Source organism: Neofelis nebulosa, chromosome 10 (genome assembly GCF_028018385.1).
Source record: "Neofelis nebulosa isolate mNeoNeb1 chromosome 10, mNeoNeb1.pri, whole genome shotgun sequence".
NCBI classification, from domain to species: domain Eukaryota; kingdom Metazoa; phylum Chordata; class Mammalia; order Carnivora; family Felidae; genus Neofelis; species Neofelis nebulosa.
The window spans coordinates 111,058,212-111,180,107 of record NC_080791.1 but is presented as its reverse complement, the minus strand read 5'-3'; the positions used below and the strand labels follow the sequence as shown (position 1 = coordinate 111,180,107).

General features: G+C 54.9%; 4 protein-coding genes across 10 annotated transcripts; 2 read left to right on the top strand and 2 right to left on the bottom strand.

The window, feature by feature from the left end:
• The first annotated feature begins 900 nt into the window (after positions 1-900).
• Positions 901-59,591, top strand: CPT1A (carnitine palmitoyltransferase 1A). 3 transcript variants are annotated; one of them, XR_009250145.1, is made up of 20 exons: positions 901-1,056; positions 16,602-16,755; positions 19,896-20,035; positions 25,761-25,932; positions 28,223-28,324; positions 30,886-31,023; positions 31,468-31,545; positions 32,235-32,342; positions 34,880-34,967; positions 37,238-37,433; positions 39,480-39,668; positions 40,578-40,683; positions 44,101-44,217; positions 45,683-45,847; positions 53,672-53,806; positions 54,868-55,020; positions 55,909-56,022; positions 56,262-56,354; positions 57,276-58,268; positions 58,517-59,591. XR_009250145.1 is itself a non-coding variant. In XM_058689937.1 (19 exons), the coding sequence occupies exons 2-19, from the start codon at positions 16,615-16,617 to the stop codon at positions 57,360-57,362; spliced, it is 2,322 nt and encodes a 773-aa protein (XP_058545920.1). In that variant the 5' UTR covers positions 901-1,056; positions 16,602-16,614; the 3' UTR covers positions 57,363-59,591. The 3 variants fall into 3 exon arrangements, 2 of the variants coding, with proteins under 2 accessions (XP_058545920.1, XP_058545921.1); XM_058689937.1 differs by having other exon boundaries at positions 57,276-59,591; XM_058689938.1 differs by lacking the exon at positions 901-1,056 and adding an exon at positions 5,613-5,732 and having other exon boundaries at positions 57,276-59,591.
• LOC131488286 (large ribosomal subunit protein eL21-like) lies at positions 24,449-24,953 on the bottom strand. Its single transcript, XM_058689940.1, has one exon. The coding sequence runs from the start codon at positions 24,933-24,935 to the stop codon at positions 24,453-24,455; it is 483 nt and encodes a 160-aa protein (XP_058545923.1). The 5' UTR covers positions 24,936-24,953; the 3' UTR covers positions 24,449-24,452.
• Positions 59,592-60,828: 1,237 nt separating the features above from the next.
• TESMIN (testis expressed metallothionein like protein) lies at positions 60,829-102,390 on the top strand. 5 transcript variants are annotated; one of them, XM_058689934.1, is made up of 11 exons: positions 60,829-60,928; positions 61,837-62,382; positions 64,329-64,487; positions 66,828-66,948; positions 69,024-69,097; positions 72,598-72,689; positions 77,187-77,258; positions 92,114-92,216; positions 94,861-94,998; positions 97,056-97,231; positions 97,615-98,325. In XM_058689934.1, exons 2-11 carry the CDS (start codon positions 61,912-61,914, stop codon positions 97,802-97,804), a joined length of 1,596 nt encoding a protein of 531 aa, XP_058545917.1. In that variant the 5' UTR covers positions 60,829-60,928; positions 61,837-61,911; the 3' UTR covers positions 97,805-98,325. The 5 variants fall into 5 exon arrangements, with proteins under 5 accessions (XP_058545917.1, XP_058545918.1, XP_058545915.1 ...); XM_058689935.1 differs by lacking the exons at positions 60,829-60,928; positions 97,615-98,325 and adding exons at positions 60,948-61,094; positions 102,097-102,390; XM_058689932.1 differs by lacking the exon at positions 60,829-60,928 and adding an exon at positions 60,950-61,094.
• A 9,062-nt stretch (positions 102,391-111,452) lies between these two features.
• GAL (galanin and GMAP prepropeptide) lies at positions 111,453-118,284 on the bottom strand. Its single transcript, XM_058689931.1, has 6 exons — positions 118,134-118,284; positions 117,853-117,933; positions 117,183-117,237; positions 113,807-113,893; positions 113,480-113,557; positions 111,453-111,733 (listed from the first exon to the last, which is right to left on the bottom strand). The coding sequence occupies exons 2-6, from the start codon at positions 117,931-117,933 to the stop codon at positions 111,663-111,665; spliced, it is 372 nt and encodes a 123-aa protein (XP_058545914.1). The 5' UTR covers positions 118,134-118,284; the 3' UTR covers positions 111,453-111,662.
• Between the last annotated feature and the right edge of the window lie 3,612 nt (positions 118,285-121,896).

Genomic DNA, 121,896 nt, shown 5'->3' with positions numbered 1-121,896 from the left:
TCCTAAAACGGGTGCATGTATGGAGCGCCTGCTGTATCCGGGACCCCCGGCTAGGACCTGGGAAAATTTCAGGCGAAGATAGGGCAGGGGCAGGGGTGGGGGTGGCGGGGCGGGGAGGGAGGGAAGCTCTGCCCGCACTTCCCTGAGTGCCCTGCGGCCGTTGCCAGCGGCCTAGACTCCTGGGATCGGCCGGTGACTGCAGACTGCACTCTCGACGCCTCTGGTGAGCTCAGTGACCCACACAGGGTTCTCTCGGTCACTCTGACCCCACCTCCAGCCATGTCTTTCCTGGGACCAACAGTGCTTTAGGCGCCTGAATAGTTTACCAAACTTACCAAAGCCCCCGTGGGAGGTATTTTTCTCCCACTTAGATAAGGAGGAGGCTCAGAAAGGTCACCGGAATTCGCATTAGCGTTTTGGCTCCGCGAGCCGCTCTGCCTCGGGATCGCATCAGCTGGGGATAAGGTCCGACTGGGGACGTGGGCTCTGGAGTCAGACCCGGGCCCAACGCCGCACCCACGTTCTTAGCTGTGTGATCGCGTGCAAGTAGTGATCCCTCCTGCAGCCCAGGCGGGGATCAGCTATTTATAGGGGTGCTTTGAGGATTATACGGGCAATGGCTGTAAAGGGCTAGCATGAGCCAGGCACCACGCTAAACGCTCTCATGGGTCTGGGCCAAATGAGTTGGCCCATTTTCCGGATGAGAAAACAGAGTCTCCAGGGTGAGGAATGTCGCCCTGGGCCCCCGCCTGGCAGAGGCCCAGGTGGCCGGCCTCGGTGCAGCCTCGGTTTCCTCACCTGACGCGTCCCCCTAGGCGCCCCGCCGATGCCCCGCCCCGTCCAGGTCCCGCCCCCGACCCGCCGAGCTCCGGGAGTCTCAGCCCCGCCCGCACCGAAGCCCCGCGAGCTGCAGCCAATCGGCGGCTGCCGGCGTCGGGTGCACTCGGCCTCGCCCGCGGCCCTCCCGCCCCCGGCTCTCGCTCGCCGCTCGCTCAGTCCGCCGCCGCCGCCTTCGCCGCTGCCGCCGCCGCCGCCGCGCCTCCGTTTGCCGACTCGGTAAGGCTGGGCCGAGGCTGGGCGCGCGGGGACGATGGGCGAGCGGGCGCGGGCTCGCGGCCTGCGGCCGGCGCCAGGGTGGGGCGCGCGGGGACCGCCAGGGTCCGGCTCCGGAGGGCGGGGGGTGCGGGGGCCGCCTGCCGAGCCGCAGCGCCGAGGGGAACCTCCGGCGTCGCCACGCCAGGACGGCGGGGTTCGTGGGGAGCCTGAAACGGGAGCGGGTCGGGGACTCCCCACCTCCCGCGGTGGATTGGGTCTGGGGTCCGCCTAGGGGTGTGTCTGCGCGCGGGCCTCCTGTGCCGGTCCGGTGCGGCAGCGGGAAGGATGCTCAGCCCTTCGGACTTGGGCAGGATGCGCCAAGCTCGGGACCAGTAGGGGTACTGGCCTCTTTCTTCGCCCTTCTCGCTCTCACTTCCCAGGAGTGGATTGGGTCCGGGCGTACGCCCGAGGGTCGATCGGCCCGCCGGGAGGTACAGTGCGGGAGCTGGAGGGATGCTTGGTTCTCCGGACTGGGCAGGATGCCTCCGGCCTGGGGCCGCTAGAGCCCCTTTCCTCTCATCCCACCCCACTCTTCGGAATGGATTGGGTCTGGGGGGTCCGTCCGAGGGTCGGTGAGGCTGCAGGAGGGGTGCTCGGCCTTCTAGACTTGGCTGGGCGCCGCCAGCCCCCTCTCGATCCCGCCGCATCCCTTCGCCCTTCGGGGGTGGATTGGGCCTAGGGGGCCGTCCAGGGGACGCAGTGGGAGCTAGAGGGACGCTCGGCCTTCGGGACTCCGTGGGGCGCAGTCCACCCAGCCTCCTGCGGCCGCCCCCGCATTGCAGCCGTCGGGACACGCCCTTGACGCGGGACTCCCCGCGCGGTCCGAGCACCCGTCGTGAGCGAGATCGGGGCGCCCGGCCGGGGTCCCCGCTTGCGAGCGCCCCCCCATCCCCCGGTGCGGGGCAGGTGGGCGCCGTGAGTCTGCCCAAGGTCGCCGCGGGTTCCCAGCCCGGCAGCCGCCCGGCGGGGGGTGGAGGAGGGGCGTCACGTGACCAGGCCTGGGCGCTCTGGCCCTTCCTGCCGGGACAGCGCGGTCGGGGTGGCGGAGCTACCCGGGGTCCCCGGCCGGGACAGAGGCAGCTCCAAACCTCAGCCCCCTCGGCGAGTCAACGACCAGTTCCTTTCATTTTGTTCGGGAAGGCCGTGGGTCAGCGTCTTTATAATGTAAATTGATGGTTGGCTTTCGTTCAAGCCGATCTGACTTTTTTAACACCAAGAGTTAAAACTCCGGAGTAATCAACCCGATTCAGTAGGGAACAGACGTCGTTTTCCCGACTCAGGACAGGCTTTCGGTTCCTCTGTGCTCCTTGTGTAGTTCAAATACTTAAGGGCAGATTTTTGTGGGAGACCGGTAACTTTGTAAGGTACCGGACAAAATCCGTTTACTCTCTTGAAACGTGTATTTTGTTACACCATTTTCTTGCATAGGCGTCGGGTTTCTGGTCATTCCAGATATTCAGGCATGCTTATTTCCTTCTGAACCCCAAACCAAGTGATTAAAAAATGGCCGAACTCACTGGTCTTTCATTTATGCCAGCGAGCATCCCCCCCCCCCCCCCCCGCCTTTTCCAAAGTATGTAGGGCGACGCGCGGGGAGTGTGGCGTAAATATGAGGACATAATGCTGATGATCGTGCTGATCGCAGAGGCGAGGCAGCGTCTGGTTGTAAGTCGTCTGGGGCCATCGTGCCTGGTGTGAACTGTGTGCAGCACTCGGGGGTTGGGGTGGTGCTGCCTCTGTGCGCCCGGGGGCTCCTTTTCGCATACAAACGACCGGCTTCCTTCCGGTGAAACATTTCTAGACCCGACCTTGTACACTGAACTCCCATCTGTTGAAATCAAACAGAGAAAAGGGAGCGCACATACTTTGTATCACAGTGGCAGAAATTGGCACGGTGCACAGGCCGAAATAACCTTTCGAGTTTGCACTGAAAACAAGTGGCCTAAGCCAGGGGCGAAGGGAAGAAACCTGGCGTCCCTGCTGCTGCCGCTCTTGGCCTGCCCCCAGACCAGTGGGAATCTAGTGGGCAAGCGTGGGCCCCCGGGGAGTCTTGGGGCCAGGGCCTGCGCTTATGCAACCCTGGCCCCGCGTGCCCATTCATAGAAACACTGTTCCTTTCTCCCGGGGCTTCGCAGCAAGCCCCTTCCGGACGCGCTTCGGGCGCGCCGGGACGCGATGCTGCCGTTTGGGTGTGGGGTGGCATAGGGCGCCCGGAGCCCTCAGCTGTCCCCAGGGCTGACCACGCGGGGCTCGGCCTTCCCGCGGAGAGGCGCTTCGTGTCGCCGGGGGAGGAGGGTGGCAGCGCCGGCGACGCGAGCCAGCTCGCTCCGGAAGGTCTCCCCGAGCCGGGCGGGTGGAACAGGATCTGAGCGCCCCGGGCGCGCCAGGCCGGGGGCGGGGCTCGTGGTAACCTTTCCCCTACTTTTCGCAGCCGTCACGTGACGCGCGCCGTGGGGGCGGGGCGGGGCGCGCCGGCCGCCGTTGCCTGCGGTGCCCTCCGGGACGCGTTCCAGCTGAGCAATTAGGGACGCAGCCTGGGCTCCCCGGGCGGCGGGGAAGGTGGGAGCCGGAAACGCGCGCCCGCTCTGGCCCGGAGCTGCTTCTGCACTTTGATCGGGTGCAGTTTTTCCTTTGTGGGAGAGGACGTTGAGTCACTCCGCGTGGTTATCGCTGGCGGGCCAGAGTTGGGTTGCTGGGGGGCAGCCTGAACTTCGATTCCCGGAGGATTTAGAATAAAATGAAACTGGCACGTTTCGAGTGTGTTGCAGAGATTCTCTGTGGCCCGCTTTAATGAGGCCTCTGTTTTCCTCGAATGGCTTGAGCCTCTCCCGAGCTTGGCCTGCGAGGATTTTTCTGTTTGACACGGTGCAAAATGAAGGGGGTGCACATGGGGACGTTAACGCGGGATTGGCCTCGGCACTCGGGGCCCCTCTCCAGAAGCCACCGGCCTAACAGCCTCTGATGCCTGTAGAAATAGTGTAGGCTGTACGGGGCGTGTTGTTGTTCAATCTGTTAATTAACACAAGTAAGGAGTGCTTTATGTTTGTTGATTTATGACATTCTGTTGCCTTTTGTGAAGTTCACCTTCTACCCCGTGCAAATACTGGGTGGACGTTGGGTTCCCAGCAGACCCTGGGCTTGAAGCCAGCTGACCTTTGTGGTGAGGTGATGCAGAGCCTCAGTTCTCCAGAATGTCCACCTGTGATTTTGCATGGGTTGTTTTTCTGCCCAGAATGTTGTTGGAAGTTAATAATTGAAAGAAATTTTGCCACCACACGAGTCCTGCCTCTTTGGGGGTACGTAGGGTGTTTGCCACTGTGGAGGGCCGGGGGATAGGGTGGCTACTGCTCTGCCTTCTAGAAATCATCAGCTAATTGTTGGACACCAGGTTCTTTAGGTTAAAAGGAAAGGACTCCTCCATACTCCCGATGTGGTGGTTCACCAACCCATCCCAGGAACCTGAGTGTCATCCTAAAACTTTTTTTTTTTTTTTTAAGTTTATTTATTTGAGAAAGAGGGTGGGGTGGGGACAGAGAAAAGGGGAGAGAGGGAGAGAATCCCAAGCAGGCTCCGCACTGCCTGAGCTGAAGTCAGATGCTTTTTTTTTTTATGTTTATTTTGAGAGAGAGAGAGATACAGAGTCCGAGTGGGGGTGGGGCAGAGAGAGAGGGAGACACAGAATCCGAAGCAGCTCCAGGCTCCAAACTGTCAGCACAGAGCCTGACACGGGGCTCAAACTCAGGAACCATGAGATCATGACCTGAGCCAAAGTCGGACGCTTAACCGACTGAGCCACCCAGGCGCCCCAATACGTGTTTATATTAAAAGCAAACACAAAATGACTATGGCTTTCAGACATCGTCGTGTGCTATAACTCAAATTTTACGTTTTATGGAAGACTTCCTCATTTATGAGATAATGCATTGATCACTAATTTTCCTACATGTCAGCATCTCTACTGCCCTTAAAAAAGATTTAGGGTGGGGCGCCTGGGTGGCTCAGTCGGTTGAGCGGCCGACTTCGGCTCAGGTCGTGATCTCCCAGTTCGTGGGTTCGAGCCCCGCGTCGGGCCCTGTGCCGACAGCTCAGAGCCTGGAGCTGCTTCGGATTCTGTGTCTTCCTTTCTCTCTCTGCCCCTCTCCTGCTCTCACACTCTGTCAACCTCTCAAAAAATAAGCATTAAAAAAAAAAAAGATTTAGGGTGAAGAGTTTAGGTTTCTTTCTACTTTCTCAAGCCCCCCCTGTTGTACAGCGGCAGGTGCAACAAGGGACACCAGAAATGAGCCCAGCAGTGCTGTGGCAAGCTAAATGTCAAAGTCAGATGATTGGGAGGGGGGTTATCCGATGCCAGCATGGGGTGGGGGGAGCGGATAGAGTGAGGGGAGGGGGTCTGCTGGCAAGAAGGAGGCGAGGCGGCAAATCCACACGGAAGCCCATGTTCCTGGAGCCTGGGACTCCGGTTGGAAGTCCGGCACACCCCAGTGTGTTCCTGCATTGAAGGCCTGATGTGTTGGGCCCATCACTTGATGTGACGGCTGGATATTCTCATACTTTATCGGCCAGGCAAAGGGTCTCGTGATGAGGCTGTGACATCTGCTCGAGCCTTGTCTCTCTTCCACACCTGCACACACGGCCCGGTAAGTGTCAGAGCTGGAATTTGGATCCAGATCCGTGTTCTCCGAAGCTTGTGCTCTCTCCCTGCAGCACGCTGCTGCTTCTCGGGCCGCAGTGCAGGCAGAGGGCCCACGTCCGTGCCCACTGGGCGTGTTTCCGGGTGTCCATTTCCGCATCTGTAAAGTGGTGCCTCCGACACCTGTTGTTCTTCGTCACCAGGGAGGGCCCGGGAGGGGGCCGGGTGTGACCCCAGTCTTGAGGGTGTAAAGTGGGCATGGGTTCTGGCAAATAATCCCGTGGCCGCAGGCAGGGATTACGGGTATGACGGTGCTCCCCGGTCCCTGAATTGGAACTTGTGGTTTCCCAAGTTCAGTTACACTTCTGGGTGAAGAGCATGCTGTGGGTGAAGGCCCCCCTGCCGGTGGTTTTGGGAACACTTGTGGGAACAGCGTGGGATGAGGAGAGGTCCGGGGGTCTCTTTTGGGGGGACGCAAGCTTCTTCGGCAGTGGCATTGCTGACGGTGTGGCTGGGGGGCAGGTCCTCGTGGGCGTGCGTCCGGAGAAAATACCTGAACGGACAGTGCAGATAACTGCCAAGACATTCTGTATTTTCTTTACAAAAATGTGACCCCCAGTGACCTTTCCCCAGTTCTTTTGCGCAGGTCACATTTCTCTGCGTTCATCTGATTAGTCATTACTTCCTGGAGTGGGGCCACACTAGGTGTAATTTGCCTTTGGTTTACTTTTATTTTTTGTTTTTCGCTTTTTGCATTTGGTTTATTTACTTATTTTTTTATTAAAACAATTTTTTTTAACGTTTATTTATTTTTTTTGAGACGGAGCTAGACAGAGCATGAACGGGGGAGGGGCAGAGAGAGGGAGGGAGACACAGAATCCGAAACAGGCTCCAGGCTCTGAGCTGTCGGCACAGAGCCCGACGCGGGGCTCGAACTCACGGACCGCGAGATCATGACCTGAGCCGAAGTCGGCCGCTCAACCGACTGAGCCACGCAGGTGCCCCACATTTGGTTTATTTTTTCCAGCACCTCACTAGGTCACTAAGCAGAAGCTGTTGTTTTCCCAGAGACTTAAAGGTGTAACGATTCAGAATTCCCTCTATAACCTGCCTCGTCTTGGCGTATTTACTCCATAAACGTGAATGGCGTATTATGATATACTTGACTGCGATAAGTTAACTGTATGGCCAGTTAATTAATGAAAATATTAAATGCCCAGTGGTGGATTCAAGAGACCCCACCTCCTTAGTGACCGTTCCTGCCCGTTTCTTGCACACGAAGCCCTCCCAGAAACACAAAGTGAGTTTTGCATGTCACGTTCTCGCTTCTAAGGCGCCTCCATCAGGTTAGGGAAATAATCTGTATTTATCTGCATATGCACTTATCAAGAAAACGCAAGAGCACAATCACGGAAAGTCATGTCTGCAAGTGAGTACGACACGGCACACGACGGGCAGAAATCTATGCGCCCACACACGGGTGGATGGGTGCTCTCGTTTCCGTACTGTTACTGCTAATTTTTGCCTGCGCCTAACTCCTCGCCCTAATCGTGACCGTAGTAGCGGGAATACGAAATACTGACGGAGTAAGAAGGAATCTGGGCAACCTCACGAACCCTTTTGGGGCGCCTGGCGGGCTCAGTCAGTGGAACACGAGACGCTTGATCTCGGGGTTGTAAGTTCGAGCCCCACGTTAGGTGTAGAGATTACTTAGAAAAGAAAAGAAAAAAGAAAAGGTATGAACCTTGCCACACATGCAGGTCTGGATTTCCCCTGGCTGATGCCTTTCCAGAACCTTCTGGTACCTTCCTTGAAGTGCCGTGGGTAGCAGCACTGAGGCCGGCCTGGGTGCCGTCTCTGTAGTCCTGCTTGGCAGGAGCATGGCTTCCCGTGTTGTGTCCATCCTGGAGGCAGAACCAGCTTTGTGTGGCCAAGCAGAACCGTCCCGGACACCGGTCGCTGGGCCCCAGAGGGATACGCGGCGCCGCTCTGGCCTCCGTCGAAGACGGTGCTGTAGATGGTGCCTGCGGTGTCTCCCCTCGAGAGTTTTTCCAGGGGTGGTGGCCCGAGAGTCCTCCGGCCCCAGCTTCCTCCCTGATAAGGGAAACGGGCTGTGCCCCCAGAGTCACTGCCCGCTGTTGATGCTGTGCTGGGCCGTAGGAGACAGGGCCCGCTCCCGCGTGCGAGTAAATTGTGCAACTGTAGCGGGGAGACGGGTGCCTGAGAACAATTTTAGAGGTGGCGCTGGTCGTGTTTGTAGTTGCCGTGGCTTCATTGCTGACTGCAGTCGCATCATTCTGGCTACAGTCGCATCATTCTGGCTACAGCGGAGCGATCTACTTTCGCATCTGTGTCGTAGCCGTAGCGATCTCGCGTGGCACTCTGAATGGAGTGTCTCCTTCACCTGGCAGGTAAGCACGTGGGTTGGGGGGTTGGACGTGGGTCTGATCCCCCAGCTCCGCTCTTTGCTGGCCGTGACCTTGGGCAAGTATGTGTGCCTCGACGCCCGAGCGTTGGTCTTCTCCCTGGTAAATTCATGCCATTCCGTGGGTTCTGGCGGGAATTATTTTTTTTTTCCTTTTTATTTATTTAAAAAAAAAATTTTTTTTTAACGTTTATTTATTTTTGAGACAGAGAGAGAGCATGAACAGGGGAGGGGCAGAGAAAGAGGGAGACCCAGAATCCGAAGCAGGCTCCAGGCTCTGAGCTGTCAGCACAGAGGTGGGGCTCGAACCCACGGACCGAGAGATCATGACCTGAGCCGAAGTCGGAGGCTTAACCGACTGAGCCACCCAGGCGCCCCGGCTCTGGCGGGAATTAAGTGGGCAGTTTGGGTGAAATGTGCATCACATTGTCCAGGTTCTACAAACAGGTTAGTAGAAGGAGTATTTTGTATTTTCGTTGCTAAAAGCACAAACGTGAGTCTGCATCTCCTATCTGTCTTAGCTAGTTAGCTACCTACCTACCTACCTTCCTACCTTCCTTCCTACCTCCCTATCTGGGTTCCAGGCTCTGTTGGAAGAAGAGCTCTGACAGCACAGAATTATGTATTTTGGTTGGAAGTCCCATGTCACATGGCAGGTGCGATGGTTTGTTTATTACGGAGGTGATTTCCATGTCTGAATTTCCCCCCCACCCCCTACCCCTGTTTTGGAATCCAACTAAGCACTTGGCATTGGGCTGACCTTTCACCTCCTTTCCTCAGCGGCTGCCTGTCCCAGGACCTCTGGGGCTGGGGGTGGCACCGTGGCCGGCCTTCTGGAGGGGAAGGGGACCCGGCTTCAGGATGGCTAGTGTTACGGTTGGCGGGCCGCTGACCTCTGCGGTTATGGAGAAAAGGAATCGATTGAGGAGAAGGAAGACAAAGGCAGGGACACGTGAAACACGGGAGTACAGACCAGTTTATTGGCCAGAGATCAGTGAGTGGCATTGGGCAAAGTTGGCGAAATTAAAATAATCTGACCGACATTGAACGAGCTGTTGCGACACCATCCCCCCCTCCCCCCGCTCCAACTTCTTCACTTGGCGTTGGGAGAACTGTCTGTGGTCCTCACTGGACTCACAGTTGAACAAGGACTCGTGTCCCGGAGACGTTCACCGCTTCCGTTGGGAGATTAAATGAAAGGCGCACGAGTGAGAGTCATCAGCCAGTCAGTGCGGGTAGAATCACCAAATGGAACCGGTGGGACGTTGTTCTCTGGGAATGTGGACTCAAAGGCAGCCTTGCAGGAGGGGAGCGGAGGGTGTGCGGAGCTGGAAGATGGGAGCAGAGCAGAAGGCATCCCAGCTGTGAGTTGGGGTTAGCAGGGCCCGCCCCCACCCCCGTCACGGTCGGGGTGGCCGGCGTGCTGGTCCAAGCGGAGGGGCCTGGGGGAGTGAGCTTGGGACGCTGTAGGAGCAGCCACCTAATAGGCCCGTGATGGGAATTTATAAAAATTGGGATAAATAGGTCGTCGCTCTCAACCAGAGCGCCTTACTCTGGACCTTGGTGTTTTTCCGAGAGCGGATTAGCGTAAGGTGCTTAAGTCTCTGGCACCGTCCTTGGAAGCACCTCTCCCCTCTGGTGGCCTTCGTGATTTCCAAAGTAGCACCGCTATGTGGTTCCCACGCTCAGCCTGGGGGCGCGGCGCCCAGGTGTGTCCCAGGCGAGGAGGTTTGTGCAAAGCTCACCATCGCATGGGGTCCGGGCGGGCGCCCTCCGCGCCTGGTGCAGCCAGGGAGGATTTCTGCGGTGCCAGGGAAAATAAACGGGTCCGTGGCGCCCCACAGCACCCCAGACCGCGGAGACACGTGTCTTCAGCACGTTGGATAAATTTCGCTGCCTGAAGCTGTTGACTTCCAGTTTACTGCTGAGCTGGTCTGGCAGGCGCACAGCGAGAGGTGGCCTGGCATCGAGAATACTCCCCGAGGGGCCTCCCCGTTACTCGGTCGCACCATCTGGGGCAGGGGCGGCCAGTCTGTGTTCCCAGAACGTGATTCCCCTGCCGCCCTTTCCCTCCTGTTTAGACTTTTTTTTTGAAGTTTACTTATTTATTTTGAGACAGAACGGGGAGGGGGCAAAGAGAGAGGGAATCATCCCAAGCAGGCTCCGCACTGTCCGCGAAGAGCCCGATGTGGGGCTTGAACTCCTAAATTTTGAGGTCGTGACTTGAGTCGAAATCAAGAGTTGGAGGCTTTACCAACGGAGCCACCCAGGTACCCCTTTCCTGTTCAGATTTCTTGTTCTGTTTTATTTTATTTATTTATTATTTTTTTAATTAACTTTTTTTTTTTTTTTGAGACAGAGAGAGACAGAGCATGAACAGGGGAGGGTCACAGAGAGAGGGAGACACAGAATCTGAAACACGCTCCAGGCTCTGAGCTGTCAGCACAGAGCCCGACTCGGGGCTCGAACCCACAGACCGCGAGATCGTGACCTGAGCCGAAGTCGGACGCTTAACTGACCGAGCCACCCAGGCGCCCCTCTTGTTCTGTTTAAAAGTTAAAAAAAATTTTTTTAACGTTTATTTATTTATGAGAGACACAGAGACAGACAGAGACCGAGCATGAGCAGGGGAGGGGCAGAGAGTGTGGGAGACACAGAATCCGAAGCAGACTCCAGGCTCTGAGCTGTCAGCACAGAGCCCCACGCAGGGCTTGAACCCACAAACCACGACATCATGGCCTGAGCTGAAGTCGGACGCTTAACCGACTGGGCCACCCAGGCGCCCCCAGATTTCTTGTCCTAAGGCGTCTGGTAGTTGCTCAGTGATGATTTGAGAGAACAAATGACTGACAGAAAGGGGAGTTAAGCTCTCTTTTCATGTCTGTGTTTTCTTTGCAGCCTATCTCCCTGCCCCCACCCCCCCTCCCCCCTCCGCCCACCCCGGTCTTTCCTGCTTTTCCTGCCGGTACACGTATTCTCTTCTCTAGCTGGCTGAGAATTCGGGAGCAGGTGGATCCCAGGGGTCATGCCGCGTAAGCCCGTAAGCTCTGTCCCCGGGGAGGTCACCTCTCTCCACCCAGGTAGAGAGGTGCTCAGGCGGGCATGGTATGGGGTAGTGGTGGGAGGACAGCATGCTTTGCAAATTAGCAGGGTCTGGTGCTTGTGCGCGTCACAGGGGTGAGGCACGGAGGCTGGTAGGCAGTGGTGGGCTTCTAGGAGGGGAAACGGTGGTGAGGTAGCAGTTAAAGCCCCAGGCAGGGCCCTGTGCGGCGCTAACTCCTGGGGTGCAGAGGGGCTGGAAGAGGAACCAGGGACCCCCAGCTCAGAATCCTGCCAGGGGTGAGGGGCGGTAGCAGATAAGAGTCTATATGCCCGGTCACCTTATCCGGGAGGAAGCGGATGGTGAGTGAGGCCAGCGCTCGGACTGTTTAGTTGTGTCTCTCAGCTGGGGCATAGCAGAGCCCCCCTCCCCAACCCCCAACAGCACCAGGAGCCGGCGAGGGGTGGGGGATGCTGCCTGCTCACAAGGCCCTCGGGGGCCCCCTTTGTGCTGAGGACGACCTTCACCGCCGCTATCCTGGAAGGTTGAAGGGTTACAGAGAAAAGCTGTCCAGTTAAGTGGCCTGGATCCAGACGCAGGCCCGGCCTGCCAGCTGGCCCAGGGCCCTTCCTCTTACAGGGTGTTGGGGTTCCCAGCTGTGCTGAGAGAATGACAGGAGTCACCAGGAGGGGACTCCAGGGAGGCTGACCCAGGAGCGGAGAGTGGGAGACCGGGCAGGGTCAAGTTGATACGGCAGAAAACTAATATTCCAGGAAGGGGGCTCATAGGTATTGTTCTGTACTTGTCCGTGTTTCCAGCATCTCCTGATTTAAAACGTTCGGGGCAGAAAATGACCTTGCTGTGTAGTACAGTCAAGTTCACCGGGCCTCCTGTGGGGTCCTCCTAATTCCTGATTGTCCCTGAATTGATGAATGGCTCGCCTCCTTCCACCTGGGGGGGGGGTGTCTCTCTTCTCCCCCAGCCTCCGGTTGCGGTCAGCCTTTGGGAAGTGCTGGGAGCTGCGTCTTCCTCAGTTATTCTGGTCCTTCTCTGGGGGAGACTCGGAGGTGAGGGAGGCAGGGCAGGCAGGCAGGCTTTGCCCACACCCACCTGGGTGAGAGGTGAGGGCGTGCCCTGCGTCGTGCAGGTCGTGCCAGGGCGCGGTAGGTCAGGGGGTGCAGTGATCTGACAGGTAGCCTTGCCCGTCGTTTGTTGTTGTTGTCATTTGAGGTGTCGTTGGGTGGGTCTAGCTTATTTCCCGGTTACGGACACTGGAGTGCAAGGGCCGGCTTGTGGGCGGGCAGAAACCCTGTGAACGGGCCCCTCCTGATTTGACTTTGACTCTGTGCATGGTTGGTGGGGCCTGGCCGTGGCTCTGTGGGTGCTGGCTGAAGGCTACTCGAAGGGTCTAGGGAGCTTTGAAAGTTGGTCTCCGAGTGTGAGATTGCACTGAGCTGCAGCGGACAGGTGTTTTATTTCAGTCAACACATTTTCAGAAGTGATAAGGGAGGATCACACACCGACAGAAGAGGGACGGGCACAGCAGACCCCCGTGTGACCACTGCCCGACTTCAGTTCCCACCCGTGGCCCTCACGGTTCATAATTCTGTCCGTCCATGCCCTCTACCCCCAAGATTTTGAAGCAGACCCTAAACTTGACAGAAGACAAACTTGTACTGATAAATATTTCCATATGTATCGCTAAAGTACAGCAGCTCTTTCAACAACAACAACAACGATATCCTATGATGCCTAAAAATATTTATTTATTTATTTATTTAAAAAAAAATTTTTTTTTTTAACGTTTATTTATTTTTGAGACAGAGCATGAACAGGGGAGGGTCAGAGAGAGGGAGACACAGAATCCGAAGCAGGCTCCAGGCTCTGAGCTGTCAGCACAGAGCCCGACGCGGGGCTCGAACTCACGGACCGCGAAATCATGACCTGAGCCGAAGTCGGCCGCTTAACCGACTGAGCCACCCAGGCGCCCCGTTGCCTAAAAATATTTAACGGCAGTTCCCAGATGCCGCGAGCCAACAGTTGTTCGAAGGAGTGAGCTCTCAGCAAGTGGGACACTGGAATTCTGCATTTGAGGAGAGGTTTAGGGGCATAAATGTTGAATAGATAACACTTCAGTTTCATGAGGCAGTGTTTTTTTTCTTTTTCTTTTTTTTTAAATAACAGCTTTATTGTGGTTTAACTTACCCCACAGTCCACACGCCCGTCCAGAGTGAACACTCCAGCGATTATGAGTCTCTTTACAGATATGTGCAACCATTAGCACAGTTAACATTGGAACGTGTTCATCGCCCGAGAAAGAAGCCGTCCTGCCTTTAGCTATCTACCCCATTCAGTCCTCCTTCTGCCCCCAACCCTAGGTGAGAGAGGGAGAGGCAGAGAGAAAGGGGGACAGAGGATCCGACGTGGACTCTGCTCTGACAGCAGAGAGCCCGACGTGGGGCTCGAACTCACCAACCGTGAGATCACGACCTAAGCCGAAGTCGGACGCTTAACCCACTGAGCCACCCAGGCGCCTCTCATAAGTGTGTTTGTTTTTATTTTTATTTATTTATTTTTTAATTTTTTAATTTTTTTTTAAAATTTATTTTTGAGACAGAGAGAGACAGAGCATGAGCAGGGGAGGGGCAGAGAGAGGGGGAGACACAGAATCGGAAGCAGGCTCCAGGCTCTGAGCTGTCAGCACAGAGCCCCACGCGGGGCTCAAACTCACGGAGTGTGAGATCGTGACCTGAGCCGCAGTCAGATGCTTAACCCACTGAGCCACCCAGGTGCCCCTCGTAAGTGTTTTTAAACATGAGGCTGTGATGCCAGGATGGGTGGAATGTTCGCTTACTAGATGTGCACAGGGAGTTTTCAGTTTTCAAACCTTTGTCGTCCGGTTCACTTGGTCCACTAATGACCGCTATGGCTCGAAGAGGGACTTCTGCTCAGGGCGGTGTCCAGGCGGCTGCAAAACTAGAGAGCCAAATTGTCCGTTCTGCGGTGCATTTAGGACTCTTACATCTGGCTTTTAGTTCAAAGCAATCAAAAAAACGAATCCTGACTTAAATTCAGTGTTCTGACCAGGCCGTTGACTCCTGGAAAGGACCGCAGATACTCCCTGTCTCACCTGCCTCTCCCTGGCGGAGGTGAGATTCCTGAGCAAACACCGGGACCCATACCTTTGGATAGAATGGTGTACAGACACGATGTTTATGTTCCATCTGCATTAATAATCCCTCAGGTCTGGGTAAAGCCCTTGAAAGATCTTACAAACCATCGAGAGGGTAGCCAGTCCGTAACCTTGTTTGCCACACTTCACGTTCTGCAGAATTCTCTCCGTAACGCCTGCCTCCTGCCACGCGTGTAGCCTGAAATCTTCGTGGGGAGGGGCTAAGGGTTAACCGTGAGGCCCCTGGAGAATCCTAGAGACCCTTGGATAGCTTTTGGAGGGAGAGGATTCAGAGCGGTTTGGATGCCCCGTCAACATCCCGAATTACCTGCAGCAGGCATTTGCCTGGAGAGCTCGCGGCTCTCAGACTTGGGGTCTGGGCCCGCACAGCCGGCCAGGCGAGGGAGGCTGGCTCCGTGCCCAGGAAGTAACACGTCGATAACCTTGAACGCTTGGCAGACCAGGTCAGAGCCTCAGGTGCTGCGTGGTGACACTTCCCAGGTGTGCCCGTTCCAGCCTGTCCCTCTGCCCCCGGCATCCCCACCTGGACGCCCCTCCCGCTCCCAACCTGTCCTGCCCACGCGGACACTCTCCTGTGTCCTCGAGTGGCTCCCGTGAGCGGATGGGCCAGAATCCCCTGGGGGCCTCTGAAGGCTTTCTGGAGTGGGTCCTCCTCCGGTCCCCCACTGGCGCCCCTGTCTCCTGGAAGACTGCTTCCCCCTCTTACTGGTCATGCTTCCCGGCCCCACCCACAGTCCTTTCGTCAGCCAGAGCGGACTTCTAGAGAACAGAAACAGTGACTTAAAGCCCTTGGAATGCTTTTCCTTCGTTCTTAGCATGAAACCCCTCTGCCTCCCATGGCTGCCTCTGGGCATTCCTCTCCAAAGTTAGCTGCCTGCCCTTGACCTCAGCCACCCTGCCCTTGACCTGCCCTTGACCTCTACCTAGAGGCTCGTTTTCCTTTAGGCTTGAAAGGCTTGCCCTCTGGGCTTCCTGTGTCACCCGGGAGGTCCCCTCTTTTGGCCTCTCTGTCCGAGTTGGGGCGGGGACCTCCTGCCAAGGTCTCCATCCTCCCTGTGGCTGGCACACCGGAGGCAGTCAACAAACTCTTGCCGAAGGAGCACACGAATGAAAGCTGCGTGCCTTTTGGGGCCTCTCCTGGGGCTCTTTGTTCCAATTAGCTGAAGACTAAGCTAGTTTGGGCTTTTGTAACTGGGCATCTTTGAAAGCACGGTACCTGTTGATTTCCGTAGGTCCTACGCCCGCACTCTGTAGGCTCAAGCAGGTAAAAGCGGGAGGAATTGCGGTGAGAAAGCTCAGTGTCGGCTTTTTGCCCCGGTCCTCGGTGACTTTGCCCCTCTGTTAGCTGCCCTTTCCCCGTGGGGCGCTCGGGCAGAGTGTCGGAAGAGAAGGTGGCCGAGGGGCCGGCTGTGCGGGAGGGAGGCCGGGAGGGCATCAGGAGTGGCCAAGGAAGAAGACGGGCCAGGAGGAAGGGAGCCAAAGAGCCCCGGCCTGGAGCCATTGACGGGAAAGGTGCGTTCATTTGTGGGCGCTCCTCAGTGTTCCAGCCTTCGGGTTGCTGACCCAGGTTGGTTTCAGTCACAGCTTCCGAAGAGGAGGGAGGAGGAGGAGGAGGAGGAGGAGGGGGGGGGGGGGCCTGGCACGCATAAGCACCCACTCCTGAGGACTCCGTGCGCCTGGATTTCGTGGCGTCTTTGTGGCAACCGGGATGGTCTCTCAAGTCAGCAGCCACAGGCACACCCGAGTCCCGGTGCTCCGGCCTGAAGATGAGGGGTTCAGGGCCATCACGGACTCCTGTGGACCCTCTGGGTTTCTTCTGTGCCAGCCTCCAGGCGGCATTTGCAGGGTGCCAACAGCCACCAGCTTCCTGAGTCAGCTGGGTGTGGCCTGGGCTGCTGGCCTGGAGGGTTGGTGCCATGGGATGGCCCGGGGGCGGGGGCCAGGGGGTGGGGGTTTCTGGGTGGGAGGGGGCTCCCCTCCTGGACTCTGCCGATCCCCGCCCCAGGCCTCCGAGCAGAGGGTGCGGTGGGCTGTGTAGTGCCCGACAGGCGGGGGAGGGGTCGGCATGGAATCCCAGGATCGGATCTCGTAAGGGACCGTTAAGTTTGTTAAATGGCTAGGAAACCTGCAAATTCAGAACGAATCCCAGGGCTGTGGAAGGGGTTTTCTAACATCCGGTGAAACGCTGGTGCATTACGCTCTCCCCTCCTCCTCCTAGGGCATTACTGAAGATGGCGGAAGCCCACCAAGCCGTGGCCTTCCAGTTCACGGTCACCCCAGATGGGATCGACCTGCGGCTGAGCCACGAAGCCCTGAAGCAGATCTACCTGTCTGGACTTCATTCCTGGAAAAAGAAGTTCATCAGATTCAAGGTTAGCAGATACCTGTTTAGATCTGTACGGCGCCCACATTAGCATCTGAGAAAACGCCTCCAGGTGCTGGTGAGGCGAAAAAGCATTTCAGAGCGATTGCCGCGTAATTGATACTTCCTCTGTCCTGGTGAAACACACTCCCCGGCTTCCTGAAGAAGTTCTGGAAGGCAGGCAGGGGAACCGGCGCCCCGTAGGCAGGTGAGTTGGGGTTCAGAGAGCCTGCTCTGAGAAGCAGAGGAAAGACCAGCATCCGTGTCTCCTGCTTGGAGCCCAGAACCCCTTACGCCTTGTAGAAAAAGGATTGTTTCCCAGCTGTGTGGATTGTAGTGAATTTACCTAACGGCTACCTTGCTGATAAAATTAGCCAAACGTTGGGGCGCCTGGGCGGCTCAGTCGGTTAAGTGTCTGGCTTCAGCTCAGGTCATGATCTCACGGTTTTGGGTTCAAGCCCCGCGTCGGGCTCTGTGCTGACAGCTCAGAGCCTGGAGCCTGCTTTGGATTCTCTGTCTCCCTCTCTCTCTCTCTGGCCTCCCCCCATGCTGTTTCTCTGTCTCAAAAATAAATAAACATAAAAAGAAATTAGCCAAACATTGAAATAGGTGCACGTAAATTCAAATATAGCTAGCTTCAAATGCTCTCAATCCTGTTTACCTGAAAGAGTGGACAGTATTCACCGTTTTTAATTAACCACGAGTCTTGTTTCCCCTTTGTTTGTAAATTCAATTTATTTCCAAAATCATGGAAGGAATAAAATACACATATGGAAAAAATTCAGACGAGAGAATTGTCCGGTTCCTCCCCGCCCCCACCGGCAGTGAGGGAAACGGATAACTGTGTTCATTTTCCAGTTTCCTTTTCAGAGGGTGTGGCTCAGAGAAGGGCTGTTGAGAAGGTGCCAGGAGCCAAAATAGGTGAGAGCAGTGACCTCAGAGAAGGTGGACAGGTCCCTGGGAACCGGCCTTGCTGGACAGGTGCCTGGGGCACAGCCCGAGGGCTCCAGGTCACAAGCCAGCCCCAGAGGCACCTGTGGTGGGGGAGGGCGCCACCTACAGGGAGAAGCGCGTTTTGCCACCCGACCTTGTCCAGAGCAACCCCTTTTTACTTTCAAATCCAAGAAAAGAGAAAGTTGGGTGCAGAGCTATGGCCATCAATCGCTGCAACCCAGTGCAAATGTTCTCTGGTCTTAAAGACCTTGTAGGACAGCTGAACAGTGCACAGCTGTGCCTAACCGAGGTGTTTGCAGAGGAGCACAGGGCTCGGAGCAAGAGGGGAGGCAGGGGGCGCCTGGGTGGCGCAGTCAGTTAAGCGTCCGACTTCAGCCAGGTCACGATCTCACGGTCCGTGAGTTCGAGCCCCGCGTCGGGCTCTGGGCTGATGGCTCGGAGCCTAGAGCCTGCTTCGGATCCTGTGTCTCCCTCTCTCTGCCCCTCCCCCGTTCATGCTCTGTCTGTCTCTCTCTGTCCCAAAAATAAATAAAAAAAAAAAAAAAAAAAGAGGGGAGGCGGGGACGGCGGGTGAGCGGGAGACCTTCTGTCTAGACCCTTCCTGCCTCCGTTTTATTTATTTGTTAAAAATTTTTTTTTTTACCGTTTATTCATGTTTTGATAGAGACAGAGCATGAGCAGGGGAGGGGCAGAGAGAGAGGGAGACACAGAATCGGAAGCAGGCTCCAGGCTGTGAGCTGTCGGCACAGAGCCTGATGGGCAGGACTTGAACTCACGGACCGTGAGCTCATGACCTGAGCGGAAGTTGGATGCTCAACAACTGAGCCACCCAGGCGCCCCCTGCCTCCCATTTTAATATAACGTAATATATGTATTTATTTGTCTTAAAAACATTTGCTTCAGAGAACACCAAAAAGGACCCCCACTTTTTTTAAAATCTCTTTCCTTTACGCCTCTCAATAGCGGGGGATTGGGTGGGAATAGCATGTAGGGATGCAGCTGTCTTCTAAAAATTCAGGTAGGCTTTGAGAGCTTTTAAATCCATTCTCTTGGTCAAAGCAATCTCTTATTAAGATGGCTTTATTAAGAATTTCTTTGAGGGGGCGCCTGGGTGGCTCAGTCGGTTGAGCGTCCGACTTCAGCTCAGGTCACGATCTCGCGGTCCGTGAGTTCGAGCCCTGCGTCGGGCTCTGGGCTGACGGCTCGGAGCCTGGAGCCTGCTTCCGATTCTGTGTCTCTCTCTCTCTCTGACCCTCCCCCGTTCGTGCTCTGTCTCTCTCTGTCTCAAAAATAATAAATAAACGTTAAAAAAAAAAAATTGCTTTAAGTTAGAAGTTTTGAAACAAACCCATAAATAAAGAGAATAAGGAGCTACACTGCTCACCTGGTTTCCAAAATTTTGTTTCATATCTGCCGGGCCCTCACACCTGCTACTTTCTGTGGTTTTTTGTTACTTTTAGTGGTGGGGGTGTTGGCTGAAGGATGGTTCAACAGATTCTCAACATGGAGTGAGGTGTCTTGGAAATACTTGGGGGTTGAGTGGTCTTTTGATTCAGGAGCAGCAGGAGGGGTGGTTTGGGAGCTGGGGTCTTGAGGGATCCCAGGTGTAGCGGGTTGGGGACAGGACTTCATGGCTGGCTCAGTGACATCCTTGAATTTTTTTTTTTTTTTTTTTACATTTATTTATTTTTGAGAAACAGAGTGAGACAAGGCGTGAGCAGGGGAGGGGCAGAGAGAGGGAGACACAGAATCCGAAGCGGGCTCCAGGCTCCAAGCCGTCAGCGCAGAGCCCGACGCGGGGCTCGAACCCACAAGCCGCGAGATCGTGACCTGAGCCGAAGTCAGATGCTCCACCGACTGAGCCACCCAGGAGCCCCAGTGACGTCCTTAACTCGGTGTCATGAGTCAGTCTGGATGGAGATGGGGGGAATCGGTGTTCAGCTAGTGGCTCAGGCGATTCCCATGTCCTGGGGTCACTCTCAGGGAATCTGCTCCAGGGAGGGGATTGGCTCAGAAGCAGAGGAAATAAAGGGGCTGGAGGCCCTGGGGAAGATTTCCAGTAGTGACAGTGTGGTCACTTAGCCACGATGTGCTGCGAATGCCTCCTTCCCACCGTCCGTCATCCCACTACCCTCACTACCAGGGGCCGTGGATTTTGTGGGCGGGACGTGCTCACGGTGCATGCTCTGTTTCTAGAATGGCATCATCACCGGCGTGTACCCGGCCAGCCCCTCCAGTTGGCTCATCGTGGTGGTGGGTGTGATGTCAACCATGTACGCGAAGATCGACCCCTCGCTGGGAATAATTGCGAAAATCAATCGGACCCTTGATACTAGGTAAGTACTCTTTCCAGATTGCAAACCCTCTAGGAAGTTAGCGATTCTCGTTAGTGATTTTTATCGCTGGTATGTATTCTTTTATTACTAAAAAATTTTTTTTAATGTGTATTTATTTGGGGGGGGGGAAGAGGGGCAGAGAGAGAGGGAGGCCCGGAATCCGAAGCAGGCTCCAGGCTCGAGCTGTCAGCACAGAGCCCGACGCGGGGCTCGAACCCACGAATCACAAGATCATCCCCTGAGCTCAAGTCAGAAGTTCAACTGACTGAGCCACCCAGGTGCCCCTTGTTGCTGATATTTTTATGTCTTTACATATATATAACTTCCTGTTCCGATTCATTTGGAAGCTTTGCTGTTCTCCTGTAGGCTCTCTTCTGTGTCTTCGACCAGTATTAAGGATCCCAGGGGGTCCGTGGTCCCTCGTGGCCCTTCCTCTGAAGCCCAGGGCTAAGAAGCACGTGGTCCCGGGTTGCACTGGGAAGTCACGTCAGGGCCCAAGGTTGTGGTCGGTGCACTTAGCCTGACTGCAGGGTCCTCAAAAAAGGGATTTCTGCTCCAGGAGCTGGTTCTGGACACGGTCACTTCTTTGCACTGGAGTCCATCCTGGAGTCTGTGACCCTGAGAACTGTTGGCTCTGGGGGGGACCTCAGCCCCTTAGCACCTGTCAGAGTGGCTTAGAACCCCAGCGGGAACCCCAGCACTCCTGAGAGTCTTAGATTTTTCTAGTCTTAGAAAATCAGCTTTCTACATGATATCTGTCCTGGAGGAGCCTTTGGGCTGATACTTTTCTGAGAAGGTCGGTGGTGCCTGGGGTCCCACGTGGAGTGTGGGCACGGCCTGGAGGGCATTAACGGAACCCCTGTGAAGTCCTTTCCTCCCTGCAGCCCAGGGATGGCGTGACGCTTGTGGGTCGCACCCTGTGCTTCAGCGACTTCTCTCATGGGGGTCTCCGTGGTAAAGTGAAGTGTTCACAGGGGCGGGTTCTTGTGCTGAGTCCCAGGGAGAGGAAGTGGGGGCCGCACACCTCCGAAATCTGGGCTGCCTGCTCACAGAGCCGTCCCACGAGATAGACACGAAACAAACAGCACTGCCTGATGGGGCTCTGAGTGGCCGGATGACCGAACGAGACAGAGCAAGTGGGGGAGGGGCAGAGAGAGGGGGACAGAGGATCCGAAGCAGGCTCCAGGCTCCGAGCCGTCAGCCCAGAGCCCGACGCGGGGCTCGAACTCACGAACTGCGAGCTCACGACCTGAGCCGAAGCCGGACGCTCAACCGACCGAGCCGCCCAGGCGCCCCTATTTTCTGTTTGGAAAGCATCCTAGTACCTCCCAGCTGCCGTGGCTGTTCCGTGCCAGACCTCCAATCCTATTTCTGTTGCTTGTTTGCACTGACAAACCTTTTAAGTCTCTTACTAGAGCGATAACGGTCCCCAGAGGCCTCGTCCCATAGCTGGGCTTTGTTTTTCGGGCCAGAGGGCACGTGTGGACGGTGGGAACCCCGGTGACGGACGAGAGGGCAGCCCAGGCGTGTCCTCACGTTTCCCGGGCCGTCCCTGTCGTGTCGGGGGCTGGCCTAAGCCGAGCAGATGACCTCTGGGCCTTTTGACAAAGCAGCCCGGAGCCTGCTTTCAATTCTGTGTCTCCCTCTCTCTCTGCTCCTCCCCCGCTCACACTCTCTCTCTCTCAAAAATAAACAAACATTAAAAGAAAAACATTTGGGGCGCCTGGGTGGCTCAGTCGGTTGGGCAGCCGACTTCGGCTCAGGTCATGATCTCGCGGTCCGTGAGTTCAGGCCCCGCGTCGGGCTCTGTGCTGACAGCTCAGAGTCTGGAGCCTGTTTCGGATTCTGTATCTCCCTCTCTCTGACCCTCCCCTGTTCATGCTTTGTCTCTCTCTGTCTCAAAAATAAAATAAACGTTAAAAAAAAATTTTTTTTTAAAAAAATAAAAGAAAAACATTTAAAAGCGTGGCCTTGGGTCGCCTTGAGCAGGTGCCCTTTGCCCTTGATCCCTTCTTGTTGAAAGCCCAGAGTCCAGCTGAGTCGCTCCCGGCCTCCACGCGGCCTCAGGAATGCCGGCTGGGGACTTTACAAGCGTCTGCAGGGCCTAGAATAAAAATGCCATCATTTCAGGGGAAGCGTGCCTGGGCTGAACGCCTGCCAGATCCCCTGCGCTGCCTTGGGGGCCTGGGAGGCCAAGGCGGGGACCCCAACATTCCTGATGCCCTGGGCAAACCTTGCTCCTCCTGTCCTGGTGATCCTGGGGAGTCACAGGCCAACCCCTGCAGACGGCTGGCCTCCACCCTGGGTCATACTATTTCTCCGTACGTTTCAGACTGCTGTGGGTTTAACACAGATTTTTAATTTACTCTCCAGTGTGGACTCTTAACACTGGATTCTATTTAGAAGTCTTGGCTATTTACAGCCCTTGATAATCTGGGTCTTTATACGATTTGTTTCTTTGCTCCCTCTAAACCAATTGCGGTGAACTGGGCCGTCCCTGGCCCAGATTTAGAAAGACCAGGTTAAGAGCCAGCGTCTTCCAGGCTCGAGGGTCATTCTGGAACCATCTTCCTGGAGAGCATCTCCGACGGTCCCGGGTGACTTTTCATAAGCATAGACGTACTGGCTGTGTGGGGTATGCTCTGCGTTTGTCCGGCCCCTGCAGCCTCGGAAGGAATGTGTTCTTTAAAAGAAAGCTTTTTTGGGGGGGCACCTGGGTGGCTCAGTCAGTTAAGCCTCTGACTTCGGCTCAGGTCATGATCTCAAGGTTCATGAGTTCGAGCCCCACGTGGGGCTCTGTGCTGACCGTGCAGAGCCCGCTTCGGATCCTCTGTCTCCCTCTCTCTATGCCCCTTTCCCTTGTGGGCTTTCTCTCAAAAATAAATAAAAAAACAAAAATAAAAGAAGACTTTTTTTTTTTTTTTTTTTTTTGCTAATGCTTGTCTTCCAAGTATCCATATGTGTATTATATTAAAAATCCTGAATGTGTCATCTCTTTGTTAACGTCATGATACTCTCCAATTTTTGGGGACCTAATGGGTATGTGTCTTTTCCTTCAGTGATGTAGGACTTCGGAATCCAAAGCGTAGATGATCTGAGAGATAGGTTCTTAAATGCCTAGATCTAAGCTGGTTTATAGATTACGCTATCCGAGAAGAAAGTATAGAGATAAAGCAGAGGCTATAGTTAAACTTGGACACAAGATTTTTTTTTTAAGTTTATTTATTTATTTTGAGAGAGAGAGACAGAGCACCTGAGTGGGGGAGGGGCAGAGGGGGGGAGAGAGGGAGAGGGAGAGAGCGAGAATCCCAAGGAGGGACCATGCTATCAGTGCAGAACCCCACATGGGGCTCGATCTCACGAACGGCAGGATCATGACCTGAGCTGAAACCAAGAGTCAGACAACCTCCTGAGCCACCCGGGCACCCCAAGCTTGAACACAGGATTTGACTGCTTATAGAAAGACACAAATTTTGGGGCGCCTGGGTGGCGTAGTCGGTTAAGCGTCCGACTTCAGCCAGGTCACGATCTCGCGGTCCGTGAGTTCGAGCCCCGCGTCGGGCTCTGGGCTGATGGCTCGGAGCCTGGAGCCTGTTTCCGATTCTGTGTCTCCCTCTCTCTCTGCCCCTCCCCCGTTCATGCTCTGTCTCTCTCTGTCCCAAAAATATATAAAAAACGTTGAAAAAAAAATTTAAAAAAAAAAAAAAAAAAAAGAAAGACACAAATTTCGGAGGAAAAGTATTTTACCTTCAAGATAATTAGTTTCAATGTCACTTAAGCACGATAAGGTGTTAACTTGGCGGTGTTTCAATATCGGAAGTACCTTTAGCTTCTGTATATTGGTTGTGTTAATAATTTGAAGCACACTTAAATCATTTAAAAAAACGAGATACTTGGGGCGCCTGGGTGGCTCAGTCGGTTAAGCGTCCAACTTCGGCTCAGGTCACGATCTCGCGGTATGTGGGTTCAAGCCCCGCGTCGGGCTCTGGGCTGACAGCTCGGAGCCTGGAGCTGCTTCGGATTCTGGGTCTCCCTCTCTTTGCCCCTCCCCTGCTCACACTCTGTGTGTGTGTGTGTCTCTCTCTCTCTCTCTCTCTCAAAAATAAACATTAAAATTTTTTTTTAAAAAAAGGTCATGCAGCTTTATTTAGAACCCTAGAATTTTAGAATGAGAAGGGCCTTAGAGACCACATAGACCAATCTTCCCATATTAGAGATGAGGAAACTAAGCCACAGAGAGGCTAAGTGACTGGCTCTAGAGGTGGTCCATGGTGGGGCTGGGATGGAACTGTAGCCTAGGGCTCTTTCTGCCACAGGGTGGCACCTCTTCCCACAGCTTTTTTTTTTTTTTTATTTATTTATTTATTTATTTATTTATTTTTTACAGTCTTGATGTCTTTTATTTTTTTTACATTTATCACGCCATGAATTCATAGGGAATGGGTTCCAACAGCTCAGGCTCCTTTCCATTGGTTCTCACAAAGTGTGCTTCTCTGGGTGGGGCAGGCTGGCGCTTCAGTTGAACCCAAGTACCTTTCTCCTTGGCTTCCTTCTTTTTCTGATCATTTTCCTTTACGCGCTTCAGGAAGCTGTCTTGGCTCTTTGAGTGCTTAATGTGCTCGATACGTACATTAATTCTCTTAGCAAGAATCTTGCCCTTAACTTGTTTGTTGACAACAATGCCAACAGCATGCTGGGTAACATTGTAGACTCTTCCAGTTTTGCCGTGGTAACATTTGTGGGGCATTCCTTTTTGAACAGTGCCCATTCCCTTGATGTCCACAATATCACCTTTCTTGTAGATTCGCATGTATGTTGCCAAAGGAACAACTCCATGTTTTCTAAAAGGCCTAGAGAACATATAGCGAGTACCTCTCCTCTTTCCCTTTGTGTTGGTCATTTTGGCGAATTACTGGAAGATCTTTTTTTTTTTTTTTTTTAATTGAGATATAATTCTCATACCATAAAATTCACCCTTTTAAAGTATACTATTCAGGGGCGCCTGGGTGGCTCAGTTGGTTAAGCGTCCGACTTCGGCTCAGGTCACGATCTCACGGTCAGTGGGTTCAAGCCCCGCGTCAGGCTCTGTGCTCACAGCTCAGAGCCTGGAGCCTGTTTCAGATTCTGTGTCTCCCTCTTTCTCTGACCCTCCCCTGTTCATGCTCTCTCTCTCTCTGTCTCAAAAATAAATAAATGTTAAAAAAATTTGAAAAAAAAAATTAAAAAAAAAAATAAAAAAACGAGATACAACCGACATATAATGTCATGTTAGTTTCAGGTGTATAACATCACTTGGTAGGTGTATATGCCTTTAAGTGGTTACCACCAGCCTAATTAATATTCATCTCCCCATATAGGTACAAATTTTTTTTTCTTACGGAGAGAGCTTTTAAGATCTCCTCTTCTAGCAATTTTTTTGAAAAGTGTACTTATTTTGAGAGAGAGAGCAAGTGTGCATGCAAGCAGGGGAGGGGCAGAGAGAGAGAGACAGAGACAGAGACAGAGACAGAGACAGAGAGAGACTCCCAAGCAGGCTCCTCACTGGCAGCACAGAGCCCGACATGGGGATCAAACTCACGAACCGTGAGATCGGATGCTGAACCGACCGAGCCACCCAGGCTAGCGTCCTCCCTTTGGTTCGGGGTCCAGCGTGTCACTTGTGTCGAGGGGAGGCTGCTCTGGCTGGCAGTGCGTAATGCATTCTCGGCTTGTCTCGTCTCCGTAGCGGCTACATGTCCAGCCAGACGAAGAACGTGGTCAGCGGCCTCCTGTTCGGCACGGGGCTGTGGGTGGCCCTCATCATCACCATGCGCTACTCCCTCAAGGTGCTGCTGTCCTACCACGGCTGGATGTTTGCCCAGCACGGCAAGATGAGCCGCGCCACCAAGATCTGGATGGTAACAGAGCCTCCCTTCGCTCTCGGTGCCGGACTCGTGGGGATTTTTTTATTTTTTTTTATTTTTGAAAGAGAGAGAGAGAGCGACAGAGTATGAACAGGGGAGGGGCACAGAGAGAGGGAGACACAGAATCTGAAGCAGGCTCCAGGCTCTGAGCTGTCAGCACAGAGCCCGACGCGGGGCTCGAACCCACGAACCGTGAGATCGTGACCTGAGCCGAAGTCGGACGCTTCACCGTCCGAGCCGCCCAGGTGCCCCTGGTATTGGTTTTTCCTTTTTTTTTTGTTTTTTTTTGTTTTTTTAAGTGCTTTTATGGGGCACAGTTTGACGTACAAAAGGCCGTAGCTGTTTAGCAGTGTGTCTGCGGGGACGTGTGCACTTGCAACCCCATGATCAGTCTCCGGGCCATAGACTTAGCTCCTTGCAAAGTTTCCTCACGCCCTGCCCCATTTTCCTCCGTGGAAAGAGCCCGTGAACGAGATCCACCTTCTCAGCAAGCAAGGGTTTAGGCCCACAGTGCGGCGATGTCGGGGACAGGGCCAGTGCCCCGGCCGGGCAGCCGCCGCCCCGTTCGCCGCGGTATCGGTCCTTCTGTGGCTGGCTCGCCTCACCTGGCACGGAGTCAGGTGCGGGTGCCTTGTACTTTCAAAGGAGGATCCCCATGGGCCTCTCCCCTCCACGCTCAGCTGGTTGCCCTAGGAGTTGGCCTCTCCTTGCTGCCAGGGGCATTGCTTCCCTGTGACTCACACGTGTGGCCAAAGAGCAAAGAGTCCGGGAGTCCTGAACATGCTATATTAGCGTGTGCTAGGCTCGCCATCCAGGTTGTCCATCAAAGTAAAGTGACATCCGTCCGCTGCTTTCAAAGCTCTTCTGACTGAGTGGTTCCCCTAGCCGACCGGTCTGACCAGGTCTCCCCGGTTCACCCTTCTCCCCGAGGGGGTTTTGCCTGCTCTCCTGGGCCCGTAGTCTGAGCGTCCCCTCGTCTGCCGTGCGTGTGGACGTTTGTCCGACTTCACCCGTGACGGCTGAGCTCCGCCTCCCGGGGCCCACCCTCACCCACACGCTTCGCTCTCCTCCAGACCGACTTCCTGTGCCCACGTGGCTGTGAGATTTCAGTTTTCCAGAGAAGCAGAATTAAAAAAATTTTTTTTTTTTTTATTTTTAAATTTTTTTTTTTTTTCCAACGTTTTTTATTTATTTTTGGGACAGAGAGAGACAGAGCATGAACGGGGGAGGAGCAGAGAGAGAGGGAGACACAGAATCGGAAACAGGCTCCAGGCTCCGAGCCATCAGCCCAGAGCCCGACGCGGGGCTCGAACTCACGGACCGCGAGATCGTGACCTGGCTGAAGTCGGACGCTTAACCGACTGCACCACCCAGGCGCCCCCCAAAAAATTTTTTTTTTAATGTTTTATTTATTTTTGAGACAGAGAGAGACAGAGCATGAACGGGGGAGGGGCAGAGAGAGAGGGAGACACAGAATCAGAAGCAGGCTCCAGGCTCTGAGCCATCAGCCCAGAGCCTGACACGGGGCTCGAACTCACGGACCGTGAGATCGTGACCTGAGCTGAAGTCGGACACTTAACCGACTGAGCCACCCAGGCGCCCAAGAGAAGCAGAATTTAATACCCACAAGAGAGTCAGAGAGGGCACCCACACTTCACACAATAAAGCTAAATGGTGTTCCCACGATGGCATTCCGGTCACATCCAGTTGAGTCCCACCCCCCCCCCCCCCCTTGAGCCCTAGAAATGCCTTTGAGGTCTGGTCCATAGGAGATGACCACTCACGACACCAAGGTTAGATCATTCCAGATGAAAGCGAGGGCCGATAGGCAGATAGATGTGTGCTGTCCATTGGGCTTGGCGGTGGCTGAGGGGGGGCCGCACCGCTGCTCCTGGGGTTGGCTCGAGCCCAGGCTTCTCGGTCCAGCCCCTCGTCACCGTTCCCAGAGTTTTGAGCCAGTCCCTAACCCGAGGGCCTCGCAGAACCAGCTGACTGACACGGGGCCCACATGCAGCTGTGCAGTCAGACAGCAGAATCTGGGCGCCCAAGAAGGGGTCCTGTCCCGGGCCCCTCGCGGCATCTGTCAGACTTGGGCTTGCATCAGCCTGGGTTTCGTTTGGGCTTCCCTGCTTGTTTGTGTGCCCGGGGGCGGAAAACAGACCAGAGGGGACACAGGCCACCACAGAACATCCGTAACTAGTCGGCAAGTCGTCTACGCTTGAGAACTGGTTTCACATCTTTAACACGGTTTCTCGTTTTAAAACGTACCTTTTTTGTTTTTAAGGGCATGGTCAAGATCTTTTCAGGCCGCAAGCCCATGTTGTACAGCTTCCAGACGTCTCTGCCACGCCTGCCGGTCCCTGCGGTCCAGGATACTGTGAACAGGGTAAGCGTGGCTTCAGCTCGCTGTGGCGCCCGCTCCGAGGTGCAGGTGTCCTGGGATTCCGCTTCGTGACCGGGTTAAATTACCATCGTTGGGTCACGGACTTGTCTGGCTGTTGTGGGACATCTTTTCCTTTCTGATGTATCAGCATGTGTTATGTGTTTTTCTTTTTTTTTTTTTTATTTTACTTTTTTAAATGTTTATTTGTTTTTGGGAGAGAGAGACAGAGCATGAGCAGGACGGGGGTGGAGAGAGGGAGACACAGAACGCGAAGCAGGCTTCAGTCTCCGAGCTGTCGTCACAGAGCCCGACGCGGGGCTCGAACTCCTAAACCTTGAGATCGTGACCTGAGCCGAAGTCAGATGCTCAAACGACTGAGCCACCCGGTTGCCCCCGTATTAGGTGTCTTTTAAAAGGTATCACCCTTGTTAGAGAAACGGCTTCACAACGTTTTTCTTAGATAGCTTCGTTGAGCCATAATTCACATGTGTAGAGATCCGTCCCAAGTATCTAGTCCGACGGTCTTTGTTATGTGATTAGCGTTTTACGTTGTGATAAAAATGTAAACATGACCGTTGTAACCACTCGGAAGTGTGCAGTTGTGTGGCATCGAGTACATTCTCTTAGCACAGCCTCCACCACAGTCTAGTTCCAGAACTTTCTGTCACCAAAGCCCCGTGCCTGTGAGCATCATAACCCGTTTTATGCCCCAGCCCCCCGGCTCCCACTAGGCTGTCTCTAGGTTTGCCTGTCCTGGAAGTTTCCTGTAAGTGGAATCCTACAATATGTCCTGTGCGCCCGGCTCTTAGACCGTTGAGATTTATGTGTCCCTCAGTCTGTCATTCCTCTTGATGACTGGATGCTATCCACCTGTATGGTCGGACCGCCCTATATTCATCCATGCATCTGTCGATGGACATTTGAGTTTTTTCCACCTTTTGGTTGTTGTGAACGGTTTTCGTTTTCGTTCAGGCACCTGCTTGCGGTTCTCTTGGGCGCGAGCCTGGAACTGGGATCATGGGATCAGGGAGGATTTCTTGTTTAACTTGTCAAGGAACAGCCGTGCTGGTTTCCTCGGCGCCTGCGTTCCCACCCCAACCGGTTTCTGCCTCTCCTGTGGCCCCACCTTAAAAACATCTTGGCTTTGGGGCCCCTGGGAGGCTCCTTCGGTTGAGCGTCCGACTTCGGCTCAGGTCATGATCTCGCGGTTCGTGGGTTCGAGCCCCGCGTCGGGCTCTGTGCTGACGGCTCAGAGCCTGGAGCCTGCTTCTGATTCTGGGTCTCCCTCTCTCTCTCTGCCCCTCCCCTGCCCATGCTCTGTCTCTCTGTCTCAAAAATAAAAACATTTAAAAACATGTCTTGGGTTTTGAATCCAGGCTTAGTCATTTAGTTTCTGTTGGCTTTTTCAAGTCCCCCCTCCTCTCTGCTCTCGTGTGCTGCCCTCCCCTGAGGACAGGCCTAGCGACACCTGTGGTTCTGGTGACTGGCTCGAGCTTATTCTAAGTGTTGTTTTCAGTTCCACGAATGCACATCTCACTTTGAATAAACTCGAACAGCCGGTTGGTTTCAGCAATGGGGCCCCATCTTTAAACATTCAAGGAGATTTCTAGAGATTTCATTGCTGCCTCAAAGCTGTTTCCACAGCAGATAATATTGGCACAGTGAGACGTTTCCTGGTAAACCGAGGGCTTTACTTTCTTGTTTGTGATGTTTATTTTTGAGAGAGGGAGCGGGAGTGGGTAAGGGGCAGGGAGAGAGGGGGAGAGAGGATCCAAAGCAGGCTCTGTGCTGTCAGCAGCGAGTCCATCACAAGGCTCGAACCCATGAACTGCCAGATCGTGACCTTGGGTGAAGTCGGATGCTCAACCAACTGAGCCACCCAAGCTCCCTTCTTTTTTTGTTTTTGTTTTTCATAATTGTTTTCATTCTTTTTTTCTTTCAAAGTTGGTTTACTTATCTAGGAGTCGGGGAGGAGCAGAGAGAGGAGAGGCAGAGAATCCCAAGCAGGCTTCACACTGTCAGCAAAGAGCCCGACGTGGGGCTCGAAGTCACAAACCATGAGATTATGACCTGAGCCAAAGTCGGGCGCTTAACCGACTGAGCCGCCCAGGCGCTCCAAGATTTTCTTTTCTTTTAATTTTTTTAATGTTTAGTTTTGAGAGAGAGAGAGAGAGAGAGAGAGAGAGAGAGCATGAGTGGGGGAGGAGCAGAGAGAGAGGGAGACACAGAATGTGAAACAGGCTCCAGGCTCCGAGCTGTCAGCACAGAGCCCGACGCGGGGCTTGAACTCACAAACCGTGAGATCATGACCTGAGCCGAAGTCGGACGCTCAACCGACTGAGCCTCCCAGGCGCCCCGCAAGATTTTATTTTTAATCTCTACACCCAGCGTAGGGCTCGAACTCCTGACCCCGAGATCAAGAGCCACACGCTGTACTGAGTCCGCCAGGCGCCCCACTTGGGGAAGATTTTTAAACCTTTGAAATCTGTTTACGGTTTTTTGTGAGGCACGGATGAGGGGCCCGTGCATTTTAACTTGGCTTATGTGCTTTTCATCAACCCTAGTATCTGGAATCGGTGAAGCCGCTCATGAAGGAATCGGACTTTAAACGCATGACGGTTCTCGCGCAAGATTTTGCCGTCAGTCTCGGACCAAAACTGCAGTGGTATCTGAAGTTAAAGTCCTGGTGGGCTACAAACTACGTAAGTGCTCACACACACCATCGTTCTCGGTGCCGAGTGTTTTGTGTGGAAACACGGGTCCGTGCCACGAAGCCGGGCTCCCCCGTGTGTGGCCGCAAGAGAGGCCGCCTGGCGGGTGACCCGAGATGGGATGTGGAGGAGACGTTAACTGTGACCGGACAGACCCGATGATGAGGCTGCAAGTCGGGGCTGGGGGGCAGTGGCAGGGGCGGGGGGTCGCGCTGTGTTTTGATGAGGCCCCGTCTATGAGGGTGTGGAACTCACACGCCCACCCGGGCTCCTGTGTGCACCGATGCGTGTGCACGCACACACAGGCACCTCAACACGAAGCAGTGTGGCAGGAGTCCCCCAGAGCAGTCCTTGCCCCCCACCCATCCTGGGCCCCGCCAGTCTGTGTCACTCCTGCTAAGCTCACCAGTGGTCTGTCCTGTGTGCACCCGACAGGTGAGCGACTGGTGGGAGGAATACATCTACCTGCGGGGCCGAGGGCCACTGATGGTGAACAGCAACTATTATGCCATGGTGAGTGGCCGGGGAGCGCCTGTCCCCGCTCCCGTGGGCCCTGGGCTTCCGTCCGCGGCCCCGGGAACCTGCCCTCCGTGCCCAAAAGCTGCGTGCGCGTCTCTGTGTTTGCCCCGAGCCACCGCGGAGAAATGAGGACAGCAGAAATGCTCTCGGGCCCGTGCCCTCTCCCTGTTGTCACCACTGGGCACGGGGTCGTGCCACAGCAGCCTGAGGGCCCGTGTCCCTGCCCAGCTGCTGCGCTTAGTGACCTGGTGGGCCAGGCGCACAGCTTCCTCCCTCGCTGCCCTAAGGCGCCAGGAGACCGAGCCCCGTGTGTCATTTCCGGGTCTCTTGGGGTTTTTTTCCCTGTCTTCTGCGACATTGATGGCCTGGGAGGGCACACGCCATTCTTTTGTGAGAAGCCCCTGAAAACAGTGGGTTTTGGGAACTGACATTTAATACCTGTAATAACTGGCCAACCTCATTCTGTGTCTCTTGCTTTGTCCTTCCCTTCCTTTCACTTTCCCGTGAAACATGAAATAAAACAGGCAAAGCGTAGGAAGCGGGATTTCGGTTTGTTTTCTATCAGAGCAGGTGTCATTTAACAGGTAGGGAAGGATTTCCGCGGTGCAGAAACGCCTTCCTGTGTAGTTACGTCAACTTGTCTCCTCCTCCGAATGTTCTCTGTGCCGTGTGCCCCTTTCCAGGACTTGCTGTACGTCTTACCGACGCAGATTCAGGCGGCGAGAGCCGGCAACGCAATCCACGCCATCCTGCTGTACCGACGGAGACTAGACAGGGAGGAGATCAAGCCGGTACGCAAGCAAACTGCTCTTTAAGAGCTTCGTTTTTTATGTTTATTTATCTACTCTGAGAGAGAGCGCGTGCACGTGTCGGGGAGGGACAGAGAGAATCCGAAGCAGGCTCCGGGCTCCGAGCTGTCAGCACAGAGCCCGATGCGGGGCTCGATCTCGCGAAGCGTGAGATCATGACCTGAGCTGAAATCGAGAGTCGGAGGCTTAACAGACTGAGCCACCCGGACGCCCCTGAAAAATTCTTTTTAAGCAGCTTTGTTGGCGAGGTGCGCATACGTGAGGCAAGCGGTTTGATAGGTTCTGATGAATTTATATAATGTGCCCCTGAAACCGTCCCCACAGTCAAGACCGTGAACACAGCCGTCACCCCCAGACATTCCCCTGGGGGCCTTGTGCTCTCGCTGAGCCTCTCCGTCACCTGCCAGGTAACCACCACCTGCCTCCTGTTACTCTAGATTGTTTGCATTTTCCAAAGCTTTGTGCAGGTGGAATCCTACAGTGGACACTCTCTCTGTCTCTCTCTCTTTCTTTCTCTCTCTCTTCCTCTCTCTCTTCTTTCACTCTGTATAATTATTTTGAGATTTAACTCTCCGTGCGTATCCTAAATGGATATACGTTCGTTGTACTGTAGTCCCATAACCAGCCCTGGAAGAAGCCCTTGCTTACTTGTGCAGGAAAATGGTTTAGCTGGTAAATTATTCAAGAGGGACGAGATGTTCCTTCCTTCTTCATGCCCTGCAGGGAAGGGAGCCCAACGTAGGGGCTTAAACTCAAAACCCTGAGATGAAGACCTGAGCCGAGAGCGAGGGTTGGACACTTAACTGGGCCACACAGGCGCCCGGTCCTGTCATGTCCTTTCATCCTTCCCTTCCCTTGCCTTCCCCCTTTCCCTTCCCTTCCCTTCCCTTCCCTTCCCTTCCCTTCCCTTCCCTTCCCTTCCCTTCCCTTCCCCACTCCCCTTCCCCTTCCCCTCCCTTTCCCTGCCCTTCCCCTCCCCTTCCCCTTCCCTTCCCCTTCCCTCACCTCCCCTTCCCCTCCCTTCCCCTTCCCACCCTTCCCCTCCCCTCCCCTCCCCTTCCCTTCCCTCGCCTTCCCTTGCCTTCCCCAATCCCCTTCCCCTCCCCTCCCCTCCCCTGCCCTTCCCCTCCCCTCCCCTCCCCTCCCCTGCCCTTCCCCTCCCCTCCCCTCCCCTGCCCTTCCCCTGCCCTCCCCTCCCCTTCCCTTCCCCTCCCTTCCCCTTTCCTTTCCCTTCCCTTCCCTTCCCTTCCCTTCCCTTCCCTTCCCTTCCCCTTCCCCTTCCCCTTCCCCTTCCCTTTCCCTTCCCTTCCCTTTCCTTTCCCTTCCCTTTCCTTTCCCTTCCCTTCCTTTCCCTTCCTTTCCCTCCCATTCCCTTCCTTTCCCTTCCCTCCCCTTCCCTCCCCTCCCCTCCCCTCCCCTCCCCTCCCTTCCCTCCCCTTCCCTCCCCTCCCCTCCCCTCCCTTCCCCTTTCCTTTCCCTCCCCTCCCCTCTTCCTTTTCCCTCCCTTCCCCTCCCTTCCCCTTTCCTTTCCCTTCCCCTTTCCTTTCCCTTCCTTTTCCTTCCCTTCCTTTTCCTTCCCTTCCTTTTCCTTCCCTTCCTTTTCCTTCCCTTCCTTTTCCTTCCCTTCCCTTCCCTTCCCTTCCCTTCCCTTCCCTTCCCTTCCCTTCCCCTTCCCCTTCCCTTCCCCTTCCCCTTCCCTTCCCCTTCCCCTTCCCCTTCCCCTTGAGAGAGACAAAGATAGAGCACAAGTAGGGGAGGGGCAGAGAGAGGAGGACAGAGAATCCCAAGCAGCATAGAGTCCGATGCGGGGCTTGAACTCACAAACCATGAATCCTGACCTGAGTCAAAGTAGGACACTCGACTGTCCAAGCCACCCAGGCATTTCTTTCTTAAATACGCCCTTGGTTGAAAGTGTCAGTTTGTAAATGACCGATCAGAACGTGTTACTTGGGAAGCAAGATGCCGGAAGCCCTGGCACAGTTCAAGCTTTGCTTTGCAGTGAAGGTTGGCATCCCAGAGAAAGGCTGCTCTTTGCAGAGTTTGCAAGGGATTAAGTCAAACGCCCTGTGCACTTGGAAAACAAATTCAGCATTTCAAAATTTTTTTTTCAGTTTTTTTTTTTAATGTTTATTTATTTTTGGGAGAGAGAGAGTGTGTGTGTGAGCAGGGGAGGGGCAGAGAGAGAGGGAGACACAGAATCAGAAGCAGGCTCCAGGCTCTGAGCTGTCAGCACAGAGCCCGGTGCGGGGCTCGAACCCATGAACCGTGAGATCGTGACCTGAGGCGAAATCAGTTGCTTAACTGCTGAATCGACTGAGCCACCCAGGCGCCCCTAAAGATTTTCTTTTTTTATTCTTTTGTGTAATCTCTACCCCCAGCATGGGACTCGAACTTACAACCCTGAGATCAAGAGTTGCACGGCCTTCCCACTGAGCCTGCCCGGTGCCCCACAAATTCAGCATCCTCCCCCGCCCCCCGCCATGGAATTCTTATTTGGTTGAAACATACTTTTGTTGCAGATTCTGCTGTTGGGATCCACAGTCCCACTCTGTTCCGCTCAGTGGGAGCGGATGTTTAATACTTCGCGGATCCCGGGAGAGGAGACGGGTGAGTGGGGCTCCTTCCGGAGGCAGCACTTTCGCTCCACACGGAGGCGGCGGAATGACAGTGGGCAGTGATTCGTGCCCACCCCTCCTGAGGTTGTGAGAATGCGGGCTCGGGAACATTCCTTCCGTTGACCGGACGTGTGGCTTGTCTTCAGACTTGAGTTTCTCTTGGGCTGAAGGCCGTCTTACAGGGAGCCTGCTCCAGATCCAGGCAGGAATGTCCTCTTCCTCCTCTGGCTCCCGCAGGGGCGGTCTGCTCTGGCCCTGAGCCGGGACGGCTGACCCCCACCCACCCTCCCAGAGCGTAGGGCGGCCACGTCACCCGCCCAAGCCGGGGCACCCTTGAGAGTGAAAGGGACACGTGGCATCACCGGGGACTGTCCCAGGCCTGCCAGGCCACAGCTCAGGCTGTGCTGCCACTGAGCCTCCGGGTGGCCGTGCCGGGAGGAGATACCTGCCACTCTCACCTGACGAACCTGTCTAGACCTCATGGCGGCCACCCTAACGAACCCATTGCTGCCTTTCAAGCTGGTCTGGTCGTATATAGAGTCCCAAGCTGATCGGCTTTGGCATGGGGGGAGCGGGGGTGTTGAGGCAGCCGGGTGCTTCCAGACTGTGAGCCCTGGGCGGTAACTTGTCCCCTGGTGCTGGGCACGGGGGTCCTTGGACGCAGAAGCTGCCCTCTGGGTGGGCTTCCGTCTGGACTCTGCTTTCTGGGACCCGGGATTCAGAAGCTTTCTGAAAAGTCAGTCGAGCAGTGTACCTGCTGTTCCCCCGGCGTGGGGCGTCCTGGCTAAAAAGTCAGCCCCTGTCTCTCTCACGCTCTGGACTCGGGTGGCCCGTGGCCAGACTGCTGCGAAAAGCGGCCGGGCCAGCAAAAAGCAGTTGCCCCTAATAGTGTTTGTAAAAGTGATTTTAATGAAGCGTCCTACGGTTTTGCCCCCTCCTGTCCGCGGTTTCGCGTTCCGCGGTCTCGGCTATCCGCGGCCAGCCGCCGTGCGGGAAGCACATGGTCCTCTAGAACATCAGCCTCGCCCTGTGTCACACCTTTGTCCCTTGCCTCACGTCCTTTTACCACGTGGGCGTTTTACCATATCACACGAAGAAGGGTGAGGACAGGGTATTTTGAGAGAGAGAAACGACGCTCACATGGCATGTGCTACATTTGTCCCGTTTTATTATTAATTATTGTTAACCTCCTGCGTCTAGTTGATAAATCAGACTTTATCGTAGGATCGTAGGTATGTAAAACAGAAAAGCCAGTAATGTGTTTAGAATTCCGTGCACTCTGGCTTCGGGCACCCACTCGGCAGGGGGGGTGGTCTTGGAACATACCCCTCTTGGGTCAGGGGTGGGGGCTGCTGTACTTTTCTCTGCCAGGGTTTTGGGGCCTCATCTGACAGAGTTATTCCTAAGTCTTTTATTGTTTTTGTTGTTTTAAGTGTATATTTTGGGCTCTTGGTTACGGAGTGTATTAGTTTCTAGAGCCGTGGTCACAAAACACCCCAGACAGCGTGGCTTAAAGACACATTCACTGCCTCCTGGTCCGGGAGGCCGGAAGCTGGAGGTGCAGGCACGGGCAGGGCCCGGTCCTCCCGAGTCCTCTCTCCTTGTGTGTGGTCCCTCTGTGCGTGTCTGTGTCCTGATCTTTTCCTATAAGTATCCTAGTCATACGGGGTTAAGGTTCATCTTACTCACCATGTTTTAACATAATTACCTCTTTAATGTCTGTCTAGTTTTGAGAGAGAGAGAGAGAGAGAGAGAGAGAGCGAGCGCACAAGTGGGGGAAAGGCAGAGAGAGAGGGAGACGCAGAATCCGAAGCAGACTCCGGGCTCCGAGCTGTCAGCCCAGAGCCCGACACGGGGCTCGAACCCACGAACCGTGAGATCATGACCTGAGCCGAAGTCGGATGCTCAACCGACTGAGCCACCCGGCCGCCCCTTCTTATTTCTGACTTTGAAGTAAAGGCTGCACGTTTGCTGGAGTTTTCTGGTAGAAACCCTTCAGCAGTCTTAAGTCATTGGCCCAGGATGGTACGTCCCTCGAGTGACTGAGCAGGGCTGCTGAGCCAGAGCGAAACCCGTGTGATCCCAGAGCTCTCCAGTCTGATGCCACACGGACTCTCGAGACTCCTGAGAACTGGACGGACGGGCCGAGCTGGGGGGACGCGGGACGAGGGGTCGGTGCCGCGGGAAAGCGGGGGGTGCCTCTCTCCTCTCCCGTAACCTCACGCCTCTGGATCTTGTGTCTCGCCCCGCGTCCCGCCGCAGACACCATCCAGCACATAAGGGACAGCAAGCACATCGTCGTGTTCCACAAAGGCCGTTACTTCAAGGTCTGGCTCTATCACGACGGCCGGCTGCTGAAGCCCCGGGAAATCGAGCAGCAGATGCAGAGGATTTTGGACGACCCCTCGGAGCCCCAGCCCGGGGAGGCCAAGCTGGCGGCCCTCACCGCGGGAGAAAGGTGCGCGGTGTCTGTGACCCCGGTGGTGCCTGGGGGCTGCGGGGACTCCTCGTGGTTCTCGCCCTTCCCCGGGGGCTCAGCCGGAGGACAGGTGCCTGTGGGCGACCAGCGGCTGGCGGTGGGGGCGGGGCCAGAGCCTGGCGTCCCCGTCCCCGCTGGTGGGTCACCGAGGCCGCGTGTGCGCGCGGGTGGGCCTGCGTCCGCACGGGGACCGGGGCCCCCGACGGAGAGGAGTCAGCCTGTTTTGTGCGGCCGCGGGCGTATTTAATTTAGGACACGGAACAAGTTTAAACCAAGGCCTCCGCGTCAGGGATAGATTTCCTGCCACGTCTAAAGATCGTTCAGAGGCTTCTGTTTACTTAAGGAATTAGCTCGGAAACAGCTGAGTGTCTCTCAGCCTCGGCTGTGTGCACATTGGGCTGGAGAAATCTGTGTCCTGGTGGGGATGTTGGCCCGTGCGTGGGGTTGTTAAACAGCATCCTGCCCGCTACCCCCCCTCCCCCGACACCAGCAGCCACCACTTAGTGACAACTGCCCAGACTTTGCTCGCTGTCACCAGGGGGCAGTATTGTCCCCGGTTAGCCAGCACCGGCTTCCAGCGATGGGGCAGCAAGGTGGTGAGTGACCCTTCTCAGAGAAGAGGAAGATGCCCGGGCACGAGCATGCGGAGGGTGGCAGCGGGCCCGACAAGTGGCAGGGGCGTCCAGGGAGCGCACTGCACAATCCGTGCAGGGAGCTGCAGAGGGGGTTGGGGACGCCGGAACACAAGGCAGAGAGGGTTCTGTGTGCCCGACTACGTTTGGGCTTGATTCTGCTGTTGAAGGGGCCACCAGGCACCCCGAGCACGTTTGCGAGATTCTTCTGGCCCGGGGGCTCCTGCAGGCAAGGGGGTCCCTCCGGCAGGGAGGGCCGGAACGGCAGCCTGAGCAGCAGGGGAGGCTCGGTCCCAGAAGCCCCGGGAGTGTTGGGTCATTGCTGGGCTTCGATGGGGCTGCGAGGAACGGCGGTGGACGGTCCGTCCTGGGGAACGAGCTCCCGTCCCACGTGCCCGTGAGCGTCAGTGCGCGGGATGGCGGGCGGGCGCGGTGCAGCCACAGAGCGGGCCTTCCTGGGGTCCCCCACCCCCTGCGGGGCTCAGCGGGCACCCGGCCCCGAGCTCCCCCATCTCACCTCCCGGAGCCCTCGGTGTAGACGCCGAGCGTGTCTGCCGGCCTGTCACCTTCCTGCCCCCTCGCACCGCACCAGGTGCGGAGTAGATGCCCTTGTGACCGTTGTCCCCTGGCAGACACTGACGAGAGCCGTCCGGGCCGGGGAGAGAAGAGGGCGGGAGACAGACCAGGTGACCCTGACCTGGAAGGGTGGGTGGGGCGGCAGACCTGAGGGGGCACTGAGTGAGGGGGCCAGGAGCAGTCCAAGCAGCCACGGCTGGGGCGCCTCTCAGGAGGTGGGTGTCACATCGGCTGCTTGTAGCTCCTGTGAGGCGGGTGGAGAAGAAGAGTCCCTTCACTTGCACTCCCGGGGGCGCCTCTTGTCCCGGGGGTGTCCCGGGGTCGTTCGCAGCACGGACTTGGGCGGGACTTGGGTTTGAAGCTCTCCTCGCCACAAAGTAGCTGTGACCACGTCTCTGTGCCTCAGTTTCCCCCTCTGAAAAAATGGGGACGGTCGCGTTGACCAGGGAGCTAGGACAGGGACGAGGTGGCGGCCACACACTTGCGGTGACTTCCTTGCCAGAACTGCTCCAGGATGGGGACCCTGGTGCGGGCGTGAGGGGCGCTTTCTCGGGGGTCACTGCCCCGTGGTGGCTGAGCTCACGGGCCAGCCTGTGTTCTTGTCGCGCGTGCGGCAGTTTGCGAACGGAGGTGCGCGTCGAACTCCTGCCCGCAAACGGCACGGCCACCCGCGGGCAGTCGTACCCGCAAAATCCTAAGTGTGCGAGTCCCCTTCGATTCCTAGCAAACTGGGAAAAACGCTGTCATTTTGAACGTCACGGGTAAGGAGAGGTCCCTGCATCGCCGCGGGCTTACCTCCGTTGAACTCTGATTTCAGAGTCCCCTGGGCCAAGTGTCGCCAGGCCTATTTTGGCCGCGGGAAAAATAAGCAGTCCCTCGACGCCGTGGAAAAGGCCGCGTTCTTCGTGACGCTGGATGAAACCGAGCAGGGGTACAGGCAGCAAGACCCGGATGCGTCGATGGACTCCTATGCCAAGTCCCTCCTCCACGGCAGGTGTTATGACAGGTACTGCACCTCCCCTCCCTCCTGAGGGACCGTAGCTCGCCTGCGAGCGTGGAAGGGACGTCACATGTCACTGCACCTGCCTCCGGTATCTCCGCTCTTGAGGAATAAGAGCTCACGTAAAACACAACTCTTAAGGGGCGCCCGGGGGGGGGGGGGGCTCAGTCGTTAAGCATCCGACATTTGGTTTCAGCTCAGGTCAGGATCTCGCGGTTGGTGAGTTCGAGCCCCATGTCAGGCTCTTCACTGATGGCGCGGAGCCTGCTTGGGATTCTGTCTCTCCCTCTCTCTCTGCCCCTCCCCCTCTCATTCTCTCCCCCCACCCCCCAAAAATAAAGAAATAAAGCACAACTCTTGACTTTCTTCTTTCCATACACACACATACAGGCGCGCGCGCGCACACACACACACACACACACACACACACACACAGCTTAAGCGGCAGACTTGAGATCCTAACCCCTTCTGTGCATGACCACCTGTCATGGTAGTGGTGACAGGCGTGGCTCCTGGTGTCTGGGACCAGGCAGGGGAAGGAGGTGGACGGGGCTGACCTGTTGCTCACTGATCGTGACCGTCCCGGAGCCTCCTGTCCCTTGTCTGTGAAGCAAGGTCCTGCCTGCCCTGCCCCCGGGGACGAGGTTTGGCCCAGGGCGGGGGTGTGTGGGCACGTGGCCTCCTGTCTCTTTGGCAATTGCCTTGTGGGCTGGTTCACGTTAGAATAACACGTTCTATTCTGCCGGTCTCCAGCGCGCAAATGGTTACGTCTGTGTCTGATACAGAGAAGCGACTGGCCTCAGAGTCCAACGTGCGCTCTGATCGTCAGTCCACAGAGGTTCAGGACCAGCTTGTCGAGGGGCGGGGGCCCAGGAGCCCACCCAGAATAAAACATGTAATTTTTGTTTCCCGCAGGTGGTTCGATAAGTCTTTCACGTTCATCGTCTTCAAAAACGGGAAGGTGGGCATGAACGCGGAACATTCCTGGGCCGACGCGCCCATCATCGGGCACCTGTGGGAGGTGAGCCTTTGCAGCTCCGGCTGGGATGTGGGAGTTGTTGCAGATCCAGACCCCAGACTGCGTTCTATCGTGTGGTTTTCGTCTGATGATACGATGCTTCGTAACACGTGTGGGCACTGGAAGTCACCAGTAGCCCAGCAAAAGCCCTTTGTGTCTTCGCCTCCTACAACTCACGTTCCTTAGGTAGAAACACATTTAATGGGGCACCTGGGTGGCTCAGCCTTGGTTTTGGCTCAGGCCACGATCTCGCGGTTCGTGGGTTCGAGCCCCGTGTCGGGCTCTGCACTGACAGCTCAGAGCCTGGAGCCTCCTTCCGACTCTGTGTCTCCCTCTCTCTCTCTGCCCCTCCCCTGCTCACACTCTCTCTGTCTCAAAAATAAAACATTAGAAAAAAAATAATAAATGTGGGGTTGGGTTGGCCCTGCCAGTTTTTTTAATTTTTAAAAAGTCATTTCTCCCTGAACCGTTTGAACTGTTTTCACTGTTGGTGTGAATCACCGAAGGGAGGTTTTGCTTTCTTTTTTTTTTTTTTAATGACTTTTTTTTTTTTAAGTTTATTTATTTATTTTGAGAGAGACAGAGCATAAGCAGGGGAGGGGCACAGAGAGAGAGAGAGAGAGAGAGAGAAGGAGAGACAGAATGCCAACCAAGCTCTGTGCCATTAGCACAGAGCCCAATGCGGGGCTCGAACCCATGAACCGTGAGATCGTGACCTGAGCTGAGATCAAGAGTCCGTCGCTTAGCCGCCTGAGCGCCTCCCGGTGCCCCCAAGGAAGGTTTTGCTTACTTAACTCATCTGTCACAGTTCTTGATTTTTTTGGTTTTTTTTTGTTTTTTTTAATTTAATTTTTTTTTTTTTCCCAACATTTTTTATTTATTTTTGGGACAGAGAGAGACAGAGCATGAACGGGGGAGGGGCAGAGAGAGAGGGAGACACAGAATCAGAAACAGGCTCCAGGCTCCGAGCCATCAGCCCAGAGCCTGACGCGGGGCTCGAACTCACAGACCGCGAGATCGTGACCTGGCTGAAGTCGGATGCTTAACCGACTGCGCCACCCAGGCGCCCCCGTCACAGTTCTTGTTTAAAGAAATTGCTAAATTCCAGGGTTGTCAACAGTGGCCTTGATTCAGAAATTCTGTATTACTTTGGTCTCATGACGCTCAAGATAACTTTTTTTTTTTGATTTTCTTTTTTTTAATGTTTATCTATTTTTGAGAGAGACAGAGACCGCGTGAGCAGGGGAGGGGCAGAGAGAAAGGGAGACAGAATCCGGAGCAGCCTCCAGGCACTGAGCTGTCAGCACAGAGCCCGACGCGGGGCTCGAACTCACAAACTGTGAGATCGCAACCTGAGCCAAAGTCGGACGCTTCACCGACTGAGCCTCCCAGGCGCCCCGATGGAAGTGCTGGCGTTTAACTGTTACTGTCAGCTGACAGAATGGCCTCTGGGTCCAGGGACTGGATGGTCCATGCTCCCCGCATGGACGGGATCTGACCTACTCTCTTGTCTCGGAGGCCCAGGCCATGTTAGAACAAGAGCTAGCCTAACTGTGTCAAGCCAGTTAAGAAAAAATCAGGTCAGAGTTGAATCCATTTTGCTGTCCGTTGTATTTCTGAAATTTCAGCGTGTTGGACACTCTGGGGGCTCCGATGCAGAGCGGCTCAGACACTCGGGGGGTGTTTTTTGTCTGTTTCTTTGTGTTTTGCCTCCCCCGCTGGGGAGCTCACTGAGTGCTGGGATTCCTCTTTATTTTTAAAAATTTTTTTTTTTCAATGTTTTTTATTTATTTTTGGGACAGAGAGAGACAGAGCATGAACGGGGGAGGGGCAGAGAGAGAGGGAGACACAGAATCGGAAACAGGCTCCAGGCTCCGAGCCATCAGCCCGGAGCCCGACGCGGGGCTCGAACTCACGGACCGCGAGATCGTGACCTGGCTGAAGTCGGACGCTTAACCGACTGCGCCACCCAGGCGCCCCTGGGATTCCTCTTTAAAGAAATGTTTTTGTTATTGTTGATGGAGATATAGTTCGCGTCCTATAAAATTTACCTCCTTAAGGTACACAACTCCCTGGGTTTTGTGTTTTACAAAGTAGTTGTCCGGCCATCACCATTACCTAATTTTAGCATATTTTCATCCCCCCCCCCCCCCCCCCCCCCCGGCCCCATCCCTGGCAACCACAAATCTACTTTCTGTCTCTGTCACTTTGCCTGTTCTGGGCATTTCATAGAAACGGACTCCTACAACATGTGGTCTTTTTTGTTGTTGTTAAGGTTTTATTTTTTTTAATTTTTTTTTTTTTTTTTTTTTTTTTTTTTTTTTTACATTTACAACCAAGTTAGTTAGCATCTACTGCAATAATGATTTCAGGAGTAGAGCCCAGTGATTCATCCCCTACGTGTGACACCCAGTGCTCATCCCAACAGGTGTCCTCCTTACCGACCCTTCCCCATTTAGCCCATCCCCCACCCAACATCCCTCGAGCAACCCTCCGTTTGTTCTCTGTGTTTAAGAGTCTCTGATGTTTTGTGCCCCTCCCTGTTTTTATATTATTTTGTTTCCCTTCCCTGATGTTCATCTGTTTTGTCTCTTAAAGTCCTCATATGAGCGAAGTCATATGATATTTGTCTTTGACTGACTAATTTCACTTAGCATAATACCCTCCAGTTCCATCCATGTAGTTGCAAATGGCAGGATTTCATTCTGTTTGATTGCTGAGTAATATTCCATTTTGTGTGTGTGTGTGTGTGTGTGTGTGTATCCCACATCTTCTTTACCCGTTCATCCATCGATGGACGTTCGGGCTCTTTCCATACTTTGGCCGTTGTCGATAGTGCTGCTATAAACGTGGGGGTGCGTGTGTCCCTTCGAAACAGCCCACCTGTATCCCGTGGATAAATGCCTAGTAGTGCAATTGCTGGGTCGTAGGGTAGTTCTGTTTTTAGTTTTTTGAGGAACCTCCATCCTGTTTTCCAGAGTGGCTTATGATTATTATTTTTTTAAGTAGGCTCCAATGTAGGGCTTGAACTCATGACCCTGAGATCGAGACCTGAGCTGAGATCGAGAGTCGGACGCTCACCCAGCTGAGCCGCCCCGGTGCCCCATAAAGATTTTATTTTTAGGTAATCTCTACACCCAACCTGGGGCTTGAACTCCTGACTGTGTTCCTGAGCAGCCCACAGGGTCCGTTTTTCTCCGCGGTCCTGGAGTGGAGATAGGAACGGTCACGTTAGGTGGCTGTGCCGAGGGTGTGAAGTCCGCACACCCCAGGAGTGGCTCTTGTTAACGTGTCAGTCGTATCTCTGTAGACAACAAGGATCTGTCTCCGTCGGATGTCATTTCAAATACGTCTTACGTAACACCGTCGGCCACGATAATCTTCTCTCACTTGACATGTGTATCTTTTCGTTTGCGACAGTACGTCCTGGCCACTGACTCCTTTCAGCTGGGTTATGCCGAGGACGGGCACTGCAAGGGCGACCCCAACCCGAACATTCCGTACCCCACCCGGCTGCAGTGGGACATCCCGGAGGAAGTGAGTCCGAACGATCCGTCGCCCGGGGTGGGGGACGAGCTTCAGCTCTCACAGCCGCACTGTCCACGCGCACTTGGTGGGTGTGCGCCAGCCCAGCTGGAGACCACGGACACTGAACCTTGTCCGTGCGGGCGTCTCCGGGGGGCCGTGGGGCTGCCCCAGCTCCTGCTGTCTCAGGGGCCCCGCTAGGTAGTTCTCCGCTTGAGGTTTCGGCGGAGATGGTCGGCGACGTTTCCGGCTCGGACCCAGCTAGACGTCGCAGTGAAAAAGTGGGAAACTGAGTCCCTTCCTCCAGGGTTGAACTACTCCAGATCACTCCCTTATAATTTTTGTCTCTTCAAGATTCTCAGGTGCAGTCCACTCGCTGGAAGGAAGCGTTTGGGGGGAAGGGATTTTGGGGGTGGAAATAGCACATTCCAGTTCCTGTAATCCAGGCAGGAGTTCCCGGGCCTCAAGAAATAACTGTCGAAGTAGAAAACGTCACATGTGGTGCTGTACCCCAAACATTTGTGTCCCCGGGGCTGGGGTGTGCTCCCCAGAGAAAGGTAGCCTTTGCTGAAACGTGTCAGCTGACCAAGTCGGTCGGCATTTATTTCAAACGTGTCCGTAGATTTCACTTTTAGAGCCTTTTTAGTTTCACAGCAGACGTGAGCGGAAAGTCCGTTGAGATCCCTCCTGTCACCCTTCCCCGACCCCACACGCACGCAGCCTCCCTCATTGCCCACGTCCCTGCCAGGGCTGTGCGTCCGTCACAGCCCGTGAACCTGCACCCACGTGTCCCCGTCACCCGGAGCCCAGCGTCGCCGTGGGGGTTGACTCTCCGTGGTGAACGCATCATTGATGAGCCGGGTGCGTGGTGACCTGTGTCCACCAGCACAGCATCCCAAGAGTCGTGTCGCTGCCCAGAAACCTGTGCTCTGCCTGTTCATCCCTCCCCGCCCCCCCCCCTCCAGCCCCCGGCGACCGCTGATCTTGGCCCGGTCTCCACATCTTGCCTTGTCCACGATGTCCTGTTTGTGGAATCCTGTCGTACGTGGCCTTTTCAGGCTGGCTTCTTTCACTTGGTAACACGCATTTACGGTTCTTCCGTGTGATTCCGTGGCCCGGTCGCTCGTCTGTATCGTGTGGTTGTACCACAGTCCATTTCTTGCTTTAAACTGGTTCCTCGGTCGCTGCGATGGGCTTCACAAAACAAAACTCGGGCTGTTCCAAATGGCCTTTGGGGTCCTGCTCAGACCAGGAAGCCCCCGTCTCCTACCGGCGTCCCTCCTGCCGGGGCCACCCCGCCACTGGTCGGCGAGCGGGGTGCCGTGTTGCTAACGAAGCACAGCTGCTGGAACACTTTGGAAAGAGCCGAGAGGAAAACGGGGTGTGTTTTGGGGCACCAACCCTGTGGCTTCGGGGTACGTCGGTAACCCCTCCGCCCTCCCCCATTAACTAAAACCTCCCTCTCCTTTCCCTCAAGTGTCAGGAGGTGATCGAGACTTCCCTGGGCTGCGCGAGCCTTCTGGCCAACGACGTGGATTTCCATTCTTTCCCGTTCCACCCCTTCGGCAAAGGACTCATCAAAAAGTGCCGGACGAGCCCGGACGCCTTTGTGCAGCTCGCGCTCCAGCTGGCGCATTACAAGGTACGAGCCTGGGGTTTTGTCGCGAGCCCTGGGGGGTCCTGGACGCATACGTGCCCAGGGCCGTCTGCCCCGTGGGTGGGGAAGGCCAGACACCTGTCCCGGGGTGGGGGGCAGCCGCTGGCGCGGAACACAGCCTGCTGGGTCTTGCCCGCGCGTCCTAGTCCAGGGTCTCTGCCACCGACGGGATGGGACGCCTGGTGAGCGGAGCCCCGTCTCGGGTGGTAAACTCAGGAAAAGAAACAGATGCGGGACAGCGAGGGGTAATGTTGACCGCGGATAAACTAGAACACACAGGCCAAAACTGTACTTAAAATCGACTTTCCTGTAGTTCTTTTAACGTTGATTTATTTTTGAGAGAGAGACAGAGACAGAGTGTGAGTGGGGCAGGGACAGAGAGAGAGGGAGGCACAGAATCCGAAGCAGGCTGCGGGCCCTGAGCCGTCAGCCCAGAGCCCGACGCGGGGCTCGAACCCACGAACCGTGAGATCATGACCCGAACCGAAGTCGGACGCTTAACCGACTGAGCCACCCAGGCGCCCCGACTCTACCGTAGTCCTTCACAGAGATGGTCCCATCTTGAGGCTTTCTTTTCCCAAATAATGTACTCACCCAAAGCAGTGGGACAGAAGCACAGTCATAGGGGACCTGAGCTCTCTGTCTGATGGAGTAAGTGACTGAAAGATATAATAACTGGATCTTAAGATTAATAAGCTCGATTTTTTTTTAAATTAATGAACACACATTGTCCATAAATATGAAGTGTCAGGGCTTTAAAAGCTGCTGACGGTTCCAATACAGAGGTTTTCTTAAGGGAACACTCGGTTCCACAGTAACCCATTTGAAAACAACTGGATGAAATGTTTTCGGCAGCAACAGAAATTAGTAAAGCTGACCCAAGATAAGGCAAGAAGCTGGAAGGAGGTCAGTACCCAAGGAAAGTCAGAGGTGGGTGGGATGCCCGGGTGGCTCAGTCGGTTCAGTGTCCAACTTTGGCTCAGGTCATGATCTCAACGGCTTGTGAGTTCGAGCCCTGCCTCCGGCTGTCTGCTGTCAGCACAGAGCCCTCTTCGGATCCCCTGCCCCCTCCTCTCTCGGCCCCTCCCCTGTGCTCGCTCACTCTCTCAAAAGTAAACCAACATCTGAGAAAGTCAGAAGTTGGAGAGCTGCCTGAAACGCGACTGTGCTTAGAAGCAGCTGCGGGGCCATGACAAGCATAATTTCTAGGGGCTTCGGAAAGGGAGGAGCTGCCTGGTTGGTTCCTGGGCAGGACCCTTTTCATCAGTGCGTCACACATGAGCAGGTGAGCTGGCTTGCCTGACATCGCGGCTCACGGTGGCGTGGCTGAATGTGGACCCAGGCGGGCTGGTTCTGAAACCCATTGCCTGAACGGGATGGATGCAAAAAAGACCAACGTTGCTCGTGAATACAAATGCAAAGAAAAAAAAAACCCTAAATAAAATAGTAGCAAATAGAATCTACCAGTATAGGAAAAGTACAGTCACCAGCAGCAGCTTATGGTCCCAGCAACGAGGGGACGGATCAGGCTTAGCAAATCCGGTAATAGATTAAACCGCATTATTAGATCAGGGGAGGAACCAGACAGTCCCCTCGACAGATACTAAAAAGACATCAAACACTCGGTGTCCATTCCTGACGACAGCTCTAAATGACGGGGACTGTTTCCTTAACGTGATCAATGCTGTCACGTATCAGTAGCCAGCATATGGCTTTAAAGGTGAAGAGGTGAGTGAGTCACCCCATTAAAATAAGGGTGAGCTGGGGCGCCTGGGTGGCTCAGTTGGTTAAGTATCCGACTTCAGCCAGGTCACGATCTCGCGGTCCGTGAGTTCGAGCCCCGCGTCGGGCTCTGGGCTGATGGCTCGGAGCCTGGAGCCTGTTTCCGATTCTGTGTCTCCCTCTCTCTCTGCCCCTCCCCCGTTCATGCTCTGTCTCTCTCTGTCTCAAAAATAAAATAAGTGTTAAAAAAAAATTAAAAAAAAAATAAATAAATAAGGGTGAGCTGCAGCCGGCAGCTTCGCTGTCCTCGAACTCCTTTCCGTGAGTGCAGTCCGTGCAGCTGACGGGATACTTGGGCAGGGGGACCGTCACAACATCCTCTCGGGAAGAGCGAGCAGAAAAGCTTTTATGATTAAGACGAACGCTCAGAGCGGAGCCTGCTGCAGAGTCTACAAAGCCCGGTATCTTCCTTGTCGAGCCGTGATGGCCAAGCAGAAAATAGAGCAGGCGGACAGAACGGGAGCAGAGACGAGAGTCTGGGATCAGGACGTGTGTTCATAAAGCAGGTGGGACTTTGAGGGGAGGAAGGGCCCAGAGCCACAGAGAAGATAGAGACGGTCTCCTGAAGGGAGACAAGGCTGTGGTTTGGGATAGAGAAGCTTGACCTCATAGAGGCAAATGGTCCCGGTTCACACTCCTATGTGAACCCAGTCTGGGGTCCGAAGATGATCTGGGGAAGCTTCAAGTTCGTCTAGAAGAGCTGACGTTTGAGAATCCCCAGGGACGATCCGAAAAGGGTACACGTAGTGAGGCGGACGCTTGTTCTTTCGGAGTCTGCGATGTGGAAGTTGGAAGAGCGTGGTCATCGTCGCGGTGCCATGCTGCTTCTGGATAGTGCCACGCAGTTCTCTATGGCAAAGGTGGGATTTAACATCGGTGGGCGGGGATGAATTAATTAGCGAATGGAGTTGGGGAAATTGGCTGGAGGGTTCCATTTGGGAAGAAAAGACAGAGCCCGGTAGGAAAACAGAGTCAGAGCAGAAGTGGGTGGTTCACGAGAACAGAAAGCTACAAACGGTCAGTGCATGTACGTGGGCAGTCTAATCTTGCCGGGAATCCAGAAAGTGCAGTGTAAGGGAGACTGAATCTTTGTGCCATTTGCCAAGGTCTTCCTTGAGTTCCGTGTTTGTGCAGGGCAATTTAGAAAGGGACGTTCGTGCACAGCAGTTGGGCTCATAAAGCTGGAAACACGTGTCGTGAACGTGTAACCATTTCCCTGGCAAATTGTGCCTTGCGAATTGTATCCTTCGGGGACAGGCTCACAAAGGTCAGCTTAAGCACACCCCTCGGTAAAAATTGGAATCAATCTGAAAGCTTATCAGTGTGAAACCTGTTAGATTACGGTATTCTCGTACCACGGACTGTCACGTGACTGTCGAGTGATGTCTAGCGTATTCTGTGAAAACGCACGGCTGTGGGGCACCTGGGTGGCTCAGTTGGTTAAGTGTCCGACTCTTGACTTCAGCTCAGGTCATGAGCTCACGGTTCGTGAGATCGAGCCCCGCATTGGGCTCTGCGCTGATAGCTCGGAACCTATTTGGGATTCTTTCTGTCTCCCTCCCTCTCTCTTGGTTCCTCTCCTGCTCTCTCTCTTTCAGGAAGGAAGGAAGGAGGGAGGGAGGGAGGGAGGGAAGGAAGGAAGGAAGGAGGGAAGGAAGGAAGGAAAGAAGGAAAAGGAAGAAAGGAAAGAAAGAAAGAAAGAAAGAAAAGAAAGAAAGAAAGAAAGAAAGAAAGAAAGAAAGAAAGAAAGAAAGAAAGAAGAAAGGGAAAAGAACAAATATGTGGTTGTAAAACACCATGTGAAAGTTTGAAAGCTGATAATTTATTACCGTGATCTTCAGACTTTGGCCCACAGGCCACATCCAGTCCGTGACTTGTTTTCGCTCGGCCCTTGGGCTAAGAATAGTATTGATTTTTAATAATTGAAAAAACAAAACAAAACAGAAGGATAACGTGACATGTAAATATCAATCGGCATTTCAGGGTTCACAGGGAGCATGTGATTAGCACTGTCACACCTAATCTGGATGTGCTGTCCACGGGTGTTTTGAGCTGTAGAGGGACAGCCGGGCCACGTGGCCCACAAACACGTGATGTTTGCTCCCTGCGCGGCACAGAAAACGTTTCCCGGCTCTGGCCTTATTGTATGCAGAGCCTAGAAGGGATGGATGGATGGAGACATTGGCAGGCGGTGCCGGGAAGGTTGGTCTCTATTTTCTTCTATCGTGCCGTGTTCGCGTTTTCTGGGCGTGTAAAGTTACTTTTTCAAAGCGAAAGATGACTTGTTTTCATACTTATGTCTGTTCTTTGCCCTCCGGCTGGAGGTTACCAGGATCTCATTCTCCACCCTCCCACCCATGTCTGTTTTTCACACCGCACTCAGCCTATTAAGAATGGTCCGCGTATTAAGATGACCTATGGAAAATGCCAGGCAGCTCTTTCCTTTCAGAAGTTTGCACGTGCGTGCTCGCTCATGAAGCGGTTGCTGTGTTAGGGACGAGCCTCTTCCTAGAGACCCTCCTCTGCTCAGCTCTGAGCCGCAGACCTCGCCGTGGCCGCGTGTGACTCCAGATGTCCCGCGGGTCCTGGGGTTCTACTCCAGGCTCTGAACCTTCTCTGCGCCCTGGACCCCGTAGGCAGTTCAGGAAAGCCTGGGGGAATCCCCTCTCAGAATAACTTCTATAAAGCGTTGTAAGAAATACTCAGGGGGCGCCTGGGTGACTCAGTCGGTTAAGCGTCCGACTTCGGCTCAGGTCACGATCTCGCGGTTCGGGAGTTCGAGCCCCGTGTCGGGCTCTGTGCTGACAGCTCGGAGTCTGGAGCCTGCTTTGGATTCTGTCTCCCTCTCTCTGTGTCTCCCCCGCTAGCCCTCTGTCACTCTCTCTCAAAAATAAATAAACATTAAAAAAAAATTTTTTTTTAAAAAGGCAATACTCAGGGTTACGAAGGTAATCTGTTAATTAAAACGCACGTCAATATTAAACGTAAACTTGCGGTGCAGTAAATATAATTGAGCACTCAATTTTGAGCAGCAGGTCCAAAGCTAGTGTAGTTTTGAATTTTTTTTTTTTTTTTAATGTTTATTTATTTTTGAGACCGAGAGAGACAGAGCATGAATGGGGGAGGGTCAGAGAGAGGGAGACACAGAATCTGAAACAGGCTCCGGGCTCTGAGCTGTCAGCACAGGGGCCCGACGCGGGGCTCGAACTCACGGACCGCGAGATCGTGACCTGAGCCGAAGTCGGTGCTCAACCGACTGAGCCACCCAGGCGCCCCCTAGTGTAGTTTTGAAGCAGTGATAAGCATAGATGATATTTTGGCATATCTGTAGCAACCATAATTTGTTGCGCAAACAGCTATGATTTTCTCTTCCAAGTCACGGGGGCCGTTCATAATGAGTGTGGTTTGTTGGCTGTGCTTCTAAATGCCGTATTTCAGTTTGAGGTTGGCAGAAACTAAAATGTATCTATTTTTCCCTTCCGAGTGAACACGTTCCCAAGGTTAGTAACCATTGGTCTGGTCCCCGTCTGCCCTTCCGACCTTCTCTATTGACTCATTCAGCCTCATTCACTCAGCTTTTGCCACGCTGGTCTTTTTGCTGCCTGGGAGTATGTCAAGCTCGTCCCTACCTCAGGGCCTTTGCACTTGCTCTCTGCTGGTAATTGCTGTTTTGGAGACAGAGCTGTGGTTGGTTCGGTCTCTGCCCAAGTGCCCCCGTCTCCTATTTAAAACAGCCGCCACCCCGTGGCCCTTCTGTCACCCTGCGTTATTTCTGTTCGGTGCGCCTGTCACCGTGTTACATTATGTATATCACCCGTTTCTCCCGCTAGAACGCTTGCCCCTTGAGGGCAGGGACACAACCCGTCTCGTGCCAGGAACGCAGCAGCCGCAAGGAAGAAGCATCCGCAAACGAGTCATGACTGATTGAATGAACACACAGGGCAGCGGTCCTGTGTTTGGTCTGTGGCTGTTTGCCTCCTGCTTTGGGGTCATGTTTATTTTTCATTTAGACGCTAGAGGTGAAAATCCCCCCGAGTGCCACCACCAGCCTGAACACTGAGCCCAGGGCAGCCGTCCCAGGGTGTGACAGGTTTGTGTTCTTGCCCCGTGCATGTTAGTGTCTTCACAGACTTCTGGTCCTGCTCGTTAGAAACTGGAGGCGTTCGCGGGGGGCGAGCGGCCGCTGTCCCGGGGGTGGCAGGTTGAGCGGGGCTCCCGGCGTAACCCGGCTGGAGACCCCGAGCGCACTAATGCTCGATGCGTTTGCCGAGACGTTTAGGGGGTCGGTGAAAAAACTGTGGGTACCTTGCATGGCCGTGCTGACCACTCACGATTGAGGTTTGATGTTGGAAAGTGGGCCTCACGGAAGTCGTTGCCTCGTGGAGCCCAAGCTAACTTGTGTTAAATGACTAAAATGCCACATTTACCCTCTTTGCCCGGATCTCCTTCTCTTCCTTCCCTCCTCCCTGCCCGCGGCTGGATCACGTGCCCCTTGGCGCCCCTTGGAACCCGCAGCTGGCAGCGAGTTCGCTGAAAGGCGTGTTTGCTAAGATCGCCCGGACCCTGTTTGCTTGTCACTCTTCTCTGTACCCCACATACACCGGCATGGGGGGCAGCGTGGAAGCCTTCCGTGTGGGCAAGTGCCAGCCACCGAAGGTGGGTCGTCACAGGCCTCCTGGCCTGTGTTCCCCACCCCGTGGCCTGCTCGCCTCGTCTCTTCGCAGGCAGGACTGGGGGAGGGACAGAGCCCCGAAGGCCGCTCACAGGCACGGCCCGCGCTCCGGGAGGCTCAGCCTGGACTCTGGCTCTGGGTTTGTGTGACATTGTCAGCTGGTACCCCTCCGTCACGTTGGGGTCGCCCGGGCCCGAGCGCCCGGCGCTGTTGTCCGCTCAGGAATTATTTGGGTCCACAAAGTGCCGTTGGCCGCTTTCCCGTCCATATTGGGAACCGGCGCGTCCTCGAGCTGGCCTGGCGGCCACGGGCACTTTGCAAGCGATTTCCTCCCGCGGCGCATGCTCTCCTTGGACCCCGTCCTTGTGCACCACCTGCCACTTCCACCTGGAGCCCCTGCCGTGCCATCATCTGTCCCTTCCAGGGTCTCCGCCTCTGTCACCCCAGCCCCCTTGCGGTCCCTGACGACAGCGTTCCTGGACCCCATGGGGCCTCTGCCCGTCCTGCCCTCCCCGTCCCCTCCCCTGGGCTTGGTCTCCCCGGCCTGTTGCCGTCCTCCCCGATCTCGTCCCGTGGCCCCAGGCACAGCAGAACCACCCCCGGCTCCGGCCGGCTCTCCGCCCGCTGGGCCCCGCACCCAAGAGGCTGGTGTGGCCGGAGATGAGCCCCAGAGTGCTGGCCGCTCCCCTTCACAGCGCTGAGTGGCTGACTCTGGCGGACCCCCGGGCAGCCACTCTGTTCCGCGCCCCCTCTCTCTGGCTCTCAGCGCCTCCCTCCCCCGTCGGCAGGCCAGCCTTCTTCGTGGTTCACTGGAAAAATGAGAGCATCCCAATGAGACCTCGAGACCACGGCCGCCCCCGCTCTGCTTTGTCTCCCCTCCCGCCCCGGCCACCTGCCCTCCTTCTGGGGGACATCACTCCTCACCTGTCCCTTCTCAACTGGGTCATTGTCACCGTCATGCAGACATGGTGGAATGTTCCCTGCCAACACCTTGTGTCTTTTAATAATTTGCCCGAACGTCTCCTTGCCCCGTGTTCCTCCCATAAATGTGTCTGCACTTGGGGCGGCGGGGGGGGGGGGGGGGGGGGGGGGGGGGGGGGCGCGCGGTGCGTGAAGCTCAGGAAATCGCGTCATGGCATCGGTTGCACCCGGAAACGGAACGTGGGCTACCCAGAACCTGACCTCCCCCGCCCCCAGCCCTTTGCAAAGCTAACGACGTCTCCGTCTGCCTGCTGCACAGCCCCGTGTGAATGAAGACTGACGTTGACTAAAAGCTAAAGCCGACCTGTCCCTTCTTGTGCATCAGAGTCCGTCCGCCTGCCCTGCCTCGTATGAAAGTTCTCTTCCTTTCCCAGGACATGGGCAAGTTCTGCCTCACGTACGAGGCCTCCATGACCCGGCTCTTCCGAGAGGGGAGGACGGAGACCGTGCGTTCCTGCACCACGGAGTCGTGCAACTTTGTGCTCGCCATGGTGGACCCCACCCAGACGGTAACGTGGCGCCGGGCTGGGGACGCTTTGGGGCTGACCCGCGAGCCTCTGCAGGGGGAGCCGTGTTCAGCTTCTCCCCTGCCCTCCTTTCAGGGGAACCGGGCGTGGTCGGGACGCACACAGAGTGGTTAACGTTTGTGTCCCTTCCGTAGCGTCTTACAGCTTGGACTCCCTGAGTCTAAGTTAGGCTTGCACCCCGCGCGGACAGGCCTGGGAGTGGGTGCGGCAGGACAGAACAAGGGGCTGGGTGCGGACGCAGGGACCGGGCCACGGGAGCCTTCCGCTCGGGGTTACGGGAGCCCGCTGCCCACGCCGAAGCCCCCTGCCCGGGTCCGGGGCTCCGGTTGTCCGTATGCTGCCTTTGAGAATCTGGCAGTGGCCTGGGAACTGTTAGGGCAGTTCGTTTTCGCAGCCGAGCATCGGAGACTCCGGTGAATTCCATAGGCTGCTGGGCCACACAACCGGGACGTGGCCGAGGCCAGATCTGTGCCCAGAGCGCAGGCGTGCACTGCTGGTGGCCCGGGAGACATTGGCCGGGGCCCTTGCTCCGCCCTCGCCCTGCCCACTCCGCTCCGCCCTACTCTGCCCTGCCTGCCCTGTCCTACTCTACTCTGCTCTGCTCTGCCCTACTCTGCTCTGCCCTACTCTGCCCTGCCTGCCCTGTCCTACTCTGCTCTGCTCTGTCCTGCTCTGACCTGCTCTGACCTGCTTGCCCTGTTCTGCCCTACACGGCCCTGCCCCGCCCCGCTCTGCTCTGGTGAAACTGTTCCCGAGAACAAAGGCTTCTGATTGTTTGGAAGGACATCAGTAGGCACGAGCAAGGTGACGCCGGGCTGGCTGCACACAGGACCACGATGCCTCTCCTGTCGTGCGCCCCCTGCGGTTTCTGAGCCGCCCTTTCGGTGGCACAAGGTGGGGCTTCTGCCCCGGCACGCCCCTCCCGAGACCCCCGTTTCTCGGGCCATCGGACCCTTGGAGGGAAGGGCCGTTGCTTGCGTCCCAGAGCCGACTTAGGCCCCGCCCCCCGCACAACTCGCATCTCCTCACCCCTCCTCGCTTAGGTTGAGCAGAGGCTCAAGTTGTTCAAGGTCGCCTCCGAGAAGCACCAGCACCTGTACCGCCTGGCGATGACTGGCTCCGGGATCGACCGTCACCTCTTCTGTCTCTACGTGGTGTCCAAGTACCTGGCCATGGATTCCCCCTTCCTGAAGGAGGTGAGTGTGGCTGCCAGCGGCCGCTCGGCCAGGCACGCTGGCTACCCCCAGACTAAGTCGGTGCAGCCTTGCAAGTGGGACGGGGCCTCACAAACGGGCGCTCGAGCTGAACGGTCATCACAGTGTCAGATCCGAGCTGTGCTTTCAGTGCCGTGTCCCTTCAGTCCCCGGGAATACTTGGTGTCACATTTAACCCTCCTGACCCCCCCCCCCCCCCCCCCAGACGCCAGTGACCTCGAGCACGGAGCATGGAGTGATGAGCTCTTGTATGTATCACCCTCGTTTGTAATGGAGTGTAATTTTGAGTTATAAAATTTAATTGTTAACAATGCCGTGTTTAACAGGCAACTCGAAGACTTCCTGCGAATTTGCTTCCGGGCAGCACAGCCCCCTTTCCGAATCTTAGTTAATGTATCCGCCCCCTTTTCTGCTGGTGCTGCCCATCCCCCAACCATCCGGGTGCCCTCATCTGCCCCAGGCCTTCTCTGCGCACGTACTGCCCCCAGACAGCCGGGCCTTCAGGGCCGCAGACCTGTGGCGTCCGTGACCACCCAGACACCGAGCAAGCCTTTTCCTTCTCCAGTGGGCCTTCCTGTCTCAGGGACAGGAGAGGACGGTACAGGGAGAAGTGTCACGGGAGAGACGCCTGGGTGTTAAGCATCTGACTTTGGCCCAGGTCATGACCTCACGGTTCATGGGTTCGAGCCCCGCACCGGGCTCTGTGCTGACGGCGCGGAGCCTGGGGCCTCCTTCAGATTCTGTGCCTCCCCCTTTCTCTGCCCCTCCCCCACTTGTGCTCTGTCTCTCTCTTTCTCTCAAAAATAAACAAACATCAAAAACATTTCTTAAAAATGCGCCATGAGAGAATCTCCTTGTGGTCTGCAACAGGTCTTGTCGGAGCCTTGGAGATTATCGACCAGCCAGACCCCTCAGCAGCAGGTAGAGCTGTTCGATTTGGAGAAGAATCCAGAGTACGTGTGCAGCGGAGGGGGCTTTGGACCGGTAAGTGACCGAGCGTGATGTACGCAGAGCTGCAGGTCGGGGACAGGACGCGCCCTCCCATCCGCCTCTGCTTCAGGTCTTCCACGCGCCCCCTCCTTACCTTGTCGGGCACCGCTGTAGAGGAATTCTGCAGGTTGTCAATGCAGGTGTTAATGCCAGTCTTGTGTGGAAAAACGTTAGTCCCGTCTTCACATCATCTCCTTTCCCGAGGTTCAGCTGAAACTTGCCTTGCTCTGTAGGTTGCGGACGATGGGTATGGGGTGTCCTACATCCTCGTGGGCGAGAACCTCATCAACTTCCACATATCTTCCAAATTCTCCTGCCCTGAGACCGTAAGTACGAAACAGGGCCCCCTTTTCTAAAGATGGGGTATTTTTACGGCCTTCTTTCTAATTTGACGGAAGTGTTTTTCCTCACTTTGATGGAAAAGACCAGTTCGACTGTATACTTTTACTTGCCTTGGACTTTGTTTCAAATAAATGAATTTAAAAATTCTCTTAACCTAAGTTTTTCAGTTTATTTGAGAGAGAGAGAGAGAGAGAGAGAGAGAGAGAGAATCCCAAGCAGCCTCTGTGCTAATAGTGTGGACGAACCATGAGATCACAACCTGAGCCGAAACAAGAGTGGGATGCATAACGAGCTGAGCCACCCAGGCGCTCCTCTCTCAACCTAATTAACTTAAAAAATTTAAAAAAAATTTTCTTAATGTTTATTTTTGAGAGAGACAGAGTGTGAGCGGGGGAGGGGCAGAGAGCGAGGGAGACACAGAATCCGCAGCAGGCTCCGGGCTCCGAGCCGTCAGCACAGAGCCAGACGTGGGGCTGGAACTCACAAACTGTGAGGTCATGACCTGAGCCGAAGTTGGACACTTAACCGACTGAGCCACGCTGGAGCCCCCTATCCTTGTCTCTGTGCTTCCTTTCCACGGGGAAAGCAACGCCTGAGAGCAATGCCAAGTGCCCTGTTAGCAGAGAGGACTGGGATTCATTTACTTATCGTGTTTTATGTAACGTGTTGCCATGAGGGGAGGCCTTCCAGCAAAAGCACACCCACACGCGCACACGGCCGGTTATCTGCGCGAGCCCTCGGCATGTCTCCAGGACGCGTGACGTGGTGATGAAGCCATAAAGTCAGAGCTTCGAGAACTGGCAAAGAGGAATGTTTGCAAGGAAGGGGCCGTTTGTGAGTGGCTCGTGGCGTGGGATTTCCGCGTCATAACGTGTGTTTTTCCGGTTTTTGTTTTTGAACGCCAGGACTCGCATCGCTTTGGGAAGCACCTGAAACAAGCCATGATTGACATCATCGGTTTGTTTGGGTTCAGCTGCCACGCCAGAAAGTAATCCCACGAGAGCCACCGTGAAGGACAACGAGCTGTGCTGAGAAAAACCAAATGAAAAGTAGCTGTTGCTCCTGATTATAGTTCGGGGTGAAAAATCGCTCAAGAAACCCAGAAGTTTTCCTTCCCGCCCGGGGTTTGGTGGTGGTGTTTCCTAGAACAGCTGTCTTCACCCTGTGAAGTATAATCCCACTACTTCCTGGCAGGTCCTGACTTTGGGAATGTTTGATAAGGTGCCCCCCCCCACCCCCCCCACCCCGAAAGTTTATGCAGCCACACTGCGTTTATATACAGGATGAAAATCTGGTTGAGCTAGTTAAGGGACTAGTGGGGTTGTGACTTCACCCGTGGGAAATGCCAGTGGCACGTTTCCTCGGTGGGGACCGAATACCTGGTCCTTAACGGGCATTTACTTTTTTATCGGAGCTTTTTTTTGTGCAGAGAGAGAAGCGTTCCAGGCAGAGATGTTAGACTGTTCGTAGTCGACGCGTGTATAATGCACTAATGGAAGCCTGGTGCTTTGGGAACCAGTTTTGTGTCCCTGTGGGTAGTAACTCTGTCCCCGTCTGGCTTGGTAGTCTGTGCGTGCCTCTCCGGGTCTGAAGCGAGTTCGCATCCCGTATTCTGTAGTTTTTACTGACCCTGCAAGTCTTCAAACCCAGTGCCTTAAAAACGCGAGGCCCTAACGAAAGGGAGAGCGTGGGAAAGATGTGCTCTGCAAACCTTCAGGTGGAATGGTGAGCGTCTTACTCCTTTCTCGTTTACGGAGCGGATAACCCTGTAAATAAGCGCTTCCTGTGGCTTCCCTACCCCTAGAAAGACCAGTTTCCTTGGGAGGGCAGCTGGCCTAGAGCCCTCTCTTCGGCCCGCCTTCCTTGCATCATTAAGCGACAAAAGAAAGAGTGTGCGTGTGTCAGAAACGGGGAGCGAGGGAGATCGTGACCAGGTGTGACACGTCTGCCGTAGTCACTGAAGAATAAAAAGGTACAAGACGTGCCTCGGGATTACTGCTTCCCCGGGCTGACGGCAAGGAGGGCGTGACGTTGACCACTGACGAAGGGAAAAAAAGCTCAAGAAACGGGAAGAGTGACCTCAGAAGGGTCAGGACAGTGCAGCACCTGGAGGCCCCGGGCGTGCTTTCTAACCCCACCTGGGGAGGGAGGACCCCTCTCCTTTCCAGCCGAGATGCGGGGAGACGGCAACAGGAGGCCACGCCATCTCGGTGACCCGCCACGCGTCACCGGTGACAGGTGCTAAGTTTAACGTAGCCTATCCTTCGGGTGGGAGTGCCTTTATGGAGAGAGTCTGATTGACCAAAAAGCGATTATGCACTGAATCGTCTTCCGCATTTAATGTAACCCTTAAGGATCATGGAATGAAATAACCCACTGCCTGTGGGCGGTAGTGACAGGCTCAGCTGTCCCGTTTTTAAAACCGCGTATTTATTTTTCTGACCACTTTGCTCCGGTCGGGCTTGCTTCTGTAAAGAGTTGTGCACTCCAGTGATACAATGGCCAGGCTGAACTGTTGGAGGAGACAGGGCGCTTGCTTGCAAAGCACATGTATTTATGTATATGTTTTCATGCAAAATTCCCACCTACGTGGGCCAAAGAGTTTTGTTTTTTTTTTTTTTGCTCTTAAAAGCAAGAAGAAATGAAAACAGGCCAAAAAACCACACAAAACAAAAACAAAACTAAGATGAAAACCAACAACTATGATAACAAACCCTCGTGTTCATCTGTGGTTCACAGTCAAGGAGGTGGGGGGTGGGGAATAGCGTGCCCCGGGTGGGCACGGCTTCCAATCACGGGGGCATCGGCGACTGTCACAGCCACCTAAATCCTGCACTATTGACCTGACAAGTCTGCATTCCCTTCGCGTTCGCATGTGAATTTGAATGTTGACCCGTAGCACTTAATACCTATTTGGGCTTGTCTCTCAGGTTTAAATATTTCCAATGTAATTACCTGTCGTTAACCAGTGCAGTTATCAATGCAATTTTATATTTCCTGGGAGAAAGGAGAGTGGGTTTTTATTGTACATGTTGCAAGGAGGAGGGAAGAGTATTACGTATTTAATTTAACGTTGAATAAGCCATAGTCTTTTCTTAAAGGAGCTGTGGTTTGAATTTGTTACCTTGGGCTGTCCGTTGCATGTAAATACAATATGCTCTTTTGGATGTAAATCTTAGAAATGCAGGATGAATGTTATCATTAATAAAACATTAATCCCAGTCTTTGTTTCTGGCTCTTCCCTTATGTTGATAAGGAGACTATGAGTCAGGGACGAAGGAAGAAGTCAGGCCCTGGAGACAGAGGTGAGGGGTTTGTGCCCATGGCCTGGCTTGGGCAGAGTGCACATCACAAGATGCACGGGCCTCGCTGAGAAAGGAAGCTGCTGTGGGCCGCGGGTTTCTATTCTTCATCCCTTTATGCGTTGCCTTCCCGCCCCCACGCCTGGAAGTGTCCTTCGTATAGTAGGTGCTCAACAAATATCTGTTCGGTGAATGCACGAATTCGTTTTCTCAGTAGTCTTTATTGAGTGCCTGTTGCGTGCAAAGCTCTGCTCGGTAGAGCGGGGGCCCCACCAGGTTCTGGCGGTGGTGGAGATCGGATCCAGTGGAGGGAGGAGAGAACCAAGACAGCCGTTCAAAGGACCCTTGGTGTCCCAACGCAGACGAGAGGGTCATGAGTAGGGGGACGTAGCTGGCTCCAACAGGAGGTGGAGTTGGGCCCAGGCCTGAGGAACAAGATGGCTCTGGCTTTGGCTGACCCAGCCGGGCCGGCATTACATCTAGGAGTGTTCCAGAGCTCCTGGGTCTTTGAGTCTGGCTGGCTGGTGACTCACACAGGTGGCTGCGCACGCCTGGTGATCAGAGCGGCTCCATGCGAATGTCTGTCACGAGAGAGTGAAGGGCAGGGCCTCACGGGCTGATGTGCTTGGTCACAGGCTCTTCGAGCTCTTTGCTGTTCGCATCGGCTGCCTTCCAGATCCCTACAGTTCGGGAAGCCCCACTGCGTTCTCAGCCCTGCCCCGACCTCCGCTGAACTTCATCGTGGTGTGATTATTTCAGCCATAAAAGGAGCGTAAGCTCATCGACAGGTGCCCGTGTCAGTGAGGCCCCCGAGAGGGCTGGGAAGATACACAGCCGACTACAGCATCCCCTTTGGGGACTGGCGTGGTGCTTCAGGAAACTTCAGCTCCATTTGTAATGTTTAAATATTTCAGTAGGAGAGATTAGGTATTATTCACTTAAGGAAAAAAAAATCTACCTTAATTTTGATCTGAACAAGTCAGACTGGTCTGAGGGCCTCAGTTTCTCCCTGTGAGCCTGGCGCTGCGGACCCCGGGAGCCCCGGCCCTCACCCCGCCCCGCCCCCGCCCCCGCAGCAGCCGGCCCCGCCCCCCTCCTGACGCACCCGCAGCTCGGCTCCGCCCGCGCAGCGGCCCCGCCCACCGCTGCCCCGCCCCGTTCCCCGTCCCAACCGCCAACGGCCACGGGCACGTGAGGGGCCCGCTCGCCCCGCCCCGCATCCTGGATCCGCGCTCCCGCAGCCCCCGCGGCCCCAGGTGCGTCCCCCTGAAGAGGCCTGAGCCCGCGCCCCCTCCGACAACTGAAACGTCAGGCGACATCGATATCCCCGCGGTCCCCGGGCCGGCCTAGGGGTCATGCCCGAGGGGAGAGGGACCGTGGGTCCCCTAGTGAGGGGCTCGGAGACCGCGGGGCCCCTCCCGGGTCAGCCCCACGGGGACCGGGGTACCTCTCTCGGGCCAGGCCCTCGGGGACGGGGGGACCTTTTTCGGGCCAAGCCTTCGGGGACGGGGGGTACCTCTCCCGGGTCAGCCCCTCGGGGACGGGGGACCTCTCTAGGGTCAGCCCCTCGGGGATGGGGGTACCTGTCGGGTCAGACCCTTGGGGAGTGGTGGGATCCCTCCCCAGTCAGCCCGTCGGGGATGGAGGGACCTCTCCCTGGTCAGGCCCTCGGGGACAGGGGGATCTCTCTCCGGTCATCCCCTCGGGGATGGTGGTACCTCTCCTGGGTCAACACCTTGGGAACCATGGGGCCCCTCCCCGATCAGCCCCTTGGGGACTGGGGTACCTCTCCCAGGTCAGCCCCTCGGGGACGGGGGTACCTGTCGGGTCAGACCCTTGGGGACGGGTGGGACCCCTCCCCAGTCAGCCCCTCGGGGATGGAGGGACCTCTTCCTGGTCAGGCCCTCGGGGACGGGGGGACCTCTCTCGGGTCAGCCCCCTCGGGGACAGAGGGACCCCTCCCCGGTCAGGCCCTCAGGGACGGGGGGGGGAGGAGGGACCTCTCTCGGGTCAGCCCCTTGGGGACGGGGGGGGGGGGACCTTTCTCGGGTCAGGCCCTTAGGGATGGGGGGACCTCTCCCCGGTCAGGCCCTGGGTGGGGGATGGAGGGACCCCCGGGGTCAGGGCGGGGCCGCACCCCCCTCACCTGGCCATGTGTGCGCAGGTGCTTGGCTCCCGGCCGGATTGCGCACGGCAAGGGGTGCAGGGCGACGCCCGGCCCGAGGTCCCCTCAGCAGACATGGAGGAGGCCCCTCTGCTTGGCGGGATGTCCAGTCCCGAGGAGATGGTGACAGACCTTTTCAGTGCAGACAGCCCGTTTGTTTCCGAAAACCTCACCCTGAGAGCCCCGGTGGTGGTGAAGCACGAGGAGGGCGAGTTCCACGTGTTTAAAGACGCGTACCTGAGCCCCGCGGACCCCACGGAGCCCCTCCTGCACGCCTTCAGCCCCCCGCTGCAGGCGGACTGTGAGACCCAGGGCAAAGCGGAGTTGGCGGGGGGCGACCACGCCCAGGAGATGCTGGCGGAGTACCCTGGCCTCCCCGACCTCAGCCCCCTGGAAGACGCCGTCCTGCCCGTGGCCCCGCAGCCGCAGGCCTACAACGTCCACTTCCTGTCCTCCCTGCTGGCCCCGCACAGGAGTCCCGCCGTCCTGCCCCTGGGCGCCTGGGCCAGGGAAGGAGCCGCCCACCCCGGTGTCCGGGTGATTCCAGTAAGATCCATGTGGGAAAAAGGCTCTGTCACCCTGTCCCAGACAGACTGACACTGGTCGTCCCAAGACCCCCCCTACCCCCCCCCCACTCAAGCCTTTCATAGCATCCCCGGTTGGATTCACGCCTTCAACTGAGCGCCCCGCTCTGGAAGCCGGGTGGCGGCTCCCCAGCGAGCCATTCTGCCCGGAGGAGAGTCGGGTCCTGGGGCCCTGGTTCCAAGGTGGGCTAACGCTGCAGAGAGCACAGGGCAGCAGAGGGAAGGAGCCAGGAAGCGTGTCGTCCTGGGCCCTGTTGCTGTCAATGGCTTTAGGAAAGAGGCCCCTGTTGACCTTAGTGTTAATAGTGCCTGTGAAAAGTGCAGTGTGGTTGAGTTTTCATGGAATCGTGGAATCAAAATGTGAGAGCTGCTTTCTGCTGCTAAGGGGCTGTTCCTCGGGCACATGTAACACGAATCCCAGTTTACATAAACTCCCTGCTAATTGTCAGCCGACCGCCCCCTTTTAGAACCACTGGTGATTTCTGCTTTGTTCTTGCCGAAAGGAAACAAGTCAGTTTTTAAAGGCAACGAAGGATCCCGAGGAAATGTGTGCTGCCCCCTAAAGGGACCTAGTTTGGAAAGTCACTGTGTTCTCGGCAAATTTTAGGAAGAATCCTCCTGGTTTTGGAATAGCGAAATCTGATGGCAGTTTCTTTAACCACTGAGTCTTTTGTTTAAAATGTTTTTATTTTAGGGGCGCCTGGGTGGCTCAGTCAGTTAAGCGGCCGACTTCGGCTCAGGTCATGATCTCGCGGTCCGTGAGTTCGAGCCCCGTGTCGGGCTCTGTGCTGACCGCTCAGAGCCTGGAGCCTGTTTCAGATTCTGTGTCTCCCTCTCTCTGACCCTCCCCCGTTCATGCTCTGTCTCTCTCTGTCTCAAAAATAAATAAATGTTAAAAAAAATAAAATAAAATAAAATGTTTTTATTTTATTTATTTTTTTATTCTTGAGTGAGAGACAGAGTGTGAGTGGGGAAAGGGCAGAGAGAGAGAGGGAGACACTGAATCGGAAGCAGGCTCCAGGCTCCGAGCTGTCGGCACAGAGCCCCACGTGGGGCTCGAACTCACGGACCGCGAGATCATGACCTGAGCCGAAGTCGGACGTGTAACCGACTGAGCCTTCCAGGGTCCCCAGGAGTCTTTTTGGTTTTTAAATTGCATTGATTTTCAGTGGTACCCCTGGCATTTCACCCCCTCTCTGGTGGTGGTGGTGTCTCGTGCTACTGAGTGGGCAGTTGTTACCACATGTGGCTTGGAGACACGGTTGGCAGTTCCCCCTGACCTCAGTGTTTCCTGTTAGTGATCGTCCTGCCACGCAGTTAGGAGAGCACTACTGTGTAATTGTAAGTTCGGCCGTAAATGCATTCTCAACATTACTGAAACATCAGCGGGGATTGTGGGCGTCTCGAGAAAAAACAAAAAATAGTCAACTGAAACATTAAATACAACCTGATGAGCACGCTCTAAAAACGGGGAGAAAGGGGCAGCCTTTGAGGCCATTTTGAGGGAGGTCCCACAGGGCTGTCAGCTCCTTTACAGGGTGGGGGGCCGTCCAGCAGCTCCAGGGGCACCCCGGCCAGCCGGGAAGTCCTTACGACGTGTGTTTGAAACAGCATGAGCGCCGCCTCGAAATCACAGCTCCACACCCGGGGTACCTCAGTTGAGGGCAGATGGTCTCAGTCCTCCGGGTCCTTACTCCCCAGAGACGCTGGTCAGATGGCTCATCGCACTCCCCCCACCCCCCTCACCCCTTGCCCCCCATAGGGAGAATGACAGTGAGGGACAGAAGGAAAGGGAAGGGCTCTCTTTACTTTAAAAAACGCAACTTCCACAGAGAATTTTCCGTATTATGCAGCCATGAACCCCTGTGTCCACGGTGTGATCTCTAAAATAAAAATTGCTTTTTTTAGGTGGAAATAAAGGAAGCCGGTGGCGCAGTTATAAGTAACAACCCGGAGGAGGCAACTTTTCAGAACGCCCTTGGCCCCGAACCCTGTCACACGTTTGAGTCATCCCAGGAAGCAGAGGAGGCCGCCGGCTGCTCTCTCAAGAAAGACTCTAACCCAATGGTAACGATGCCAAAGAAATGTGTCTAACGGGATCTTAAACGTTTGACTCCGATCGTCGCCAAGTCAACAGGAGTCGTTGATTTCATCCTGTTTACTTGTCGACCCCGCCTTTTTGGCTGTCTCATCTCGCAGAAGAGGGACGTAATTAGGACCTTGCTAGGGCTCCGTTCGTCTCCAAGATCCTCCTTGCCCGGGTCGTAGCAGACCAGACAAAGGTCAGGGCGTTGCCGCGTTGCCAAGGAGGGTAACCGCAAGTCCCCTCGGCCAGTGCAGACCCTGGGGGTGGCCCAGGGACCGGGGAGCCTGCAGAGCTCTGTGGTTGGGCGGGCGGTGCTGGGGTTCCGGGGTGGCTGTTTCCCTTCCTGCCTGCCCCCACATTCCTAATAATGCCAAGTAATACTCGCATGACTGTGGTTTATGTGCTGGTGTTACTTTGTATTTCCATTTAATCCTCCCCTCAACTCTGTAGGGGAGACATAATTTTATCTACGTTTCACGGTTCAGAAAACAGAGATGCTACGTGGTGTGCTTGCCAATGGTACATCTGGGACTCCAGGTCTCCGTGTGGTGAGGCCTCCGGAGGGAGGGAGCCCGAGGATCGGGGCCCGCCTGTTCCTCTAGCAAAGAGTCCAAGGAACCAGAGACAGAGATTGCCTTCTCCGTGGCGGCTCTTTATTCTGAGAAAGGAGGCCTAAGCTCTAAGGCACAGACTTGAACTAGGAAACACTTGAAAATGAGCTCATCACAGACCCGGGCTTAGCTGGGGCACACACTAGCCCCTGCCTCTCTGTGGTTTTACTCAGGCCCACGCGTTCTGAGAGCAGAGCTTTCCCAGGATGTCCGGACCAGGCGAGCAGGATGGGAACTCTTCCAGTGCTGCCCGACGACCAAGTAGCCTGGGCACGCTCCTGGGGGGGACACGGCAGAGCCCGGGAGAGCCCACTCTAGACGTTTCCCCCAGTTTTGTGCACCTGTGTGTGTGTGTGTGTGTGTGTATGTGTGTGTGTGTGTGGCTAGGGCTTTATCCTCTGAATACAAATAAAATTCCAACCAAACATGAATACTGGCCACTTAGCCAATGTCAGGGTGATGTAAAGTTTTGACCCAGCGATCAGCATTTGCAAGGCTCAACGTGCATTATTCTGGTAACCTCAGTCCTTTATGCTTATTCAGGTTTTCCTGTCTGGGAAACCCAAAGGCGACTTAAAGTCAGAAACCACAGCTTCTCTGGGTATCTGTGGTTTGACCGTCAGAATTAGAAGCTGTGCGTGGGCAGAAACCACGACTTCTCTTCTGTATTCACGCCGTAAAGGCTTGGACGGGACCGCACCCAGCGAGGACTCTGTCTGTGGTTTGCTTGACTTATGTCTTTGACTGACGGACTCACCTGGCTCGCTGAGGATTTGTCGGTGGTTCAAATCCAACTGGGTGATCTGAGAGTGCCAGTCAGGCCCGGGAAGACTGACGTGGCTTTTTCAAATCTTCGGCTTCTTGGATTAGCCTTTCTTTTTTTAATTTATTTATTTATTTTTATTTTTTTTTAACGTTTATTTATTTTTGAGACAGAGAGAGACAGAGCATGAGTGGGGATGGGGCAGAGAGAGAGGGAGACACAGAATCTGAAACAGGCTCCAGGCTCTGAGCGGTCAGCACAGAGCCTGACGCGGGGCTTGAACTCACGGACCGTGAGATCGTGACCGTGACCTGAGCCGAAGTCGGACGCTTAACCGACCAAGCCACCCATGCGCCCCGGATTAGCCTTTCTAAACAGTGCTTGCAGGGAATAAGATAAATGAACATTAGAAAAAAAAAACACACGTGTACAAGAATGATAAATATATGTGTATAGCAGGGGAGAACAAGTCATAAAATTAAAGATTATCCTACGGGTGTGACCAGCTCCAGAGATGAAGTCAGGGGGACAAAGTCTTTCTTCCAGTTACCTGGACCTGGACGGGGCTGGCACTGGGCCCATCGCCAAACTCTTCATTCGTGCTGACAGTGGGGCCCAAGGGTGGTGGAGGGAGCCCTGGTGCATGGTCGCCTGCTCTTGACCCTGACCCTCCGCGGGCAGGCACCCGTAGGGGAAGGCGTCAGCAGACTTCCATCAGCACACCGGACGCGTCTCACAACACGCTTCCGGGGGCGGGGGGCGGGGGGCGGTGCCTCCAGAGAGCATGTTGTCGTAGAGTCAGAACTCGAGAACAGATCTCTAGTTTGCCGTTTTCCATTAAAACCGAAATTCTGGATTAAAGTCACTTTCTCAGATTTGAGGTTCTCTAGGTTCCTATTACTGGCTATCTTTTAAAAATGAAACCTGATCATTATTTCTCATTTTAGGTGATCTGTCAGTTGAAAGGGGGCACACAAATGCTGTGTGTAGACAATTCTGGCACGAGAGAGATAAAAGCACTTCATTTGGTTCCTCAGTATCCAGACCAAAATAATTACCTACAGTCAGGTACAGAGTAAACTCCTACGAAAATTGTGTCCTACGTCGTACGTAAGTTGTGAGTGAGTGTGTTTGGCTTTGGATGTAGCGTAAACGCGAAATAGGCAGTTAGGTTATGAAACGGGCAGTGTGGCAAGTCTCACAGCCGTTGTGGGTGAAGTAGGAATAGAAAACAAATCTGTGTAGACGAATTGATGTGCGCTGTGTTCTTGGACGGCTACCCCCTCGTGTTGCTGGCTGCAGAGAGCTTTCGGGGTCCCAAGAGGCGACTGCTGTCACCGACGGGTGGGTGTGTCTACAGGGGACTGGGCGGAAATACCAAACTTCCCCACACTGGGTGGGGGCTGACTGTTCAGGTGGGGTATAAACCATACACATTTTAATGGGAGCGTTTTCACGTAATGAATGAGAACTATGGCTGGGCTTTAATCACCGTGAGCTTTGAGATAACTATAGCCCGTGCTGATTTCGCTGCCACTCGCTCCGAAACATCTTTAAACGGGCATCATCATAATTAATGACCTATAAGCACTTGATTCTCCCCAAATTACTTATACATGATCAGAGAAAGAATAAATGACATCGCTTTAGGATTGGGTTTACAAAAGTTAGACACTCATTCTTGAGAACTGGGCCTCTCTGTGTGGATCATATACACGATCGTTATTCTAAACCTGGAGTTAACCAGAAAGAATGTTATATCAGATGTTTCACTGACCTTGCCAATGACTTATTTATTTTTGTTTTATTTTGTTGTTGTTGTATAATTCACAAACCATCTTATGCTAGTTTCATGTGAATAACGTAGTGACTTGACGTTTGTATACACTGGGAACTGATCAACACAAGAAGTCTGATTACATCTGTTATCGCACAAAGTTGATACAATATGTTGACTCTGTTCCCCGTGATGCACCTGCCAATAATTTAGATCAGGAATAAATACAGATGTCATTTCGGTGGAACTTTGGAGTTCATGGCCAAAAGAAATATCATGACTCCTGTCCCATCCTGTCTTTATTTAGGGACAGACAAAATGCCTTCAAGACGTTTGCTTTTCAACGATACAGGATTGGGGTTGGGGTTTTGTCTTCTAGAAGCCCTTTGCTACGTGCCCACGGATCTTCTGGCTCCATTCCCTGTAGGTCAGAGAGGCATCTGATCCTCTACACAGGCAGAGAGGGGTGCTTTCCTCGTTCCCGTCCTTCTGGAACATGACAAAATCCTAATGCCCTTAGATCCACAGAAGGAGAGGGTTTATGTAATGTTCTCCAAATCTGCTTCCTTGTCACATAATCGTAACCCCCCCGCCCCCATGCACATATTAAATACCTGCGTAAAATCAGTGCATCCTGTTACCAGAGTCTCAAGATAACGTCACTCAAAGGCCGCATAAGCCAGGAGCAAGAAATGTGTTCAGTTGGTTAAGTGATTCAGGACGCCAAGACACATTTCTTCTTCCACATGGACTCACGCACACGGAGATCTTCAGGGCTCTTAACGCCTGGGGAGTGTTTTTCGTAGCCCCCTTAGACCAGAGAGATACTATCAGTGCCGGTAGTTAAAGAGTCTGGTCCAAATAGCCTTATACGTATTTACATCCTAGCAAGAGAGTAGCCATTTGAAAAGAGAATGCACATAAATTGGAAGTAGTTCGCGTGGTGTCCAACAGATGTCGCTGTGCTTCCTCTGAAAGTGTGCCGACGCTGAGACTCCCTGCTGAGTTGGCTGTGGTACCTGAGGGCACCTTGGCACACAGTTTGGGAACCTGGGCACTGGCAACAGAGGTGTGTGTGTGTGTGTGTGTGTGTGTGTGTGTGTGTGTGTTGAATATAGTCGACTATCCTTGGGAGCTTAAGTAGCTTTATGACCAAGAAAAAGGGTGTGATAAGCAAACAAATAAAATAAAATACATTGACTCCCAAGGTTTTACAGAGTAAAAAACCAAATGGGATCAAGATAAGTTTAAATGATTTTGCACACGATAAATCCGTGATTCGTGATCATGTTTGTACTTTCTTCCATGTGCAAACAGAAAAGAAACAATGCATGTTACCAATTAATTTTAATTGTCTTCCTTACAGATGTCCCTAAACCAATGACTACTTTAGTAGGAAGATTTTTGCCAGTCCCAGCAAAATTAAATCTCGTTACACAAGTGAGTCATTGTTTTAAATTAAAAAAAATACAGTTGGGCATTATTTTCTCCTCTAACATTTCAATTGTCGAGGTTGGACTTACTCAGGAAATAGAATATATCCTCCGAAACCTTTACCAAGTACCCCGTACCTTCGCCGCTGGGTCAGACCCCGGGGGTCGGGAGGGAGTGGAGTGAGTTTGAGACACAGTTCTGTGCCCACCGTGGGGGCTGTCGTGCCCTTGCTACGGCCTCTAGACCGTCCCTCTGCCCGTTTGTTGAACTTGTCCTTTGTGGCCCAGCCATTTACCAGCACATGCTGCCCACTTGGTATAGAACGTGCTTCAGCTTCCTTGGTGTAATGGAAATGCTTTTTTAAAGTTTAAAGTGCTTTTAGGGGGCACCTGGGGGGCTCAGTCGGTTGAGCATCCGACTTTGGCTCAGGTCACGATCTCGCGGTCCGTGAGTTCGAGCCCCGCGTCGGGCTCTGTGCTGACAGCTCAGAGCCTGGAGCCTGTTTCAGATTCTGTGTCTCCTTCTCTCTCTGCCCCACCCCCGTTCATGCTTTGTCTCCCTCTGTCTCAAGAATAAATGAACGTTAAAAAAAAAAATTAAAGGGAAGAAAATAAAGCGTGTGAGTCTGCCCCCTGCAGCTTACATTTTAGTGTGGGAGACAGACACCAGGCAAATGTAACGATTTATAACGGATGCTAGGAGAGCGGAGGATGGGCGTAGGGGTATGGAAGTCCGCTGGGGAGGAGGGCAGTCACATTTGGCTCCACCGAGGTGACAGTCGAGCAAAAGCCTGAAAGGGAGGAGAGGGTGAGCCCTGTGACTATCATGTGGGAGAACTTTCCAGGAAAGCAGAACATCACAGCACAGGGTCATCCTGCTGTAGAGACAGGGAGGAGGTGGCCGTGAGGGAGCTGGGGTGGAGTGGGTAGAAAGAAGGTAGCGGAAGGGGACGGTGGTGGTGGTGGGGGGGGGGAGATAAGTAAGGACAGGACCAGGGAGGGGCAGGGGCCGGGGCGGGGGGGCCGGGGAGCCGAAGCAGCGTCCCCGTCCCCTGACGCCGTCAGCAGGGCTCGTGATGGGCTGGGTAAGGGAAGTGAGGGAAAGAGGAGGCAAGGGTCCCTGCGAGGTTTTCGGCCTGAACAAATGGAAAGTCGGTGTTTCCACCGAGGGGCGAGGTGCACGTTTTGGGAGGGGGACCAAGAGCTGTGCTTGCCGCGTCGCGCAGGAGATGTCTGAGGCGCCCCAGGGACCGTGTTATGCCGGAGTCGTCCATGCGGGTCTGCAGGCCAGCGTGAGGAAGGGGAGGAAGGCCTGGGCTGGAGGGAAGGAGTCGCCGGGGTGGAGAAGGCACTCAAGGCCCCGAGACCAGAGGAGAGCGGTGAGGCAGTGGGCGTTTGTTGAGGGAGCAAGTCGCTATTTCTCGAACGATACGGGAGGCAGGAGGAGAGAGGACTGGTCCGTGCGGGAGATCCCGGGCCGTGGTCCTCTGGGCGCCGGGTGCAGAGTCTCTGCCGACCCTGGACGGAGGCCTCCGGCCTCCTGGCGGCCTCCACGCCCCCGGCCTTCCTGTCCTGTCTCGGCCGCTGTCTGTGCCCCTTTGGGCCACGACCTCCTTTCTGACCACCTCCTCCCCATCTTTCCGTGGCTGTGTCCTTGTCCCCGCGTCGGCTGCCCTGACTTCTTCTCCGGTGTGGACCTTGAGGCAATCATCTTAGCAACGCGTTTTCCGCTTCTCTGCGAAACCCCAAGTCCGTGTGTGTATTTTGAAGGATTTGGTTTTGGAGGCCTCTCTACCCGCAACGCGGGGCTCGAACCCACCAACCTAAGGTCCAGAGTCACATGCTCCCCTGACTGAGCCAGCCAGGCGCTCCCAGATTCTGTATATTTTTTGAAGCACTTCACCACTCAGTTTGCTGCGTGGACCAGAAGCCTGGGCATCATTTGGGAACTTGCCAGAAATGCAGGATCTCGGGCCCTGCCCCAGACTCACTGGCCCAGAATCTGCGGTTTAGCAAGGTCACGCCCTCACTGCCGGGTGGCCAGCCTTCGCTGACGAAGGTCACGGGTTCTGGCACAAAGTCACTCTAGATTTACCCCCCATGTGGCCCTGAAGCTACCTCTTCTGTGCTTTGCTTTGGGGCTAAATAAGCAAAGGGGGGAAGAGAAATTGTGCCTGGTTTGTGCACACAGAGTTGCCTCGATCCTGAGAATCGGGAAGTCCTTTCTCCGAAAGCATGTAAAACTTTGGGCCGCCACTGGGGACACAGGCCTGACAGGTGTCTGGGTGACAGGAAAGGGATAGTTTCAGGAACTTGTGGGCACTTCCCTCCTGGCAATCGAGCAAGGAGAGCAGAGCCCCAGGTGGAAGAGAGGGGCCCTGGGGGAGGTTCCCCGGAGGACGGGGCTTTGTGCTGAAGAAGGTGGGACCCGGGGTGGCTTCTCAGTGTCTTCAAGCCCCACAGCCTGTGGTGACACACGGTTTAACAAGAGGCAAAAGAGAGAAAACGAGAGTGAATAAAGCATTTGCTTCTCTAAGATTGTACTTTTTTTTTTTTTAAAGTTGTATTTATTTAAGCAGTCTACACCGAAGGTGGGGCTCGAACTCACAACCCCGAGATCAGGAGTCACATGTTCCACCGACTGAGCCAGCCAGGCGGGCACCCTGCCAGACTGTACTTTTTATAGAAAGCTTAATTTTTAATTGCAAGTTGTCGGGGGAGGAAGGGACAAGGATAGGCTCTTGAGGTGTGATATATACAAATCATCTCAAAACCTAAATGTGTGCAGAACTTGACTTTTCCGTGGGCTTCTGAGAAGAGAGTGAGGTCATTGCTGACTTTGCCACCCTTTCCTTTCCCCTGGAACACCCTCTGTGAGCCACGCTAAGGAGGCACAGAGAGAAGGGTGAATGACAGCAGAGAAGGCAAAGGGCGTGGAGGGTGCGGGGCTGTGACGTTGTGTCTGGATTTGTTGAAACTGACTATATAGATGAAAAACTAATGGTTGATAAGACTTCGGATGTCAAGATCTCTTATGTTATACCAAGAATGTAATCATAATTAAAGAACAGCTCCAGCTTACGGAAGCTTGCAATTGAATTTATTTCACAGTTCGCAGTCCTAAAAACAAAAAAGCTGTCCGTGTCAGTGTCCCCGGCCAGTCGGCCGATGGCTGTCCCCTGTGTGGGGGTGCAGGACCCGGGCAGCTGTGGCTGTGCCCCACCCCAGCGCCCCCTGGTCCGCACAGGCAGGGCCTTCTCCTCCCGGGCACACTGTGGCCAGGGGGTGTGGGAGACCTGGGCTGGGCTCCCCCCGACTGCTGCTGAGGAGCCTTGGCCGGAGCCCCCTCTGTGTCAGTGGGGTCGTGGTGGTGATAGGTGATAGGTAACGTTGTAAAGTGATTGTAATGTAACCACCAGTCACTGTTGTCTGTACCTAGGGGTTGGTGGGACGGAACTTTTAAAACACGCACTAATTCGAAATACGCTTGCCTTTCACTTTATACAGCTCGATAACGGAGCCTTACCATCCATAGTCAACGGGTCTACTGTCCCTTCGGGATCCACCCTTCCAGGACCACCCAAAATATCTTTGGCTGGGTAAGGATTAAAAGCAGTCAATTGTCGCTTTCTTTAATGTCAGAGTTTAAGAGGCTCTTGGGTACATTTGTGATTTTATCGTAAGTTGCAAAATCAGCTTTGCCTGTAAACCTTCCTGACCTCTCGAGACTGTGTTGTACGTTGAGTGGTGACAGTAACGACGTGGCCGCGTGCGTCTGGTGTGTTGTGGCTGGAGAGGCTTCCGCGGTGCCCGCTGGGCCGTGCCAGTGTTTCGGAGGCTCGCTGCCGCTCGTAGCTCTGTCTTGGGTTCACGTCAGTTTAAACTGAGAGGCTCTATTTCCTTCTTGGCTGGCATCAACGTAAGTGATGGTGTGGCACTCACCTGGCGGTGGTCTTGGTGTGCCCTTACCCCTTTACCGGCCACTGCCCGCCGCCGCCTCCCTGCTGGGTCAGCCCCCACTCAGTGGCGGGCGCGAGGCACACGGTCTCCACGTGGGCACGGGCCGCACTTAATCTGGGATCTCGTCTTGCCCTTTTAAAGTCATGTCTCTGATTGTAACTAATTAAACTAACCAAGCTGGCTGGAACTTTGTCAAGTTAGCGTTCATGCGCTAACCTTGGATGGGGCGCCCCTTTCCGCCCCATCCATCGGGCCCCTTAATTGCTTGTGGAGGTCAGTGTATTCCTGCCTCCGCGAGTTTGGGGCGCACCACCTGATGTGGTCGGACAGCCCAGGGCCCGAAAAGAAATCGGGCCAAGCAATGCAGGAAATGTTCCCTGGGGCCTTTGGGGCCCTCCAGGTCCCTGTGGGGCTTGTGGTGGGAGGAGAGGTGTCTGGGGGCAGTTGAGAGGCCAGGCGAACCGCTTGGCGGGGTTCTGGGTTTCTCGATGCCTTCCCCTCCGCGCGGTCGCTGGGCAGTGTCGGTGGCTCCCATGGTTCCCTGCTGCTGCTGTGGTTATAGCAACCGGTCTTTCCGGGGGGGTGGGGGAAACGGGGCAGTCGATGACTTTCCGTTAACTTAATGAGGTCCGGCTGTGTGGAGTCCTTGTCCTTGCTTCCCTCTTGGTGATGGATCCGTGAGGGTGTGGTCGCTGTTACCGAAACTGGTCCTACCTACCATCATGGGTCTTCACGTCCCTGGACAAGCAGCCGCTACCTGGGCGACGCCTCCCATCTGTGGTTACACGACGTGACCTGTGACGTCACCATCCCGAAGACACTCCCTTTATCTTTCTTGTGCCCCCGGGAGCATCTGGCCCATGGTATTGCTTCACGACGTGCTTTGGTGCGTCTGGCACCATCGAGGGGATTTGGTGCTTCTAACACTTTATTTCAGGTGTGTGCTCTTGGGGTCACGGTGCCATCCGGGGCTCCTCTGTGACTCGGCCGACCCACATTTTCCCGGGGGAGCAATAAGGAGGGGAGTTCTCTGTGCGGCCCGTCCCCCACCGTCTGCCCAGGCTCTCCTAGGTTTGCTCCAGCAGTCACGTACCTTTCTTTATTTCGAAGGAACTGTGCGGGTCATACAAATGTTCTTCCCTTACAAATGGTGTGCCGGGAACCACACGGGCTTTCTGTTTGTGTTTCGTTGGTGCCAACAATGCCTTGATTCGATGTCACTCGACTGAACGGCCCTGGTGATGTGTATCCCCACCCTCCGTACCGTTGGTGAAAGTGGCATCTGGACGGTACTCAGGACTGTGCCGTTTGTGGTAAGCAGGCGGGCCGAAAGCTGCTGCTGTGCGGCTCCGTGCGAGTTCCCAACCACGGCTGAGCTGCACTGCCTCGTCACCCCCTTGGGTGCTCATTAGTTTCCTCTCTGACTTCCGCAAGATAACGAGGTCAAATAAGGTCTGAAGACATCGGAAAGGGAGCCGCGTCGGCCCCGTGTGGTCTCTCGGCCAGCACATGACATGGAGGCAGGCCAGCCGTCCTCCAGGGCGAGCTCACCCCGTCCTCATTCTTTCGAGTTGGGCGGTGGTGAACTGTTTAACTTATTAACTAGCTTGTCGTATCAGTAAAAATATCCCTTTAATAATTCATGTCCCGTCACCCCCGTATGGCTTTAGTAATCTTGTTATCAGTCGGGTGTCCGGGTGAATTCGGATACGTCGTAGATGCTACTATTTTGGGCAACGTCATGAGCGTTACAATAAAGAACATTCACGAGTCTGTTTCTCTGAAAACTTCTTTCTTAAAGACGAGGTCATGTCGCGGTGGTGCAGTTTATTTATCGTGCTCTTCTGAGGCAGAGTCGTGCAGATCTCTCCTGACTCGGTTATTTGCAGGGTGGCGGAAGAGCGTAGACAGGTGTTCTTGGAGCCATGGGATTTTCCAGTTTAGTTCCCGTCCCCAGCACGACTGCCCCTCGTATGCTCTGTGCTCACCCCTGACGTGGTCTCTTCGCTCCCGCGGCTACTGCAGCCGAAACACCCGTGACCGACGGTGTCCAGTTCTGTCTCCTTCCAAAGTCGTTGGTTTTGTGTTAACTTCTTCCATCTATACTAAGCCACCGTTTCTGAATTTTATATCCTTTACAGTCGGTATCGAATCGTGTGACAGCCGATTCTACGATACCTTCTGTCCTCCGAGTTGTCAGTTGTGTATATCTCATGTTCGAAATTATTGGCTGGATTCCTCCAGGGCTGGCACTATAAGTTCTTACGGTAAAACCGTGGCTGGCGAGGAACCTGTTGTGCGAGCGTCCCGCAGGACGAGCAACCACTTCCGATAAATCTTCACTTGATAAACGAGCGGCGTCTTGCAACACGAGAAACACGTGATGCCGAACGTCACATGATTACATCGGAGCCAATGGTTCTTGAAATTCGCTTTGATATACGAGTGCTTTGGATGCCAAGCATGTTTCCGGAAGGAATTATGCTCGCAGACCAAGGTTCTGCCGTGTAGTTTCTGGCGCTCCCTGAAGCTCTTATCTCAGTTCCGACCACGTGACAGTCTCTCGGGAAACGCCCGGTGGCATCTTCCTGATACTGGACATTTGTCGAACTGCACTCTGTCCTCCCACAACTAAGGCAGGTCACCCCTGGGCTGTCCCCGTGCGCCCCCACCCCATCTCTTAAAGGGAACGACTTTGGTTCCTCTGGACAGGCACTGCGAGGCCACGCTGTGCCCCATTGTGGGCGCAGGTCCGAGAGGGCCGAGGGCAAGGGCAGCGGAGTGGGTGTCCACACCCCCTCCTCGGAACAGCCCCCGTTCGATCCCGGGGGTACAGGCCAGGGCGTAGTACGGCCGGATCTGCCACTTCTGGGCACCCGTGGGGACAGAAGTCGGCAAGTGTGCTGCCCGCGAAGGGGAAGAGTAAACTAGATGAGTAATGAGTTAATATGGCATTCAGGACACAGTTTGGGCGCATTATATTAAACACGGGAGGATCTCTGCAAGTACGAATTAGCAGCTCACCCCAGAGCCGGCGACCAAGTGTGGGGCAGGGGTGTCACGAAACAGAAGCCCAGACAGGCAGGCTGCTGGGGCCAAGGGGTGCCGGGTGGAGTGTGCCAACGCAGGAGGGACCCCGGCCAGGGCACACGCGCTGGGATCCGGGACGGGCCTCAGTCCTGGCTCCTGTAGTTGAGTGTGTGAGTGGGCAGAGTGCGGTAGCCACGGAGCAGAGGGCACAGAGTGGTCCCCGTGCCGTGTGGTGGCAGGAGACTGTCGGCCACCGTTGGCTGTGCCGAGCACCTGCTGTAGTTCCTGTGGGAAGCCCCAGACCGGAGCAGCCGGGGGGATGCAGAAGCGAAGCCTGCCCGCGCCATCGCGGGGAGCGCGCAGCCTCGGGGAGGGGAGCGCACGCGACCCGGGACAGCCCCGTCGCGGCCGGGGTTCTTGTGCAGGTGCTGGTGTCCACGCCGTGGCGGTGAAACGGCTCACGCCACCGGAACAGGGGGCAGCACCGTCAGGGGCAGCGCTCGGGAACCGCTCCCGATTGGCGATTTGCGCACCCACAGCTGCCCCCCGCGGCTGGCGGCGGCCAGGACACGTTAGCCTCGCCTCTGACGCCCCTGCAGACGGCCTCCGGGCTAATCCCCGGAAGAGTCAGGAGGGAGGTCCCTAGCAGCCACACGGCAGGCACACCGGACGCTTGCTGTGACACTGCGGACGGCCCCAACACCGCGGGGACGATACGCAATGATGGCTTTCCTGTCGTCCCGTTCATACCATCCGTCGGGGTTCAGGCTTTGGGAAGCACACAGTGAAAGGAGCTATTTGGTGCGAGGGGTCCCACCCAGTCGGGGTTTAAGCAGATCGAGGGAAGGAGCTCCCGAAGTCTCCGCGGGGAGGGACCCACTCCACGCCCCCGGCCGCACGGGTGGCCTCGCGGGCTGGGACTGGCCAGGCCGGCTCCGTCCTGTGAATGGGCACGCCGGTCCGTTTGTGATCAGGCCCCAGTGACTGAGACCGATAGCTGTCTGCTGTTGCGATTTTCAGTTTCTGTTCAAAAACGCCAGATGCTTAGCTAAGTCTCCTTTTAAAGAGTAACGATCTGAATACATTTTCTTTTTTAATCTTTGTAGAGTAACTCTTAGTTCATGGGACACAAAGTCTAAAAAGCCATGTAACTGTACCAAATCCCAGTGTCTGAAATTGTAAGTAATCACAAATCCTTCATTATTAAATAGAAATAAGGTTGTTTAGAAGCCAGTAAGTGGAGCAGAGTCCAGATGTGCCTCACGGCTCGCAGGGCGCACGCCCAGCTGAGCCCCAACGGCTGCGTCCCCATGCTCGCTGTGGGCCAGAGCCACAGGGACGTCGCGCTTCCCGCATAAGCCCGGGTCAGGTCTCGGGATTGTCTGGACCAACGCGCAGGAAAGGACCCCGCCTGTAACTTCCCCGGGTCTTGGTTTCCCCGTCTGCCCCTCGGACGAGTGCCGACCGCGGCCCCCTTGCTGAGCGTTAAGCCTAACATTTCCGCATCCTGGTTTTTACGGTTCGAGGAACTGGTTAACTCAGTATTGAATTTTCTTGGAAAAATTTCCCCCCAGGAAGGCCAGCTGGCAGGAGCGGGGTGGGGGGGGGGGTTGGGGGGAGGGGCAGGGGTGGGGGAGGGCGGCGGGGCGGGTCCCGCGGCAGAGCCGTGGGCCGGGGTGGACAGCGTGGCTGACACAGGAGGCGGACCTCGTCGCTGCGGCTGGCAGCTCGTGGCCCCGGCATCCTCTCCCGCCCTGCCACGCGTTCACGTGAAGCTGCTCGTGGTGTCTGCCCCGCTCCCAGCTGTGCCCCGTCTCTGCCCCGAAGGCCTCCTCAGCGTTGAGTGACACGTTGGAGGGACAACCACCCCCGTCCGCGTGTCTGACACCGTCTGTGCGTGATTTCCCCTTGCGGCGCTCCCGCTGAAGTCACTGACGGGACAGTGACTTGGGGGCGCACGAGTGGGGGTAAAAGTCCACAAGAGCGAGAAACCTGGTTCGCTGACAAGAGCAATTCATTCTCCAGAAGGCAGTGCCGAGGTCTAGGGTCGTCCCTGGGCAAGCGTTTGAGGTGCTGCGGGTTTAGCGCACGGATGCGAGTCACACACCTGTCTGAATGCCGCGGACGCGGGGACACCACTGCCGTGCGGCCCTGGGCGAGGAGGAAGGACAAGGGAGGGATGTGTGACGCCGTCGAGCCCAGCGGCCTGCCCAGACTGAGACGGCTGACGCGTGGGGGACACGGGGCGGCATGTGGAGCGGACAGGGCCGGCAGGGTGGCAGGCCGGGCTGCAGTCTTGTTTGGGGACCGGGGAGGCCAGATGGCCCGTGGGGCCTGGAGCGAGTGGGAGACGACAACCGGGGACGAAGTGAGGGGACCCCTGAGGACTTGGAGGTCAGGCGAGGCTCCGAGAAGGGTTTAACTCACTGATGACCTCACGATGGAAGGCCAGAGAAGTAGCTTCTCGCCCGGAAGCAGCTTTCCCGACTGATGGGCGACTGATGCGTTAAAGAAAGAACTTACCAGCCCGAGTGGGCGTGGTCAGCATTGGAACAAAGGAGAAGGAGGTTCAGAGCGTGTCCTGTGCTGTCCAGAGAAAGGGGGCACTGTCCCCGGGGGACGTGGGCACTGCCTTCCTCTGTGTGCAAGGGACTCACAGCCCGCACACCGTGCTTCAGGTCCCCCGCCCTCTGACCGGGGGTTTAGCTCCCTCGGTAGCCCCGCGCTGAGAGGCCAGGGCCCTTGGATAGAGGATGTGAGCGTGATGGGCACCGGAAGGGACGTTATTTCCACCAGAAGTGAACACATGGCACTCTGATCCGTGTTTTGCTCCGTGATTTTTTTTTTTTAACTTTTTTTAATGTTTATTTATTTTTGAGACAGAGAGAGACAGAGTATGAATGGGGGAGGGTTAGAGACAGAGGGAGACACAGAATCTGAAACAGGTTCCAGGCTCTGAGCAGTCAGCACAGAGCCCGACGCGGGGCTCGAACTCACGGACCACGAGATCATGACCTGAGCCGAAGTCAGACGCTTAACTGACTGAGCCACCCAGGCGCCCCTACTCCGTGATTTTTTTTTACGTAGTTCCCTTTTACTCTTCCGTTGCTGCTACCTACGCCTTTTTAAATATTTTTTGTAACGCATTTCAGGCATGGACTTTGCCTCGTAATTAGTTTATAAAAGCATTGGTTGTGAAAGCCACTTGGATGACAGGGTTTTTTGATGCAGACAGTGGCATAGGTGTGGAACTCTGGGCCTCTGGACGACGACGTCGTAGAGCAAGGAGGGGAGCTGTCAGGGACGACGGAGGGTCTCTTCCTGTCTTCCTGTGTCCTGAGCACAGTCGGGCTTTATGAGTACGGGTGCTTTCCAGGGCAGTTTTAATTAATCAGCAAATCCAAACAAGGCTGTTTAAGTATCCTTTGGTGCAGTTCAAGTTTTGCTGAGATGCCGGGTGGGATTTGTTGGGAGCAGTTATGGTATCCACTAATCAAGTCTACATTAAAACAAAACCAAAACTAAATCAAGATTTTAATCCCAGATCGGCAGTCTCCGTATTGGGTTTTCAAATGGCCCTTTGTCTCCGATTAAACAGGTTCGTGAACTAAATTAGCTAGAATTTTGTGGCTGGAAGATCGACCCCGGGTGGTCGTTTCGTACAGTCTCGTGTTTCTGACCGGTGCTTTGGCTTCCTTCTCTTACGTTTGAAAATATTAAATACTTCCTTCATCCCTATGCAATGACTCCTAATCCTGATATTTATAGAGTCCCTGCTTGTCTGCTGCTGGTGCTTCCTTCTCTTGATTTTTCCCTCCTGGTTTGTTACCTCGTGTATTTGGTGAGTTTTCAAGCATCGCGGATTATACCCATTGGGACAGGATCCGTGGGGATTCTTCGAGGTTGGCCGGAGGGGGCGTTCCTTCAGAGAAGGTTCGTGTTTGCTCCTCCTCGGGCTTGGTGGCGCTTCCAGTTTGGACAACCTAAAAGTGTTGGCTAAGATTTGTTTTGTTTTGTTTTGTAGGCCACACAGTTAGTATGAATTCAGATCTCAAACCCAAGTGAGCCCCCTCCTCCCGAGCCAGTGCCCAGATGGATGCTTTTTTTTTTTTTTTTTTTTTTTTAAGCCATTTCTTTCACAGAACGTATTTTCCTGGAGCTCTCATTTGCCGGGTCCAGAGCTCCCACCGTTCCAGCCCGCTGTGTAGCTCTCGGAGCTGACCCCCACCGCCTTGGGTGAGCCCTGGGCTGTGCGTTCATATACGTAAAGCACTTAGAGAAACGGCTGGGGTACTGTACGTGTTCCTAAAGTGTTTGCTTCCGCCGTGGTCATCCCGCCTCGCCCCTCCCCGTAACAGTTCAAACCAAAGCCTTGGCCTGTCGGGCTCGGCAGACGCCCTACGCTGTCAGCTCAAGCTCGGTCCACTGAATTTTCGTGTCTCTTTTACTTTCTGACCCCTGAGGGGTTTCCTTGTTTCCTTAAATTTCTTACCAGCTCAGATGTGCATCTAAAAAGGTTTAAAAGCTTGTTTAGTTATTTATGTTTATTTTTTAAACGTTTATTTTTGAGAGAGAGAGAGAGAGAGACACAGAGCGTGAGCAGGGGAGGGGCAGAGAGAGAGGGAGACTCAGAATCCGAAGCCGGCTCCAGGCTCCGAGCCGTCAGCACAGAGCCCGACGCGGGGCTCGAACCCACGAACCATGAGATCATGACCTGAGCCGAAGTCGGACGCTTCACCGACTGAGCCCCCCGGGTGCCCCTAAAAAGGTTTCAGATATTTAATGCCAGTGTTTTAACGAATTTGTCAGGATGGCCAGTGAGTTAAGAATAAGTTTAGAACGTGTGTTGTCTTAGATTTTTTCAAACACGTTAAGACTCCACAGTTCTAGGATACAGGGTGCCTCTGGGAAGTGAACACACCACAGGGCAGCTCAGCTATTTTCTTGAACAGTATCATCCCCTTCCCTAAGTCACGGAGTAGGATTACCCCAAAGCGTTGACAGGCTGCCCTCTTGCCAGCCCCCAAGCACCTCGAGACCAGCGCCCTTAACAGGTGGTGCTGCTTCCGTGGGTTTCACGGGCAAAAGAGGGGCCACCTCACTTCACCTGGGGGCAATGGATGTGGTTTCCTAGGCAACAACGAGAGTCGACTCCGGAAGGGGGGACGCTACAAGTCCCTAGAGCGGGAACACGTAGACCGCGTGCGATGGTGGTACCAACGCGTGGCCACCTAGGAACGAGGCGCCCTCCCAACGACCGCCCATCCACATCCACCCGTCAACCAGCCGGCAGTCCGGTTTTCTGCCACCGGAGCCTCAGACCGGAGAGGACGGTGCTTTCCCCGCTCTCTTGCTGCCGCCAACTTGGGCAGACCGGTCCGGGCCTTTCTGGAGAGCAAAGCAATTTTGCATAGACGGGCAGGTCCACATAAGTGGCGAGAACAGGAGTGGGAGTTCACTTGGGCACCGATGTATTTGTCCTGACCCAACACGTGGGGTTTTCAACGCAGACGGCGCTCTGACCCTGCGGAGGGGGGCATGGACGGTCATACTTCTCACGAAGACGGGGACTGCGCGTAAGGTCTGAGGTCTACCGAGCACTCGGTACACGTGGTTTAACATCAGCACTGACTGCTGATGGACAGGCGTTTTAAGTTTAATGCGGTCAAATTTGTCACTTGTCTTTATTATTACTGCCTTCTTGTCCAAGAAGTCCAGACACACCCCAAGTTTAAAACATTTTTTTAAATGTTTTTATTTATTTTTGAGAGAGAGAGACAGAGCGTGAACAGGGGAGGAGCAGAGAGAGAGGGAGACACAGAATCCGAAACAGGCTCCAGGCTCCGAGCTGTCGGCACAGAGCCCGACGCGGGGCTCGAACTCACAAACCGCGAGATCGTGACCTGAGCCGAAGCTGGATGCTTACCCTACTGAGCCACCCAGAGGCCCCACCCCAAGTTTAGTTGTGCTGTTAGAGTTCGTCCTAAAGTTTTAAAGGTTCGCTTTTCCCCATCGGGACCTTAATGTACCTGGAATTGATTTTTACGAATGGCATTAGGTAGGGAATCTGATTTCATTGTTTTTTTTTTTTTTCCATATGTGCAATTAATTGTCTAGCACCATTTATTGCAAAGCCCTAACACAGTCCCGAGCAATCTGCAGGGGTTTCCCGTCGGCTGTCAGGGTTTGGTGTCTGTGTGTCGGTCTGGATCCTGCTCCAGGCGTGGGTCCCACTTGTTAGTTGTAAGGATTCGTCTGTAGATTTCCTTCACTTTCGTATTTAAACACTCATCTTGTCTGCAAATAATGACCATGACGTCTTTCCTCATCTTTATACTCTTTTCTTTTTTCTTGCCTTATCCTCTTAGCGAGGGTCTCTACCACCGCGATGAAAGCAAGTGCCCACAGTGGTTACTAGTTGGCTCCTGGTTTTACTAATAATATTTCCAACATCGCTTGCCCTAAATAAGACGTTTGCTGCAGGGTTTTGAGGCCGTATACCTGAGGCGTACCTGAGACGTACACCCGAGTCATTTCGGGGCTCGTGCGGCAGCTGTCAGCGTTGGGGTGTTGGCCTCCCTTCTCGGCTGCCCCAGCCCTCGCCTTCACCTTCATTCCAGCCACTGGGGGAGACGAAGGAGGGTGCAGGCACACTTCTCACCTTTCAAGGCATAACCAGAAATGGCCCAAATCACTTCCACTCACGCTCCATTGGCCAGAACCTATCACGTGCTCAGACCCAGTTTGGTAGGAAGCTGGGAAATGTCGTCTTGAGTGGAGCCAACCACGTGTTCGGCTGGAATTGCTGTTGCTGTAGAATAAGGGGGGAGTGGTTACCGTGGAAACGCTGCTTCTCTGCCCCACACCCGTGTCCGGCTAAGTGGGGGGTCTCCTCTTCCTGGTTCATAACACGCTTTCTTTTTTACTCCTCTTATAAACGAGCGGTGACTTTTATCAAAGGCTTTTCCCCGAATTTATGGCAATGATCATTGTTGTCTTCTTTTGATCTTACAATATCATCTGTTACAACAAATTTTCTAATGTTAATCCACCCTTGTATGCTAGGGGGTGAACCGAAATTGATCACAAGGTACCGCGTTTACCTTTTTTTGTAAACACTGCACGATCTGGTTTTCTAATATTCTGCCTAGGACTGACTGCATGTTTTCTTGAGTCGGGTAGAGGTACAATTTTCCTTTCCCACTTTTTTCAAACTTTGGTTGTGGTGTCAACACCAGCATTTTATATTGCCTAATAAAATGCATTATCGGGCTTCCCTATCCCCACTCCACCCTCTTCTGTGAAGCCTCTGAGAAAGCCAGGGTAAGGTAGCATTTATTTGTTCTTTGAAGTTTGATTACACTTCGCCTATAAAACCATCTGGGCTGGAGGGCGCCTGGGTGGCTCAGTCGGTTAAGCGTCTGGCTTTGGCTCAGGTCACGGTCTCACGGCTCGTGGGTTCAACCCCTGCATCGGGCTCTGTGCTCACAGCCTGCTTCAGGTTCTGTGTCTCCCTCTCTCTCTGCGCCTCCCCTGCTTGTGCCTTTTCTCTCTCTCTCTCTCTTAAAAATAAACAAACATTGGAAAAAAAAACCCATCTGGGCTGGGTGTCTTTGTGGGTTGGAGTGAGAGAAGGGGATGGGCTACTCAGTCCACTTTCTTTCATGGTTATTGCTTTCTCTCGGTCTTTATTTCTTCTTGAGTCCATTTTAATATTTTCTATTTTTCTTGAAAATTGTTGAATTCTCTAAAATGTTAAATCTACTCATATTCCTGTTTATATGTTCTTACATTGTTTTGAAAATTGTCTCTGCAAAGGGGAGCTTGGGTGGCTCAGTCAGTTGGGCGTCCGACTTAAGCTCAGGTCATGATCTCACGGTCTGTGAGTTCGAGCCCCACGTCGGGCTCTGTGCTGACGGCTCAGAGCCTGGAACTGCTTCTAATTCTGTGTCTCCCCCTCTCTCTGCCCCTCCCCCGCTCACACTCTGTCTCTCTCAAAAATAAATAAACATTAAAAAGAAATTGTCTCTGCCTGTATCTTGTAAATTTTCTAATATTTTAGTTTTAATTTCTACTATCATTTGTTTGTACCCTTTCTCCTTCTCGATCTTTCCCACGAGGAGTTTGTCTATTTTGTCAGCCCGGGGCAAGCTTCAGGCTCTGAGCTGTTAGCACAGAGCCCGAGGGGGGTGGGGGGTGGGGGGGTGGGGGTCGGGTTGAACCCAGGAGCTGTGAGATCATGACCTGAGCTGAAGTGGGACACTTAACCGCCTGAGCCACCCGGGCGCCCCCTAACTGCTTATTTATTTTCATTCTTTCTTGTTTTTTTTTTTTTAGGAAATGCCTTTAAAGATTTAGATTAACCCTCTGCACCTGCCGTAATGCACCTACAACAATTGGTGTCACTGTTGGTGTCACTCACTTGAAATATTTTTACTTATTTATTTTTTTAATGTCTATTTATTTTTAAAAGAGACAGAGCATGAGCGGGGGAGGGGCAGAGAGAGAGGGAGACACAGAATCCGAAGCAGGCTCCAGGCTCTGAACCGTCAGCACAGAGCCCGACGCGGGGCTCGAACCCCGGAACCGTGAGATCGTGACCTGAGCCAGAGTCGGATGCTTCACCGACTGAGCCACCCAGGCGTCCCTAACTTTCATTCCTTTTTTAAGGCTCAGTAGTAGTCCACTGAATGAATAGACCACATTCTGTTTAGCCCTCCATCTGGTAATGGACATATGGGTTGTTTCCACCTTTCAGCTAATGTGATTAATGCTGCTGTGAACCGTGGTGAACCAGCATCTCTTTGAGTCTCCGCTTTCAGTTCTTTTGGGTCTGCATACCCACAAGTTGAATTGCTGGATTGTGTACTAAGTCTGTGTTTTAGCTTTTTAAGGAACTGCCATACTGGTTCTCCACGGAGGCCGTACCATGTGACATTCCCACCAGGAACGCACAATACCACTTTATTTTGTAGTCTCGGATTACAGCTTTTTCTTTGCTGCTTTTTGCCCGATACCCGCTTCAGGAAATTAGCACTAACCGCCAAGGTGGAGGGAGTTGAACGTGAGATTAGTTAAGAGGCTATCACAAGAGTGTGGAAGAGGTGAGGAAGACCTGAACTAAGGCAGGGAGGGTAGCAAGGAAGGAAAAACCCAGAGACTTAAGAGACATTTCAGACGTGTACATTTACTCATTCAATCCCACAAATATTTTTGAACGCCTGTGGCTTCAGGACTGAGGAAGACCAACATGAACAATATAGTCATGGTCCCTGCCCTCTTGGCACTCACAGCCTGATGGAGGAGATGGACGTGCATAAGATAATCATATCCATAAAGGTCGGGGTGGAAATACGGAAAATGTGGCAAAGGAGCAGTAATGGGGGTGTGTGGGTGGGCGGAGTTGACCAAGTGTGAAAGCCAGAGAAGCTTCCCTGAGGGAGGGGTGTTTGGATGAGGAGAGTTAATCAGGTGGAGGTGGATTGAAAGCGGGTGGCTAAGAGTGCTCTAGGCAGAGGAAACAGCAGGTGAAAAGGCCCTGGGGCAAGACAGGGAAGGGATACAGGGTTCTAGGAACAGAAAGGGGGCCAGTGCCACTGTTGGAGTATTGTTCATATTCCAAAATCTGTAAATTGATCTAAACGTTCAGTAAAAAGAGAACTATTAAAGAAATGCTGCTGCTACAGAGTGGGGCACTTTTCAGTCATTAAAATGGTGTATGAATCTTTTTACATGGGCAACACTCATAATATCGATAAGTAGTAAAAGCAAGTTGTCATAGCGATTCCTGATATTGGTAAGTAATAAAAGCACACTGAAACAGTCTATAGAATATGATCTTGCTTTTGTTTGTCTTTAACATGTGATTAAACAACATATGTTTATTTTGGTATGTTTAGTTTTATTTTTTATTTTTTATTTTTTTTTATTTTTTTATTTTTATTTTTTTTTTTAAATTTTTTTTTCAACGTTTTTTATTTATTTTTGGGACAGAGAGAGACAGAGCATGAACGGGGGAGGGGCAGAGAGAGAGGGAGACACAGAATCGGAAACAGGCTCCAGGTTCTGAGCCATCAGCCCAGAGCCTGACGCGGGGCTCGAACTCACGGACCACGAGGTCGTGACCTGGCTGAAGTCGGACGCTTAACCGACTGCGCCACCCAGGCGCCCCTGGTACGTTTAGTTTTAGAGAAAAAGTCTGAAATACGTTCACTGAATGATCATCTCTAGGGAGTGGGATTCTGGGTGATTGTAATTTTTTTCTTTGTGCTTATTTATATCGACACACTTTTGTTCAACCAATGTCATTCACTGGTATAAAGATAAAATTAAAAAAAAAAAAAAAGACATTTCTGAGCCGGAATCAGCAGACTTGGTAACTCCTTGGGAAAAGAGAGAAAGAAAGGTAACTGTCAGAAGGGACTCAGGATTATTTTAGCGGTAGACGGCACCACGGATGCAGAGAGGGAGCACGGCTTGAGCAGGAAGTGGTGGGAGAAGATTGCAAGTTAAGGCTGGACACTGAGGTGGAGGTAGAAACGTCTGAAAGGAAGTTGGAAATGCGGTTCCGGAACATAAGAGTGTTACAGCCCCTGAAGCAAACGTGCAGCGAAGGGGTCTTTGCATCTCCAGTGAGGAGGTCGTTGATTGCCTCTGAGAGCCAGTGGGGCAGAGAAGAAGGTCCGAGGGCAGTAGGGTAAAGGGTGAATGGGAGACGAGGAAGAACAAGCAGCAGATTTAGATAATCCTTTCATGCTGATGGCAGAAGAAGAAAAGAAGGATTTTAGGGTAGGAGACAGAGCAGGTTTGGGGACAGAGATTTAAAAATCTTCAACTTAGGGGCGCCTGGGTGGCTCAGTCGGTTAAGCGGCCGACTTCGGCTCAGGTCACGATCTCGCGGTCCGTGAGTTCGAGCCCCGCGTCGGGCTCTGGGCTGACGGCTCGGAGCCTGGAGCCTGTTTCGGATTCTGTGTCTCCCTCTCTCTCTGACCCTCCCCCATTCATGCTCTGTCTCTCTCTGTCTCAAAAATAAATAAACATTTAAATAATAAATAAATAAATAAATAAATAAATAAATAAATAAATATCTTCAACTTAAAGTTAAAAAAAGCAGAGGGGCAAGAGTTAATCGATCAAACCACCCAGCAAAGTATGTAGGACAAGAGATGACATGTGCCTGGTCTGGACCTTGGTGAGTAAACATAGTTTGACTGGGTATAAAATTCTAGATTATCAGTTTTCCTCTCAGAGCTTTGAAGATACTGTTTTACTGTTTTCCATGATTTCTAACAAAAGTACACTGTCAATCTAGGTAACCTGTCTTTTCTCTCTGGGGCTTTTAAGATTTCCCTTTCGTCTTTGTTTTTTCTTTGTGTATGTCTTTCTGGGGGTTCGCTAAAGTTTTGAAATCAGTGGATCCACGACTTTTGACAGTTCTGGAACACTTACATGTGTCCTCACTGCACACAGTCTCTTCATCCTGTAATGCTAATCTGCCATTTTCTAGCCTAACTATCCACCGTTCCTCATAACCTTTTTTCTGTGTTAAAAAAAATTTTTTTTAATGTTTATTTATTTTTGAGAGAGACAGAGACAGAATGCGAGTGGGTTGGGGCAGAGAGAGAGGGAGGCACAGAATCCGAAGCAGGCTCCAGGCTCTGAGCTGTCAGCACAGAGCCTGACACGGAGCTCGAACTCACGAGCTAGGAGACCATGGCCCGAGCCTAAGTCGGACACTCAACCGACTGAGCCACCCAGGCGCCCCTTTTTTTCTGTATTTTTAATCTCTTTGTTTATGATGCACCTCGATCTTGATTTCTTATCTTTCAGTTTATCCTTTTTCACTTTGAATTTAGTTATTATTTTTATTCAGATTGTACATACAGAGAGTTTGTTTTTTTTATTTTTATCTTTTTTAAATTTTTGTTTATTTTGAGAGAGAGAGAGAGAGAGAGAGAGAGAGAGAGAGAGAGAGAAAGAGCACATACAGAAGCAGAGAAGGGGCAGAGAGAGAGAGGAAGAGAGAGAATCCCAAGCAGGCTCCATTGACTCTGACAATGACTCTGACTCTGACTCTGACTCCGACTCCACTGACAGTGCAGAGCCCAGCTTGGGGCCCCATCCCACCAACTGTGAGATCATGACCCGAGCTGAAATGAGGAGTTGGATGCTCACCCAATTGAGCCACCCAGGTGCCCTTATTTTTTTTTTATCTCTTTTAGATTTTATTTTAAAGTAATCTCTACACCCAACATGGGGCTCAAACTCACAACCCCAACATCAAGAGTTGCACGCTCCACTGACTAAACCAGCCAGGTGCCCCAACACACGTAGAGTCTAAAGAGCCAAATAATTCTACAAGGCTCGTGAGGAAGAGTGGTAGCTCCCTGATAATTGTCCCTTATTTTCTGACCTCCAGGAATTTTCGACTCTCTTAACAGAGTCTTTTAATATTCGCCTCCATGAATGGAAGTAACCTACCTGCTTTGCTAAGCTTGGCTTTTCAACTTGGGAATAATCTCATTTCTGTACCGTGGAAGATGTGGATTTGGCTGTTTCCGCCCTGCCACCCTGTCAGCTCCCCGCCACCATTTCCCACACCCAGACATCAGATGCCCGTGGTTAGATCAGTAGTGTTTGTATTTCACAACTAGGAAAACACTACTCTCTGTGGACCTTGGTTAATTTCCTTTCCTGCCCTTCTTCATCTTTTCCCTTGAGTTAATACTTGGTACTCAGCTTTCTATGTACATGACACTAATTTAAACCTTAAACTGCGCTCTGGGTATTGAACTGTCTTCCCGCCATGCTTCCCACCATTTAACTGTCTTCCCGCCGTGGACAGTGTGGCTTCCAGGCCTGATGCGCAGCTCTGACCTTGGACTCCCCTCTGCCGCCACGCCCAGGACTTCCTCTGTGTCCTCCTCAAGTCTGATTCCCCGGCTCCTGGATCCCCCTTGTCGTCCTCATTTGACTCAGTGCGTCATTTGACGTAGTGCATCCTCCGGGGCGTCCTTTGAGAGGGTGCAGAGAGATCGTCCCATGTCTAAACCCGTCAGAGCCCGTCCTCCACGCCTAGATGGTTATTTTGGGGTTGGAGTTCCAACTTTAGTTCAACTTCAGTTTTTCCTCAGAATTTGGAAGGCTTTGTCATCTTTTCTTCTAGTTTCCGGTGTTGCCATTGAACTTTTGACAGCATTCTCGTTCTTGCTGCCTGTACGAAATCCGTTTTACTCTTTCCAGAACCTCGTAGGATCCCGTCTGTGTTCCCAGTGCTCTGAAACTGGGTGATGAAGTCTTGCTTTCGGTCTCTTTCACCTCTTGCGCCGGCCACTTGGCAGTCCTTTTACTCTGAAGAGACGTGCCCCTTAGTTCTGAGAAATGTTCCTAAATTATTTTCTGCCCTTCATTATTTTCTTAAGGTATATTTGTTTATTTTGAGAGAGAGAGAGAGAGAGAGAGAGAGAGAGAGAGAGAGTGCACGTACGTGTGCATGAGCGGGGGAGGGGCAGAGAGAGAGGGAGAGAGAGAATCCCAAGCAGGCTCCACACTGTCAGCGCGGAGCCCGAGGTGGGGCTCGATCCCATGAACCGTGAGATCGTGACCTGAGCTGAAATCGAGAGTCGGTCACTCAACTGATTGAGCCACCCAGGGGCCCATCTGCCCCTTTGATCGTAAAACTCTTCTCTTTCCGGACCTCTAATTATGAAAATTTTGGACCTAGAAAACTCATCCTGTGTTTTCCCTTCCCTTTTTTGGTGGGCGCTCTAGTTTTCATGCCGTCTGTTAAGGTAGGTAATCCTCTCATGTGATTGCTTCTTTATTTTCCAGAACATCATTTTTATACTCTGGTTTTTTTTAAGTATCATTTTCTTGTTTCTTAATTTGTCCAAAGCCGTTGATGCCCTCGCTCCCCCAGTTTCCGTTTAGTCCTCTGTCTTTCAGGTCAAAATGTTCCCTGAACTGTGTGCGGATCTCCGGCTGTCACACTGCTCACACTTAAGAACGAGGCGTAAGCTGCCTGGGGACTCTCTGTGCATCAGTGGGGACCTGCTCACTGTGGCCGCACCGTCGGGCCGTGTGACTAAGCCATCTGTCTGTTGGGAGAATTCACTGCGGGACCCTCCCTCCCTGTATGTCGTTCTGGGCTGGCTGGGGTCCTCAGAGAAGGCTTCTCCAGGGTGGTGCTAGGATCCTAGGGGCCACGGGGCTCCACATCCACCTTTCCTCCTTTGATCCGTTGTGATCCCCCAGCCCTCACTTGTTTTACCCCAGAGAGTAATTTCGGTCTCTGGCCACGGTGGTGGAGAGGGCGGAGGGTGCTGGAAGGGGGCAGGAGCCTGGGGGCCTGCTCCCCCCAAAATAGCATTTCCACGAGTTCTCTTCCCATCCCACCCTCCTGCGCTCCCGCCCCAGAGCAGCCTCTGGGCCCCCTGCTTCCCAGTCTTCAGAGCTGGTGCGCTCTTGAGTCAGTTCTCGGTACCTCTCTCCTCTGCTTTCCAGCCTCCTCCTCCTCTTCTCTCTGCCCCAGTGGAGTAGATGATTTGTGGGGAGTTTGCCCTTTAAGGGTCTGTGCTTTTTATGGGCGTGTGTGTGTGTGTGTGTGTGTGTGTGTGTGTGTGTGTGTGTCTGGTGCACCTCCCACCTTTGGTAGCCTGGATTTTGTCTTCTGTCTCCTGAATGAGCAGGCTCTGGGTCACCAGGGACCAGCAGATGCCCCAGGACAACCCTTAGCAGCCACAGAGCCATGCCCCCTGTGGGGCATGTTTACATGCCAAGTTTACAGTTTCTTCTTCTTCTTCTTTTTTTCTTTTTAAATTTATTTTCGAGACAGAGAGAGACAGAGGTGAGCAGGGGAGGGGCAGAGAGAGAGGGAGACAAAGAATCCGAAGCAGGCTCCACAGAGCCCGACACGGGACTCGAACTCACGAACCTTGAGCTCACGACCTGAGCCGAAGTCGGACGCCGAACCGACTGAGCCCCCCAGGCGCCCCTGCAGTTTCCTCTTTATTTCACCTCTGATGAGCTCTTGTACTCTCCTCTTGGCTTGACATGCATATAAAAATATTATTTAAGAAAGTTAAAACCATACACGATAAAAGGATAATGTTTATGAATTCCGTAACGGCGAGGCTGGTACGGACATCTGGCCACCGCGGTGTCCAACAGAGGCCCCTCCCGGCCTCACCCAGCACTGGACGGGAAGCAGGGCCACACGCTGTCCCAGCTCCCCTGGGCGACCCCTTGAGACCGGCAGCTTAGATGCCATGACTCAAGACGCTGGCCACAAATAACCCGCAGCGGATAATGTGGGGACCTGGCGGCAGAGCTGGTGTGACAGACGGATTTGAAGCCCTTGTCAATGCCTCATGCTCTTGGAAGAGAGCGCTGTGGGACCCGTCCGGGAGGAGAACTTGCGAAACCTCCCCGGGGGGCCGGTTATGGGCAAGACGGTGGGAGTCCGTGCCTCGACACTGAGTTCCCACGCGAGGCGAGGAAGGCGTCTCAGCGCGCAAGCCACAGGCCCAGCCACGCTGACCGCTCTGCGAGGTCGTCAGCACGGCCACCTGTCACCGGCCGTTGCCTTTACGACTCCCGGAATCCCGGGACGCAGTGGCCGCGGTCTGGGAGGGATTCCGCCACCAAAGCTGTTCTGCAGAGCGGGGATCCACGAACGCCCTCCCGTTACGGCGGGGGGTGACATGCGTGTGTCTCCTGCTCGCCAGCGGGGGCCGCTCCTGGGGGCGGGGGGCGTCGGCGGGCGCCCGGGCAGGGGTGGGGGCAGCGACTGACGGCGTCCGGGAGATCGTTTTGCTTTGCAGACTCCTACGTTACGAAGCGAGTGGCTCTGACTAGTTCCTCTCTGTCTTCTTGGCCACTGGAGGGCATCTCCCCGGGTTGTAGCTCTCACCAGGAAGGCGTCAGAGGCGTCTAAGCGGCAGCCGTGTGGACGGCAGCACGCCGGCCCCTTCCCCGTGCCCGCTGCTGTCGATGGCGATCGCGGCCTCTGAGCCGCCGTGTCGTTGCTTCGCAGGTACTGCGATTGCTTTGCCAGCGGGGACTTTTGCCACGACTGCAATTGTAACAACTGCTGCAACGACCTGCGTCACGAAGTCCAGCGGCTCAAGGCCATCAAGGTGACCATGTCCCCACTGACTCCGCGCATTCTAACAGTGCTTAAAAGTGCTTGAGAGGGGCGCCGGGGAGGCTCAGTGGGCCGGGGGTCCGACTCTTGGTTTCGGCTCAGGTCACGACCCCAGGGCCATGGGATCGAGCGCCAGGTCGGGCTCCACTCTGAGCGTGGAACCTGCTTGGGATTCTCTCTCTGCCTCTCCTCCTGCCCCTCACCCTGCTCTTTCACGAATGAATGAATGAATGAATGAATGAATGAATGAATCATACACGTGCATGAGATAGTCACAAAACTTACCTCCAGAGATCCCTGAGGGTGGGGCATTGGCTCTCGAGAGAGCTGTCGGGAGAGCGGCAGTCCGAGAAAGATCTTTATTCCCCACCGTGTGGGATGGCTTCGGTGGAGGTTCTGATTCAAGAGCGTGCAGATGTCCACTTTGTCCTCATTTGCGGTTTGGAGATTTGAGTCCTAAACTCAATCATGCAGGAGACAGGCCGAGCTTGGAGGGTGGCGTCGGAGAGGGGTAGAAGCCGGCTGGACGGAGAGCTGGCTGGGGCTCTCAGCCACGACACGTGCCCAGTGTTTATTCTCTGTGGCTTCCGGGTGAAGGGGGGCATCTGGATTTTCCTCGGGCGGCCACGGCGGCTCCGTGGCCCCGTGTGCGCTACGGGCCGGATGCGGGAGCTCGTGGCTTACCCCTTCCCGTGGGCATCAAAGATCATCAGAGAAGGGAGGACAGTCAGGCGTGGGGCCTGACGTTTTGGTGCCCCCGGTTTACAAAGGGAACTCACGGGCCATCGCGTGTCGCCTTGAGACTGTCATGCTCCGTTTTGTCCCTGCGATAATTTAATTCCCCTCTTGGATTATAGACAGGTCACTTGAAAATATCTTACCCAATTTGATAGAGCCAGAGCCATGGGACGGAAGAGAATGATGCTGCTGCTAAACCTCGGCGGTGTGGCATTCTCTTTAGGGCTGAAAGGTATTGTCTATAGCTAAAAGTGTGTAAAGTTTTGTTTAAAAAGTGTTGGAATTCGGGGGGCGCCCGGGTGGCCCAGTCGGTTGAGCATCGGACTCGTGACTTTGGCTCGGGTCTCGATCCCGGGGTCGTGGGATCGCGCCCCACATCAGGCTCTGCGCTTAGGATTCTCTCTCTCCCTCTGCCCCTCTCCCCTGCTTGTGCACGCTTCTCTCTCAAATTTAAAAAAAAAAATGTGTTTTTGAAAGTGTTGGCATTTTCAGGCATCGCTGGTAGGAACATTAGATGGTACAAGCACGTGGGGAAATCGTGTGGCAATAGTTTCCGCAGCGGGACCTTTGCACGTGCTATGAGCCAGCAGTGTTGTTCCTGAACACAGGGGCACCGGAAGCGTGTGTGAGCGTGCGTGAGCGCGTGTGCCCCACCGGGGACAGCCCAGTGTCGGTCAGTGGTAGAGTGGGAGAGAGCGGACGGTGAGAAGAAGAAGGTGAGTCTCGTGGGCGCCGTGCTGCTGATGCTTGCGCGGGGACAGCAGAGGAGGTCGGCACGGGGGTCCCCACCGGGTGTGTTGACGGGAGGGGAGTCACGGGGAGCCTCTGGGGCTGGGTCGTGCGCCATTCATGACACCCCGCTGTCCCCCGGTCTTGCTCCAGGCTGTGCTGCCCAGGGGACCCTCTGCGGCGATGGGAGGGTCTTGTCACACAGCACAGACCCTACGTGTTAACCCGTGGCTGGGGGGAGGGGAGAGAGGAGGGCAGGGCTGCTGCCGTGACTTGCCTGGTGCTCGAATTGGCCTGAGTGACTTTGTCTGTTGGCTGTTGTTTTTTTTAATGTTTTCATTTTTTATTTTTGAGAGACAGAGAGAGACAGAGCACAAGCAGGGGAGGGGCAGAGGGAGAAGGAGACCCAGAATGGGAAGCGGGCCCCGGGCTCCGGGCTGTCCGCACAGAGCCCGACGCGGGGCTCGAACCCATGAGCCCACGAACCGCGAGATCACGACCTGAGCTGATGTCGGACCCCCAGGCGCTGCTGTACCCAATCACTTCGTTAAAAACACTATGCCCGCATTTGTCTGTGTAGATAGATAGCGGAAAGATGGATAAAAAGTTAGAGCGGCCGGGATAAAAAGGCCAGCGAGCGTGTTGTGCGAGCAGGACGGGGCCCAGTGGTGGGGCCCCGGGCCGGGCGACCCCCTTCCGTCCCTTGCCATTTACTACTTAAGGCTCTCGGGCCTCAGTTTCTTCATCTGTGAGACAGAAACAACGGTGGGGTTTACTTCCCGGGGCCGCTGTGAGGACACAAACCCCCCGGAAAGGTGCCCGGAACACGGTAGATGTTCAGTACGCCGTTAGCACAGCGCCACCTTCCCCGCTGTCTCGGGACAAACATGCCGGGAAGGAGACACGGCTACGGGGACACAATCATCCTGTTCGCGTCTTTACCATCCAGCTGTTGTACAGTAACGGTCGATGTACAGGACCTTGAACCTCGGGGCAGCAGTGGGGTGGGGCGGGGGGGGGGGGAGCCGGGGGGAAGGCAGTGCCTTCAAGCGCGTGCGTGTGTTGGAACAGAACACGAGGGGCCCTTCCTGGAGCCCCCGTCAGTCTCGCGGAACGTTCTCTTGCCAGAATGGAGGGTACCTGACGGAGTTTTGTGTTTTCTGCCTTAGGCATGTCTCGATAGAAACCCAGAAGCTTTCCAACCAAAGATTGGGAAGGGGAAGCCGGGAGACGTGAAGCCTCGACACAACAAAGGCTGTAACTGCAGGAGGTCAGGCTGCCTCAAGAATTACTGTGAGTGCTACGAGGTCAGTCACTCTTCCCCGGGGCTGGTAGAAAAACCAACAGGTCGGTCTCTGGGCCTCAGTAACCCCTGCGGTTGAAAGAATTGTTTTTCACTGTAATTAAAAAAGAAGTCGGGTTTCGTTCGCTTCCCCCTAAGGTTTCTGTCGTGCACTCGTGTTAATCCGCATGAATTTCTCGACGACCAGCCATGCTTTCCGAGTCAAGCAAATGAACCCGGGGCCCCTTCAGGAACCGGTCGCCCGCTCCCAGCCCAGCCCCCGGCGCCCAGCGGAGGCCGCCCGCCGCCCGGCCCTGCCCGCTCTGTGCAGGCCCTGCCTGGCAGAGCTGGGTGCCCAGGCCGGGCGCTCAGAGCCCAGAGCGGGCGGCGGGCCCTGGCCGCCGGCCAGATGCTGGGATACAGCGGTGCAGACCGAGTTCCTGGACGAACCCGTTTCTCAAGGGTTCGGTGGCCGTGGAGGGACTTGCTCCCGCCCTGTGGTTTCCCCTTTCCTGCCGCCTTTTCTGTCTCCTTTCTTGGTGTTGGAGGACAGGGAGGCAGAGGAAGGAGCCCGCAAGTCCCAGCAGCAAAGCAGCCAGGAAACCCTCCCTCAAAAGGCTCTCCTTTGGTTTGCTTGCCGTCTCTGGGGGGCGCCTGTGAAGTTTACTTTTATTTATTTATTATTTTAATTAAAAAAAAAATTTTTTTTAACGTTTATTTATTTTTGAGACAGAGAGAGACAGAGCATGAACGGGGGAGGGGCACAGAGAGAGGGAGACACAGAATCGGAAGCAGGCTCCAGGCTCCGAGCTGTCGGCACAGAGCCCTACACGGGGCTCGAACTCACGGACCGTGCGATCGTGACCTGAGCCGAAGTCAGCCACTTAACCGACCGAGCCACCCAGGCGCCCCTGAAGTTTACTTTTAAAAGGTAGTCACAGATGGTCAGGCTTCAGAAGACTCCTTGTGGTTCCGGGGACACATGTTGGAAGATCTGAGTGAGCAGACCTAGCGATCCCCCGGCTAGGATTTTGCAAATACGGTCAGAGGTACTGCAGAGATGCCGAATTCAGCCAGCGAGTGGCATCGCCCCAGCAGAAGGATCTCCAGGCGTGGACGGCACCTCCAGCCGCCCTCCACGGTGCCCTCCCTGCTGCCCGAGACAGTGAGTCGCCCGTTTTCCGGAGGCTCAGGCAGATGTCCCGTATTCTCCAGAGTAGACTGGAAATCCTGAAAGGCCTCTTGCTCAAGACACCCAGAGGTGTAGAGAGCTGAAGAGAACCTCTGAGCTGAAGAGAACAGAGGGAAATCCCAGCAGCGGAAACAAAGAGGGGGCCGGGAACCATAGCGCTGGGCAGGCCGGCATCCAGACCGCCCACTCGGCGTGAGAAGGGGTCGCCCGGCTGGCCGGGCCGGCTGCCTTGTGACAAGAAACACAAGAAAGTCCGCCCACTTGTAAGCAGGAAGGGCCTCTCCCAGAACACCCACCCCAGGCCTGCCCTCGGGGGGGTCTCAGACCCCACCCACCTGCCTGACCTGGACCACAGCAGGGCCAGCGCCACTGTGGCCCCCCTGGGGGGGGGGTCCCACGGGGCCCATTCCAGATCACCGCAGTCAGGCAGCCAAACGAAGGTTTTGGCTTCCCAAGCGCATAGAAAAGTCGTGTCTATATTACACGTGGTCTGGTAAGTGTGCCGTAGCCTGGGGTCGAAAGCACAACGTCCACGCCTCCGTTAAGAAATGCTTTGTTGGGAAAAAGTGCCCATCACCATCTGAGTGCTGGGACGCCCTCACTACTCACAGAGCACCGTCACAAAAATGTCAAGGCAACGACGAGAGAATGACCGCAATGCGACGCCGAGACACGAAGTGAGCCAATGCCGTTGGAAAAATTGTGTCGACAAACAATCGGGTCAAAAAACTGACCCTGGACGCAGGGTCACCGCAAAGCCTCCGTTTGTGAAAAAGGCAGTATCTGCCGCGCACACGCCCACACGCTGTTATTTAAGGTCCAAGCAGAATGTGTTGCTTTTTGCCGAATTACGAGCAGTCTAATTTCACTGAAGCGTTTTGTCTTACCAGGCCAAAATTATGTGTTCTTCTATTTGCAAATGCATTGGTTGCAAAAATTATGAAGAAGGCCCAGAACGGAAAACCCTAATGAGCATGCCCTACCATCCGGACGCTGGAGGGTTTGAAGGCAGCCCTCATTTGTCACCAACTGAATCTGCAGGACTGCCGCAGTTCAGAAAAGACAGGTAGGTGCCGTGAACCCGCCGTCCCAAGAGGGGAAGCAGGTGAATTCGAGGAGAGTCGGTCTATACACTTGGAAAGAAAGTGCGTGTGTCCGGGGGGTGGGTGCGAGGGATGGGGAGGACCGGCAGCCCCCCGGCTTGACCGGCCCTAGATGTCACCCCGTGTTTCCTCGGAGGGGGGGTGCCCTGCCAAGACCGCTGTGTCCGACCTGTCCTCTATGTAAGTGGGTCGTCTGTTTTCGTCCTCGCTGAGTTACCTGCTCTGTGCGGGAGCCGGTGACGTTAACATACCAGGACAGGGGTCCCCTTGAACGTCTCAGGTGTCGCAGACGCCCGCTGGGTCTGGAGTTCGGGACCGTGGCCCGTAACTGCCGTGTCTCTGCCAGGCGGCCCTCGTGCATCTCCTGGGAGGTGGTGGAAGGCACGTGCTCCTGCCTGCTGGCCCAGGGCGAGGAGGCCGAGAAGGAGCGCTGCTCGGAACGCCTGGCGGAGCAGATGATCCTGGAGGAGTTCGGGAGGTGCCTGTCCCAGATCCTCCGGATGGAGTTTCAATCCAAAGGGTTGGAAGTCGAGTAGAGTTCGGTGGAGAAAACTCTGAAGGCACAGAGACGTTGTCTGGATGTGCCGGGGGGAGGCGAGCCCGAGTTTGGAAGGGTTGTTTGAGGGGCTGCGGGGAAGGGGGACAGCTTTCCGTCTGCATCAGGGCGCCGAGGGGGCTGGCGCAGGGGCCGAGGGTCTCGGCGATCAAAAGCCCCCTTTTTGAGGACGTGCGGACGTGACACGCTGCTGTGTGGCCCTGGGGAGAGAGCGAGGACTCCTGCGATGTCGGGAGAAGCCTCTGCCCCGACGCCGAGGGAGGGAGGGTTGAGGGCTCTGCGGAGAAGTCTGTCCGTTCCTCCTGACTTCACCCCGTCTGGGCGGTTTTCCTCTGGAGGCTTCTCTGCCTAAAGAGCCACGGTGAGTTTTCACTAGTAGTATTTTGAAATTAACTCTCCAGATGGGCTGCTAAGATACAACTCAGACTAGAGACGTACTGAATACCTTGAGGCGCCCCTGAGCGTGGACACTTTCCCAGGGTCTCCCGCAAACTCTCCGTCTCTCTCCGTCTCTCTCCGTCTCTCTCAGGGCCCCCGTGAAACGCAGGCGGTGGGGTTGCGGGTTATGGGACCAAAAACTATCTAGTTTCTTAGGTGTTTTCATTGGGTTGTGGAAAAGCTGTATCATCCAATTAACTTTCTCCCTAATTACTGTTCTAATATTATTATTGTTCATTAAAATACGGTTAAGATAACTGGTTTGCAGAAACCAGCAGGTGAGATTGGTTATTAAGTGGCCTCTCTTTTGGTTCTGTTGTAAAAAGCAAAGAGGATTAAAATTTTCAAATGCCTCCTCCCCTTGTTGTAATTAACTCGGTCAGTGAACATATATACCCGGCAGGTGTCCGTGTTTATTGACAGTGTCGGGCCCTCAGAGCTCGTTTAGGAAGCTCGTTTACAAGCCGAGCGGTGCCGGAAGCGCGGAGCCCTTGGAACAGCAAGTTCTGACCGGGAACCACAGAGCGGGAGGGAAACACTGAGTTCTCGGCCACTTCTTTCCCCCTCTGGCCCCTTGGGATGGAGACTCCGTGGGCACAGTCCAGGGGCAGAGACGAGCCCTGCCCGGGGATGGTGGGGGGCTGTCCCCAGGCTGGTGCCCCGTTGTCCGGGTGCATCCGGGGCGGAGCTGGAGGGGTGCGGGGAGCCCCGCCCACTTCACCCCTGGGGCTGGGAGGGGCCTGAAACGGGCTTCCGACCCCTTCCTGGAGGGTGGCTTGCCTTCTGCGTCGCTCCCCAAGTGCGGCCCACGGCATTCTCTGCAGGCCAAGGCCACACCGCTTTTAGGAAATTCAGCATGAGGAGGGAAAACCGGAGCAGAGTTGCGTGCGAAGCCAGCCCAGGGGCATAAGTAGCACGACTAAAAAGATACGACATTACGTCTATTGTTGCGGGTAGAGAGCCAGTGCCTTGTAAAACTACATAAAAATAAAAATAACGTGTCCTCGTCTGTGGGTGTGGCTTTGCACAGTGTCTGTCCTGTACTACGTGACTTGGCCACCTCTGTGATTAGGGTGAGATTATCCGGAGGTTTTGGGGGGTGGTTTTTTATTTAGTTCAATTCAGACACTAACCGCCTGGACTTAGGGGCAGATCGCACAAGGCCCTCGGGGCGGCCCCCATTCGGACACCAGTCACGGCACGGGGTCCCCGGGTAACCCACACCTCTGTCTGCCTTGGCCGCAGGCGGCAGTTCCCAGGGCCGCTCCTCGGGTCTGAGAATTTGCTGTAACAGCCCAAGAGCTCAGGGAGGCGCTTTTGTTACTATCCCAATTTATTATAAAGGACACAGATGGACAGCCAGATGAAGTACATTGCGGAGGGAGGGGGGGTTCAGCAGGGCCCTTTACAGATCCCTGCACCACTACCTGGAACTCTCCCACGGTTGGCCAAAAGCCAGCGGGGATGCAGCTTGAAACCACAATAGACAGGGGCGCCTGGGGGGCTCAGTGGGTTAAGCATCCGACTTCAATTCAGGCCACGATCTCGCGGTCCGTGAGTTCGAGCCCCACGTCGGGCTCTGTGCTGACCGCTCAGAGTCTGGAGCCTGCTTCGGATTCTGTGTCTCCCTCTCTCTCTGCCCCTCCCCTGCTCGCACTCTGTTTCTCAAAAATGTATAAAAACATTACATTATAAAAAAAACAAAACTCGCCACAGACAAATTATCATATGAGCCACGTTGGAATACTGGTCTAGGAAATTGAAGGTGGAACTTTCATCTAAGAGAAAAATGGCGCCCGGGGAATCGGCTTGGGGAGCATACGACGCAGAGCATTGTCTGTGTATCTTTTTCGGTGAGGCGTCTGTCCAGGTCTTTTGCCCATCTTTTAATTGGGCCGTTCATTTTCTCACTGCTGAGTCTTTAGAGTTCTTCGTGTATTTTGGAAGACGGTCCTTTATCAGATGTGTCCTTTGCGAAGATTTTCTCCCGGTCAGTGGCTTGTCTTCTCGTTCGCTCAATAGTGGCCTTTGCCGAGCAGGAGTCTTACATTTTAACGAAGTCCCAGCTCATCACTTATTATTATTATTTCTTTATGGATCATGACTTTGGTGTTGTATCTAAAAAGTCATCGCCATACTCCCAAGTCATCTAGATTTTCTACGTTACCTAATAGCTTTCCAGTTTTACGTTTCACATTCATGTGTAAGGTCTGCTTCGGGCTAATTTTTGTGACGAGTGTAAGATCTGTGTCTAGATTCCTTTCTTTGCAGGCGGACGTCCAGCTGTTCCACTAGCATTTCTTGAAAAGACTCTCTTTTCTCCATCATGTTGCCTTTGCTTCTTTGTCAAAGAACAGTTAACATTACATAGGTGGGTCTGTTTCCGGGCTCTCTATCCTATCCCATCGGTCTACTTTCTTTTGCCGACACCACACTGTCCCGAGTACCGTGGCTTTGTGGTAAATCTTGAAGGCAGGGAGTGTCAGTCCTTCAGCTTTGTTCTTTTCCTTGAATATTGTGTTGGATATTTCCTTTTTCCACGTTATTGGGTTTGATTTGCTAATGTTTTGTTGAGGATTTTACGTCTATGTTTATGAGAGATCCTGGTCTGTAGTTTTCTTGTAATGTCTCTGGTTTTGGTATTAGGGTGATACCAGCCTCACAGAACGAGTTAGGATGTACTTCCTCTGCTCCTACCTCCGGGAAGAGATTGTAAAGAATTGGACTAATTTTTTCTTTAAATGTTTGGTAGAATTCACTTGTGAACTAAATATTAGGGCCCTAAATACGCGTATTTCAATAGCTTAAAAAAACTAAACTTTTCATTTCGAGGTAATTGTAGATTCACAGGTATTTGTAAGAAATGATGCAGACAGATGCTGGGTATCCTTTATCAAGTTTTCCGTAACGGTAACGCCTTGCAGGATGTCACGACCAGGGTACTGACATGGACACAGTCAAGATGCAGAGCGTTTCCACCTCCTCGAGGGTCCCCAGGTCACCCTTTAGAGCCACGCCCGTTGTCCCCCTTTCCCCCACCCCCTTCCTACCCCATTTCAGGAACGCTATCTAAATGGGGTCATATAGTATGTAACTTTCTAGGATTCGGTTTCACTCGGAAGAATTCTCTGGAGATTCATCTGGGTTGGTGCACGTCTCAGCAGCCCGTTACTTTTTCTTGCCGAGGGTTGGGTGCGTGGTGTGGATGGATGGGGGTTTAACCGTTCACCCACTGAGGGGCATCTGGGCTGCTTCCGGTTTTTTGCTGTGATGAATAAAGCTACCGCGAACGCCTGTGCAGGCTGTGTGCAAGTCTCGTGTGAAGGTGAGTTTTCTCTCGTCTGGATGAAATGCACAGGGGTGTCCTTGCTGGGCTGACTGGTAGCCACGTGTTTCCTTTGTAGAGAAACTGCCAAGCCGTCTTCCACAGTGGCCGTACCATTTCACGGTCCCGCCGGCAGGGGGCGGGCGATCCACTTTGCGCTTTTGCCACCATTTGGCGGTAACCGCCACTTTTTAATTTTGGCCGTCCTGATAACATGTTTCGTGGAATCTCATTGTGGTTTTCATTTTCATCCCCCCGCTGACTAATGTTGAACATCTTTTCCTGTGTTTGTTTTCCATCTGTGTATCATCTTCAGTGACGTGTCTGTTCATGTATGTTGCCCATTTTTAAAATCAGATTTTTTGTTTCCTTTACTGTTGGGTTTGGAGAGTCCTTTATATGCTTCAGGGAAACATATCGTCGGCGGGATGGATCCCTTGATGGGACGGGTGGTTCGCAAAGATTTTCTCCAAGCCTTTAGTTTGCCTTTTCCTCCTCTTCCTCGATAGGAATTGTGTTAACCTACACATCAACTTGGACACAGTCAGCGCCTTTCCTCTGTTGAGAAGACAGAAAACCCAGAACTCACCACTGTCTTATCCTGGGGTCCCGAGGTCTGCCTTCTTCTTGACCTTTTCAGAGTCTTAGTTTGCTTTATACAGAATGCCCAGGGCTTTTTGTTGTACTTAGCAAGAGGATGAGACAGAAGTACGTCCGCTCTGTCTTCCTGAAAGCGGAAATCAGCAAACTTTTCCTTACAAGTTGGAGCAGAGGCCTTCTTAGTTTGTTTCAAGAATAAAATGGGGTAAGGGGCGCCTGGGTGGCGCAGTCGGTTAAGCGTCCGACTTCAGCCAGGTCACGATCTCGCGGTCCGTGAGTTCGAGCCCTGCGTCGGGCTCTGGGCTGACGGCTCGGAGCCTGGAGCCCGTTTCCGATTCTGTGTCTCCCTCTCTCTCTGCCCCTCCCCCGTTCATGCTCTGTCTCTCTCTGTCCCAAAAATAAATAAAAAACGTTGAAAAAAAAAAAAATAAAAAAAAAAAAAAGAATAAAATGGGGTAAAATCCAGACTGCAAAGTGGAGCACGGAACCTCTTGTTTAGCAGCGTATGAAAAATAAGTTCACGGGCTGCACGTTAGAGTGATGGCTTCCATTCTTTTCGTCTTTCTGAGGCTCTGCTCCTGCACTAGGACTCCCTTAGCACCACCCCCCCCCCCCCGCCCCTGCCACCTCTCCCCTTCTTCCTTTCCCAGGGTCCTCAAGAGCAAGACTTTGGGCAGACCAGCGACACCACAACCTCTCCCAGTCCCTCCCTGGGGGAAGTTGACAGGTGTGGTCCCTGGCCAGCCGCAGCCGAATCACCAGGTTCTGGCCCTGGAGCAGGACTCTGGCACACAGAGTCGTGACACAGAGTCGAGGCCTTTCTTCCCAGGAAGCAACTTCGTTTGTGCCGGCACAGGCTCGGAGGGTTTGCACCCAAAAAACGGAGCCCCGAACCCCGCGTGGTGTCTTGTATGCGTCTTCTACTTCCTTGAGACGGGGCGGTCTCAAGTTGCGGGGTGGTGCGGGATGTCACGGATGCACACAGCCAGGTTGCCCTTCCTTATCTTGAGGTCTTTTCTCATCACGCTCCTTAGGAAGGGGCTCTATCACATCCGGCCCTTTGATGCTCCGACCCCCCTAGTTTGGGTCCAAGAGCATCATCTTGGTTTAGAGGTTTCTATTTCCAGAACATCACATGCGTGGCCGTTTTCCTTTAGACCATTGTCTCAATGAGACTGGAGAGGGACCGTATACAGGGGCGCTGGGCAAGCTAGGATTAAGCAAGCTCCCCACATCAGGAGGATAATTCCCATGAGGGTTTCGAATCTCCCGAGAGTCGAAAACCATCCTCCGAATAACTCTCCGGGGCCCCGGCTGTCCCAGGTCCAGAGTGGGACATGAGCAACTTTCTCATTCCATCGGTGATCTCCTCTGTGACTTTTCCTTCCTCGTCTGTAGGCAGCACTGGCTCAGGTTAAACTTTCTGCAGACTCCTCCCTCCAAAGCAAGCAGGTGATCTAAGGCCGAGCGATTTTGATAGATGGCATTGCTGCTTGGCTAGTAAGGGAAGAGCTCTGGCGGTTTCACTGCTTATCATTTCTACGACTGCCTGCAGCCTGATTATGTGGGTTAGCATGCAAAGGAGTATGTGGTGGCCCCAGGACCGTCCTCTGCCCAGGCGGCAGGGCCATAATATTGGGTTCTAGGCTGGGGAGGCCACTCGTTACCTGTCCAGTGGCCAGTTTGTGGGGCACTTCGTTTCCTTTGAGTCTCCCTGTCCCCCTACACGTGGACCCCCCAAACGTTCCCCTCTGGCAAGTGGGAGCAGGAAGAAAGAGGGATGGATAGTCCCTGGCACACCCATGACCCTGATCAGCCTGCGGGCAGTACCATACAGGCTGTCCTCCCACATACCCAGAACAGTCCACCTGGGGCCCGCCATTCGACGGCGTGTCGACATTGTCCCAGGCCTCTCGGAGATGAGAAAAGTTAGACGAGGGGTGGGGATCTGGCTCAAGGTGATCTGGGGGTACCCCCCCACCTTTGGGTTTCCCGGGTGGTTGAGTTATCAAATCTTTGGCCTAGCTGTGTTAAGTTTCCAACAGAGATGTGAACTTCCTTCCCCACCGGGCAAGGCATTTTTTTTTCCAATTCGATTGGAGTTTTGAGGAACCAAACCCCGGTCGTAGAACTGGGGTATTCTGTTCCGCTATAAGGTTCGCAGGGATCGAATTCTCTAGCCTCCCATGGCCATTGATCCCCCGTGTTGGTACCAACGAAGCATCCTATCCACAAAGGGAAGGTGAGTGCTAACAGAAACCTCTCTCTTGGGGCGCCTGGGTGGCTCTGTCGGTTGAGCGTCCGGCTTCGGCTCAGGTCATGGTCTCACGGTTCGTGGGTTCGAGCCCCATGTCGGGCTCTGTGCTGACAGCTTGGAGCCCGGAGCCTGTTTCAGATTCTGTGTCTCCCTCTCTCTGACCCTCCCCCATTCATGCTCTGTCTCTCTCTGTCTCAAAAATAAAATTTAAAAAAGTTAAAAAAAAATTAAAAAAAGAAAGAAAAGAAGGACAGTCTTTTGTTTCATTGGACTGTGATTCCTCAAGCTTCTGCCGTGCGTAGATCAGTCAGCTTCCAGAATGACTGAAGCAGGGCTGCGGTCGCCCAGAGGCTCTGGGGCTGCGGATTGCTTCTTCCGTGTGGTCAGCTTTCGTGGCGTCGATGGATCAGGAAGGGACTCCCCGTTTCGAGATGCCGGCCTCACTCTGCTGCGGGGAATCCAGGGATCCACCTCGTCAACCTTTACTGCAGGAGGGGTGGACAAAATGACGGTGAACGGGCCCCTCCAGAGGGGTTCAGGGGTTGGACATTCCACCCCGTCACCCATACAGCGTCTCCTGGTTTAAAGGGGTGAGCGTCTGTGGTCGGACTCACAGGTAATCGCTCCCTGACCCAATGGTGTTGGTGGTTAGGGCAGAGCTGAGGCCCGCATCTCTTGCCTTAGGGTTGGATCGCTTATGTCATCTAGATCCCCCCTTATGCCCTTGATAATGGGGGGGGGCAGCCGCAAAGGGTTTTACAAGGGGAGAACCCCGTCTGCTTCTTCAGCCTCCCACCTGCAGCCGCGGTCTGCCTCCCTGAAGGTCCCTTATCTCCCCCTGCCTGATGTTAACCCCCTTCCCTATGCATCCCTCCCCTGGATCAGGGCCCGTTTAACTGCCATTAGGGAACAGGGACGATGACCGTCTGGCTTCTTCAAGCTGATAAGGGACGGTGTGGGGGTACAGCAGTTAGAGTTGGTCGAGTGGCCCACGGTGTGGTTCTACAGGAAGGTTCTACAGGAAGGCGGGCAGGCATGGGGCGGCACAAACATGGGCAGACACGAAGAGAAAAACACAAAGATTACACTGATCGACAAGATGGCATCTCAGGATAATGTCCCCGGCTCCCAAACGCGCCAAACAATCCAGGAGAGACCCTGACTTTGTCCGAGTATGCCCGAATGTCATCCATCAGTCCTAAGACTCTGTGACAATCACCGGTTATATTGAAACAGCGTATGTCAGGGACCCTCTCATAACCCGGGCCCGGAGTCCTACTAGAAAAAAGAGTTGTAACGGCAGCCGTTTACCATTATTAACTGGTAAATTTTTAGGTAAGCCAAACCCGGGTATTTTTTTCTACAGCAGACCTTGTGTTATTTCTTGCGCCTTTTCTGCCTTGCAGGGGAGGGCCCCCACCCAGTCAGTAAGAGTGTCAAGCCATACCAACAAATGTTGAGACCCCTTTGACCTGGGCATAGGGGTGAAATCCAATTGCCGACCTTTCCCGATAGCCTCCAGTCCTTTGACTGCCGGCCTGTGGTTGAGAGGTTGTTTCTAAGACCTACTTCACAGGCTGATATTACGTGCTGAACGGTCCTTGACAAGTTTTCCCCAGGAAACATCCTTTGGGCCACTTGGCAAGTTTTCTCTCTCCCTAAATGAAAGGCCTGATGCAGGACTTGAATGCTCTTCCGGATCTGTGAGCCCGGTGATGGTCGTTGCCCTGCTCTGTCGGTAACCATCCCGAGGGCAGGAGACGGTGTCCATGAGGCTGATTTCCTTGGGAGGGTGGGTGGGATGGAGTCTCCTTTAATAGTTGATACGGCGGGCAAGCTCTTCTCTGAGCCCTGATGTCTCCAGCCTACAATATCCGGTAATTCCCCCCAACTCTCATCATTGTTTATCTGTCCCCATCGTCTCCAATTTAGTTATGATGTCCCTTTCTAGCAAGGGAGTAGGGCTCTCTGGTCTTATCGAGAAAGAATGAGAAAAAAATTCGTTTTCCCCATATGCATCCCAGGGGCCGAGAGAAAAATGTAGTTATGAGTTTCCCGGAGACGCCCCTCATCGTCATGCTGCATTTGGAGGGTTGGCCTGGAGTGGAAAGGAGGACAGAGAAGGTGGCCTCGGGACCAAGAAGGAAATGAACCGGACTTTTAGTTACCGGAGTTTTCCAGAGTTACCCGAGGCTCCGGGCTTCCGACAGGCAGCCGAGCCACCCCGAAGAGCCCCGGGCCCCCATCAGTCCCCTGCCAGGGACACTGGTTATCTGAGCCCTCGCAGATAGAGGTCCCCGAGGGCATTCAGACCTCCAGTGACTGTCTCCACACAAGGGGCATGGCTGGTGGGGCTTTGACTGCTGTTGTCCCTTCTGAGGGCAGTCTCGTTTCCAGTGAGACTGGCCACATAAGTGGGTGGCATTTGGGGCCAGGACCTCGGGAAGTCTGGTCCGACATAGCGCGTAAGGCCACGACTAAGGCCGCAGACTTTTCTTACGCCCGCTTACTGGTTTTGTTTGTTTGTTTGTTTGTTTGTTTGTTTTTAATCTCGGTTGTAATGTGCCCGATTGGCAGCTGGTAAGAGCTCCTCCTGGGTCCCTTCCAGACCAACTGCCAATGTTTGCAGCTTCCTCTGAATATCTGGGGCCAATTGAGTGACAAATGTGTCCTTTAAAATCATCTCAGCCTCAGGGGTGTCAGGGGAGATATATTTAATGAGAGCCTCCCTCAAGCTCTCCAGGAAGGCCATCCAGCTCTCCTTCTGTGTTTGTGAAACAGTGGCTAATTTAGCATAATTTAAGGGCTTACCCTTAGACCTCCTTAATTTCCCTAAAGCACCAGCCTGGAAGCAGGGGCGATACCATTTCTCAGTGAGATGGTCGTAGTCCCAGTTAGGATCTTGGGGTCGAACTGCCGAGTCCCAGTAGGAAACAGCAAGCTCCCTGCAGGACCTCCAGCCCCGTGACAATTAATGAGTTGCTTTTTCTTCGGAGTTTATAGATCAAGATCAACCCGATTTTTCAGAACGCATCCCAAAGGAGTGTTGGCCTTGGCTGGGGAATATGCCCATCTATAAGGGAAAAAGAGAAGAGGCGTCCCTTATCTTAATTTGCTGCAGCGGGCCAGGAGAAGCCACAGCTCCTGGCCCTGAGTTTTGGCTGGCTGTTCGACTGGCAGCCAAAAACTTTGTCAGTCTCGGGAGGTGCTGGGAGCAAGTCGCTCTTACTCAGGCTCGACCCTACCTCCGAGAGCTGACCTTGTCTCCCTGATTTCTCCTATTCCGCCGTTTTCCGCCTGTGGGACTTTGGGGGTATTGACCGTGACCCAGTAAGCCTTCCCTGGTTGTAGAAGGACACCGTCGTTTTATTTTGGCCTGTTTACAAATATATTTTAAAAGGCTGGTGAAAACCATGTTTTTTTGTAAGGATAAAATGGGTCATCAAGGGGCTAAAAGGGCCGAAGTCGAGGTCTATTCCCTTGCCTTTTTTCAGCAGCGCCCACATAAACACGTTCCAGCCACGTGGATATCCATTTTAGAGTATCTAGGTGGTTCCAAATTGGCAGACACTGGGCTAAGTGTGGCAAGATGGCTCCTGTGTATCCCAGTAAAAGCCCTTTATATATGTCGTTATCTATCCCTCATCGGGCCCAGGCATCCACTCCTGTGCTAGAAAGAACACAGGTACGGAGCATTTGGAGGCTGGCAGCGAGGATGTCACCGTCTCCCCAACCTTTAGATCAAAGGAGGGGCAATTTCAACCAAGGCTTGAGTAAAACAACTCAAAAGGGCATGCTGTCCTGCCGTCCTGCCCTTCAGTTAAAATCGTATATTTTCCCCCCATCTTTTTGGGCAGACAAAAGAGGGGAACATCCTTTGTTCACCTTTTTTTTTTTTTTAAATCAAAAGCATACCAACAATCCAAGAAAACATTGCCTTTTTAATAGAGAGTAAAGCAGAATTTTAATCTTATAGCAGTGTACTTTTAAAATCCATTCATTTTAACCTTCGTCTGTCCTGGCCACATATAAAATTTCTTTCTAAAGGTTTCCCTTCACAAACCTTCTACAACTTTGCTTTGCTTTCAGATGTCGACCTAAGCCCTTTTACTCCAAACAACCATCTCAGGACAAAATTACTTTCTTTTACCTTCAACAAAAATTACATTTTTAGGGACGCCTGGAGGGCTCAGTCGGTGAAGTGTCCGACTTCAGCTCAGGTCATGATCTCGAAGTTCATGAGTTGGGGCCTTTCATCAGGCGCTGTGCTGACAGCTCGGAGCCTGGAGCCTGCTTCGGATTCCGTGTCTCCCTCTCTCTCTGCCCCTCCCCTGCTCACACTCGCTCTCAAAAATAAATGTATTTTCATTTTTTATATCTTTCTTACCTATCTGTTACTTTTTTACATACAGACTTACTTTCCTTAGTTTTATGTCTTAATTACATTTAGCAGGATTTTAACTCTTAGGAACCTTAGTCTCCAGTGAAAGGTCAGCAGTAACCAACTGTGAACTGTTACATCAACTTTTTTTTTTTCAACGTTTTTTTTAAATTTATTTTTGGGACAGAGAGAGACAGAGCATGAACGGGGGAGGGGCAGAGAGAGAGGGAGACACAGAATCGGAAACAGGCTCCAGGCTCCGAGCCATCAGCCCAGAGCCTGACGCGGGGCTCGAACTCACGGACCGCGAGATCGTGACCTGGCTGAAGTCGGACGCTTAACCGACTGCGCCACCCAGGCGCCCCCAATTTTTTTTTTTTTAGATGCTAAATGTCTCAACTAAGCACAAAGCAGCTTTTCCATAGTAAAATCTTCATAAAGCACGAAGCACGTTTGTAAGACCCAAATAGTCCTTTTTCGCAATAAATCAGAAGCACAGTCCTACCTCTGGAAATTAGTGCCTTAGCCTCTTATCTCATTAGGTGTCCAATGAATTCAATCCCAATTTATCACGCAGGCAAAAGTGTACCGTTTCAGGTTACCAAAGACTTTGAAAGCTATCTTAACCATCACCCATCAAAACTACGGGACAAAGTTTGAGGTAGACCAACCAGGGACAGTTGGCTCCAATTATCATAGTCATTGACCCAGGAAATGAATGAGAGAGAAGTCCCCACCGCCCAGCGGCTCAGAGTCGCAGCTTTGTTCCTTATTCCTTATGAACTGCTCAGGCAACTCTGGGAGGTGATCAGGCTCCCCTCCTGCCTCTCGGGGCAGGCCTACCAGAACGGACGAACCGGGTGCTTACCAGTCTGACAGGCTGTGCTCCCGGAGCCGGTTCCTGGGCCTCACGGGTTCCATCGCGCACACACGGGGTCCTGACCCCGGCGCCCCGCGAGGGCTAGTCTGCGGATCCAGTGGTCTGGTCCGCTGGCCCCAGGCAAGGTTGCCTGTCCCGGTGCTCTGAGCTTTGTACCCCGGCGGCAAAGCGGTTGGAAACGCACGGTCTCCAGATCCCAGACACGAGCCCCCCGGAAGCGTAGCAGGATTCTCGCACGGAGAGTCATGACACCGAGGCTTTCCTTCCCAGGAAGCAACTTTATTCCTGCCGGCACAGGCTCAGAGGGTTTGTACCTCAGAGAAACTACCCCGAACACCGCCGTGTGGTGTAGCCTTTTATGCATTTTCAACTTTCTCGTCTCCCATATACGGGTACCGTGGAGACGTACGGTCGGATTGGGTGCTCTCTCGTTACAGGGTCGTGAGGGACGTCACCTACGCACAGAGCCACGTTGCCTTCCCTTATCTTGTGATCTCTTTTTACCACATTCCTTAGGGAGAGGACCTTATCACAGCCCGCCTGGCTCTCCTGGATCGCACGCCCTGAAGACGGGCCTGGTGGCCCGGGTTCTGACGAGCTCGGCGCAAGTCTGAGAGAACGAAAGGGAAATGAATGGGAGAGAGGGAGGAGGAGGAGGATAGTGAGGGGCGGGGATATGGCCCGGCCCGGCGTGGAGACGGCCTGGTGGCCGTGTTCCCGCCCTGAGCTGGGAGAGGACAACCTGGGTCCAAGTCCGGCACGTGCAGGGGCAGGAAGGGCTGACGGGGTCGTGGAACCACCTGGAAGTGGCAGGGGCCGTGGGGCCCAGCTTCGGGGTCTGGGGGATGGCGGCCTCACGGAGTCCGGGAGGGACCCGAGGGCTCTGTGCCCGCCAGCGCGGCTTGGATGACTGGCCTACAGGCACGTCTTTAGGTGGCAATTCTCACGCGTGGCTGCGTGTGGCAGTCACCCGGGGGAGCCGGAAGGACGCGGTGGGCTTCCAGACTCTGCAGGCCGCCTGGGTCCCCCCGGTGGTGCCCGCACAGCTGCTCTGGCAAACGCTAAAGAGCCCCGAGTTGCCCTTTAATGTAACAGAAAGGCTGGGGATCTCCATCCGGTTTCCTCGCGGATCTTCCGAGACCTTTTGGTCACCTTCCGTGTGACCTTTTTGTTTCTGCCCCAGAGACCCTCCCCGCCCTGCCTCTCTGGCAGTGCTGTCCCCACAAGCTGTCCCTCCCGCAGCACTGAACTCCACACGTCTCCTGACCGGTGAGGCAGTGAAGACTTTTAGGACCCCGACCTCCGTACCCCGGCCGCGTGATTTCAACACTGTTGTCAAACCCCACGTCGCCCTGCTGGGTCTCCTTCCTCCTCCTCCTCACCCGGGACCTTCGCCAGCACCGGAGAATTCCCTCATCTACCATGTTCAGGGGTGCCTTAGGCTTTCTGTTTCCATCTCTCAAAACACCAGCTCCCTGCGGGCAGGGGTTCGATTCTGTTTTGTGTTTGTGTCGGTAACAGACCCACCTGCGTAATTATGTTGTACTCGGCTGAAAACGGAGATAACTCTGTGTTCCCTGGACACGTTCCCTCGCCATGACAAGAGACGGAGTCTCACGGACGCTCTGGACGGTAGAATTTGGGCTTAAACTCTTGTCTGACGCACAGGATTATAATCAGGCCTTATCTTTTAAACGCCCCCCCCCCCACCCCCAGTGGCAGGGGTGACAAGACAGACACACGGAAATGACCATCGAAAGCGGATGCTATCTTTTATTTTGCCACTCAAAATAATTATCAAACGGGGAAAGAAAAATCTTAACAGCAATAACACGGCACAGCATCAGGGCAGAGAAGACAGGACTGGCCACCCCACGAAAGTTGGCACAAGACCATCCGTCGTGTCCGAGTTTGGCCGTAAGCGACATCGTGCGGAGGAACATTCTCGAGGGCTTCCTCAGGGCTGTTTCCAGTCTTCTGCGGAGGCTGCGGGCGGGAGGTCGGGCAGGAACCCCAGGGCCCCGGCCTCTGCAAAGAAGGAGCGCGCTTGGGTAGAGCCCCAGAGAGAGCGGGCGCTCCAAGCCCACACGCCCGAGCCGGTGCGGCCGCTCCCCGGGGGTCTCCCAGGATCACACCCGAGATCGGGCACACCCCATCCCACTCCGCACCCTTTACCGACGTTAAGTCTCACACCTCTTATGCACCTGAGACGGTCAGACTTTTTAAACCATGATTTAAAGGCGTGTAATCCGCGTTGGGGTAATAAAAAGCAGTGTCTCCTAATGCAGCTGCGCGTGACACAATTCGAAACGTAACAGAGCAGAGAACGGGAAGCCCCTGGAAGAGTCCGTCTGCCCCTTGCTGGAAAAGTCACCACCGGATGTTCTCTGGCAGGAGCTCTCCGCACACTCGGCGGGGCTCTGACCGAGCGAACTCGGTTCTGGGTTCTGGGACTGCCGCGTCCTCCACGGTCCCCCTGCCCACGGGCGGTTCTCAGGAAGGAGCCGCAGGCCTCTGACCTCCTCCCTCCCACACCCACCTGAACCCCTTCAACCCCGGCCACCCGCGCAGCCAGAAAGCACACAGACCAAAACACGACCCCGGAATTGGTCCCGGCCAAGTCTTGGCCAAACTCATAACAAACTGTAAACTGCAAAACGTGACAACAATGTCCCCCACTGTCCCCGGTCCCTGTCCCCTGTGCTCCGCTCCCAGGGCACTGCCACCTCTGTACTCTGTCCTGGCGCCTTCCGGCGAGCAGTGTGACCCCCGGGGCTGTGTGATGAAGGCAGTCACTGCTCACTGTCGCCCGCACGACCACACAAGGCAGAGGCGTGAGGCTGAAACGGGCCCCCAGGGAGGCCTCGTGACATGTGGTACCCCCGGAAGACACCAGACCTGGGATGGAGGTCATCAGACGGAAGGGCAGCCTGTCCTACGGGAAGGCTGCGGAAAGAAAGACTGGAATCGGAAATACGGGCGAACTAATTCACCAGGCTGACAAGACGGCTCATGATGGCCTACAAGGGGCCATGGCCCCTAAAATGTACAGGAATTGCTCCGTGACACCAAGTGTGGCCCCAGCCGAGTGGGTGGGACCTGGGGCTTCCCTCTCCCCTGCTTCCTGTCGAGGGTCCCTCTCTGGGGACAGTGCTGGGACCACCAGCAATTCCGACCAACACTGGCGATGGGAATGTGGGGGGGGGGGCTACTTACTCCCCAAGGGAATTCTACGGGAGCCCTTTCTGGCAGGTTTTTCATGTGTGTGGGGTTCCAAGAGGTGGCCTTTAAAATTGGTAATATTTTGGGGCGCCTGGGTGACTCAGTCGGTTAAGCGTCAGACTTCAGGTCACGTCATGATCTCACGGTCCGTGAGTTCGGGCCCCGAGTCAGGCTCTGTGCTTACAGCTCGGAGCCTGGAGCCTGCTTGGGATTCTGTGTCTCCCTCTCTCTCTGCCCCTCCTCTGCTCATGCTCTCTCTCTGTCTCAAAAAAAGAAAGAAAAAAACAAAAAACCCAAAAAACATTGACATTGGTAATATTTTGGGGCGCCTGGGTGGCTCAGTCGGTTAAGCGTCGGACTTCAGGTCACGTCATGATCTCATTGTCCGAGAGTTCAAGCCCCACATCAGGCTCTGTGCTGACAGGTGGGAGCCTGGAGCCTGCTTTGGATTCTGTGTTTCCCTCTCTCTCTGCCCCTCCCCTGCTCACACGCACTCTCTCTCAAAAATAAACGTTAAAAAAAATTTTTTTTGATGAGTAATATTCCACATACCTTTGAGACGCAAGAAAGTCAGAAACTCAATTATCGTGCGCACAACAGCATTCTCGGACAGCGGCCTGGCAAAGCTTCCTAGGAAACAGAAAGAATCCGCGTCTGCAAAACCTGCCCCACGGTGGTCTGCACCTCACCTCTCCGTCTGCGGAGACCTGGGCATCTGGAAGTCAACACACTGGCCGTGACCCCTCCCGCCCCGCAGGGCCTTGCTCAGCACCGTGGGGAGGTAGGGAGGTGGGGGGGCGGGGGGAGAGCCAGGTCAAGGCCAAGGGGCCTGCGTGCCCTGGGAGTGGCGGACGGAGATGTGACCCACAGCTCGCTCACCTGGCCTTGCTTCGTCTTCGGGCGGGAGCTCCCGTTTGCCAGTGAGGCCAGGCTTCTCCTGAAACGATCTGTGGTTGTCAATGGCATCTGTTCGCAAACAGAGAGGAAAGCACCTGACCGTCGTCCCTACAGTCACACATGCCCCAGCCCCAGAGAAGGACGCGCTGGCTGCGTATAATCTAACACACACGGCAAAAATAAAGCCACGGCAGGGAAACCATAGAAGCAGGAAGATCGTTCTCTGTGGAGCTAGGGACTCGTGCCAGGGCCAGAGGCGCGATCTCCCCCAGGTGCTGGCACTCTGCCGGAGGGGGGAGCCCACCCAGACAGGAGGGGAGCGAGGGGGCACACAGCCCGCAGGTGCAGCGAGGGGAGCGTCCGGGGCGTCCCAGGGGCGCCGGCGCCCGAGCTGAGTGTCTCTCGGGGACACCGCAGGGGCTGGGGTCCTATGTCCCTGAAAACAGACTTATCTTTCAAAGACCTCTGTGGCAGCTGGACTGGAGCCAGGCGGCCAGAGACAGCCAGGGACAGCGGCAGAGGGGGAGAGGGAGGGGGAAGCAGGGGGGCTGAGGGTGTGTGCACACGTGTGCACTGGGCGGTGTGAGCAGAGCGACCCCTTGAGAAACTCGGGAAGAGAGCAGGAGGTCCTGACCCAGCGTCCAGCGGGGGGCCAGGCGCCTGATTCGGGGCCACGAGGCAGCGGAGGTGAAGGGGTGATGGGGGCAGGCCGCGGGGGGCTCCACCTACAGGCCGAGCAAGACGAAATGAACCCCTTCCTCCAGAGCCGGAGTCCGTCCGGAGTTCGTGGCACGACACGCGGGAAGAAGCAGGGCGACCCTCGCGTGGCGCCTGGAGCCGGGTCAGGGCCCCGCCGTCTGCAGCGGCGGCCGGGACGCGGCCCGCGCTGGCGGAACGGGGCGCACCCACCAGCCGGTCTGGAGGTCCAGCTCCTGGTGACCCAGCCGGACAGAGACACCACCTTGATGGTAAAAGGGTCCTGCCTCAGGACTCACATCTTCCTGACGGACGCAGTTTCAACATTCTGAGGCACCGCGAGCAAAGATCTCCGGTGAACGGCCTTCCTTTCCTCCGGGCCAGAAGCACAGAGACGAGGTGCTTCCCGAGGGACGGAGCTCAGGGTCCCAAAGGGCTCGGGGAAACGAGCCCTTTGAGCCCGTCTGTCCGTCCCGCAGGCGAGGCCAACCCCCTTGCAGCGACAGGACCGCACGGGGACCTGCCCTTGCCTTTGACCCGAGACCAGAGCACCCAGAGACGCTGCCTGTGGCCCCGGCTGGCTGGCTCGTCTCTGTCCTCTCTGTGCCTGTGTTTCTGGAAGCGTCCCCCAGGCGATCAGACAACCCTCTGCGGCAGGAGGTCTGTGTTCTCAGGGTGGGGTTAGGAGCTAAGCGCGCCCTGCGGGCTCTTCCCTAGCTGCTCTGGTGGGAACCGAGTTGTTCGCCTCCTTTCCTGCTACGTTAGGCAGTTCGTAAACAGGGGAGGGTTTGTTTCTGTTTCTTTTTAAGATCTAAGGCTGTCCCCAAACCAGCCCTGCCTGCAAATTTGAAACTGCAAGTGCGTAAGCGATTGGAGGGAGGGTGAAAGGTCTTCCCTCGTCCCCTCCTTTAGGATAATTAAAATCTGCAGGTGCCACTCGGACAGAGGGGACACACGCAGCCCGCAGGTCCCAGAGCTGTCCTCTTCGGGGCTGGGGCCAGCTGGAGGCCTAGCCTGCTGCCCCCTGTTCCTGCCAGGAGTCCCACAGCCCGGAGCGAGCACTGGCCTCTCCACAAGCAGCTGCCACACGAGGGGCGTGTGAAGGCCCAGCACCTCCAGACCCACCGGGTTCTCTGCATCGTGAAGGCGCTGAAGCTACACCGTGCCCCCGCGGTGGCACGTCAAGGACAGGACACTCAGTAGTAGTCCACCCACAGCCTGGCAAGTTCTGGGAACTGATGGCTGCGGGTGAAGCCGCACGCCCGGATTCTAGTGTGTTCCCCACACGCGCAAGCCCCCCACCCCGGCCTCACGGTTCAGCTGGAGTCTTCGTGGCGCAGAGCTAAGGCCCCGGGCGGCCTGGCACCCTGGTGGGCGACCGCAAGTTGGTGCAAGTGCCCTGCCATCGGCCACCCGCCCAGATTTGAGCTTTCAAAGCAAAGTGCTACCGAGGCCGACTGCGGCCGGCAGGCCCCTTGGGGGAACATAGGGACTCGGACCAGCTGACCCGTTTCCACTTACGGCCCGGGGCGAGGGCTGTGGGCATCTCATGCCTCTCCGTGCAGCCGGGTACAAACCCCTGCCCACCAGCCCCGGCCCCAGTCACGCCCCGGGAGACCTTCACGTGTGGGTCACCGGGCCCCCGGCTGACACTCGGCTTTCTTCCTGCTCGCCACTCGCCTCCCAACGGGGCATTTTGGTCAGGCTGTAACACTCTGAGTCCTGCCCTGTGCCACACGGGATGACCGACCGTCCGTCCCCGGAGAGCAGGGCGCCACGAGGGGTCCTGGTGATGGCAGTGGGCTGGGGAGGGCCCGCAGGCGAGGGGACAGGTTTGGAGCAGGGCACGGGGCGAGCGTGTTTCAACTGTCCTGGGGCCATCTGGGAGTTCCCATCCGGGGCTTCCAAAAACACGACAGAGAGAGGGCTTGAGTGCCGAAGACGGCCTGTGCTTTGTGACGCTGAGGGGGGATGGGGGTGTCGAGGGAGGCGCAGGGACTCGGGAGAAGACCCAGAACAGAGCCCCGAGGGAAGGTCCGCCTTCAAGGGCTGTGACCTGGGGAAGCCCAGGCAATGTCGGGGTGCAGGGGGGCAGGAGGGCGAGGAGGGAGAGGCTTCCAGAAGGAACGGTGCCTGGGCACATGTCCAGAGAGGAGGCTGGCAAGGCTGTGCGCGGCGATGCACAGGTCCCTGGTCACCCCGTGAGGTTTGGGGGTGGGGTGGGGGCAGCCCTGAGGGAAAAGGGGCGGTGGAGGAGGCAAGGGGAGGGTGCCCAGGGTCTGCCTGGCCGCAAGCCGCAGGACGGGTCAAGGTTCAAGACAGAGCAAGGCAAAGAGAAGGGGCAGATGGGGTCAGAGGTCCCCAGGCAATTGCCCATTTGCTGAGGAACAGAAATAAAGGGGGAGCAGGAGGCTGGCGGCCGGCCGGGGCTGCTTTTCGGGGCGCGGGAAGGGGCGCCACTGTGGACGCGGCGACTACTGGAATCAGCTGCCCCCCCCTCCTGCTCACAGCCTCACGGAGCCCCCACTTCCCCTTGACTGAGACCGGAGAGTCAGCATCACAGTGTGGCTGGCTTCGCGGCTCTCAAGGGCAGGGTCAGCACAAGTGGCTCCGGGCGTTGGAGGAGCAGAGCCCTAGGAGCGCGTCGCGCACCGTCACTTACGTGGCCCGAGGAGGTAGCCGGCGCTGTTCAGGGTCCAGCCTCTCTTTTCCTTCACCTTTGTGGGGGGGGAGAAAAGGGGGTCAGATGGCCAGGCTGGGGCCGGTACAGGCTGCAGGGGCTCACGGGAGCCCCCGGGCAGCTTCTGGCAGGGTAACCCACGGTGGTAAGCTGTCGGGGGTGCTTCAGACCATCACGGAATTTACAAGCACACACACAATAGTGCGTTAAGGCGAGACGCACATTCAAGGCCGGTCACCAGGCTTTCCACGCATGATGTGGGGATCTGGAAAACGCATACGCTTCCCGGGGCTGCAGGAAATCCCTGCTTTGCCTCCACATATGCTACATTCGACCTGAAAACAGGACTCCTGGCTTCACCAAATAATTCACTCTGGAGCCACCGGCCCGGAACCCACGGTGCACCCAACTTGCTTCTAAGCCACACTGAGGACACGCCAGGTGGAGGGCACGTGTGGGTGGCCGGCTCCTGGACGGAATGAAATGAGATTTGCTGGCAGCCTCCAGCTTTCACCGGTTTCTAGCCCGGAGCCGGTCGTGCGCCGGCAGAGGCGCCCCCCCCCAACCCCCCAGGAGGAGCGGGGAGCGCTCCCGCGGCTGCCCAGCCCCCGCGCCCCCTGCCCCGGAGCGGGAGGACGCGTCCCGCACTCACCGGTGACCCGAGCCCCGGGGTGGCCGAAAGGGCCGCGGCCAAGAGCAGCCAGGCGAGCAGGAGCGCGCAGCCGCCGGGCATCTGCAAGGAAGGCGCGGGGCGGGCGTGGGGCGAGCAGCGGGGCCCCGGGGCGCACGTCGTCGGGCGGCCGGGGTTGGGGGGCTGGGGGGCTGGGGGGCTGGGGAGGGGCGAAGGGCCCCGGGAGGGCCCAGTGCGGGAGGGGCGCGGACCGCAGGCAGGGGTCGCCTCCCGCTGCCCCACCCCCCCGGGGCGCGCCGTACCTTGAGCGGGGGCGGGGTCCCGGGGCGGCGGCGGGTGCGGGCGTGCGGTCGGTCGGTCGGTCGGGTCTGGCAGAGCCCGGGGCGCTCAGCGCATCGCGCGGCCTCGGGAACGCGGGGAGGAAGCGCGGCGGCTGGGCTCCCTCGACGTGTCCGCGGCCCCGGCTGCCGCCCGCCGCTATTTATGCCGCGTGCAGCGTCACGGGGCTCAGTTCCCGCCTTCCGCCCCTCCCCTCTGCAGTGCCCCCCCCCCCGGGGGGTGGCGGGAGGGGCGGTAGCTCAGCTCCTGCAGAGGAGGCTGCGGAGTGGTTCGGTGGCGTGGCTGGAGGGGCAGGAAAGACAGTGCCCCCATACCCCACGGGACAGCCTCTGTCACCCCACAGAGAGCCCCCATCACCCCTGCAGAGCCCCCATCACCCCTGTAGAGAGCCCCATCACCCCTGCAGAGAACCCCCATCGCCCCTGCAGAGCCCCCATCACCCTTGCAGAGAACCACCATCACCCCTGCAGAGCCCCATCACCCCTGCAGAGAATCCCCATGATCCCTGCAGAGAGCCCCTCATCACCCCTGCGGAGCCCCCATCAGCCCTGCAGAGACCCCCCATGACCCCTGCAGAGAACCCCCATGACCCCTGCAGAGAAACCCATCACCCTGCAGAGAGCCCCCATCACCCCTGCAGAGAACCCCCATCACCCCTGCAGAGCCCCCATCACCCCTCCAGAGAACCCCCATCACCCCTGCAGAGAACCCCCATCACCCCTGCAGAGAGCCCCTCATCACCCCTGCAGAGAAACCTCATCCCCATGCAGAGAGCCCCCATCACCCCTGCAGAGAACACCCATCACCCTGCAGAGCCCCTGTCACCCCTGCAGAGAGCCCCCATCATCCCTGCAGAGCCCCCATCACCCCTGCAGAGCCCCATCACCCCTGCAGAGAACCCCCTCATCCCCCCGCAGAGCCCCATCACCCTGCAGAGAACACCCATCACCCCACAAGTTTTCATCACCCCACTGGGGCCGTTGCACCATGGGAGAGCCTCTGTCACCCCTCTGAGAGCCCCTCGCAACATCCCATGGCCCGGGTCATTGCTGCGGTGGTGGGCCCCACCCCCCACTCCCCCCACCCCAGGTCCAAGCAGGGGAGCCAAGCCCCCACCCACAAGCAGCACTCCCCCGCTGCAGAAGGAGGTGGCGGGGGCCCCCGTGCCACACACCCCTGGGCAAGCCCTCAGTCCGAGCTAGGCCCGGTTGGGTGGTCCTGGGGCAGGGGTGAGGTAGGGCAAGGAGCAGGATCCCCCTCCCCTGCAGACGTGCGTCCCGGCTGGAGTGTGGCTTCAGCCTCAGAAGCCATTCATGGTGGGAGGGCGGGCCTGCTTGCGGGCCTGGCTTCGTGGCCTCTGGTGCCCAGTGACCCCTGTCCTGTCTTGGTAAAAAGGGGCAAACCGGCCAGGGAAATCGGGCTGTCTCGTGGGGGGGGGGGGGGCTGCGTGTTGGCCTCCAGCCTGGTTGCCGTGGGTACCCGTACATCCCACAGACACCGCTGTTTCAGAAAGGGTCCCTGCTGTTGTCCCTCGTGGCTCCTGGGCCCAGGACACAGAACTCTTTTGAGCAGGGTCAGGTAGTGGTTGAGCCTTTGGGGGTCTGGGCAACCCAGAGCGAGACCAGCCGACCGGTGGGCAGGCGGGCAGAGCAGGAGGAAGAGGCTGTCCTGTGGCAGGTGTGAGGACATCACGCCGGAGCAAGGCTCTCCTTGGCGCACGCCAGGAATGCTTCCTTAGTTTGGGGCACGCCCCGACTGTCCCTTCCCCCACCCACAGACATCAAGGGACGGACGAGAGTGGCTCCTCCAGGCTTGCAAGGAAGGATGAGGCCATCAGGTGAAGGTTGGCCCCAGCTCCTCCCCCCTCCTGGCTGGCCACCGGCTGGTCACCGAAGTCCTCAGCAGTGGCCGACCCAGCAGCGCGGGCCTGTCGGTGCCTGGTGGCCCCAGTTACTTACCGGGGAGCTGCAAACCTCTCCCCACCCACCGAGCCGTGTATTAGGTTGGTTGACGTCACTGGGGACCCCGGAGCAAACAAGACACAGGACAGATAATCACGATGAGGCCACCCGGCAGGCATCTTACATTTTAGAGTGCTGACCCTTCGTGCACCGGCAGGAGAGCCATTTGCCTCTGCCTGGACGCCTGCACACGGAAAGACCCAGGGGCCCTGGGGGACTCGGGTCAAGGCCAGTTGGCTGGGCAGGAAGGAGCAGAGCCCTCGCCTGGGGTGCTGAGTGCCCACCCTGGCTGGCTGGAAGGCGAGGAGGGGTGCCGTTGGGGAGACCCGACTTGGTGAGGGGTCTCCTGGACAGACTCCTGACTGAGAAATGCCGTTATCTCTTGACAACCGCTGGAGGCATGCACTGTCACTCTGGAACGCTCACTTTGCTTCTGAGAACAAGGACATCCCAGTGCCCGGTGTATCTTGGCCATTTTCTTTCTGCCTCCTTCCGGTCTCCCTGGTGAGGCGCCCCCTGCCATTGGCGCGGGTCGAGTGACCTTCTGAACTCAGCTCACTTCGTCACGGAGCCTTTTTGTCTGGAGAAGCAGAAATTATAAACCAGGGTCCTTGGGACTAAGAAAGACTCCAAGCCCATCCCGTACATGGGCTGGAAAATGAGGACTGTTCGGTTCAGCTTACCACTGCTCTCATTTGGGTTGATGCACTCTTTTTGTTTCCTTTTTAACTTCACTTTTATTTATGTACTTAAACAATTTTTTTTTTTTACATTTATTTATTTTTGAGAGACAGAGAGAGACAGAGCACAAGCAGAGGAGGGGCAGAGAGAGAGGGAGACACAGAATCCGAAGCGGCTCCAGGCTCTGAGCTGTCAGCACAGAGCCCGACACGGGGCTCGAACCCACAAACCGCGAGATCCTGACCTGAGCCGAAGTCGGACGCTTCACCGACGGAGCCACCCGGGGGCGCCCCTCCCTTTTCTACTTTAAAAGAAACTTTACAGTAGTTTTTCCGGTAAGAGCGTCTTTATTAAAAAGACAAGTTTGCCGTTAAGTCAGCCTCGTTCCTGCAAGTGTATAAGGTGAACGGGTATAGAGGTGCCCTCTCCGCGGCATGTGAGTCTCGTACGTCCACCCAGATCCTAAAGAAAACTTGGCCACAGGCAGGTTGGGGCCGAGCGCCCTGACCAGGGAGCCAGCACCCAACCCAGGTGGCAAGTGGGGAGAAGGCGGCCCTGAGGGGGACAGTGTTCTCGGCCCTGGGAACTGGCTTAGGTGGGGCTTAGGCGGGGCCATCAGTCTGTCTGTCCGATAGCACCCAGACCTTCCTGGAGGCGGAGCCCTGGGGCTGAGGGGCGCAGGTGCAGCCAGGTGGTGGGGGACGCTGGGCACTAACCCCGGGGGAGGGTGTCGACCCCATAACTCATTGGGAACAAGAACGTCCACATATCTGTCCTGTGGCCACTTTTTCCAGGCGTCTCACAGAAAAATCGTAAGCAAACATAAGCAATCTTCACAGGTACTGTGACTCCATGTAACGGACGGATAATTTAGACACAGGAACTCGAAACAAATGTGCCTCCTCGAAATTCATGAGGGCTTTCGCCAGGACACCACTTGGGGGTCGCCCCGCGTCCTCCCAGATCCTGGGCGAGGGGATTCTGCCTACGTCCTGGAAAGTGGCCGGTGACCCCAGCCGGGGAGACTTTGGGAGGCCCCGGGAAAGCTGCAGACAGAGCCGGGCGGTGGCGGGGCGCGGTGACA

Coding starts and splice junctions, on each gene's coding strand:
- GAL (XM_058689931.1), bottom strand. CDS start 117,933: ATGCCCGGCGGCTGCGCGCTCCTGCTCGCCTGGCTGCTCTTGGCCGCG. Junction 117,238..117,852: donor CCCCGGGGCTCGGGTCACCG/GTGAGTGCGGGA, acceptor CCCCCCACAAAG/GTGAAGGAAAAGAGAGGCTG. Junction 113,894..117,182: donor CGGCTACCTCCTCGGGCCAC/GTAAGTGACGGT, acceptor GTTTGCGAACAG/ATGCCATTGACAACCACAGA.
- TESMIN (XM_058689934.1), top strand. CDS start 61,912: ATGGAGGAGGCCCCTCTGCTTGGCGGGATGTCCAGTCCCGAGGAGATG. Junction 69,098..72,597: donor AATTAAATCTCGTTACACAA/GTGAGTCATTGT, acceptor CACTTTATACAG/CTCGATAACGGAGCCTTACC. Junction 92,217..94,860: donor AGCGGCTCAAGGCCATCAAG/GTGACCATGTCC, acceptor TTTCTGCCTTAG/GCATGTCTCGATAGAAACCC.
- CPT1A (XM_058689937.1), top strand. CDS start 16,615: ATGGCGGAAGCCCACCAAGCCGTGGCCTTCCAGTTCACGGTCACCCCA. Junction 34,968..37,237: donor GATCCCGGGAGAGGAGACGG/GTGAGTGGGGCT, acceptor GTCCCGCCGCAG/ACACCATCCAGCACATAAGG. Junction 55,021..55,908: donor ATTCCCCCTTCCTGAAGGAG/GTGAGTGTGGCT, acceptor GGTCTGCAACAG/GTCTTGTCGGAGCCTTGGAG.
- LOC131488286 (XM_058689940.1), bottom strand. CDS start 24,935: ATGACCAACACAAAGGGAAAGAGGAGAGGTACTCGCTATATGTTCTCT.